The 144,179-nt window shown below is 38.8% G+C and overlaps 1 protein-coding gene across 6 annotated transcripts; it reads right to left on the reverse strand.

Annotated features, from left to right (window-relative positions):
• Window positions 1–524: 524 nt before the first annotated feature.
• On the reverse strand, window positions 525–117,764 carry ptprk (protein tyrosine phosphatase receptor type K). Of its 6 annotated transcripts, none has more exons than XM_067573207.1 (39): window positions 117,458–117,760; window positions 111,374–111,397; window positions 70,321–70,443; window positions 63,272–63,432; window positions 62,084–62,135; window positions 61,923–61,981; window positions 57,527–57,608; window positions 55,840–55,955; window positions 54,377–54,551; window positions 46,263–46,375; window positions 45,277–45,457; window positions 35,113–35,295; window positions 34,676–34,795; window positions 34,087–34,196; window positions 33,755–33,956; window positions 33,495–33,600; window positions 32,920–32,989; window positions 32,513–32,635; window positions 31,845–31,919; window positions 31,484–31,520; window positions 24,420–24,555; window positions 17,456–17,616; window positions 16,737–16,772; window positions 14,049–14,236; window positions 13,415–13,502; window positions 12,934–13,010; window positions 11,235–11,252; window positions 10,642–10,678; window positions 10,373–10,470; window positions 9,830–9,946; window positions 9,361–9,515; window positions 9,065–9,200; window positions 7,725–7,874; window positions 6,916–7,089; window positions 5,206–5,337; window positions 4,978–5,103; window positions 4,498–4,661; window positions 3,863–3,998; window positions 525–3,675 (listed from the first exon to the last, which is right to left on the reverse strand). In XM_067573207.1, the coding sequence occupies exons 1-39, from the start codon at window positions 117,537–117,539 to the stop codon at window positions 3,622–3,624; spliced, it is 4,377 nt and encodes a 1,458-aa protein (XP_067429308.1). In that variant the 5' UTR covers window positions 117,540–117,760; the 3' UTR covers window positions 525–3,621. The 6 variants fall into 6 exon arrangements, with proteins under 6 accessions (XP_067429308.1, XP_067429306.1, XP_067429310.1 ...); XM_067573205.1 differs by having other exon boundaries at window positions 12,865–13,010; XM_067573209.1 differs by lacking the exon at window positions 16,737–16,772.
• Between the last annotated feature and the right edge of the window lie 26,415 nt (window positions 117,765–144,179).

Here is a 144,179-nt window from a genome sequence, read left to right on the forward strand (position 1 = left end):
TGCAGCCATTGTAGATGTTATTAATTGCATCTGTGCTTTTCCTACTGTGATAGATGAATGTCACAGTAGGAAATAAAAACGGCCTACTGTGCATGATGGCTCATCGGTGCAGCTTCCTGGGACATTTTTATTATTTCCATTTCTGCTTTTCCTGATACGACAAGTCAAAATGTTTGCTGTGAAGAAGATCTATTGCAACAACCAGTGACCACACTCAAGTATAAAACAGATTCACACATGTATAAGTTCCTGCAGTGAAAAGTGTCTTTAAAGTGGCTGTAGACACAACAACCAATATACACTGGTATTAAAGGCCCTGCACACACACATACACACACACACACACACACACACACACACACACACACACACAGGTGTTTTCAATTACTCTGGCTAATTAAACCTCAGGTTCATGTTTTGAGGACTTAAATTAGGAATTTCCTGCCCCGCCCTAACAGATGCAACCAAACTAACAAGAGAGTGAGGGAAGTGTCAGTCAAGCACAGTCTGCAGATGCCCACACAGTCTTTAGAAGATGTTTATTCAGGCTGAATCATTGAAATTAGTGTGCAGGGCCTTTTGGTGTAATCATGTGAATATCAACAGGTCATTGGATAAGAACAGTCTGATCAGAAACCACCTGGGACAAAATGTTCCCTGCCAGTGTTTTTCACTCACCATCTTCAATTGTAAGCCAACAACAGAACACTTGCAACTGTTTTAATTAAAGAAGTGGTCTTTATTACAGCAAAGAAGCCAAACATTACAGACAAGAATAATTATGAACCATGAATATCAACTCTATATTCAGACTGGCCTCTTATATAGAAACCAGCTTCATTCACTATTCTTCAGGGCCATTACTTCAGATTTATTATTATAACGGTGGGAATCTTAACAGGATTTTCTCTTTTGTCTCCCCCCTGTGTGTATTTAAGGAGGTGGACGTATTTAATTACTATTATCACCCTGGTCATTGAGTATTTCACTTTTCTCTCTCTGCATGCTATAGAGATGGCCATCAGTTTTCCCTTCCTTAACTTTTCTCTCCCTTCTTTGGGACAAACCAGAAATCTGGAGAAAAAAATGAAAATTGAGGTTCCACACACAGAACAAAGATCCATTAAAAGTTCTGTAGTCAGTGGTAACTAAAATGTTTCTTTTAAACAAGATCAGTTTAGTCCTGCAGGCGTACAATCTCTTTTTTTTTTATCTACAAACAGAACTGATGTTCTGACATTGCATCCATCAGCTAAATCTCTACTGTTTGTCCAACAATAGAGCCTTTTAGTGTTCTCATGATAGTCTATTTACAATAACATCTGTGACAGTAGACCTTGGCTACTCGTGTTCCAACCAAGTGGAACCTCTGACATTTACAATAAATTTTTTTTTGTGCACAACAGAAACACATCCGGTTTTCGGTAAGCCTGTAAAGCCTCACAAAGAATTCATGAAGCATTCTGATTAATAAAACACATTGAATCATGGTCCAAAAGGTATTCAAAACATTGATCGTCCATGAGAACGCATTCAACAAAGCCCTGGTTGCGATCTAAGATGCTGTTAAAATGCTTGCATCGACGAGGAAATTCAAATGATTAGGCACAATAAATGTTTTTGTTTCACAGTCCTGCGTGTTTCACTCACTAAGCCTGTTTGCATCACTAAGTCAGTGTGTATTCAGGGATAATGGTGAGCAGGATATGAGGATGAAGATAAACAGCTTATCCCATCTAAGACGTTAAGAGGGATAGGAGCTATTATCCAAAATACTCTGTGCATATAAATGCACTGATGTTCTACTGACCACAAACAGAGCAATGGGCTTTTGCACAAATAAACCACAGTAACATCACACAGATTCATTAAGTGAAAACAAGACAATACTACTGAATTCCACCTAAATACTGAAAAACTACCTCTAAAGCTTTAATATACAGCTTCGATCAGGGGATCTTAAACTTTTCTTCATGGACTCAAATTGAGCAGATGCAGTCTCTTACCTCGGGACCCTTTATGGGCTCATTAAATCACACTAATACTCTGATCCTGCAGGGACCCGACACAAACAGACTTGCGGCCCATTTTGCGTCCCGACCCACAGTTTAAGAAACGCTGGTGGTAAGAGTAAACATGGAATGAAGAATGATTGTTCTTACAAGCAATGCAAGTAAACAAACAATAAATACAAACAATGTGCTTTATCCATATAGACATATTTACACAAAGTCTTTGGCTTATGAATAAACATCAGCTACAAAATCATAATAAAACAAAGAGAAAAGTGTTGGCCACCAGTGCACAAAACAAATGAAGCCTGGGGTCAGTTCACTTCCAATTCCATTCAAACCATAAATGGAAAGTGTCATTTACCAGTTCAAGAAAGAGCATTTCTTATCAGTCTTTTCTACAGGCCATCAGGCCGAGTCCCTCGCACCCAAAATCTGTTTGAGTTTTGAAAAATATTCCATTTGTGAATTGGCTGAATTGAAAGTGCATTGGGCCCAGCCCTGAATTAAACATGATTAAGCTAATGTCACATGGCTGAAAAAAAAAAGAATCTTAAGTGTTCAATTTTACAATTTGGGGTACAAAGAAGACTTCAAAACTTCTATCCAGTAGATCAGTAAATTATGCTACAAAAGCAATCAGAGGAAATCAACTCTGCAGCTCGCAGAAAACATAAACAATCACGCTTTGTTTAAACACAGATATTTTAGTGAAAATCCTACACAAGATCTTTCAAGTTGCCACTTCATGATATCGTAAAAAAAAAACAACCTAAAATCCTAATACTCCCCATGTAAACTTCCTGTTTTTGTTTCATTGTCAGCCTTGTTTCAAAGACACTACTTTATCTAATAAGCAAACTTATACTGACATATAGGTTATTTTCTATATCTCTATTATCTACTGTATGTAACCAATGTAAAATGGGTTCAGAGTGGATATTAAGCACTCAAATACATAATAATATTCACTGAAATGACCTGAAAAACATGAAGATGGTGTCGCTGATGTATGGAGTAGAAAACAGAAGCATTCAGAGTTTGGCCAGGCTGTAACTTTAAGTTTCTTGTTCTTGTACAAAAGTACCGGCTGCAAATATTAAAACATCACCATGATGAGATGCCCAACACTGTTAAATTACTCAAAAACTAGCATGAGCAGGAATGTGGGGCCACTGAAAACTTTGAACTTGCAGTTAATCAAAAGCTGTGGATGCAGCTCGCAAGGGGGAGGGAGACATCTACAGTGCACATGGAGTACTGCAGCTGCAACAGCGTGAGGCATCGAGTCCATGGGAGGGGGCGCTGTGGTGAGAGGCTAAACATTTAAAAGGGGCCCAAAACATATAGGGGCCCGCTGGCACTCAAAAAGCTGTACAATAAGCATACAGGAGTAAACATCTCCTCCTCTGCTGCACTCCTCCTCCGCACACTTCCTGCTTTAAAGCCAATTTCGCTTGTGCCATTTGTAGGGATGCAAAACAGGTGCTACAGAACGGCCGCCACAGAGGAGAGCTGGGATAGAGCGAAAGCAAAGGATTTAGCACGCGGGAAGTGAAAAGATGTTCTCCTGCTCTCCTCCACTACCTCCTCCTTTTCTCTCCTGTGTTTAGGAGGACTCGATGAACTCCAGTGCCAGGTCGTAGCAGAACCGATACTGCTCCTGTAGACACACAGACAAACACACATCAGGCTTAATATTTGTGCAGTCTCTTTTATGTCAATGTGAAGACATTTAAGCACGGAGCAATTTTGTTAACGGTTTCCCATTTTATGAAAAGCATTGACTTTATACATAATATAGGAGTCATATTTCAGTCTCTGTCTCTTTTTTCCTATCTTTGACTTACCGGAGTATCCACCATGTTAGGTTTGCTGTTCCTCAAGGTCTTTACAGCGTGGAATACATCGACCACACTCTGCCTCTTGGCCATCTCACACACAATACTGCTGGCACAGAATACTCCACTACGCCCACCTCCGTTTCTGTAAACACACACACACACACACACAAACATAACAGAGATGTATGTGTCAGAATGAGTGATGGCGTATCTTTGAATGTTGCCATTTGTAGTTTTTCCATCTCACAGATGGTGTTGACAGCATTGATTTTGGCACACAGATAACAAACAGCTTGTCAGTAGATTCTGAGCATTATCAGACATAACGACCTGCTGGTTAAAGAAAAGTCAGTCTCAAAGAGTTAGTAGCACTTAACAATAACCACCAAAATCGGCATGGATGACTGGTATTAATTGTCATTCCTCATGTGGATAAAAGACTTCATTAAAGGACTGCTAGATGCAGTCTTCTCTGACTGTTAGGTAACTTTGATTATTTCAATCTGCACTTTAACAACAAGTATTAATATTTTTCACTTTTTCTGAACAGAATGATCTTTTGTTCCTAATTGCCTTTAAAAAACACTCTTGCTAAATGTAAAAAGTGGAAGGAGTAGTTTGCATGTTTGGTGTGTACTTACAGGCAGTGGACTATGGTTCTTCCCTCTCCCTCTTCTCCCTCACGCTGCCACTGGTCGACCTGCAGGATCAGTTTGAGGAAGGACCGTTTGGAGGCGGGGACTTCTCTGTGTCCCGCCCAGCCAAGGTACTGGAACTGACGAACCATCAAGTAGCCCTCCTGTGGCTAAAATATCAAATATAACACATACAGAGAAATACCTTCAGTAAAACAGCATCCTTATCTCAAACACAACTCAAGTAACATTTTTCTTTTGGAGGACATGAGGTCACCCTGTTTTTGGTAGCAGATGGTGGCTAGAAAGATGCAGCAGAGGAATACACATCTGACTTTAGAGGATCTCTGATTCAAACATCCAAACATTGTGCGTTTTATTTCTGTTTGCCTGATGCTGCAGATGTTTGGTGATGTAATTGAACTGTTAGCTGGGTAACTGCACAGAAACATAACAAACTAACATAAATACTGTATGTGTACTGACCCTGGTGAGGTTGCAGACTCTGAAGAGCCTGCTGATAACATCACAGTCCATCGAGCAGGACATACATTCCACTTGGACAGGCCCGTAACGCAACATGCCCTCCTCTGGCCAGTACTGGGGACAACCCTGCATAGATACAGTTAGTTAGACACAGTATGCAAAGGCCGAGAGTATTTTTTTTCATTATTACTTTATATGATAAGAAAACACACAGTAAAAGTGAAATACCTGAGCGAGGTCAATCTCATTCAGCATCACCAGACTGGTGCATCCGTAGTCATAAACCAGACGCCAAAAGTCTTTGACGGTGTTAGGCAAAGGATGCTGGGTAACGATGAATGCAGCAGGCTGTCTGTAGCTCTGAAGCAAACAAGACAACAAAAGTGACGGGATGACATTTCTATCAAAATTTTATGTATTTATTTATTTTAAACTAGCAAGTTGATTGGCAGGCAAGACAGGACTGTAAGACTCAAACGGTTTTGCTTTACACACACATCGTTCACATCTCTTACACTTTCTTTCTCACAACATACACACACACACATACACACACACAAACCCAAACAGTCAAGCAGAGTGGGACAATTTATGGGACATGACACAGTGAGCATACTTGATAAAAGGTGATGTTTGGTCACATGATCATGCAGTGGGTGAGGAGCATGCATTGCATGTACAAATACACCACACATACGTTACATCTATATCTAATAGAGTCAATTAACTTCATGTTCAGTCAATTCAAGAAGTTGATGTCCCTCAAGGTTCACATGAAAAAAATTGTTATTATTCTTATGGCGAATTTGTCAGTTAAAAAATAAAAGATAGAATTGTTCCAAACATTTACAGTTATTTTTGACATAATGAACTGACTGAACTGAAAGTGAACTCAACTCATCCTGAATGAACATCTGCAGCCAAATGTGTGACATGGGTCAAATGTAGTCATGGAGAGAGTCTAATGTGAGGGTCCGGGTGTAAATGGCTCTGCTAAACATGAACCTGGTGGCAGAAAGACACTGAAGCCATGAAACAAATCCAGTATTGGAGATTTGAAGTGAAATCCCATTACCTGGAACTCTTCTGACAGCTTGGTTAGAGAGAGGCCAAAGGTAAGTTTAACTTAACTTAACTGCAAATGTGATTTTTTTTTAAAAAATTGGACTGAAATTAATCAGTTTAACCACAATTATCATTAGTTTTGTCCTCCAACGGCTTTGTTGGAGAGAAGCCAGGTTTCTTCCCACACCATGCATAAATTACATTTTGTGTTTCAACCATTTGCATGAACTTATTTACTCCACCCCTTACTATCTTCCCTTCCTCTTTAATGTATTATTTCTATGAGAACAGAACTGCTACTGAACATTAAATTGTAATTATGACTGACACTGACCAGATATCCCTATCTTACCTCAAATTTCTACCTCCTCTTTGACTTAGTTTTTCAAGTTGTGGTACACGGGCAACATGTTGAGGCAACTGTTGCCAATGTAAGCAATGTTTGGGTGGTGGCCAGAGAAGCTAGTGGTCTTTTCAGAACCTGGATTTGTCTCTAGCCTTCTGCTGCTAAAACCACAAACACAGCATCACACAAACAGGGAGGGGAGTCTGTGTGTGTGTGTGTGTGTGTGAGAGTGAGTGTTTGTATAAACATATATGCATAAATATTTGCATGTACATGTACATCTCTTCATTTGTGTTTACTATCTTAAAAGTCTGTATCATTTTCAACAAATTTGTTACTGCAGTTTGGGACAACAGATACATTTCTTTATTTTTTCACATTGCATACGCTCAAATTGTGTTAAAAGCAACACATCTGCTACTCTGAAAGGCTTTTACCACAGTGTGAAATGTCCCAAACTACTATTGCTTGATGTGTTGAAAATAACACAACCTTCCTGAATGTATGTGAACGTGTTAGAGACTTACATCCATCAGAGCAGCATTGATGTAGTTGCTGCTTTCTCCATCTATTGTGATAAGGAAGGGTAGGCATCTATCAGGAGGAAGGCCATCCATAAAGCGGTTCTTATCTTGGTTTCTAGGCAACAATGCGATGCTGCAGTCTTCAGGCTGAGGCTGGGGAGTCACCGAGTTTAAAGTCTGGACAAAAGAGAGGGACGTATAAAACGTTAGTGCACTGGCATCAAGTTTTTTATGTTCCTTAAAATTGCTAAACCTTCATATGCAAAGTTGACATTCAGAGGGGGTCACAAAGGTGAAAATATCCCCCCAGAGAAACTGGTGTCAATAAAAAAGGCTGGTATATTACGTTCTGCTGCACAAATTGCTTTGCTAAATGTTTTTGATTGTTGTAGGCTGGAGATTAAGCATAAAGTTACATTTTTGAGCTGGGGATTCATGTTAATGGTTAATTTTGAATTGCGATGAGTGGAATTTTGATGCTGCATTATTGCACAAAAACTCTGCCAGCAGTGGTGGATTTAGCCATACTTTGGTGAAGCTATAATTGTTTACAACATACTGAGCATATGGATGAACAGCAGAGAAGTGGATTATGCAGCAGAAGTGGTGTGAGAAGTTTCTATTGACATTCTGCGTTTGTGCTGTAAAGCTCTAAATCTGTTTAAACAACATGAATTCTTGTTGACCACAGCTGCTGTTCTTTTTAAAGAAGAAAACAGACTGTTTGACAGTGTTTGACAGTCAAAAGTCATTAGATTTTGAAAGGACCATCACTTTAAGGGATTAAGTAACAAAATACAATTAGATTTTACCTGGAACTCATCCTTCAGATGTGACGAGTTGGTCTGGGAGTCAATGCGGATCAGCTCATAAAACGCAGCTTTGAACTCGCAGACTGGTATGGCTGTTTCTCCACATAGACAGGCCTCTAGTATGGCATCATGGATGAATATATACTGCTCCTGAAGACACAAAATTCAAGACATGCATATTATCACATATACACACACACAGACACATATTTCATGCTTTGATAGACACATTTATAATCATTTAAGATTGACAACACAAACAACTGTGATACCAAATGAAAGTGAGCAAACAGACAGTGAGTGAGAGGTGGCTGATGGGAGGTGGAGCTATGGGTGAGATGATGACTGTGGTTTGGTTTAATTCATTTTTCAGTCTGCACAGGAAATTGTATTTCTAGAACTTTCAAGCAACTGCAGCTTTTATTCATTTTAATGACCAAACTGAAAGTGAAGTGAAGCCTTGGCGTGAATACGTTTTGTTACCATTTATCTGATAGATGACACAAACTTTAAATTAAAATTATGAGAATGATTACAACATGGACAAAAAGTGTCCATGAAAGAATGTATGGAGCCTCTCGTCCCTACATAACTGAAATAAATGTTTGTGCTTTTAAAACAACATATAGAAAATCTATATTATTGGCAATTTTATGTTGATCTCAGGATGCAAAGGTACAAAGGTCAGACTGAAACATTGTCTTAAATAACTAGTGCTGAAAGTGTGCAAGAATTCAACATTTTCTTTTACATGATTGAATTTTTCTATGCATCAGTCGACTAGATGTACATTGGATAACCGACTACCAAATCCATGATAGAAAAAGCAGAAGAGCCTTAGGAAGGGTTGCTTCTGCTTGGATTAGAAAGTCACATTGTTCATAATGCACATTTCATTTTAAATTATGTACAATACTAATAATTAACAACATGCAGTTATCAGTACATACTTTTTATAGAGAATACAAACAATAATGTAAATTAACTACGGATGCCAGGGTTATAAATCAAATAGGTACACAGCGTTGCTGTCAGCCACAGTGCAATTCTTGCTATGACCACTGGATGGCAGTAAAGGGAGACTTTTTTCATCTTAAGGTGGTTTTAATGAAGAATTTCATAGACTTCACCTAAGACTGAGAGGTATATTCAACATTAAAGATCATGATTGTTGTGCTTACGTGATGAGGTGACATTTTCATGAATGGAAGGTACGCTAGATAGATGGCTGGATGCAGACCCTTCAGCCGGTACCATGCTGATGGCTGAGTCTAACAGTGGGAGTTTACTGTGTGTACTCTATCATGTTGATGCAGATGGATGATGGGTAATGCAGTCACCTCAGTCTGTACCATGTTGATCCTCCTGGAGCGAAGAGCCTTCACACAGTTGTAGATGTCGACCACCCCTTCTCTCTCTGCCATGTCCAACATGATGTCAATTACAATGAAACAGCCAGTACGTCCTGCTCCAGCACTGCAGAGAGAGGGACATTTTAAATTCTACAAATCATTCTTCATGTCTATAACTGAGACACAAAAGCAGGGAGACATTTGACTATATGTGTATGTATATTAAGGGTAATATAAATTAATTGTGTGTTTGTATATATATAGGTCTCTTTAGGTGTTTATACCTGCAGTGGACCACAATAGGCCCAGCAGAGGGTGGATTGGAGATTTTAACTCTGCGGATGAAGGAAAGTAGTCCTGTGGCGTGATATGGAACTCCGTGATCAGGCCAGCCTGTGAAGTGGAACTGCTTGACTTCCCGCACCTCATTGAAACCACGCTGAGGGAAGAAAAAAGACATTTTAAATTACATTTAATTTATCTTGAAACATTTAGATTTCATTATACATGTTCCCTGAGTGAATATGACTCCAGATCATTATCTGATTAACCACTGTGCAGCTCACTGAAACCCCACAGCGGACACAAACACGTCTGTAACTGGTTACAGCTACACATGTTTAATCACTAATAAAACACCTACAAGAATAAATAACCACAGTACAGGCTGAGGATTTTGTATTTCTTCCTTTATACTGTTCTTTATGATTGCTTCATTTTTGGAAATGTAGTAAATAAAAAAATATCACTCACCCTCTCCAAAGTAAATGTGCGAACCACATATTCAGCAAGAGGTTCAACCTCCACAAAAGTCACCTTGAAGTCTCCATACACTTCTGCATCATCTGGCCAATACTTGTAGCACTTAACCTGTTAGGAAAATGTTTTTCAGTATTTGACTAAACATGATGATTATTAAGTGAACATTGTTTATGATTTTACCAAGCAGAACAAATCTAATATAAAGAGCTAAACATCACCTGCTTCACCAATAAAGATGGGCCACTAATTTCTTTGCACTGGTCAGATCTACATTTACGCCATTAACACAAATTTGACTTCACCTCAACACTGTCAAACAAAATTCTGCCACACATGCTACAGCTACGTCACAATGTTACAGTGCATGAATATTTACTGACTGACATGTTTTATAAGGCTATCAAAACATGATGAACATGTATTGTCAAATGTATTAATCCAAACAACTTCACAAAAAACTTAAAATAACAATGAGCACTGGGAATAAGCCAAACTGCACAGAAAAGTGCAGAATGAATGAAAAGAGTAACTTACCCTTCCAACCTCCACCAGATTGGTTACCATGACGATGCAGGCTGACTGTTCCTGCCACACCATCCTCCAGAAGTCATACACTGTCTCATGAACAGGACCTACCCACACACACAAACAGAAAACAAATATTCAGTACTTCTACGACAGCAATAACTATGAATTTTATGTGTCTTGTTTCTTACAAAACAATGTGTAGAAATGATTATTATTTGTAACATCCTGTATAATTTGTATTTTAGCAGGAGTTTGACAGTGTTGTAGTATCTTACCCTGAGTAGCGATGTAGTGACTTGGTCTCTGGTAGCCCTGAAAACACAACACGGTGAACTTAATATGCATCGAAAACGTATGTATCGCTTTGTAGACAGTTGAAAATCTCTGTCAAACTGTCAAAAATAATCTGCCAGCTTGCTCTCACCTGTGATTTAAGAAACATGGAGCATCTTTAATATTTTTATAGAGAAGTTAATGGAAATATAAAGCGTTTGTGAAAAATTGCTCATCTAATTGTGATGATGTGACCTGACGTTTTATTAATTATCAAAACAAAGTAATGCCCTGCAAAATTCTACAGATGCCTGTCATCTTTATAACAACTGTCAAGGTGTGCACAGTGCTATGACAACCACTGAGTGGGATTTCCTGATGGCCATAAGAAAAAATATGGAGTATGCATAAGCAAATTTAAAGCACACAGTGAGATGTAAGGAGGAATAGTGGGAGGGCAAGATGGCATGAGATTTTCCATGCAGAAGAGGCCCCAGCAACTCAAAATGGAGGAACGTGATACATGTGAGAATTGGTGTATGAATGGATGTAAAAGTTGAGGGGCATGAATGAAAGAGTCCACAGTGATACTTACATCCCTGTACAGCCAAATCTATAGGCCAAGCCACAGGCAGAAAGAACGAGTGGAAGAAAGAAAGAAGGAAAGAAAGAAAGAAAGCACAACAATGTCAGTGAGTGTCAATCAGAAAAAGAAAAGTTGCATTGAGATAATGGGAGTTTGAACAGGACATGCAGAAAAAAATATGGTCTAAAACTTAGAATTAGATTAAATAGAAAGGACACTTGCTGATGTCATTTGGCCACCTCACAGCCATAATGAAGTCTCCAGCCCAAAAACTCATTTAACTAAACATTACTGTTACAATTCCAGCTTTCTTTGTCTCGAGGCTCACCATCATTTCTTTTAAGTACAGGCTATCTTAGTTGTACCAACAAAGATTAGCTTGATACATCTGAAAGTGTCCACCCTATTAATTCTAATTCTAGCATAATGTGAGTGGTAGCGAGCATGTAACAGCTCTAATGGCAGTAAATAATAATATAGTGGAGCATGCTATCAGCATTTTAAAAAGCACAACGTGAGAGACTAACATGCAGATGATTGTTGTACAGGTGGCAGCAGAGTGGAGAGGTGGAGATGGATAGATGGGTGGGTGCTGTAGATGGTGTTATGGAGTGACAGGTGAATGGACAAACAACAGATAAAACTAGGGGATGTAGGATGTAGTCGTTGGTATACAGATAAAATTAATGGATGAACAGATGGACCAATTAAAAGATGGATGGGCTGAAGGCAAAATGCAGTGTCTGTATGTTAAATATGAAGCTAACACCAGCAGCTGGTTAGCTTGGCGTAGCTTAGCATAAAGATAAAAAACAGGGGGGCCACAGCTCGCCTGGCTCTGGCCAAAATCAGTAGTAAAATCTGCCAGCCAGCACTTCTAAAGCTCACTACAAACACTTTATATCTGGCTTTTTTAAAATTTGTACCAGTCTAAAAATTAAAATTTTAGGGTAGGTTTTATGAGGTTTTATGACTTCTTGGAATCCGTTTTTACACTTTGGTTTTTGTACAGATTAAACAAACAAGATATAACTTAAAAAATATGGGGCTTTAGTAGTGCTGGTAGGTGGATTTTGTTATCTTTGTTCAGAGCCAGACCAGTGATTTCCTTGTGTTTCCAGTCATTATGCAAAGCTAAGCTAACCAGCTGCTGGCTGTAGCTTCATATTTACCGTACAGACATGAGAGAGGTATCAATCCTCTCATCTAACTCTTTGAAAGGGAAGCAGATAAGTGTGTTTATCAAAATGTCAAACTTGTTATTTAAATGAGAGTCAGATAATGAAGAAGTAACATCTCTCTTTGAAAAGCTCTTAGGTTATCCCTCGCATTTCTATAAAACTGAATAACTCGAACTAAACCCAGATGATGATTAAAAATCTACTGTTGTTATGTAGTTGTTGATGTAACTCATTTAGATTCAAATGTAATCCAAATTGGCTGTATCAGGATACAATGATAAATTAATGATGGATGGGTGAGAAGATGGAGAGAGACATCTAAGAGAGAAAGACAGCAGGACTGACACCTGAGAAAGACATGTGTATGTATGTATGATGTGCTTTCGGAGTGGCTGGATGCATAAAATGGTACGATGGATGACTAGTAGACGCAATAAAGGTATAGAGGCCTGACATACGAGCGAGGGAGTGTGGTTTCGTTGGTTTCGTTGGGAGCCAATAGTAGCATTCGATGCGTTTCCACTTACATCGATGTAGTTGGCGTTGATGTAGTCGGAGGAGGGGTCGTCTTCTATAGGCTGGAGAATAACCCTTGAATGGTCATCTAAAGAAAGACACAGAAGTGCAGTGTGGGAGAGAGCAGTAGCAAGAGATAAAGCCAAAGAGAGAGAGACAGTGGCGTGAAGAGGAAAGCAAAAACAAAGAGAATATTTGTTTTACTATCAGTGAGTGCAAAGGTTATAACAGTTTTAGTTATTTCAAGTGAGAGATTAAAAAAAACATGGCGTTAAGGGTTCTAAGGCTCTATAGAGACATTACTGTAAGTTGATGTGTCCTTCAAGTGTGTATCTCTAAAAAACATCTTAACCGATTTCTTTTCTTTGTCTTTTACTTCATTTGATACCTTTCATTCTGTTGATTGTACACTTAATTCTGCTTTCTTCTTCCTGTAAAGCACTGTAATGTCTATCATAAAAAGTGCTACATAATTAAAGCTTGTTTGCTTACATGCTATAATGTTCCCATAGCGGTTCTTGGTGCGGTTCTGCTCCTTCTTGGCCACGTCCCAGGAGGCCGACTGGCCTTCAAAGAAACTCTGTATCACCAACAACACACAAAAACATAGAAAAGAAAATTACACGTCATGGATCCATAAAAATTACACTCCTGCAAGATAATTCTGAGAGGAAAGAAGAACTTTAATGATTGTTTTGCTCTACTAGTTTTATTCCATGGGTACATAAGTGGTGAGACAATTCTTATTAGACACTAAAACAAGATGACCATAAAAAAAGGTTTGTAGCTCTTTGACTGTTAAATCAATAAGGCAGAACATACTGTCAAATTAAGTGGCAATTTAACCTAATAGTCATTTTTTATCATTTCAATGCCAAAACATCAAAGCATTACAGATTTGTACATCAATGTTTTTTGTCATCTACAATAAAAGCCATATGCGTGAAAAATACATTTCAGATATCTTAGTGTGATTCACTCAGTCAGCAATCCTGATTACAATTTTAGATATCCTGGTTTATACTTAAGGTAATAACATGTTTATGCTTCTGTATTTCTAACAACAACAGCAGCATCAACATGTTACTGCTAGCAGTGATAAAAGTACTGATAATGGTAATCTTACTTCGTACTCCTCCTTAAAGCCGTAGCTGTCAGATGTTTTCATTAAGTTGATGTGCTGCAGGAGGTCAGCCACTCTGATGGCAGGGTGAAGCTGTCCTGTCTGATACGGAGATTCAGTTCCCTCACAGTGATACCGAGGAACATCCAGAAGCCTGCTGTTCTCTGCTGCAGAGCCGCTGTGGTTCTCATCTATAAGAGGGGAGGAAATACCTGGTCAGGTCAATCATTAGTTCACCAGAAATGTCACTTTACTGCTTGTTTGTTCATTAATTTACCGATGCCTTCACTGTATGACCCTGAAAATGTTTTTTATACTGCCCAAGGTGCAGGAAAATGAAAATGGACCCAACAATGGAGTCACACAGTAAAAGGCTTTCCAAGGCTCTGTAAGCTAGATAAAGTAATGTACACCTAGAAATAAAACTTGTTTGGCAAGAAACATTTAAAAGAAACGAAAAATGATTTTTTTTCGATTTCTCAAAACCAATACTGACTGCTGTCTGTGAACCATTAACTTTGGAAAATACTGCTCGGTCCCACAAACAAACGTGTTTGTTTCCTCCATTTATACTCACCTGTGATTGGAACTACATGCCAAAGCAGCAGAAAAAGAAAAGAGTAAAAAGATTTAGTTAAACTGTAGGATCAGTGGATTTGTTAGTAAGACTACACATCTACAAGGAGCTCAGAGGTGTATAAATAATGGATGATCACAAGAATACAGTTGACATCACAAACTGGTGGAAAATGACACAAATGGTACTAACAAATCTATCAAATTAGCAGAAGTGTATTGAAGTTGACCATTTTACCAAAATATAAAGACACTAAACACCAGGACACTAACCTAAAATGAACTGTAAAGCTATACTGAACTGGAAGTCTACTGCAATGCCCTCTAGTGGTATCATCCACCACTATTTACAACCACATCACTTGATTTGGTAACTGCTGGGTCAAACATATTTCACACTACACTATTATAAGCTTTCTACACCTTCCATACCAATTGTCATGGTAAAACTGTGTGATTTAATCCTGTATTGACATATATTACCAATATTAACTTATTTTAACTGTATGAAACATCTGCCTGTCAATTTAAGAAAAAAATGATTTGATCAAATTACAGAGCAGGAACCATCTGCTATTTAGTGCAGAAAGGCTGCAGGTTTAAATATCTTTGCATTTTGGAAGCAGTTGCATGTAATTAAGGGGTCAAATGGTAGCAGAACTTCCAGGTGAACATCTCTGTGCTGTGGGGGATAATGTGAGTTGGCAGTAGTAATGCTCAGACTGACAGGCTGTATAATGGAGAAGCTTGGGGTTGCAGCACAACCGACTGATTTCATCTTCACCACTGTTTATTAACTGACACTGTTTATTTCATTCAACGGATGCTTTTTTCTGCTCTGAGGACATGTTAGCTCATTACTGATTGTTAAAGGTTTGTTAGGCCCTCGTCAGGCCAATTAACAGTAAACTTGACCGGACACTGCCTCTTAATTCGTTACTTCCTGCTACTTCTTCCCACTCTGTGATGTGATTGGCTGAGACAGATTGTAACTGCAGCCTTCACTCCAAATTAGAGGCTATGGAACAGTTAATTAACACAGTTTGGTGGTGTGGTGGATTGTGGAGGCCTTAAGGGGATGTTAGAGCTCTACATCATGCTGCACTGTCAACTCCAGACTAAACTGAAGATAAACACATTGCAGTGCAACACTGGAGTTGGAGTAACATCCAACTTGGCAAAAACTACAGCTTTCACAACAAGCCTAGGGAATAACACGGATATTCAAGCAGACTTCCTAGATCCAATGCGTAGAAAAATGTGCTCTGCCAAACACACAGGCGCAAGGCTACAGGCACTAAGTTGTTCACTGTCACTTGATGTCACAGTTTAAATCTGCAGTCGTTTTGCAGTGGCAATGTGACAAATTGTCTTCCTCCTTTTAAGCATCAATTTCTGTTGTTTTTCAGGACAGGACATGGCATGCCTTAAAACAACTCAAAACTGTGGAAATAATTAGGTCTCTAAGGGAGAATGATGGTAATTACTATGAATATCAATAATGCTCGGTAGGAAACAGAAACCACGGCTGGGATTGGGAGTGATTGACCCGAGGGAAATAACAGTACAACAGATGAAGTGCTTGGCTGTTGTAGTTTTCAGTGCCGGCCATGTTTTACACTTGAGTTGGCAATAGGTGGCAAAAAAGGATAAAAGATGTACGCACAGTTAGTTGTTCCATGCTCATATAGTCTAATCCAATATAGGACAAGCATTTTTTGATTGCTGTTCAACCAAATCTGAGTATTTATTTTATTTCAAATAACTGACTATAGATTTGGTAGCAATACTGTGGAGACCTTCTTAAACAATTAGCACTTGAAAGGTATAGATAAGGGACAACACCATGCTACCAAAACTTCAATCGAGCCAAACTTTCCACCCACACAGAGATACATGTCAGAGGTCAAAGCACATGACACTGCAGGATGTAATGGAGACTGATGATGTCTGGTATTTTAACTACAGTAGGCATTTATACACAAAACTCAGGCCTATGTAATGACGCACAGGAACATACAGGACAGGGCTACAAGCACAAGGGCTTTGTGATGATGATGAGTGATCACTACAGGGTATTTAATGTGAGATATTCAACCATGCCAGAAGTCTCACCTAACACAGCAGTAGGAACCAAAGGATCGTTGGGCACTGCAGGAGGAAACACGTTGAGGAAATGTTCTAAATTTCAGCGTTACTTAAACATAGATGAGGATTCAAAAATTCAAAAATTTAAAACTTCCTAAAAAAAGCAAGAGGAGCAGTATATAACCTCTGATGTTCTCCCATCATGACTTAAACATGAGTGAAAAGATTTTATATAAAGAAACCACCAGTTCTCTTATTTTTTTTCTTAGCTCCATGTGGTCTTGCAAAGGCATGAATGATTTAACTTAAGACAGAAATAATTTCAAGTCATTTCTCTACAACAGATGATCTGTAGTTCACTTGTTCTCACATCAGACCCAAACATTCACCATTTCTACATTTCAGCTGTCATTGGTCTTTGCTTCTAATTATCAAACCAATATAAAAAAACTCAATCGATTCACAAGTTGTTTCCAGATTTAAATGTTGCAGTAAAAACACATTTTCTAAGATGTAGCCAGGTTGTTAGAAAACTTAAGCTCGCAACTTTGCACATGTAAATTTTGAAAAAGGAGAAATTAGATGAACATACATAGAAATGTTAGAATAGAACAGGATAAAACAGAAAATAAGAGTGAAGGTTCTCTCACAAGGTTTTGTTTTCTTGAAGGCTTATAGTCCGTGGCTAATATTACTGTTAATGCTTAAAATAATAATATTAATAATAATCTAGTTTATGAACCTACATCTGTTGTTGTAGTTGTGAGAGTCCATAAAGGTCACAGCCATCGGGTCTTCTCCGTGCAGAGTGCTCTGGTCAGCATAGCTGCGATCCATGGCATTCACCATATGTGTCATTTCCTGTCGTGTCGTTCCAATGGCGTCTTTACGTTTTTTAGCCAGTTTCCTGTCAGGGGCAGAGACAAACACAGTGAGGTGTCATACAAACAAAAACAACAAACATCAGCTGGCCTGCAGACCACCGCATCACTTTGCTTTTTCCTTGCGTTGAATTAATCTTCAAATCTTAAAGTGTAGCATGATTTAGCATGAAGTATGTCTCTTTTTGGTGACAATAAGCACAGCTGGGGGCTGCAGGCGGCTGATTCAAGATGCAGAGGAAAAAGGAGAAAATAAGAAATGTGGGGAGAAGAGAAAAAGAGAGGAAGGAAAGAGGAGAGAACAGGCAAGGAAGGTAGAGGAGAGGCTCATTTGTAAATGGCAGCATGTAACAGGCTCAGCTACAGGAGCAAAGGGAAAATTGCATCTAATACAGACCAGGGAAAATGACCTATGACCTACAAGTAGCAAAGGGAAAACCTGCTATGAACCTACAATAAGTAACATAGATGAGCTGTCAGATGAAAGCCTTAAAAAATACTGAACACTATATTTTTATTTGAATGAAACATAATCTTTTGTAACATTATTTCTGCATTATCAGTATTATTAGAACAAAAAAATACTATGTAGGCTTCAATAAAGCAAATAAAAAACAAACAAAAAAGGAAAAAATCCTAAAAATATGAAATATTTGGTTTTCATCTGACAGCAAAGATTGGAAAAATCCCATTAAAACAACAGGAGTGTATTATGACCTTATATAGTAGCCCAGAGAAAACCATTTACCAACCAAAGTAACATGGTTATTATCATATGAGTAGAGTTTAAGGTCATGTCATAGATAGTCAGCCCAGTATTATAAGAGAACAGGAAAATACATTTAAATAATACACGATTTTATATTTTAATCTATTATTTTTCTTCACAGGTTGTTGTTATATTGTGGAAACAAATGGTGGCTTTCATGAATAGCAAAAAAAGAGCGTACAGAAACTCTTCTTTATCATGAGATCGTTGCCTGGCGAAGAAAAATAACAGCTTAAAACAAAACATCAAGGTATCCTTTTCAGGTGTAACTCCATCAGTGTGTGCAATCCACAAAATCCCAGGGAAAATAACTTTAGAGGGCTTAATATTTCGAGCATGACAGAACATGCAGGAACATTATGTACCCAGAGCCATAGGTGTATATCAGTTAGGACATCTCTATTGATTATTGCGCTTTTACACAGCCTTCTCAAGATGAGTTAGTTGCTCACTTGCATAGCAATTTGAGTCCAAACATAAAAAAAACAGAAACTCTTTAGCCAGGACTCAAAATGGCTACAGCTAGAAGCAATGACATCTGAGGAGGACTGATGAACAAATCCATTTTTGACTGTTGCCAAACTGATACAATATACGGCTCTGACTTCTTCCCAGTAGACAGACAGGTAGCATGCTGTGGTTTTTGTATATTTTACCTCTTGACCCCAAAATACACCAACTCCACCTCTAAGACCACATACACACAATAAACACACACCCATACACTCAGTAGGAACATAGATTTAGCTGCTGACCAGCTGTAGTTGTTTGTGTGTGTTTGTAAACAGAAAATGTGAAAACTGGAGAGAAGGAGGTATATATATATTATAAACCACCATATACCGCATATTTGTAGATATTGTATATAAGGGAGAGACATGGAAACAGAGAAAGAGAGAGAGGGGTGGCTGTGACCAGAACCAGGATAGATTGTTTTATTGTTTTTCCTATCTGAGTTGTAAAATTAAGTTGTGGATTGATTGTGAGCGCAATATACATATTTAAAATGTACTATAATATCTACTTAACATGCCTTGGCGTACATTTGCCATTTTAATGGCGGCCAAGACACCTTAAAAATTTATTGTTAATGGGCAACAGAAATAACAACATGGCACTGTGTTCTACTGCAAAAATATACTTTATGTGGGAGTGGTTCAATGAAATATGGCAATAGATGGATTTATTAAGGTGAAAAATGTTTTAATAATACTTAGATGGTCTGTACAAAGACAAAAAGAGAATTTATAGACAGTTAAAGATTATTCTGTTAAATTTATTGGAGTAGATGCTGAATCTTCTCACTATTTAATTTTTTAAAGTTCAATTAATATATGGATATACATGTGTATGTATATATATAATCCTTTTATGGGACCTATACATAATTTGTCACTTCTTAATGTTGGCTACATTTTATTTGTGTAGTTTAGTTATAGTTTTTATTTTTATTTGCATGGCTAACAAAACACACCCACATAAAAAAAACATAATATTTTTAAGGATTAAAAATGATTGAGCTGATGAGATAAAAAGCAAAAAACAAAACAACAAACCCACATTTCTTATAAAGACATCTTATCAAAAAAGAAATAAATTAATGTCAACTTGAGAGTAGATTTTATCTAATTCATTTAATAAAGTTTATAAACAAATATCAAAACTAATTTTTAACCAATGACTCAGACTGCACCCCACATATTTTTTCAAGGCAGCACAAATGAGGAATTAGGGATCCATTTTGTTCACAGCCAGTGAGAGACAGGAGAAGAAAAGTAGAGAAAGAAGTACCCACAAGAAGAAAAACGCTCATAAGAACAACCAAAACAAAATAAGAGGCCATGTGTCCCAAACAGGAAGCCGACTGGTTCAGATCCACTGACAGGAAAGAGACTGAGCATGTTGTAGCAGAGTTACAGTACCATGATACCTGTGACTTGATGGGCGGATGGATGATCACATGACTACATGCACACAAAGAGCTACAAGTCACAAGTGCAGCATTCTTTTTTCAAATAACACGCTTAGGCCTGTGTCGTCCCACTTTGGCCTGCTTTGATCTGGTTTATGGCCAACATTGGCCTTTATAAGCCTGCTTCAGAGCAACTTTGGAGCATGTAGAGGACACCGGGGCTGAGGTCAATTCACTTTCAGTTCAGTCCTTTTTTAACAGAATCTGAGTTTTAGTTTATTTCTTGTTATTTTTAGACAGGAAACCAGCATTATCTTGCTAAAAACTGTTATTTTATCTGGAAGATTTAAATGTATAAAATTGGTTGAATCCTGAATCCTAAAATCCTGACCTGACTGACATGAAAGTGAACTGACCCCCACCCTGGTAAGGCGTCAATGAGGATGGCTTTGGTTGGTTGGTCAGAGCTGAAAATGTGTTTTGTCTTGAAAAAAGTATACTGCATCTTTAAAAATAACAACAACTAGCCACTAATTTGCCCAATAAGATAACAGCAGCTGGGTGAGCTGATTGTTCATTGGTTGTTTACTTACAGGTAATAAGAGTATGAATAGTAGGTCCTCCTGGGGTTGTGAGCCAATCAGAAAGCAAAGAATGAGACACAAGGGTCATGAATATGCAAATTAGGACAATACTGTCCTGTCCCAACCAGCAACAACAGAAACAGAAGAAAACACCTTTTGATTGCTACAACTTGAGGGTCATGCACGGGGTTGTTGGGCTATTTCTTTAGGAAAAGTAAAAACTCAAGTTTAATACTATATAAATACTATAAATCAAGCTAGGAGACTTGTGAAACTATTACAAAAATAACATCAAACTATCATAGTAAGCTAATCAACATGCAGTTTTTCTCTTCTTTACTTCTGGAAGTGTTTTATTTAAAATATTCATGCAATATTTTAAAGCTGTGTTTACTGAAACTAGACGCCCTGATTAGAGATTTAGCCCTAATCAGTTTTACTCCTTAAACATTTTGTCAAAACTGAAACAACGCTACCTAATCTGTAACACCACGCAGCTCGCTTCTCATAAAGCAAGCATGATGTCATTGCGATGTCATCATGTCCCACCATTTTAAAGATGCAGTATTGTTCAAAGTTGTAAAGGTTCAATGACAATGGAAATTGATCTCCCCAGAAACCTTTATGGAAGATAAAACTACTAAACACTGTCAACATAACTTCAGACTCAAGAGCGTGCTGCTAAATCAGCTGTCACAGTGGAATAATACATTACAGTTTAGTTACAAATCAACCTAAAAATGTCACAATAGAATAGAGAAACTATTTTTTACACAAATGGTGTGATGGTATAAAACAAACTCATGATGTAACTTAAACCAAGTCACTTCAAGAAGCTTTAAAGGCAATTTTCTGTTCCATGCAAAGATATGCAAATATGTTTTCTCAACTGGAAACAGCTGTCATCAGTTGATCACATCATTGTTGCTACATAATCTCACATATTCTCATAAATCAGTCACTTAAAAACCATAATTTCTTCAATGCGACCTAAGTTTATTGTCTATACTTAAAACAACACATAATTCTTCAAAATATTCCTAAAATAACACACCTTTTAAGTTGTTCAAATTACTAAAATATAGTTATATATATATAAATATAGCTGTCAGAAGTCAACCTACTGTAAATATTAGTGAGTGAGGTGAATTTGAAGCTGACTTTAGTTCAAATGCATGAATGCAGGTTGAGCTTCACCGTGGTTGCAGTTCAGATGCACAATAACAACAGACACTGTCCATCCAGAAAATTGTGCAGGCAATTTCAGGATAGTAAACAACAGTTACCTTCCAAAAATGCATAGGCTTTTGATTTGAACCAATTTTCTATCATCAAAAAAGCCTCAAGGGACTTATAATGTTCAGAAAAACATGTTACAGTAATCAGGCCACTGGGGATGAAACACTGGCAGGTTTTTGGACGGTAGTGAGTATGTTTCAAACACTGTTGGGTATCATGACGGTGCAACAGAGAATTAGAATAAAAAGGTGAAGTTCAGGGGCTGCAAAAGCAAAGTTCTCTGGTGTCGAGAGTTTATTACCAACCATAATTTAATGTCTAATTGTTTTTGATTTGCTGAGTTTGACAATGATTGGTTGTAATTGAGAGGCTGTTTTCATTTTTTGCTGACTAAAGCCTCTGGCAGGATGCAGTACTTTGTGTTCAGAGGAAATCATCTGTGTCCTGAGAGAGACATTTTCTAAAGTTGATGACGTTTTATCTTACATTTCTCCAAGATACTTGGTGGTCAATGAGGGAACCAACCAATTTATGTCTATTTTTCAAAAGCACTTTTCATTATAATAGAAAACTTGTGATATGAGACACTTGACACACATGTATCCGTCTCCAATATGCAAATTCAATTCCTAATTATTCTATTTTTAATGAGGTACTCAGGTTCCCTGAACACTGGACTTTAATTGAAAGGTCACAAGAGGAACGACATGTTTAGTAATAGTTAATTATTTCACAGCTGCACATAGTACATGAGTTATAAATGTATATGCACACACACGTCCTGGAAAGTACAAAGACATAATTCAACCTCATGTAACCTCACAGTTAAGAGCTGTTCAAGAAAGTTGGGGAAAAACAAAAACTGTGTTGGGGTGATTTTGCTATTAAAGCATGAAGCTTGTTCTCCTCATTGCTTCACCAACTTCATGATGTGATAAAATTGCACAGTTCAAATAGGTCAGTGTAAACTTCACTGTGGTGTGACATGACGGTGGAAAAATCACAGTAGCAGTTCATGAATATTGCTGCTTTTATGTTAATGAACCCCAAACAATATGTTTCACTGACTGTGGAACATGAAGTACTGGGAATCAGATCAGGTTTTGGTGGAGCCAAACAACCTTTGATAGAAAAAATGACATCAATGTGCTTCATAGACGTACAGTCATACCTGTTTATAACAAAAATATCCCTGATACTTGACTGTAAACTTCCTATCAAAGAAAATATCATCACCATGAAACTACCAGATTTGTAGAGGAAAATGTCACAGATAAGTGCACAGATATGAGTTATCTTCTCAGTACTGTTTAAAAGGGAAAAACCACATAGAAACTGATTTTTCTCTTTTTCCACAACCATGACCAGTTTGAACTACTGGAAAAAAACATCAGCTGCTGTATTGCGCTTAAACTGGCATTCTAACATTGTAGCTGTGTTAAGCCACCACATGGTGGAGACCTGCAACAAACTAACACATCACTGTGAGGCCAAACCCTGACGATACCGAGACCAACTTCATTTCTTTATTCACCTCATTTATTCACTTATTCTGTTCATTAAGCAGCTAAACAAGGCTTTTAAACATTATATCATGTATTAATTTGAAACATGTTTGTCCCAACCCACATTCAAGTCTGTGATCTACCTTTTCTATTTGACACTTTCAGAAATTCTGTGGGTTGTTTCCCCTAAACTACTTGAGTGTATGGGGCCATGTGTTTGCTCCAGTGGCTTATTAAAAATCTATTTCTTTGTCAAATCCCAACCCCAACCCTAATTATACAATCCTGCCCTTCACTCTCCAACCTCTCCCTATTTCTTTCACAGAAATTGGGATTTCTTTCACAATGTCTCTCTCTTTCACTCTTAATTGAGTAGGCTGTTCTGTGTGGTTGTTTTGTCTAGTTTGATTCAACAGCTGTACTGTATAAGAAAAAAAAAACATGACCTCAGATCTTTCTTGTACTAAATTACAGCGAGACAGGAGTTTCTAATTTTGGAAATACCGTACTTCACATGGAACTTAGGAAAACAGGCCTTTAGGTATTTAGTGCCTCAAAAACAACAAAGTTTAAGAAGCTGGTTCTAAAGGGAGATCAACGTTTATGGTGGATGGATGGAAGATGGTGTAACTACAGCAAATACTGGACCAACACAAAACAAGAGAATGGATTTCGGTGCACATTTGTGTCTGTGTGCTCTTGCATCTGCATGCGTGTTGGTGTGTACATGAAGAACTGTTCATGTAACATTTGCATTCTTCATAAAACTCTTGATTAAAACTGCAGGGCTTAGTGGGCGTGGTTATGGGCTGTCACTCACCTTTTCTTGACCAATAGGATGGCTACCAGCACCAGCAGTATAAAGACGAGGACACCAGCGCTGATCCCAGCGATCTTCACCACCCGGTCCGTCTGTTTAGCAGGGTCAGGGATGACTTCTGGCTCCTCTGTAGCACCTACAATATAATGACAAAAAGCTGCCTCAGTACTTAAAATCGGTTTAATCTACTGGAATACATCCATTATTATTCCTTTGTAGTATTATGAGGAGTCAAAAGAATCAAAATCATATGGGAAAGTAATTTTGCATTCCCATTTGTAAAACATTGGTGTATCAACAAGATGCAAAGTGAAAAAAACTATTCAAATACCATGTCCATCACACTAATTATTAAAATAAAGGCTATTTCGTGCTTATTTATGAATGTGCTCTACGGAAAGCTGCTAAGACAAAAGACAGAAAGGGGCAAAACATTAAGGAGACAAGTGGAAAAAATCTATATCTTGAAGATGCTGAAGAAATGTAGAAATAAACTAGAAATACTGCCTCGCAGTTGTATGCCTCCGCCAACCAGTCAAGTTACAGTTTACATCCATGTCTGTCCAGACTCATATAATATTTGTAGTGAAGACTTTAAAGGGATTTAAAAAAAAGGTATTAAGTGTACTTTGTAGCAAAATGGAAGTTATCACTATACTGACATTTATGATTCCGGTGAATCATTCAGCCCTGGTTCTTCACCCATTCATTGCAAGATCGTTTTCTCAGCTACAGTGGTAAGAAAACCTCCCTAGTCAAGTGTATCTGGAAAACTATTCTTTGTTGTTGTCTAGCTTGTTATTCACTGTCTTTCCCTTTGTCTCAGCTTTGTTGTTTTTGTTCTGTTGTATGTCTAGTTCATTGAGAGAAACAAAGAACAGTGTCAAATTCCTTGTATGTGTTCACATGTTTGGCCAATAAAACTGATTCTGATAAAACACAAAGTTGTAGCCGTGACAGTAGACAAAGCTTCAGATATGGATGTTGCTGCAAAGAAGCTACAAATTCTAAAATGTGGATGCTTCACACACATATTCACCACAGTTTCAAGGTGGGCACCCGAGATTAGTGTCACCAACTCAGTATCCGACTAAATGTGAAATATGGAGTTATGGCGTTGAATAATGGCCAGAAAAGTGTTTTTGCAGAACATTACAATGTCACAGTGGAGTTGACCTTTGACCTTTTGGATATAAAATGTCATCACTTCATCATTTTATCCTGAAACTTTGTCATAATTAGTGTATGAGTCTTAGGTCTTAAGTTCAGGCCAAAAACATGTTTTTTGTGAGGTCACAGTGATCTTGACCTTTGACCACCAAATTCTAATCAGTTCATCAGTTCAGTTCAAGTGGACGTTTGTGCCATTCCTTCAAGACGTTTCAGAGATATCATGTTCAAAAGAATGGGATGGACTGACAACCTGAAAACATAATGCCTCTGGCCACAGGTGTCGCCAGTGCAGAGGCATAAAAATTGACGGATGTGTGTAGTAGAGTTTTTATATTTTCTGTTTATCGAGTGGGTTAATGTTTGCTGGACAGCGAAAGTGAAAACAAAACCAAGCGTCTCTCACACTGCAACTTCTCCAACATCACTCACTAGAGTACTGAAAACTTTGCAAGGTTAGGGTTAAGTTGTGCTCTTGTACAGTGATTATTGTGGTCATTGCTGTTTGAAAACTGTCGACCAATATTAAAAAAGATGCCAGCCATCTAGGGATCCCTTTTATTGACAAGCTACATTTTTCTAGCTTTCAATACAGCTACTGTAAGACATTGAAATTATTTTCTGCCTAATCACAAAGTTCTAACAGTGAATGATTTTCTTTTGTAGCTGAAGAAACCGAAAGACTGAAAATCAAACATTAACAATTGAAATGATCTTAAAAAGCTCTTTGTCAGTTGTGTTTTTCTATTGCTGAGTGAGTTCTTGTCAAAAAGCTCCATGATAACAGCCAAAGAAGAGGTATTACTTTACACTAAGACTTATAGGACAGTGAACTACACAAATAAAACCAAACCTACAAGTAAACCCAGCTTATTTCCAGGAACCCTAAAGCGTCTTCTACAGCCTTTATAATCTGTCACATTTCTGAAATATAGTTCTCCTGCACTGTCTGTAAGCGTGTTGAACAAATAATGAAGAAATCTTGGCACTGTAAGTATTTACGCAACCCTTCATCACTTCAGGCTGGCGAAGTATGCCACCTAACACCTCAGGAATTATGTTTGTTTTTTCTGAAGATATCTTTACAAAAAGCCCTCACATCAGTAAAGTGGTGAGTGTGATAAGAAAACAAATTCTGATGAGGTATTTAAATAGTTAGGTTTAATCATTCCCTGTGCTAAATATCATGTAAATATCATATTCCTTGTAAACCAAAGTCAGGCAAGTGCCAACACAAATGCCATGGTAACTGTCATTCATGATGCAAATATAGCCAAAAGTTCTGTTTGAGGAGCTCATTTAGCTCACAGATTGAAATATTGATATTAGAAGTAATATTCTTCATTAAAATGATCTCTATGTAATAATGAACAAAAGAGACTGCTTCTATATGCAGCCGTTGCTTCTACTGAACATCTTATACTGTGTCTTAATCATTTAAAGTAGGTGTTTTATCGTGGACATCTAGGTAAGCAAGAAAGAATATCCTTGATTTTCTTGTTCAGCGTTAAGATAAAATTCTGTGAAAAGGCAGTAACAGAGTATCAGTGGAAGCTGACAATGTTTATCCCTGCCGTGCGCCATCTTATGGAGCTGGGTCAGTTGAGCAAAAAACACTAAGCTTTCTTTTTCAGATTTCAGCTCCTCATTCATTTTGTTTTATGGTAAGTGTACTGAACCTGTGAACTCTCTCCACTCTTACACTTGCAGCTTACACTCTGCAGCTGTAAACATGAATAACCACTAAAAAAGCCTTAAAAATAAAGAGCCGCTGACTGATTATGTGTCTAGCAGTGTGTCCTTTCAGAGTATTTCAGGTTATCCTTGGTGTTGGGCTCTCGTTGGACTCATAGGAAAATGCTTTTGTCATGCAATTTGACTGTAGCTGTCCAACGTTTCTAGAATATAATTCACAAATGATATTTCAGGAGTTTCAATCATGTTGATCATGGACAGAAAGTCAACAGAAAGAGAGCAAGCATCTGTTTTCGTGCTCCTAAGCTCTACTTAGTGATCTGATCTCATAACACCAGAATAGTTTGTGCTGCAACATAAGAACATTATCGTGTATTAAGATAATCCAAATAATCCAACACAAAGACATATGCACAAAACTCAATATAATGCAATGCGTCTATCAAACAATAATCCACTTCTAATGCTAAATATCAACAAGATAAACATAATCTCTCTCTCTCTCTCTTTTTATCTGCCTCAATATTTGTGACCTTAGCGTATTATTTTGTTATAAAATGTTTCTGCTGATGAAATCTTTGAAATGCCTCCATATATCCCAATGCCATTATGTAACAATATTACACTAGAAAGTAGGACTGATAGATGTAGCATGAGCAGTAATGTGTCAGCCAAATGATTGCTTTTAAAGGACAAGGCTGGCGTTATTTTAGATTTTTCTTACTGTCAGCAAATCCCACGAAAAGACAAAAACCAACATCAGTACTTCATGACTTCAATACCCTGTCTACAGCACTCTACCCAAAGCCCATTGGCTCTTACTGAAAATGTGAATCTTTAAGAACGGGTCACAAATATTTAATGTAATTTTTTAGAAAAGGCTAACTGTTGTTTTTGGTAAATGTTAGTCAGACAGGTGTAAATAGTGTATTTATTAGGGACTATTGTCAGCAGTGGATTAATGACATCTGGTACTCTAGTTAGTTATGTACAGCTCTAGCAAAGTTTTCTGGATATACAGTACTCAGGTTCATCATAATGAAGGAAGATGTCACCCAGTGCAACAGCATGGCTCACTGATGTTTTTTTGGATGGCAAAGAGGAATAAACTATAAGCAGCTTCAACTGCATGTCAAATTTAATTTAAGGTCAATTATCTTTTAAAGTGTAAAAGCAGAGAAATCTTGAGATTTCTTGATGATGACCTTGGAGTTATTACTGAACTCAGCAAACAGATAACAGATAAAGGCGATATAATTTGGATACGAATCAGAGCAGAATTTACCAATGAATGCTACATTACTATTGAGGATACTGGGTAGCTGCTGAATATATAAAATACAGAGTTGCACTGATATATTGGCTGATATTAGCATATTGCAGATACAATGGTTTAAATATGTGTCTTTAAGTAAAAAGAAATTGTGAGAAATGCCAAAATACATGTTTCAGGTCATTTAGAAACGGTGTCTGCATTACATAGTTTGTCCACTAGAGAACACTGACAAGTTCATTTTTCACTTGTTAAATTCCTGCTCAGTGTATGTCGTTGTCATAATTCTTAAAATAGATAAATATCTAAAAGATCCAAAAGGATTTTTTAAAAATAATATGGGTTTATGAAAAGAAGACCAAAAATGTTTGTTTCTTTTACAGGTTTGTGAAAGCAGCGGCTGATATATGATATTGGATTTTTAACAAACTCTTCTTCAATATCAAAATTGGTATCAGCCTTAAAAATCCCTTTTTATTTTTATTTTTAAAATATATTTAGCAATCACCAAATCATTGTTTCATATCAGACTATGATCTAAAGGTTAAAATTCTTGCTTTTGCCTTTGGTTCCATGTTATTTAGCATTTGTGACTGTGTGGTTTTTTGGTTAATGGCACAAATTTGTATCACATTTACTTCTCAAGTTCACCTGTTTTTCCTGTCAGGACAAGAAACAATGGGAAAATGTTACAAAACAAGACATAACAAAAAGAAAGACAATGTTTAAAAGATTCTAAGCCTGACCTCATAATGTCAGCGGTAGCTCTTAATGTCTGTAAAAATTATCCAGGTCAGTACACTAACACTCGAAACTTACCCCCCCTCCACACACACACACACACACACACACACACACACACAAAACACCCTGGGGCAACAATGACAATGCACAATACCCCAGATGACCTAATAGGACCACCACCACTTAATCCTCCCTCCCGGATGCACGGTTGAGTGCGCACACACATGCAGAGGGGCAGATAGAGAAAGTAAGGGACAGTCTTCTGACCTCTCTGTCCATTAGTGTGTATTTCTCCCTTATTAAAAAAATCTAAAATCCTCTCTGAAGTCTGTCGGCTTCACTCATACCTCCAACTCTTCAGGCTAAAAAGACACAGTATTATCTTTTCTAGCTGCCTTTGAGGAAGTAACCACCTGTTCTAATACCAACCACCAGCAATCCTTGAAATATGATGACACTGGAAACAGTAACTTCCCACACTTCCTCTCATTTTAGAGGGGAAACATGACACTTTACAGGCACCGGAGGGACTGAGCCACTCCTCTTTGATCTGTCCCACAGGACCAGTTTCATATGAACCTACAAGGTTACATGTCCTGCTCACATTGAACTGTGTGACTTGAAGAGAACAAGAGTGAACTCATTTCAACAGGAAAGCTAAAAAATAAACATATATCAATTTATACAACAAATCCACTTCTTTTCAACCTGGGCCTTTTTTGAATGTATTTTTTTTTTAATTTAATGTTTATTTTCATAGTGAAAGTACATATAATTGACTAGCAGTATTTACAGACTAAGCTAGTTTCCCTAGAAAGGCTTTAATATAAATACACACCTAAATCAGCCTTAATGGTTTATTCTGCAGTCATTACGGCTGATTGTGCTAAAAATAACGTCACTTTTACTGTCTAGTTTTACGGTCCTTCAGCACTAGAAAGGCAAATCAAGGTCTGTCAGTTGAGCGCAAAAAGTGATTATAACTTGTCTTTTCATCATGACACCAGCCACACTGCAGTAGGACCAAGACAGCTCGTAAACACACTGTTCAAATACATGATGCCACATTTACAACACCTCATTGCATGCTCTGACATCAACCTTTTATAGTTGCCATTTCATAGGCTTTTATCTCACACCTGCTGTCTCAAATGGTGGATTTGTGTCATCACAACAGGAAACTGACCGTGTCTAATGTATTATTAAAACATTGACGTTAAATTTGCTTACATTCACACTGATAAAGTCAAGCTGTTGTTTGTTCATTAATGACCGCTGTCTGTCCAACCAACATTACCGTCCCTCTAGTGCGCCTTAAAGAACGAGGAAATTAAGGCTCAGGATGAAAATAACCTACAGTTACAGTATGAGCACAAAAGTGGAAATATATTGTTTTCATTCATCTTTTCACTTCTGTTTCTCATTCTCCGTTACTACTCAAATAAACACTAATGTTGTCTTCCAAGCTTTACGCTACCATCCACATGACTGCACAGGATTGTCGATTTCATTGAAAACATGGTCATGTATTTTTCTGTTTATCCTTCTTCTTACCCCACAAAGCTAAGCGACTCTGATCCATCAGTCGCATTTCTAAAAATCTTTCCTCAAAACAGTGCGTGTGCCTTCTGTGTGTTTCTGTGTGCATGTGTACTTGTGTGCGGCTGCCCAGGGATTAAATCTGCACCATTTGAAACCAGTCTGATAATCTATCAACATATGGCTGCTAGTAAAAACAAGATATTTAGACTGTGTGCACGTACATGAATACATTTTTTCTTTCTAACATTATTTTGTCCTCTTTAATACCCATAATACAGCAATGCACTATTCTATATTGACACACCCTCACATAAGAGCAAGGGGCTGATCAGATTGTGAACACAGTTCAAAACAATCTGTAACATCATTCAAAACAAAATTATGAGTCGGAAAAACAACTGAATAAATCAGATTCATTGACACTAAGCAACCTAATAACAGAGGATAAGCATAGTAGATCAGAAAAATTAAGTTACTTTCACTAGTGACACTCACAAATTTATTCTGCACATTTCTTTCTAAGAAGCCAAATTCAGGACACATTTTGTATCACCTGACCTGCATCTCAGTGTCAAGTTAACACTGACATAGGGTCCTATTTTGGAAGAAAGTGGTATCAACATTGACACTGTGTTCTTACCTTTAGTAGCCAGCCTGAGACACTGTGTCTTAGTTTCCTGAAGGAAAAAACACAGAAAGAACAATACCTCAGTCCCAAGTCCACACACATTACACTATACCAAAATGTGAGTTTATATTTATATTGTACATATGAAAGTGTTAAGAAGTCTGTACTAGGTTTGCTTTAAATTCTGTTTAGACTTCCATAACTTAAAAGTCATAATTAATTACAGGTAGAAGCTGTAACGTAGTTTAAGTGTAATTAGTGTGTCTTTGCATATGTACATACAGTATATTTACTCATAGCAGCAGCTAGCAGGTGAAAGTTTTAAGTTCACTATATGTTTAGTGTGTGTTTACATGTATAAATATTTATTTACCCGCTCTGTGCTGCTAACAGCTTGAAGGTAGATGTTGTAGTTCTTTCTTGGAGCCAGCGGAGGATTCCAGAAACCCTGGGGATTAAATGAAGGGATTATGAACTGTATATGAGGCAAAATATATGTAGATTATCAGTTATTGATTTCACTTACTACCTCTACCAAGAAGGTATGTTTCCTGCCGCACTGGGTTGTCTATGTTTTCATTTGTTAGCGAGTTATCTCAAAAGTTATTAAAAGATTTCAGTTAAATTTGATGTTGAAATTGTTTTTTTTTTTGTGTAGATTAAGATAGAGGAAATTTTTGCACAGACACTTTTTCCAGGTTCTCCTCAACTATTACACTTGTTTGAATGAAGAAAGTCTGGCATGTACATAGCACATAATGCATGTGCCAGGTCACTATACAGATTCAGATTTAACATTTCTAAACATCTGGATTGTGCAGCCTTGGAAGAAGTATTTGTTCTGTGAGATTTCTAGTATGTTTGGTTTTAAGTTGAACCATGTTTAAGACCACTAGTATTACAGTATTTTATAATGGACCGAGTTAAGTCAAACTCCAGCCTCTAAGTTATACATTTACTGTAATTTCTGTATTATGTACTTATCTTTTCACTTGACATTTTTGCTACGTACAAAATATATTAAGAGATAAAAAGGCTTACTTGATATGTCTTGTTGTCTCCCACAGTGAAGGGGAGTGGCTCAGGCAGGTTGCTGGGAGACAGCTGGGCTGCATAATAATATGGAGATCCACCACTAGACGCACTGTGGTAGGACACAGGTACCTGGGGAAGAGGATATACGTATTTACATTAAAAGTAATATGTCTATAAATCTAGCTGACAAATGCAATGTATAATCAGTTAAAGACTTTTTAAGATTTGCTTTATACTGTAAGACTCAGGATCCAGTGGCCTATACAGCCAAAGGCTGGATATCTACTGCAAAATGAATCTTATTTAGGAAAACAATTCTTCATAATCTATGTATATTAAATACATGTATATTAGATAAGTTGTAAAGGTGTGTTACTGTAAATGTAATGTCTGTAGAGCGGATTAATATTCACCTCGTAACAGTCAGAGGAGGCTTGACGACGTGACCGAGGATTCACTTCCTCCACCACAATCTGGTACGCACTATAGACAAGTAGACAATGTAAAAAGTAATACACATGCATTATTAACTGAGTTTCTTACAAATACACTAATAGATAAGACAACAGAATGATGAATAAAATATTTCTAAGGTCAGTCATTTCAAAAATAGATTGTGTAGTTAAGTGTGTTATGTTAATTTTGCTAATTAATTACTGTTTATCACTTGCTTTTTTTTTACACATGTCAAAGAACCACAATCAAAGAAACCTTGATTTGTGTCAATGTAACTCCAAGAAAATAACATGTTTGGCATAATTAGAGTAAAAATGAATTGTAACTGTGATGCACATGTTCATGCTCGACCACTGCATTGTTCACAAAAACTACCAAAAAGAACTAGATTGTTTCTTGTTCATTTTCATGCCTTTGTGATTGTGTAAAACTAAACAGACCTCTGTACAATATGATCACCAAATACAAAACAAGAGTATGTACTACAATGTATATGTAAATACAGTATGTGTATGTGCATACAGTACAATACCTTATAGGTGCTCCCTTAGCCTGAGCAGGTTTGAGCAGCACAGTTATGGTAGTTGCAGTTTCATTCAGAAAGGCCTCTGACCCATCATACTCATCTATCGTTGGAGCTAAAGAAAGAGAAAAAGCCTGTGTTAGTGTTCATGTATCACCTTGCTGACTATCTAAATGTGAATCTGTAGAAATGCTTTTCTTATATGCTGATATGCTGACAAAAATATGACAAATATTTGTGACAAAACTGCTGAAAACGTATTTTTCTACCTGAAATGTTAGTAGTCACGTTGAGTGTGGTTGCAGGACCGAACCCTTTGGAGGTGGATGCCCGTATAGAGAGCTGGTAAGTGACACCTGGGTGGAGCTGGGAAAACAGGTGATGGGTCGCATTCGAGGGCAAAGACACTGTGAGTCCCGGCCGCTGGAGAGGCACTGAAGGGTCAAATGAACGCACACCGCTGTAGCTGATCTGTGGTGGGGCAGAGAGACAGAGATCTAGGTTTTACATGTTGTTCAACTACGCTGCTGGCTTGCCTCTTTAGCTCTACTTATTCAAACACTGCAACAATTATTATTCCTACTGCTACTGCGAAAAGTACCTCATATTGTATGATGACTCCGTTGGGTTCAGATGGTTCCTTCCAATAGAGAAGAATTCTGTCTTCAAATGGAGTTGCTCGTACTGACTGACTGGGAACTGCACCTGGAACTGTTAGCGCACACACAAACAAAGTACACTTTTATTTTGCCATACTGTTGATACATTGACCATAAAATCAACAGTAAATTCTGTTTTGCAAATGAGGGAGCTACTAGTAAATACATGCAAACAATAGGAATACAAATAGCTATGGCTTTCCTAAATCATATGGAAGAGCTACATGTATCCCAGAGTTACAGTTCAGTTCAAGACCTTTCTTAATTTAATGTGTCTTTCCCAAAAATATCAGCAACACAATAAGGACATGACACGCCTTGTTCATTCACCTTGTCCTAACGCTGTTGTGTCGCCTAGACTGTCAAAGTACCTATAAATAAGCTGTGCACCAAAGCATCACAGTATTAGAGGAATTTATTTTTTACTCTAACTCCTTTTTGCGAAAGCTAATATACAAACAACAAATAAATGTGAATCAATAGATTTAAAAGAAATGAGAAAGTAAAGAAAATGTATTTTGCATATCACACCATCTTCGTCAGTTTGGATGATAGTCTCGTCGCTCTCTTTTCGTCCCTCTGGATTAGTCAGAATCATCTTCAGACTCACATTGGTGTATGGTGGCAGGTTTCCCACTAGGTGGCGTGGTGCTGAGAAGAAAAAGAGAGCAGAAGCAAAAACATAACTTTATTATAAAATAATAATGTATGACAGTTAATGCTTTAACATATTTCATGATTTCAGCCACTTTCAACTCGTTGTTTTGGTCCTTCAGGCTCTCACTTGACTTGCATTCAACACTAGGTTAATAAAATTTCATCAGGGTCCTGAGCCAACTGTTTTCTAAGACTGTAGCCATCTTGCTAATATGATTAGTATCTCTTTAACTGCAGACATCATTGCAGTGACATCACCTTTGAACACTGAGGACCACTATCTCCTCACCATACAGTATTTCTTTACTAACCTTTTGGGTCCATGTCCAAGCAGTCAGCTTTGCTGCGGTTGTTTGCAGTCATGTAATGGTAACAAATGGTGACGTTAAAGGTGTGACAACGAGTGATGTTGTAACCCAGCGATTCCCAGTCCACCGCTATCAGGCGAGACCTGGTCTCAGCAATCTTCAGCCTCTTAGGGGTCCGCATAGGTTCTATAGACAGACAGAACACAAAACACAAAGAAAGAAGGTAAACAAAAATGGAAAGGTCATTTCTGACTTCCCCTCCACCATGCCGATATATTGAGTAACTAACTGTGTTAGACTGTAGCACTCTGATCATAGACATGCAGTTAAGAGAAAATAATCATCATGCTTTGATGAAATAATGTGTAAAGGAACTTTTATGAGCTTCAGAAATACTCACAATTACATTTACCATTTCTGTGAATTGTGTATGTGACAAAAAGAGTGCTGAGTCAACATTTTCCCTAGGTAAAACCAGAGGGTTTTACGAACATCTATTTCACTGCCATTCGACTATTTCTCAAATGCAATAACTTCTATGAGACACCTCTTTGGTTTCCATCTTTCATGTGTATTCAGAACTGTTATTGTCAATATAATCTACCTTCTCTCGTTCCTGCCCAGAGCTTTAATTACCTTAACTGGCTCATTTAACCGGATCAATAACCCCCCAGACCTCACCCACCTCTACACACACACACACACATTCACAGGCAAACACAAATCTAAACCTTTCCTCCTTTGCTTTCTGCTTCTCATATCAGTCCACTATATTACAGGCAGCACATTGTGTCACAAATGTTTACCCAGCCAACAGTAAACGTGGGCTACTTTACATAAAGGACATACTCATCACACTGCTGTTTCTCCCTATCTACATAGACGAGCTGCCATTCTGTGTAGGGAAGTCATTACCTTTAGTAGCTACTGATCGTTGTAGAGGAGTTATTTCCTTCAGTAAGGGAACTACCCCTCTAACTAGAGCAGCTATCACTCCATCAAGAAGGCTATTATTACTCCAGAGGAGATACAACTCTATCTAAGAGGCTTTTTCACTCAACTGTTACTACCTGAGCTACAAGGGTTAAAACACAATTTATAGTTCTGCATCATTGTGTGTTGAAGGTGGAGGCTACATAAGCATCTTCTCAGAAATAAAACAGATATTCTACATGAAGACCACAAGAACTGTGATTCAGTTTGAGCTGCTTGTGTTTTCATGTGTGGGTGGTATTTTACAGTAATGAGGGTAATTGGTCAATGTAGCGCTATATTTCATATACTGTTAGGTAGTGTAATAAATACCATTATATTTCATAAGCTATAATATTTCCCTCTGACGTGTAGTGGAGCAGAAGTATAAACTGGCATGAAATGGAAATATTCAAGTAAAGTTCAACTAGTGATTATTTTCATTATTAATTAAACTGCTGATTATTTTCTTGACAAGTCAATTAATTGTTTAGACTAGGAAATGTAAAACAAATGGCAATTCACAATTTCTCAGAAGGTTTGGTGATGTCTTGTAATTGCTTGTTTTGTCTGACAGTCTAAAATGTAAAATGTCTAAAAATATTGAATTAACTGTCATATATGAAAAGGAAAAAAACAGCAAGTCTTTGCATTTGAGAAGCTGAAGCCATCAAATATTTGTCATTTATGCTTGAAAAAGGACTGAAACGATTACTCAATTATCAAAATAGTTGTTCATTAATTTTCTGATGATGATGATCGGCTAATTGGCTAATTGTTGCAACTCTATAAGTAACTAAAATGTGTACTTAAGTACAGTTGATGTACTTTTACTAGCACAATGTTACATTTTACCTCTATAGTTAACAAAAGATGAATCAGTGTTTTGTAATCTAGCATTTCTGAAAAGCTTGGCTCACTCAGAGGTCCCCAACTGAGTGCAATGAGTTTTTGACAGTTGATGTATCCAGAGCACCAGGGTTATAATGACAAAAGAAAATCTCTTTTATCAAGCATAATGCAACCAATACAAAATATGCTTTGATTAACTCATATTCTGATCTTGCAGATTAGCTCTGAACGTCCCCAAACTAAAGTGGAATCTATTACAGTCGAGCATATTTAATTAAAAGTTTTGTTTGCTGTTCCTTGTCATAAACTGACAGGTCTTCCTTCAAAGTGATAGTGATTCCATCACCTGTTGATGTTTCTTCCTCTTTCTATCTCTATTTTGGTGTAACCCACCTGATGCCTTATGTCCTTCCAGGATTTTAATAAAAACAGCTCACCTTAAATAGAGACGCAAAGTCTCTCCCCAACCCCTCCTTGTCTCTGTTTTTCCTTGGGTCTTCCTCTCTCAGAGGAGACAACACAAGGACACAAACTTGTCGCTTCTTCTGACAACCCATTATCTGCCTGTCACTCACCCATACATGCACAGAAACTCACCGGCATGGACACTCACACTCGGTTATTACCCAAACAAACACACACATGCACTTCAGGTTGTGACAGAATCAAGATTAAATCTGGTCAGAGCATATATAGGTGTGTGTTCATGTGCGTGTCTGTGTGTGTGTGTGTGCACAAATCTCAATAAAACTTCCCATAATAAGAATGCATCGTCAAGGGCACAAACACAACTCTCATTCACACGCACGCACGCACGCACATACACACACACACAGAGCTGTAAGCTGTAATACAAACATGTCGTTGGTTTGCACAGTCATTTAGTCTCTCACTAATAAAGAGACATATAGACATATGAAAGAAAATGAGCAAGAAAGAAAAAAGACAGAGAGAAAGGCAGGATATGAAGACACCTGGGCTGGTAATTGTCTGCTGTGCAAATATTATTGCTCAACTGTATGTGTGTGTGTGTGTGTATGTGTGTTAATAGCTGAGGGTTCAGAGCATTTCATTTTTGCTTCAACCTGTTATTGGATGGTTGACATTTAAATGGAATGAAGGGGAGACCTACTGCCTGTCCTGCCTGTCTCTCCCTCTATTTCTTTCTCTTCCTCACTTGTCTTGGTCTTTTCCCATCTGTCTCTCTTGCTGTTCAAATCAATACTTGTGATCCTCACCATAAACCTAGCTATTAGGACACACACACACACACACACACACACGCACGCACACACACACACACACCGTTAGGGCAGTGTAATAAATTGTATTGATTTCAGGGTCTCTTGATGCTAACACTGCTTCACTCGGAGACGGTTTTCAACATGGAATTAAAACTAAATATATGACTAGCTGCCTGTCACACACACACACACACACACACACACACACACACACACACACACATACACACACACACACACACACACACTTCTAACCTGCATTTCAAAACCCAATTCCCCTTCTCCATTATGCATTGCTGCTTATCTCTGTCTATTTACTGTAGGTAGTGAAAGTGGGTAGAGCAAGGTGGGAGGAGAGACAGCGAGAATATGGACAAATAGAGGAAAAAAAGAAAGAAAGAAAGAAAGAAAGAGAGAAAGAACGAGAGAAAGAAAGAAAGAAAAAGAAAAAAGACAGAAGGGCAAAGGGAGCAGCATTGAAATTGAGTAAAAAAAAAAAAGAGTGTAAAAACAAAGCAATGCATGGAAAAATGAAACTGGGGCTGGAGGGAGCAAAGGAAAGATAAAGGGAGCAGAGAGAGAAACAGGAGCAAAAGATGAGAGAGGGAAAGAGAGACAGAGACACAGAGAGGAGGAACGGGGAGAGACGATAACTAGTTTGGAATGTGGCCAAAGTCAAGCGGGACGAGTTCCAACGGTAAACCACAGAGGCTGCCTTGTCCCTTTCCCCTCCTCCAGTAGATAGACAAACGGCTGGATTCATGTTGAAACTAAAAAGGCTTTGTTCTCCACAGATGGAGCTTTGAAAACAACAACAATACCAATAAACAGCAACAATAACACCAAGGACAACAAGCTGCATATCAGCAGAATCCAGAGGTTGGAATTAAAGAAAAGAAAACAAAAGGAAAGGAAATGAAACTAAATGAAATACAACTACACTAAGGGGGGAAAAAACCCCTGTCTCTCAACCTAAACCATTAAGAAGAGCCAAGAAATATACAGTAAGAAGACTATAGACTGGAAGGGATGGAAGCTTAAGAAATAGCAGAGAATAAAAGGGGAATGGGAAGGAGGGGTAAGAGGGGGAACACAGAAAAGGTTGACAGGAGATGTAGCTAAATCCAAGTTAATCTGTCCAATTAGTTCCTGGTAATCCTTCCACTGTCATGAGGAAGACAAATGAAACTCAATTCATTCATTCATTTCATCTCAACAGTAACTCTCACTTTCTCTCTGCTTGTCTCTGTCTCTCTCTGGGCCAGATTTAAGTACATGAAAGGTGCGTATTTATTTGCGCCGCACAATTCATTCAATTTTATTGGGATTTTCCTAGGTATAGCAGCTAATTATGAAATCAGCGGCCGCAGCCTTCTAGAGTCTAAGAAATAGTATAGATGTATTTCAGGAGAGAAAAATAAATCAGAATATATAATACCCTGTGAGTAATGCTGAAACAGAAATGCTCATGAATAAAGCACTGGTAAAAAAAAAATTACAGTTACAAAGACAGGTCAGTAAAAGCAATGAGGTAGGAATCATTAAACAAGCTTCTAAGGATATGAGGAAGAAATTGAATTACAAAGAGGGATTCACCAAACAAAATATAAAGACAGAATGAAAAAAGCAGCTGCAAAGATAATGTCCTTCTAAGCTTCATTTATACTTCTGTGTTACATTGTACCTAGAGCGGCTACGTGCATAGGCTCTGACGTGCACCTCCTTAAAAAACATGACTACATGTCGGGATATGGCGGCAGTGAATAGACTGCTTGTGTTTTCACCTACAAGTTTCTAGTGCAGGTGGAGATTGTTGAGAGTGAAGACAACATGAAGCAAGTTCAGTTATCTTCTATTACTAATGAAAACGTTCTGCTCACTGCAATCACTGCTATGTACCCAGTAAATGAAACGCTGACAGCACAGAACAGGCTCAGATTCAGAAATGAAACAAAGTGGACCTTACCGCCATGGCTCGTATCACAAAGCGAATGAAAGAATGTAACCGCAGTTACCCTGGGGAACATAATTTAAGTACGATACTGCCTGATCATGTACGAAACATGTGTCTGGTATTACGGTGGTGATATTAACGAGATCTGAACTATAAATCAAAACCTGTCCTGTCCTGTCCTCTACAGCCGAACTGCAATCACACTCATTATGGTGACTGTGCAATTTCTTATACTTTATTCATTCTTCTTCATTACTCGTTGCTGTATGTATTTTAATGTAAAGCACATTCAGTTTACCATAATGAAACGTGCTAATATAAAGAAAATGAACATGCTTTGCTAAGAGCATTAGCAGCTTCACAGCTACTTATCTTGTTGTTTTTAATGTTTTTTTGTTCTAAAATGGTAAAATATTTTATTCATTTACTATTTCTGCATTATTTTTACTTTCGATAAGCTGTCTGTTTTGTTTTTTTGAAGTATAGTATTTCTTTCCAGCTTCCCCATTCACAAACTACACAATATGGATTAAGGTTTTTCTTTCTCATTATGAACTTTACTTAAACATATCTGTGCAAATGTGAACGTGTGGATTAAAGGCAAAGAATTTTCAACGCAAAACTCTGCCTACAGAAAAATTAGAGCAAATAATACACCAAAATTTGCACAAAAAAACACCACATACACACAGGAATAGACACAAACAGAACATCACTGTAAAACTGACTGACTCTCAAACATACACTGTGGACAGTACTGTGCCTGTAAATCTCTTAGCTGCTATTTCAAGGGCCTGACCCTTAAAGCGCCGGACTGCTGACCGTGTGTGTGTGTGTGTGCACACGCTGTCACATGTATAAAGAAGTACAAGTGATATATTGTGTGTGATTCCGACAAAATCTGTGTGTGTGCGGAAATGTGAGTTTTGTGATTTCATTCTTCCATTAATCCAAGTGATGCTGAGTTTGTGCAACATATGAGAAATACTGTGACTTCCCTGAACTGTGTGTGTGTGTCTCTGTATTTTTCCTCTCCATCTCATAGTACATCCCTCTTCTGTGTGAGCTCATGGCTGAGTTACTATGGTTTTAGTGTGTATCTGTGTGTGTTTGAGAGTGTGTGTGTGTCTAACTTGCCATGACCAAGAGGTTTCAGCAGAAAATTCAGGATTTGGATTAAAAGCTACTTCATCACCTTCTGTGTCACACACACACACACACACACACACACACGCACGCACAAGCATACACACACACACACACACGCACACACACACACGCACACACGCACACACGCACACACACATATACACTCACTAACTCTTCACTTCAAGTTGATTATTTTTCACCCTTCAGACAAGAGCAATAAATCACCACAGAAGAAAAATCGAGAAGAGTGGGAGAGAAGAAGAGAGACAGAGGGAGCATGAAAAAGAAGTAGAGATAGAAAAGAAATAAAAAGTGCAGAGGAAGAGATGAAAAGAAAAATGAGGAGAACAGAAAAGATGAAATCCTTCCTGTTATTATATCAATTTCTCTGCAGCATGTGATGTCTGCTCTGTATTTTGTTAACTTTATTGGTTTTTAATTAAACTGTGTTTTGTGTGGTTACATGCCTCTGTGTGTGTGTATGCATGTGTGTATGTGTGTGTGTGCGTGTCTTCATTATATTGTGTTGAACTAAATATTTAGTAAACTACAGGTGGTGGGATCAGACAAACCTAACCAAACAGAAAAAGCAAAGGAATCATTACCATTTAAATAACATTTCTACCCCTGTGTGTGTGTGTGTGTGTGTCTGTCTCTCAACAAATACACACACACACACACACACACACAAATCCACCTCCAAGTGTGTGTGTGTGTGTGTGTGTGTGTATCAGAGAAAGGTGGGAAGATATTCATTCCAATGATCCATATTCATCTGAATATCCCAGTAATACCCACATAGTTTCACCACTTTGTGATGTGTATGTCTATTGTATATGCAATATATATACAGCGTAATGAATTATGTCCAGTTCATATAGTATTGTGTTTAGTATATAATATCACATGTACTGTTTTTTATGAAAATAAGTCTGTGTTTGTTTTTACACTGTGCATGTGATAAGCAATTATTTCTGATCTTACCAAATATGGGGCAAACAAAACTTTTCTTAAAGAGATGATTCCACTTGTTTCTAACGCAAATAAACTAAAAGACCACCTTTTAAAGAACAAACTTCTCTTAGTTAATGTGAGTACTGTAGTTATTAGTTTACATCTTTTTTTAAAAAAAATTGAATATAAAACTAGATCACTTCTTCATGAGGACATTTGTCGTAGTGCTATTGTCTGACATGCATTAATCACTAACTTTTATAGTTTCAGTTTGATTTACTCAATAATATCTCTCTAAACAGCGTCCTTATATGGTCCACTGCCAAAATCCAGATGACACGTCAGTTGATAAAAATGTTTTAGAGGTGCAACGAAAGTTAACAACTATTTCAGTAATCAATAAATCATCTAAGTTGTAGGGCTGGGTATCGGTACTCGATACCTTTAAAGTATCAACCAAAATAACCCAGTACCAAGTAGTATTGAAACATCAGTCAAATGATAACTGTGTTTGATCCTTTTTGTACCCAGATGTTGAAAAAAATTTAATGCAACATGTGATTGGCCCACTACTGCAGCAGCTACAACCCATATAGTCCATGGTGGTGAAGCCGAGCACGGTGTACTTGACGGAGTGGGCAGTTCAGCGTGCATGATGATGGGTACTGAATAAAGTAGAAAAGAAAAGGGATGGAATGCAGTGCTCTTGGTATCGGTATCACTTTAAGGGTACTGGTATTGTAATTTTTTAAATGATGCCCAGCCCTATGAAGTTGTTTTTAAAGCAAAAATACCAAACATTCTCTAGTCGCAGCTTCTCCAATTAGATTATCTTCTGCTTTCATCTGTTTAATGTCATTCATCTTTGGGTTTCTGGTCGAACAAAACAACACTTGAAGACACCAGATGCCATCCTAATACATTTATCTGGTCGTCCACTGCAGGAAGCTTTATGAGAGGCAGTGAGGACTCACTACCCTGTGATTAGTCAAGGTTGTTGGGCTGCACGTTGCCTAACAGGAAGAGTTGCAGACATAACTGAGTGGTGAAAAAAGTATGGCCCCCTAATAAAATAATTTACTCTCTATTTAATTTTGAAGCAAAGTTGACACTAGAATTGAATATTAATCAAAGACAAAGAAAAGGACAAATAAACAAAAAAAGATAAAGATCAAGTGAAGCAAAGGTAGCAAAGGACAGTGTTCTTTTATGTAAAGATGTAAAACCATTATCATTATCATTACCAGTGAATCTAAATGTGATTCTTAAGGAGGATTAGTGCATTAATAACACTGCAATTTTCATATTTTGATTCTTTTGGGGGATTGACGACCCCTGACTTCATTGTGTTCTCCCAGCTTCTGAAACAGACCTACAGCCTCCTAACAGTATTTTCTAGTCAATAGACAAAAATAATTCAACATATACAGGATGATTTGATGTAATTCTCTAAATTCATATCCCTATTTTCCTGTTATGGTCTGCTATCAACACATTATGTGGATTACAACGAGTACGAGTGTTCCTGCGTGAGTGAGGAGAAGAAGATTAATTTCCTCTTCCTGTTAAACAGGAAACTGTTCAATACATGAGTCGACTGAACAAGTCTATGACTCTCTCTCTGTCAATAAACACACACACGCACACACACACATACAGATTCATTCACATACACATACACACACACAGGTTGGCAGGCATCAGTCAGGCCCTGTGGTTATGAGTTTTCATCTCTCTTTCATTTTCATTCTCCAGTTTCATCATTCTCGTGCGTCTCTCCCTGCTCCTATTCGCTCCTCTCTTTCTTTTCCAGCCTTATTGTTTTTCATCATCTCTCCATCGCTCCCTTATTCTGTTTCTCATTCAGGCTCATTGCTTTTCTTTCTGTCTCTCTCACTCTCATAGCAACGCTCTCTCCCTCAGGCTAGCTGTGTTTATATTTCAGTCGTTTATTTCTACAAATGTCAGACAGTGTTTCTGCCCTCCATCTATTGAAGAAGAAGAAGAAGAAGAAGAAGTACTTTATTGATCCCTGTGGGGAAATTGATCCTTTGCATTTGACCCATCCTATACACACACACACTAGAAGCAGTGGGCAGCTGCAGTGCAGCACCAGAGGACCAACTCTAGTTCTTTTTGCTAGTGCCTTGATCATGGGCATTGACAGCAGTATTAACCGCAACATACATGTCTTTGATGGTGGGAGGAACTGGAACACCTGGCAGAAACACATGCAAACACAGGGAGAACATGCAAACTCCACACAGAAAGGACCTGGGATGGCGGGGGCTACAACCCAGGACCTCCATGCCGTGAGGCAACAGTGGTAACCACTGAGCTACCGTGCTGCCATTGATCCATAAAGAGAGAGTGTGTGGGGAGAGAGAGGCAGGGAGAAAAGGGGAGAAGGCAGCGACAAGAAACAAAGCAGAAAGAGAGATAAAGAGAGAGGAATGGGAGATATGAAAGAAAGGATGAGAAGCTGAGAAGAGAGCAGGAATGAGGTGAGAGAAGGAAAAAAAAATTGCAGGATAAAGAGTGAGAAAGGTGTAGAGAGCCTCCAGTACTTTAATCACTCTTTCTCTCAGATCACTGAGCAACCATGGACTGACTCAGGCTCTCCCCTCCTTTCTTCTCCAATTCTATCCCTTGCTATACCTCTCCTCTTCTCTCTCCCTGTCTGCTCATAGTACAAAGATCACTGCACCAACTAAAATATAGATACCAAGACAAAAAGAACAACAGTGGATGGACAAATCGATAGATAATCAGACAAAAAGAGCTGTGCGCACAAGCAGATCCAGAGTCAGGTTACCTACCTTTGCTGCAGAATGTAGATTATCATCTTTTAGATGGACATATGTCTTTATTATCCACTTTTACAAAATGTATTATAGCAAATAGTGTGAGGAAATACTCTCTATATAAAGTTTAAGTCTGCGCCCTAGAAATCTTAAGTTACTACTTATGTTCATCACAAAACAGATTAATTTAGCCATAACACTTCTGTATGTATGTGTCTATACACTGTAGATGTCCTACCTGCACATTTGGTCCGGGTAATGAGTGCTGGTCCTGGTTTGCCTGTTCCCCCCTCTCCTGGTCGGGTAAGTAAGACTCTGATCTCATACTCTGTATCTGGGTCAAGATGCCATAACTTATAGTTGGGAGAATTGACAGCGTGAGTCTCTGTCCAGCTGCCTGATGTCATACGGTACTCAACCTACAGGAAATAATAACAAATATTACATGTTATAGTTGTTTAAGTTATTGTTCATCACGAATTCAGTATCAATCTACGGTATATAAGAAAACTATATTGTCTCTTTTCCAAGATCAGATACTATTCATCCAAAATTACTGATCTATCTTAAAACAATTTTCATTGGAAAATACCAGGTAAAAACACACATAATTACATACATACTCATAACACGACTGCTTAAAGGAACCCATTCAGCATTTTGAGAAACATGCTTATTCACTTTCCTACCGAGCGTTAGATGAGAAGATTAATGTGACTCTCATGTCTAAATATGAAGCTACGTCCAGCAGGTGATTGGCTTAGCTTAGCTTAGCATAACAACTGGAAGCAGGAGGAAATGGCTTTCCTGGTTCTCTTCTAAGTATGAAAATTCTGCCTACCAATTAGCATGTCATATCTTGTTTGTTTAGACTTCACAAACATTGGACAGATCAAGGCTACCTGTTGCCTTCTTATATCCAGTCTAAAGGCTAAGCTAAGCTAATTGCATGCTGGATCTAGCTTCATAATTACTGTAAGGACATGAGAATGGTATCAGTCATCTCATGTAACTCTGTGTAAGAGAGCAAATAAGTATATTTCTCAAAATGTTGAACTCTTCCTTCAAAATTGTTCTGTTTGCCTGCTTTCCTGTGACAGGACCAATGGTTCTTGTTATGGTCATTTACACTCACTTTGATGCCCTGATTTACAGTGATTCATGCAACATTGTTATAAACTAGATACTGCTTAGAAACCATACAGTATCTCACACAGAACATACCTCTTTCAGTATAATAGGTCCATCCCCAAATATGGAGTTAGCATTGAGCTGAATCAGCAAGTACGTAGGGCCGACACCTAGCAGCTGGGGTGGGGCTATGGGGTGTGGAGGCTCTGCAGGGAGAAAACAATGAACAAGACAATAGAAAAAGGTTTCAAAGTGCCGCACAGGATGGGTTTCAACACACTGAAACAAAGTCACAATAGAACAGAGCAGCGTAGTACTGTAGCACTGTATTCACTGTGATACAAAGCCTTGTTAATGTAACAGCTGACATGTGATATGTGTGAACTTAAACAAATATTTTTTAAATAAACTACAAGTAAAAAATGACAACCACACTAATGGCACAAATTATTAGGGACATCCTAACAAGTGGTAACCACGGTGACCTACAATATTATGACAGCCGTGCTGTGTGGACATCATGCTGAACTAATTGTGTGGTCGTGCAGGGTACAAGAGAGAAAGCATCATTTTGAGACCAGCTGTGTTTAATTCTCAGCATCTGATGTGAAGTTTTGTTTCAGGCCTTTATTCATGTTCTTACTTTCCAACTACTAATAATATAATATTGCAATTTATTTATAGAGCGCTCTTCTAGATACTCAAAGAGACTTCACATAACAAGCTTTATATACAGTTACTTTCATCTAACTGCTAGTAGCCACGTCGTTTCACGCACTGATACACTCTCCTTTGCTGTGTTTTTCTGAGTTATAATGAACTTAATATTAATGCAAACACACCTTTTGCAGCTGCTTCACATCAAAAGCCTTCAACCTTCAAAACAAGACACTGGAAGGCTTTTATAGGGAGGCAGCTTCAAAGATTGTCAACCATAGTGACCAATACTTAAAGCCCTTTTCAGACATGGAATATATACATTTGCTGGCTTTATCTATAGTTAAATTAATGACTTTTTGTCATTTAAACATATTATAGGTCTTTTATGTAAATGAATTGTTTTAGCTTAATTCAGATGATGTGTTGCCTCTGAAGAACTGCAGTGAGTTTAAAAAGTAATGATATGAAAGAAGAAGAGTGTTTTTCTCTTAAAGGCTGCATGAGTGATGGATTTTAAAACTTATTTTTTATTTATGATAATCATGAGTACAAGGCTTATTCAGATATGAGGAGTATACATCTAGATTTGGGCTTTTTTTCTGCACAATTTGTCTGCAGGATCATGGGTTCTGATCACAGTGTGAAGTCAAGCTTACCAATTTTATGTCGAACTGGTCTGCTTCTCTTTATCTACATCTCATTTTTAATTGGCATAGCAAGGGAAATATTAAGGGATAAGAGCCTCCCTATACAAATAAATGCTATTTAAATATGGTACATGTATAAGCCTAGGTATAAACATGAATGATTATGTAATGACATTTTATTTTAGTTATATTTAAAACTATTTTTTATATGACTGCACACAGTTTTCATTAGACATGATGTCTTGAAGTTCAGCCATGTAGTACATCCCATGATGCTCTCATCAAATAAACTCTGTGTGTATGTACGTAAATGTGATGGATGTGTGATGGTTCAGGGCCAGTCAGTTAGATCAGAGCTAGCTGTCACACATCTATGATTGACAAGCCTAAAGCACACACACACACACACACACACACACACACACACACACACACACACACACACAACCATAAAACACACTGCATCAAAGATTCATCTACTTGACACATACACACAGATCAACACATGAATTAATCACAAACTCTCTCCATACACACACACACACACACACTGTGATCTATCTCACATACAGTAAATCATACAGATTTTATCTTTCCCTCCCGCTCTCTCTGACACATTCTCAAACACGCCGCTAGGCAATATTACTATCAGTATGAAGATAGAAAAAAATGTGGGGTTTTTTGCAATCCAGCTTCAATCGTATCATATCAAAGTAAGTATTATCTAATTTCTGTGTGTATGTGTGTGTTACTGTGTATGTTATTTCATTAATAGTTATATTTTGATTGCTATCATCTGTTTTTCTCTTCGTGTGCATCTAAATCTGAGTGTTTGCGGTTGCATTTCTGTGAATGTGTGTTGACTATGGCTGTCAGAGAGGTGCAGGCTGGGAAGTGTCTTTTTAGCAACAGATGAAACACTGTAGTTTGACAGCACATGCACGTGTGCAAACGCAGACACACAAACACACACATGCAGACAGGGTTGAATCCAGATAATGAATGTTGAAGTGACTTCAGAAAAGCAACAACGTCAACAACATGTCAGCTCGCAATGCCATCAAATAAACAAAGTAAACAACTTGATGATTAACAAACAAAGAAAGAAATAAAGCAAAAACTCAAAGATAAATATATGCAAACATATAAAACAGTAGTTCATTCTGATTGCAGTTTGTGTGTTTACTTGAATACATGTTTGTGCGCTGCTTAAAAACCTATTGAATATCTAAAAGATAAATAATAGACATAAAAATGAAACACTAAGAAATGTAAGTGGGTCATTATGTGACTCCAGAGAAAACAGAGCTGGAGCGAGTTCACACTTTTGATTTTCTTCTTTTTGTTTTTTGTTCCATCACTTGTCATTTGTACAGTTGACCTAAAAAAAATATAACAAATCATCAATGGTGTTGTTTTGCGACGGGTTTGTTGTCACCATCTGTTTTATTATTAATCGTGTGAACCCTCTTATCATTTTTCATTTTTTGGGTCAAATGTAAATGATAATAACAAAACAAATAAACATTGGAAAAACTTCAAATGTGTGTGTCAGTTCTGACCCAAAGCTGTCTGCGTGATTATTGGTTTTCAATGTCATTCACTTTCTTATATGATATAATTAATAAAAAACTCCTGATGCACTGGTAGAGCGTTTGGTAGATTCTCTGATTTAAAGATTTATGATGCAGTAGATAAACACAGACAAACAGAAAGACAGAAAGCTAGGCAGAAAGAAAGACATAAAAGAAAGACAAAGAAAGAAAGAAAGAAAGAAAGTAAGAAAGAAAGAAAGAAAGGGGGACAGACAGATATTTTGTTGGTAACTGGCGCCCACTAGGCATGTTCTTCTTTGTTGTCCATCGTCAGCAACCTTGTCAATAAAGTTTAGCTTTCACAACCCACTGCTGACATCACTATGGAACTCACTGGAGGACATCTGACCTCCAGAACAAGAGAGGAGTGTGTGTGTGAGTGTGTGTGTGTGTTTCACTCGTATCGACAGCCAACAGTGGTAGTAGGTTTTCTATAGTTCCATAATGCCTGAAGCTCCACCTGTCACTAATACTGTGTGTGTGTGTGTGTGTGTGTGTGTGTGTGTGTGTGTGTGTGTTTTACGTTGAAAGGGAGAAAAGGACATTTTGCTAGTGGACCATTACAGGTTTAAAACAGTTTTATGACTTCAAGTCAGTTGTGCATCTTCATGAGTCTGATACGTGTGTGCGTGTGTGTGTGTGTGTTTGTGTGTGTGTGTGTGCACGCATGTGTGTGACAGTAATATTGCAAGAGCTTTTTAGGCCATGGGTTGTGTGTAATGCAAGCTGGCATGGCGATGTTTGCATGTGTGTTTGTGTGTGTGTGTGTGTGTGTGTGTGTGTGTGTGTGTGTGTGTGTGTGTGTGTGTGTGTGTGTGTGTGTGTGTGTGTGTGATACGAGCTGGCATGATGATGCACTCTGTCACCGTAGGAACCAGAGGGCAAGGCTTTATTAGAGCTAGGCTCTGACCAAACCACTAGTGACAAACACACATACACATACTCAAATACAGTCAGACTCTTCCATATCTCTTTATCTCTCACACATACACACAAACAAAGCTATTATATTCTGTTATATACTGTATTATACAGTATTATACTGTCAACAGTAAAACTTGTGAGGGCGAACCTCAGTACTTTTTAAATACAGACAGAAATGTCTCTCGTAGCATTGAATATTGAAAACTGTGGAGTACCAGAAGCTGCTCAGAATCATAATCTGGTTCACTTTTCTTCAATCAGGTAGTTCTTTCAAAAGTTTGCCAACTTTACACTGTTTTATTTAGTCAAAGTTCTTGTATGGTTGCTTGTGTTAAGACAACATTTAATATTTGAGAACTTTGGATTCCTTTGGTAAAGCAAGAGGTTGCCTATAAAAACACTAGCTTTTTGGTCTTAGTACTGGATTGAGTATTGTATTGGCAAATGTATTGGAAACATTGGAACTATAATTAGCAATACTGAAACAATTAGCCTCTTAATTATTATAACAACTATTATTACAACAATTGTAACAATTTTGATTATTGTTTAATTGCTAGTTATTTATTGAGGGAAAAGAAACCCACCAGCTAGTTCCAGCTTCTCCAATGTGAGCATCTGATTTTCTTGGTTTTATATGATTGTAAATTGATAACTATGGCTGAAACAAAGTTGCTTTATTGATTAGTCAACTATTTTTATAGCCCATTAATTGTTCAAGGCATTTTTTAACTAAAAATGCCAAAAATGAAATAATTCCATTCTTTCACAAGTAAATGTATTGTAAGCTGGCTTTCTTAGTTTAGTATGATAATTAACAGAATATCTTTGGATTTTGGAACTGCTTGTTGGACAAAACAAGACTTCATTTTGTGGTCTGCAATAGTGTGATGGACATTTTTCACTATTTTCTGACATTTCAGGGACAAAATTTTACTCGAGGAAATTAGGATTAACCAGTAATGAAAATAAGTGTTAGTTGCAGCCTTATTTAATATCTTTAGACTGTTTTTTTGACAAAATAAGCAATTTGAAGATGTGACCTTGTTCTAAACTAAATGAATAATTGACAAATAATTATAAAAATAATCAACAGATTACTTGATAAACTAAATATTTCTTTATTTTCAGATTTCTGCTCATGGAGGAGAGAAAACCATATACTAGAGTGATCTGGGAATCCCATGTCACACCTCTCATACTCCCATGATGCACCTCTGTCTCTATAAAATGTGCTTCTTTCTGATCTTGACAGCCCCAGCACACAGAGAGGGAGCAGATAATGGCGTATCTGTCATCTACATGTTATAAATATCAATAGACTAGGCCTGTGAGTATCTGCTTCGAGGCAATCTCACATCACCCAGGACCACTTCTCAGGCTTTGAAAATGAAACCTGGGTTACTGTCCTACTGCCAAACATTTTTAATGTATACGAGTCATATCTGGGTGCACTCCTGTGATTTTTTTTTCTTCCATTTTTACTGTTAATCATATTCCTACCAGACACAAGATTTCGACCAGTAACATCCTATCCCTCACTCTTTTTACCCTCTCAATTTCACAATAAATAATTATTAAAATGAAATATTCAGAGTTTAAGTATTAGTAATGCAGCTTAACTCATGGTTGTCAATGTCCTGCCAGAACCTTAAAATCTCCAACAAGCGCGTACTTTTCAAGAAGTGAAATAAACATATTCCCTGTTTCTTTGATTTCTCTCTGGCTTTCATGTCCCATCTGATATTTCTAATAAATAAACATGAGGCTGCTCTCCTTCCACATTCATACATGCAGTCCTCATTCTTTTATTGTGATATCTTTTTAACATCCAGGCTCTGGATCAATATTCATAATCGACAATATCCCTCAGAGCTCCAAAAGCATCTTTTCACAGATTGTGAAAGTGACTGGTTTTCAAGCTTACGCCTGGCTATGAAACACACTGCGCTCAATGTGTCTTACTGAACCTGAATCTATTTTCATATATGTAGATTGGTCCTATTCATGGTTAGACACATGTCTCCTGCTGTGAGGATTCCTCATCCCGCTCCTCTTTGCCTTCTCATATTCAAAAAAGATGTTCATGATAAATAAACATTAGCCACTTATGTATTCTTACTTAATCAGCAAGGTCCTGCAGAAACAGTCTGTATTCAAAACTGCCAGATTTTCTTGACCAAAGAGGAACCAAACCTTTTCATTCCCAGTGGGAATTGTAACCCTTAACTTGGCAGTGACAGTGTCTTGCTTAAGCCACTGAATGACACGCAGACTTTGGACCCTCAAACTGGACAGTGTAAAAGCTCCATTAACTGAGCCACGCCGGCTAATATTCATATTCACGGTGCTCGCTTCTGCTTTGATTTCTCATTTCTTTCTCCTCTGCCATCTCTTATGCAGAATAATAAACATGACTCTGCTCGGCTTTACATATTCAGACGTATTCCTGATTCTGATATGGATATTCTTGGGATAATGAGCTGACTATTTACATTTACTTACTTTTCTTCACCATCTCCACATCTTTCTTTGCTTACCCGTCTCTGTCTCACATTTCTCCCTCCTCCTTTCTGTCACTCCCATATCATTCTTTCTGAATCTCTTTCGCCTTTACCTTCTTTCTCTCTTTCTGCCCTCCTCCTCTGTCTCTCTCTAGGAGATGAATTGAATATGTAAGCTATTGGATGTGAATGAATAAAGCATCCCGTCTCAAACACACATTGGTGACACCTTATTAACCACATGTCAGCTGCACATGACAGCTGGAGCACACACTGTTTCCATTCACACACACACACACACACACACACACACACACACACACACAGACACACTCATGCAGATGGTTCACACCCACACAAGCATCCACACACACAGAGCATGTGCACACACACACCCACACACATATAAACACAAGGCTGCCATACTCACATCTACTTAGACACAAACTCTCCTCATTAGTGTATATTGTGTTAGTGACTTACATTTTGAGAGTAGTCAGAAAGTGCCACACTCTGGCTCCACATGCATTTCTCTTTTATTTAGATGACGTTTCGGCCCTCAGGCCCTCTTCAAGATCATCTTGATAGATGATTGCAGTACAGAAATTCTTTGGAGTGCAGACCTATGAGTCCCATAGTTAAATATGTGGGCAATTGCGCATGTTGTGCTGACTATCTAAAAATAATGTTTAATTGTTGACATGCAGAGCTGTAAGCATCACAGCTATGTGGGCATTTCAAATCCAGCACAGTCCAGCTGAGTGTGTGCATTTAGACCAAAATTTAGCTGCATGGCTGGGACACATTTTATTGCTGTCATTTCATTTGCTTACTACTCTTTAAAGAGCCAGAATTGGTCTGGTAAAAGGCTGAAGCCATTGCAGTTTCCTTGACATGATTATGTGCGGTATGGATAGGACTTCTCACAAAGTGTGTTTGCATTTTTAGGTTATATGTTTAGATAAGTCTACTACTGAAGGTTAATGCAGGTGTAAGACATGTTGTTTTGGGCAAAATGAGCATTATGCAATGATCAAATATTTGTTATAGGTCCACAGTTCTCTATTTCCATCTCAGGAAGTTGGCAACCCTATGTTGAAGTGGTGTGGTTAGGGTTGTGGTTAGAGTTTGGAGGGTGTTGGTTTTTTTTTTTTAGCCTTTCCCAAACCAAAAGCATGAGAGCAAAAGTGTAAGGACCAGATTAAACAGTTTGTCTGTCTGCTATAACATAAGCTGCAAACGTTAGCATGTCTGCCTAACTATCTTAAAGTCTACAACAACCTAACCCAGCATTACTTCCGAAGCACAGGAGCATTTCATTAGCCAACTACATTTTGTGGGGTTACATGTGCCGTTTAAAAAAGCCGTGTTCCAAATTGAGCATCCACTGTAGATGTTACTATATCAGAGTTTAGGCTAACGTTAGCAGCTCTGTCTTGGTCTTTGTCTCTTTGTTGGATTTGGTGAAATTTAAACAACAGCAACCCCAGCCATACTTGTATCAGAGATGGCGTTACCTTTGACAAACATATTGGTTGGGCCTTATCCTTTCACCCTTTTCTCTTGTAACATTAAAAGTGAAAGTGAAATACTGTGTGAATGCACAAACAGTAAAGCATACATCTAATCTCTGTCTTGCTTGTCCTTGCATGTAATCTAAGAAGCTAAAGTGTTATTTTAGAATACACAGTAATAAAAAAATACATTGTAACCCTTCCACTAAGAACTATCTACTAAAGCAGAAAAAAAAGTCTCCAAAAAGCAAAGATATTAAATATTAAATTGGAGAAGAAAACAGGAAAGAGCATACAAAGTATTACAGAGCAGACAGCAAATCAATCAAGTAACCCCAGAAATATATTTTTAAAAATCCTCACCTCTGACGATAAGACCTGCAAAGTTAGACACCCCGGAGCCACGCTCTGATTGGGTGACGCAGCGGTATAGATCTTGGTCCTGATTAGTGACTTCTTTGAGGTGGAAGGAGGCGGCGAATCGTCTGTGGTTGATGTTTTTCGTCTGAGCCACGGGAATATCTTCTCCATTTCTCCTCTGATGCATAAACAGACAAACACACAGACAGATCAGGTGCTGCAGAGACCGGTGGAGAGTCAACTGCCTTGCTCAAGGTCACAAGCCACAATGGACCACACACGCCCACAAGCACACACACTCACAGCACCTCTGCCTCACTGACAGCAGGTCTGAAGGTCATGACTACAATAGAGCCATAATGAAATCGGCAGCTATTATGTTAGCTGCTAGGATGAATGGCTTGGAGTGGCTTCTGTGTGTGTGTGTGTGTGTGTGTTTGTGGATGACACTTTATTATTGGACATACCAGTCCTGAGGGTGTAGTGCAGTGTATATATTTGCACATAATTCAACTTTTTGAGAGAGACTGTCTAATTTTAATTTGCATTTCCCTGCCATAAAGTTAAAATAGCCCAACCCCAACAGTTAAGATTCTCATAATAAAGAGTCTGTTCATCCAAACCAGCAAAATATATTTTCCAACTTAGCATCAGTGGTGTCCATGCATGCAGATAGTTCTGTCTAGGTTTTGGGATTTCTTTAGCGGGAGTAAATGGACTTTAGTTTGTGGTTTTCATAGCATTGAAGATTTACAACATTTAAATTTAAAACAATTGTCAAATATTTAAAGGACTATTTCTTTGGCAGAGAGTAGTCTAGTGAAAACTGTTCACAGTGTTTTTTGTAGATTATCTGCAGTAATTGATTAACCACTAAGATGTAAGCTGCTGTTCCAATTTTGCAAAGGTCATTTTCCGTGCTGTGAATTAAATTTCTTTCAGGAGGCAGGTATATCAGAGACACATACTGTATAAGCTGTAAACCAATAGTGGTAAATAGGAAAATACATGTGTGGTTTTGCAATTTGGGTAAACCAAGCTTTAAATACAGTTAGACAGTAATACTGTTAAATACACACCGATTAACCTGTCGATTATTGTTTCAATTAATTGATTAGTTGTTTGGTCTATAAAATGTCAAAATGAGAAAAATGTCAATCACTGTTTCCAAAAGCCCAAGATGACATCCTTAAATGTTTTGTCCACAACCCCAAGATATTCAGTTTACTGTCATAGAGGACTAAAGAAACCCTAAAATATTCACATTTGAGAAGCTGCAATCAGAGAGTTTGAAAATTTTCTCCTTAAAAATGACTCAAAACTATTAATCAGGCAGGATATCAATAATCAACTTATCATTGCAGCTCTAGTTGTTATGCTTTCTTGTTCATCATATAGCAACCATGGTTTGTGTGTGTGTGTGTGTGTGCGTGTGTGTGTGTGTACATGCATGTGCATAGCTGTACCTGTAGCCAGAGTTTATTGCTTGATGTATCTCGTCCTGTGGCGATACACTGAAATGTGGCGTTTTGCCCAGCGTTCACCTCCACGTCTCCAAGACGCAGGAAATGAGGGGATTTATCTAAAGGAAATTAGGTCAAACAAATGAAGGAAATTAGAACAATATGCCACTCGTATAGAGTTTACAGCTAAATTACATGCATCTGTGCTTTACAGTGTTTTTTGGTTTCATTTTATTCAGCTGTTACAAGTGGAAATAGGGTGACAGAGCCAGAGGGAGTCACGGATATAAACAGATCATGTTATCATAGTGTATACATTTCAGGACATTTTGTCACCCTAAGGACTATGTTCGTTATTACTGCGATTAGATTTTAGAGGAGTCAGATGAAACCAAAGCCCAGTACTGCATTGCCACTGGGAGGCAACATCAGTGTCACATCCGGTATAATATGCATAGCTTCCAATTCTTAACTACTGTGCCAAGATATGAAATAAGCCTTTTCGACCCTGAAGATGCAGTTTGGCTATGACATTTTTATTCTGGGGAGGTGATTGCAATCATAGATAGCAGCTACTATGGTGAAGGGAAACACACATACTCACACACACACACACACACACCAGCTCGTACGCATGCATTCATGCAAACGGGCAAACACACACAAACCTGTGTGTCCAGAAATGCAGCTGTGAGAATGAATGCTTCCACTGTGAAGACTAAGTACTAATTCCTTTTCAAATACTTGCTCCTTCCTATTAAGAGTCCTGCTCCTCTGCCTTTAAAAGACCGGGCCTCTTCTTTTTACATTCCATCAGATTCCAGGTCCCATTATCGACAAAATTAATGTCCAGGAATATCTTTCAGGGACATATCGACAATTTCTGACATAGACAGGTACAACAGGGATACCAGGACCTCACAAACGGTACATGGGGAAGGTTCAAGACAGTTTATTTTTATGACTTATAATCAATAGAACCTATTAGGAGTCAGATTGTCCTCAAAGATTTCAGTGCTGCTACTAGACAGATGACAAAAGGGAGTTGTAATTGCTTCCTTTCCGACTTGGGGACCCACCAGGAGCCTGCCTGTGACTTTAGATAAACTCTCACATCTATGTTATGTTGAGGCCTCTAGCAATAAGGAAACACTGAAGCGAAGGAGAGAGGGGGCCTTGAAACATAGCAAGAATTTAAAATGGATCGCAGCCCTCATCTCCCTCATCTCTTTCCTGTCAGTGCTAGACAAGACAGCTACTGTTCACTGTGTGTATGTGTGTGTGTGTGTGTGTGTGTGTGTGTGTGTGTGTGTGTGTGCGCGCATGTGGGTTAAAGAGAGAGAGAGAGAGAGAGAGAGAGAAAGTGCTGAGTGGTCAGAATCTTCTCTCTCCATGATTGCCCTAATACTGTCTCATTTCCCGCTTCACTCTCTCCTATTCCCTCTTTCTCTCCTTTTCTCCTTCTCACAATCTCTCTCTCTCTCTCTCTCTCCCTTTTTATTTCTCCCATTTTTCCTCTAGGTCTTGTCTTTCTCCTTTCGATGCATCCCTCCTCTTCTGTGTCACCTTCCCACTTATCTACCCATTCGACTGCAACAGAAACCATCCCAGGTACAGTCTAATTAGTGGCCAAAGCTATCAGCGTCTACTCAGCGAACTAGGACTAATTGCTGGCATGCTAATGACTCACCGCATGGGTAGCTGAGCACCTGAATGTCATCTATGGCGATGAAACCGGCTTTGCTGTCCGAAACCTCTGCTTCAAATATGACCTGAGAAAAAGAGAGAGGATATTTAGCTATTATTTTCTTCATTATTAATACATAGAATCTGTTTGCTATTTGCTTTGTTTCATTTATTGAAATGTCTTTTTGAGTGAAGAATATTTTTAAAACAAGGCTTATTCAATTAAAAGGTTCATCAGGCAGAAAATGCCAATATAAAGTAATTTTTGACCTCCCATTAGCCTGTAAATTGCACAGTCGAGCATATTTAAAATGTAAAAAACACAAAATACAACAAAACAAACCCTTCATGCTGTTCCTAGGAGAAAAATGGAATTACATAACACACAAATGCTCTGCTCGCAAATCACAAAGCCTATGGCACTGTTACCAAATCATCAACCCTCCTTAGTATTGTTAACAAATCACAAAGGGTGCATGTAACCTGAACTTTACATATATTCTGGGTACACTGGAAGCTACAAAGTAAAAGTATTGCCATTTAAATTTGCTGTCAAAGTGACGGATCCAATCTAAATTGTCACAGGATAAATAGAAAGTCAGTGACAGGCGCCGGTGATGTGCATGAAACTGGATAAATACAAAGCTGCCATCCTGACTGCTGCTGGATTTATACATTCTGGCCAACAAGCCAGAAAGGATAAATTAGATACTTCCTGTTGGATCATAGTAATCTCCTTTGGTACACATAAAATGGCTGCCAGAGAAATGATAATAAGTAATGAAAACCACTGCGGTAAGGTAGAGAACGGAGGTTTAGAGCTCACCTACTTGTTTTTCATCCCCCTTCCATCCCCCTCTTTCCCTGTATCTGCTTTCATTTCATTCTTCTCTTGACTAATTTTTCTACATCTAGATTTATGCAGCCATATTGTAGAACCAGTGAGCCCTCTATAAGTGGTATACTGACATCTTAGAGACAAGTTATGACTGCTGAGAAGGTCATTCAAAGTTTGAAAATGACAAAAATAACAGCACATAACTAGTGTCACTTGACGCCTATATTGGATTCATCTGCGCATCACGGCTTATGTATGATGCCAGTGCCAATTCAGAAAGTCCTATATGTAGCAAAGCTGACAGTAAGGTGTGGAAATCGAGACCAGAGTTCACGTCTCTTCACGGCCCTGCAATTAATGTTTGCCTACTTAATAACTGTAACCCAGATCTTTCCTTAACCCTAACATGTTTCATTTGTCTAATCCTAACCATACCTTCAGCTTATTTGCCAGAACCATAATTTTGTAATGGGCAAGAATTTTGAAAACATTGAGATTGTACGTAAAAATAAACAGTTTTGCAGAGTTTTCCAATATCCATGTTCTTATCTGGCGATAGGGTTGCCCTAAATGGCATATTTCCAGTAGGTTGTTAATACTGCATTCAACAGATGCTTCCATTTACATCCATCTCAGTTCATCAACTTGGGATGTTAATAAAGACAATTCTCCTCATCCTCATCTAGCTCTTCTTCACCCCTCCCCCTTGTCCACCCATTAGCCCTCCTACTCTCTCCACTATATATTTCTTCTTTCATCAACCCTCTTTCTAACCATTGCTCTTCCCCAAACTTCTCCCTCTCTGTTTCTCGCTTGCCATCTCTGTTTTCTAACAGTGTTTACTCAGAGAGGAGCACTGTAATGAACAGAGGAAAGGAGGTAGCTATCACACAGAGAGACAGAGGGAGAAAGAGAGCAAGGGGGTGAGCAGTTGTTGTCATTCATCACCTGTAAAAGGAAATCTGCCATGAACTGTTTACCCATAGCTTATCATGCCCTGCTTGTCACACTCTCCCACTCTCTGTCTCCCTCCCCTACCAATCTATCTTGTCTCTCTCTCCTATCATCTTTCACTCATAGCTCACTGCGGAGCACAGCAGAAAGACATCAGCTGACTTTTAATACCTTCATCTCTGTCTGTCTGACGACCGGCCTGCCTGTCTACCTGCCTCCCTAGTCTTATTGCTTGTAACTATAACCATGTTTGTTTTGGTGGCCATAATGTGACCTAATGACATAATGCAAATCTATACATTTCCTATTTTTGAAAAATACACTTTTTGTCAAAACTATTAACTTCACTAAAAATAACCAGAGCTGTTTTTAAGTTAAGTTTCAAGTCAGCTGAGACAAGTCCAAGTCAAGTCTTATGTGCTGTCAAATCAAGTCTCAAGTCCTTGAGGGAAAGTCCAAGTCACAGCTCTTTATAAACAAACTGCAAGTCAGTTTGTGCTCTGTACACAGCTGAGAGCAAGTCAGGTAAAATAAATATTCATTGTTAATATTGTTCAAACTTTTTTTTTTTGAGAAAATGACAGCCCTAGTGTGGCTACGCAAGGTCTGCCCGTCGCTTGCTTTTTTATTCATTTTTATTGTTCTGGGACTTTAGTGGTTCAAAACATAAAGATTTAAATGCTTTCTGTTTTTGCTTTTTTTTGCTTTCAAGTCTCCAGTAAAATCTTAAGACAAATGTTGTGAATAAGTCACGTCTCTCAGCAGTCAATTCAAGTGCACAGCTGTGTTGCTGACCATATATTTCAAGTGGGTTTCAACAAAGCCTGGGTTCACAGCAGCATGGACACCATTAGCGCTCATTTTTGCTGTTCGTTTATTGAATTTACTCATAAGCGACCTGCATTCTATCATTCATATATCTGCTGGTGGTCAGCTTTGAGGAGATAGTATGTCGGTCCTGCAGGTGTCAAACACTCACTGACTGGTTTCATCAGTGTGAGGCAGGATTACTGATAGCTTGTGTTTACAGGTTCTCACATGGGCAAAGCAACTCTGAAACGCTGAAGGCTGAAGACTGACATATCATAACTCCAGAGGAGGGTTGGGTGATAGCGTACATCCTCTTGTCAACTAATCACATATATCACTCTGATGTATGCATGTATGGGTAGTGAATCAAAAATGCACAAATCTGCAAGGAGTAGGTGTTTTTTCCACTTCATTTTATAGTTTGAATCATCACAAAAAACTGAAAACTGTGTCAAACAGGTATAGCACAACACCCCATTAAAATGATGAAAAAATAGGTTGAGAAATGTCAGACACCTGCTGTGACGGCTCTAAAAACACTGTTATTCAACTCAATTATTATTTGTGTCCCTGCTTGGGTTATGACCTCAATGGCCCTCAATGATAATTTTGTATATGGTAAACAGGCAAAAACAGCAGGAGAATGTTTAATAGTGATGGAAAGCAAATACAACTTACTAGTGCAAATCCTTAAAATCAAAACTAAAATCTGAAATTGTTTAGGATTGTATATCCAGTCAGGAACTCACTCATCGAGAGAAAGGAGGCTTTCTTTCTTAAATAAAGGAGAAATACAGATGAAAACTATAATTATAAGATCTACGTAAATAGTGCTGCATGGGTCTGTGTGCATTTGTGTGCACATCTGTGTAAGTGTGTGTGTGCCTACATGTATCTCTGTGTGTATAGTCTTCCCCTGGTGAAACCACTCTCATTACGGCTCAAGAGAAAGCTCCAACACAGAAACATGTTAGAACATGAAAAAAATAGTTTCATAACGTCAAATCCAATAACCTGTTTCATAGCCTGAAAAACCTACATAAGCCTCAGCAAACCAGGATGATTATGTTCAATTAAAACATGTTGACACACGAGTTTCATGCTGACAATCTACTCCATGTAGTCACTGAGGGGGACTGGGCTCCAGATGGGCCATTTGGAGGATGCTTTCACACTTTGCCTTACAGTAATATCTGAGGGTCCCCAGGCTGTGTGTGTTAACATGATCAGTGTGTGTGTATGCCTGCGAGGACATTCAGAGACAAGCTAACCCGCCACATGCACACATCTGTCAACACCCCCAACAAATATACACATGCACAGACTATGTTGACTGACTGTGATATCTACAATCATTAATTAAGAAAGGACATGTTCAGTATAATGCAATCTACCTCAATAATAGTCAATAAACTCTACCTCTATGAATCTTAAAGTGTTCAGACTGTGTCAGAGAGGTGTTCATTTAAAACAAATACCAGACACAACAGCAGTGACAACAATGTCAGTGTCCAGCATGGTAACGCACCCTCGCGCATGCAAACACACGTGCACATACACACACACGCACCGACCTCGCCTTTCTCAGCGTCTTTCTAGCCTAATCGTCACCTCCTGAGCCTCAGTCAACACAAATAAATCAGCTGCCTGCCTCACAGCATGTGCATGTGTTTGTATTTGTGGGTGTGTGTGGTGTTTGTGTATTCACATGTACGCAACTGGAAAAAAAAAAAGAAATATGTACATGTTAAAGGAATCATGCGTAAAATCAGCCGTTGGTTGTAATTTAGGGAGTTACCTGATATTCATTGGGCCAAAAGGTGGAAACGGCGAGTTCGGCTCTCAGCCAGTCTTTACCTGGAAAACAACATTAGAGTCAACAAAGGTGAATAAAATCACATCAGTGTCAGAAGAAGTTATCAAATGAGAATTTGAGCGGTGCTCTGATTCAGTCTTTACCAGTGTAGGATGTTATGTTCCATATAGGGTTGGCCAAAGGTCCCTTGTTAACCTAGAGATGACACAAAACACATATATCAGTCACAAAATATTTCACACAAAAATTAACCTAAAAACATAATCCACTGCAACTCAAGACTAACTCATAGAGGCATCTGTTCCATTATACTGAGATGTATTCAATTAAGAAAAATAATAATAATTGAATACATTTTAAGACCCTGTAGGTAATGTTTTCTTGCATGTCCCTGATAACACAGAACTCTGAGGTCAGGGTCAGCTACTCTTTTGCTCAAAAAGCAGAGGAGAATTGCAGAAATATGGGTTTGGGTTATTACATTGAAGGGCAGTCTTTTTACTCATAATGCTTTTCTTCTGCCCAGAGGAGCAGGGAATGGTAAAAAAGGTCAATCTTCTGTTAACATTTACTGGCAAATGTGTTTTCTAACAACTTCCACAAATTGTAAGAAACCTTAGAAGAGAAGAGGGGGATGAGAAGAGTTATGGGAACTGCTCAAATGGAAAGGATGAAGTGTAGATTATTGCATCATGAAATGCAGTCTTTTGCTGCACAATTTGATATATGTCCAATAAAATAATCTTACATTATCATCCTAACACAAAGACGCTTTCTCATTGTGTTAAAAGTGCATAATAGATTTTTTGAATTGAAGTTCAGTGTTTTATTGAAATTAGTATTGACTGCTATATGACACAACTTTGGTTAGGGCAGCCTCCATCTTGTGTTCGTTGTATTACTTGTGGTAGTGTTTCACAAACCAAAGACCACATTTCCCATAAATCCTGTTTACTTTACAATTTTTTCACAGAAGAGGCTGTTCACCATCTGCCAACATGACAAATAGAAAACTTAAACTCAGCACTAGAAATACTGTGTTTTGTAGTAAAGCAGCTTTGTTTGTTGGGTTGTCAGTCCATGAAATGAAACCAAACCTTTACTTTGTAATGGCCAGTAAAGGTCTGCAGATGGTCTTCTTTGTTTTCAGTATTAATGCTAATGTCTCAATATTTACAAGGAAATGATTTATCAGTGTAAAAGTATAAATGTCCACCTGACAAACAGGAATGTTAAAATCATGTCAATGGAACCAGAACAACCAGATCACCATGAAAAACTGATCACTCTATTTCTATCTTCTTCTATTCCAATGTAGTGATTGTCAGTACCTTCACCAGGACATTGAGGGTGCCGGGGCTGGAGCCATCAGGGCTGGTTAGAAGATAGTTGAAGTCAATACAATGAGTATCGTTCTCCTTCATCACTGGCAACTGAAACCTGGCCTTCTCCCCAACATCATACTGAGAGACGTCCACATACATGTAGGAACCTGGACACAGAAACAGAGACAAGGAGAGTGTTACCATTGTTTGAAAAGAAATATTACGTATAAAAAGCAAAAAAAGTGATTCACAATGTTTGTGAATCTGACCTGAATCAAGACTCATGCATCAGCTCCTTTTTGTTGGCAGCTGTATGTGCTTGTTCACCACATGCTGATATGAATTCTCTGCTTGATGAGACTAGCAATAGTTCCCTTTGAGGATGTAGTTAGTGCATCTACACAGTGAGTGTTATGACTAGACTTGCCAAAGCGCAGGCTGTATGCCCACAGCCTGTGTTACATGTACCTACATGAGCAAACTACCTCTATTTGCTACTGTGTATCATAGAAATAATCCTCATTGAAGACATGGACACCTAAGAAAGACAGCAGTTCTGAGAATTAGGAAAGTGTAGTGACTTAATGAAAGTGTAAAAGAGATGTGGAACTACTCTAAAGCGTACATGAGATTGTTTTCATTTCCTTTAAGTTCCTATATTTCTTTATAGTTCTTCCATCTTGCCTTTATTTATCCTCAGCTTCTTTTGAATATTGTTTAAGACCTCTTGTCAGGTCATTAAATTTAAATTAACAGTTTATCTTAACCTTCTCTATATATCCTCTCTTTTGTGCATCTATTGTTTATGTTTACTACATGATGAAACATTGTGAGTTTGAGTCCAGCCATCACATAAACACAAACCTATTGTTGGTTCTGCAAATTGAACCTATAACAACCTGATTTCTGTCATCTAATTTAGTGCAGGCCCCAAAAACCTAGAGCCCCTGTTCCCCTGCTTTCTACTGTACCTCCTCGCTTTTGTTTGGCCTTTCCATTTTGACTAAGACACTTTCAATCAGTGGGTTTCTTGTCATGAAAAAAAAAAACAAGCAGAAAGAGCATAATTCTCTCCCTTTATGTCTGCATGTTGCGCTCCCTTCTGTTTCTCTCTCCTCTTATTCCTTTTGGTCTTACCATACAAGAATAACTCCCCCCCTCCCCCCACCCAGACACATAAAACACCTCGTGTTCCCACTGTTAAGTCATTTGTTTCTCCTTTGTGATTATGGGGTTGTTTATAAGCTAGCCAACGACAAATAAACACAGGAAATGGGAAAGTGAAGAGAAAAGAAGATACAGTTTTATTTTTTTTAATTTCCCCAGCTTCTTGTCCTCTCTCCTCTACATCTTTCTTTATTATTTTATGCTCTCCTAAAATTCCTCCAATTTCCTCTCTTCTTTTCCATTATACTATAAACTAAATCAAAATTACTGCTGTTTATTGCTGTAGTCTACACAGGTTCCTTTGCCACATAAGTCAAATTTTCCACACAGTTTGCAATACATCATCACCTGTAACGAGCCTGCAGTGTCACATGATTAGTTGCATTTATCATATCTATCCTTTGGGCTATGTTTTTCTGGTTTACTCATTTTGTTTGCATCATGTTCCTTCTTCCTCGGCTCATTTCAAATATAAATTAGTTTGACTTGTTATGTTAACGTGATGTGAAGAATACACATACTCTGTAATGCCTACTTCATATTTAGTTAAACGCCTGGTACCTACAGTAGTTGAACGGGAAATGGAGCTCGAAATAATACATAATCTGCGTGTGCTGACAGGACAGCCACTCGGCCCATCCAGATGTTCTAGTAATCAGCTCAGACCTCAACCAGATGTTGCTGCCGTGAAATATGATGAAATGTGATCCTTTCCTGTCCACTGTCTAATCTCAGTATTTCACATTAGTGTATCAAATATTGAGAGAAAGTAGCCCATCTATTCTACAAATAATTAATTCTATTAGTAGAATAAAACAAAATAAAACTAGTCAACTAATTGATAAGGTAATCAACTACTTTGATAATCTATTAATTGTTCAATTCATTTGTCAAGCTAAAATGGGAAATGTGCTGATCCCAGCCTCAAATGTGAGGATTTGCTGCTTTTCTGTGTTTTTTTGTGTATATTTTTCAGCATTTTCTGACAATTTATAGTGTAAACAATTATTCAAGTCATTGAAATAATAATAATAATTAATCTATAATGGAAATAATTGCATTGTTAATTGCAGCCCTAAATAGAATAGAACAGAATAGATTGAAAAGCACTACAACACAACACAGTTAAACACAGCACTCTATCCTAACTGGTTAATTCTATTTGCATATTATACAATACATAATAAGGACTATACAAAGGGCTGTATGACAATGGTGATTATCAGTTATTGTTTAGCTAATCTACTGTGAGAAAACACTTTTCTCTGCAGGATGGATCCAAACATAACAGGCTTTCAAGTGGTGCACGCACACACACACACACGCACACACACACACACACACACACACACACACACACACACACACACACACACGCACGCACACACGCACGCACGCACGCACGCACACACACACACACACATACATACATTGTACGGTAATTATTGGATTGGCCCTTCTTCTGTCTTCATCTTTCTTCTGCTCTCTTTCTTTCATCACCAGCCTACCCCTGCTCTTACTTACACAAAAACAGATACTTCTACCCTTTCCACTGACGTATTACAATAATCCTCCCTCCTGGTTCTGAATGTCAGCATCGAGACCCAAAATGACTACGTTCAAACTGGACAACAGCCACACAGGCCGGAAACAGACCAGGCCAGCACCATTCTTTCTCTCTCTCTCTCTCTCTCTTTCTCAAGCACTATAATCTAAATCCATCCAAAATGAACATGCAATAGATGTCACTCCTATTCCTTCTTTTTTGGCATTGATGCTAAGATGGTGACATGAGGAAAGTGCCTTTAAGATGGCTGCCAAGATGGTGTGCCAGATAAAAATACATCTATCAGTCAGAGACCCAGATATGTCACAACACACACAACGTGGCAAAATATAACCTTTAGCACTTCAGCTAATCATATCGCTGCCTGCTGCAAAATTATAACAACAACTGGATTAGGTGTAGGTAAAAATAGGTGAATAATATTTGGTTAATATTTATGGGGCATCAATATGCAACATGTAATAGTGTTACCTGCTGCACAATTACTGAAAAAAATACAAATATTAAATAATATTCTAGAAATCATTCAAATGCTTCAATATCAACCTAGAGAGGTATGCAACACAACAATAACAACACAGAATCTGACAAAAATAGCATCAGAACATGAAGTAATAAAAGTCTGACAGTACAAGAAACTGATACAACACTCATGCTAAGAAAGCAGACCTTGTGATGACAAGAACATCTGACACCTGAAGTCTGCCAGTTTCTAAAATGGCTGATGTCTTTGAACTGCCATAGTTTAAAATGGCCGCTAATAGAATGACGACACGATGTAACGATGAAACTAAAAATAGTCTTAAGACCCAGATATGTCACATAACAACAACAGCACTGTTGTAGACAGAGGACTGTATTCTGTAGCAAAACAATAACAGCCTCCTGTTAACGGCTGATGGGGCGATTTCAGAATTTTGTATTAAACACCAATTTAGATTGGATGCAAAATAGCTAACAAACTCTTGAATTTAATGCCCCACAGTGAAACACTACCAAAACATGTAGCTCTTCCAAAATATAGAAAGAAAACTCCCAACTAGTACCACCAAGACCATTTACTTTACCAGCATTGCTTTACTAGATAGTGGTCACATAAGAATCGTATTTATTTATTTTTTAAAAGACGAGAAGTATTTACAACATACATTTTACTGATCTAATTTAAGTTTTAACTTTTCTGTAAAAGAACCATGGCCAAAGTTTGTTAGCAAATTAGTCTATCATTTTTAGCACACAACAATATGAACACTTTTAAAGTATAATGCAATCCAATGCAACAACCAGTCAATAATACTACTATTGTGAAGTTTAGTCTTAAGGGTTAGCTATAATTCAAAATGTATGCACATGCAGTTCTCTTTATACTACATTATTTCACACTTGTATTAGGCTACACGTTTGTCAGCATGTACAAATTTACACTACGCCGGTGAATGTGGAAAAATTAAATAATTGGGATTTACTGAAACTGTGTCAGAGAGGTGTTGATTAAACTCTATGGTAATTTTTAGGCCATAGTTTGTGCTGCTGTATTAATATTTATTCAATCATTATTAAAACATCCTGTGGACAAGGCACCAGCTCTACTGCAGTGTAAAAGCCTATTTCCTCTTCCCTTATTAGTGGAAAACAAGAGGAAAGAGAGAGACATGAGGAGAATAGCGTGCCAAATAGGTTTAGAGTGGCACTGGCTGACAACATTTGAGTCAAGAGTATCTGCTTTAGTCCACTAAGCCACAGAGCCCCAGCCCATGAATGTTCAACTGGCACGACGCACGTTGCCAGCGTTGCATCTAGACCCTGCCATGGCAGCTAGTGCCAACATCGACCCCCAGAGAGATTACATAGAAGAGTTTTATCTCTATTACAAAAACTGCCAAACCATCCCTGCACACTCAATACTGCCTTAAGCACAAATGGCGATTAGCAACTGGGACAAATCAATGCGGGTTATAAGGAACAAAAGTATAATTGTTAGCTGAACTTCCCAATGACTCTATAACGATTCTGCGTAAAGTCCCTAGATGACTCCCCTTCATCTGAGCCAATACCTTTGATAACACATAACCCTCTGAACTATTAATCAGCAAACTAAACTCACTCCCAGGGGTCTTTCAACTGGCCCTACACAAAAGGAGTGGGTATCCCTTTGCTTTCAGTGGTCAAAAGTCAAAAAGATTTAGTGCCATTGCTCTTATGCCGAGCCCTCAGGGAGAATGAAGCTAGCCAGACCAGAGTACTTCTAAATTACTGGTGGCTGGGATTGCCTGAGAAAACAACAATTCTAATAATAGACCTTACCAATGTGTCCCTGGGCAAAGAATTTAAGCCACCAACTCAACCTCTTGCCCATCCTTCTACTCCTTCCAAATACAAAACCTAGCCAAGTGTTATATCTGTAATAACCTCTAGCAACCTTGTTTTCCATTCACAGCACTGCTGTTACACACCCTGTTGGCATTATTAACACATCAAATGTCAGTTCACGCTCCTGTACCTTTAGGCAAGGCTCTGAACCCCCCTTTAGCAGCCAACATCTCCAAACCATTAACCTGCTTTGCTATCCCTGTGCCCCTGCTCAATCCACCAGCTTCTACAGACTTTAATGCTATGCTAATTCAAGGAATTACCTCTGCGCTCTTGGGCAAGGTATTTAACCTCTTCAAACTGCCAACTCTGCCCTCTCTGCATAGTGACACCACTTCTGCTGGTATTAATAGCAGCAAAACACTAGATTTTGGCTCTGTACCATTGGGCAAGGCACCCTCAGTACTTAAATATATGCAAAACCACATACACCAGACAGAAGTACACACACATTTTGAGAGGAAAAGTGTGCTTGTGCGAAAACTGTGAAGAGCTGGTGTTGAACTGAACCTTTCTCTAAATGTCAGCTAGGCTGGGTTGTCATGTTGATAAGCATGAGAGATAAATAACAGCATTACATTGTCATGGTAACGAAGTCATCTTCCACAACAGAGGAGGGGAAAGGAGAGAGGATAGCAGAGGAGAGGGGAGGAGAGGAGAGGAGACATCACGAGGGAAAGGAGGGGAGATTATATACATTTACTGTAACATGGTTTTCTTCACTGTGGTTTGCTTCAGCGCTCACACACTTGTCAACGTTCTTACTCTGTTGTTCTAGTTTTGTAAAATCTGTTACTATTTCAACGTCATATAGTTGGTTATTGTCGTAACATTTTGCTTTTAACATTATAAAGTGGGCAACCTTCCCTGTTCCCTGCCGTTGATTAATGACCTCATATTCTGTTAATTAGACCCTCAGCCCTGAGGCAGAAAGATTTAATTTCCCCTTCATCATCATCATGGAGGAGAAAAAAAAAAACAACTGATTAAAGAGGAGAGCAGGGGAGAGGGGAAGTGAGGAGAGGCGAGGAGATGAGGAGAGAGCAGAGGAGAGCAGAGGAGAAGAAAAGAGAGAAGAAGAGAGGAGAGAGGTGAAGAGGAGAAGAGTGTGGAGGAGAGGAGAGGAGAGAAGAGGGGGTCAGAGGTGTGGATCAGATCAGATCACGGAGCACTCAGATCCTTTACTTAAGTAAAAGTAACAACACAACAGCATAAAAACATTCCATTACAAGTAGATGTCCTGCATTCAAACTTATATCTAAGTAAAAGTACAGAAGTATTATCAGAAAAATGTAAAATAAAGTATATAAAATAAAAGTACTCATGCACAAAAACAGTGATTTTGTGACTGATATGTAATATATGATTAGATGACATAATTAGATTGTTAATAGTTTAGTCTAGTGGTTCCCAACATATGGGTCAGATCCCCTACAAAAGGCCATAAGATGAATCTGGAGGGTAGAGAGATGATTAATGAGAGACGAAAGAAGGAATTGGTCTTCTTTTTTTTTTTTTTTTAAACTTTTCTCTCTCTTTGCATTCTGATTTATTGTGATATATTGGATACTGTTATCTCTTTGGGCATCAAACTCCTATTTAAATGAAACCATCTGAGAAATGTCTCTTTGGCGGAACTGCTGGAACTCATAGACATCTGAGACGTGACAAGAGGCCCCAACTAGACACCGCTTCTTTAAGAGGCCACAAGTCAAAAGTTTGGGAGCCACTGATTTAATCCTAAACAATACATTGTAATTTATATATTTATCATATGTAGTTTTTAATTTCTTAATCTAGGAAAGATCTACAAAGTAGCATAAAGTGGAAATACTCATTTTAAGTACTTCCAAAGGTGAGTAAATGTACTGAGCTACTTTCCCCCACTGCGAAGTGAGGGAAATATTGGTGGATAGATGACAAAGACAGGACACAGGAAGTAAGGCCTCACCTTGGGGCAGGTCTGGGGATACGTAGGGCACTTCCTGGGTGTTGATGTGCGTCCAGTCAAAGTCATCATAAGGATCTTGTTGATAATCACACTGAGAGAAGCCCTCATCAAACGTGCAACTTCCTGCAACAAGGGAACACAATAACATTTAGTTCACCTAAAAAAAAATCACACATTTCTAGCTTTGAGTAACAGCTTTTTGTCATTCAGACACTTATGGGTTAATTCAGACATGACAGGACATTTAGGAACAGTGACACTTAATAACATGAAGGAAGTGTAAAAGTGACCTGGATGCTTATTCACATATGAGACCAACATGTATCATTGCCATGACATGTATGTAAAGAGGATCATGTCTAAAAAGGGGTGAAAACGTTGGATGCTGGATTGACTGAATAACTAGAACCATTTTTAATGCAAAGTGAATTCCTCTCCAGTCGTATCCAGTAAAACTTTTGATTCCTTTCTGTATGTTGTTTTTCTGTGTGTGTGTGTGTGTGTGTGTGTGTGTGTGTGTGTGTCTCAGCTCATTAATAAACCACCAGGAGTCGAAGCTCCGACAGTCATCACTCAAGGCCAGTCAGGATCACCTCTGACTCAACCATCAGGGCCTTCAGCTGATCATCTGAGCCCATCACCACAGCCTCGGGACAACCATGTGTGAGCTGGCCGCCTTCGGCCCCACCTAAACAGGAAGTCGCTCTAATACAGAGAGACGCCACTTGTCCCTGGCGGCTAGCTAAACCAATCAACTTGCGATGATATGTGGCTTGTACTGGCAATATTGCTGATAGGAATAGCATGCTGGCTACTGCTAGCTATCTGATTCATTGACCTAGCAGTGATGCACGGCTTGTGTTAATAAAATGGCTAGGAGAGATGTGGCTAAGAAAAGCCACAATGCCATCTGATTCAAGTCTCTGGTAGTTAATTGTCACCCACATGAGTCCTCTGCACCCTTCTTGACATTGATCAAAGTAGTGGTGGGAAACGGATAAAATCCTCTATCACAGATAATATTTTATGTTTTAAAGATAACAGTAGATATCATGACACAATGCATTGTGTGAAAAATAAGTAGAGAAATCTTTCACATATAAAATAAGATGGAAATGAGGACTGAGTAATGTTGACAAACTCAAATTCTACGCTATTTTAAAAGAAATACCTTAATGTCGATAAAACAACATAATATGGGGATCCCTATCAGTGCTTTAGGAAAAATATAATCTCAATAATAACAACCAAACAAGAAGAATGATTCTGCATTCATTTTATCGAGCTAGAGCACTCAAAAAAACTCAGAATGCCTACTTAAAGACCTAGAAATGAGACCACATTAATATTAAAATAACAAACTCAAGACGATAATGAATTGAACATCCCCAAGCTCGAGACAATGCCATCAGATAACTTGTAACAGTTCAAACCTGACCTTTTTTATTGACTGACTAATCATTTCAGCTCTAGTTATTATATTGATTTATTTCCCCACTCAAGTTTAACCCCTGGTTCAACTTATTTGACAACTGAAAATGTTGGCCCCATTAAATTTGCAAAGAAAATTATGTGTTACACTTAAAGTCCTGATGCCAAAATTACTTTATTTAGCCAATGTTTCAACCACAAGGTCGAAACGTAAAGAACATTAAAACTGCACACAATGGAAACTGGAGACAACGCTGACATGTTGAAGACTGGTGACCCACTTTCTTTGTTGTAAATTGTGAAACTTTGTTGGTATTATGGCATTTTCTTGCAGCACCTTGTAGAGTGGAAGTCACAAAAGAGCAGCAAGCATGAATGCCAAACTACATAGATGACATGTCTATACTTTATCCAGTCAGTTGTCCCAAAAGGGCCCTCTAACCTTTAAATAATCTGTCAAAAATACATATTTGTGAAAACTTTATAAAATACTTGTGAGTCACATAAAAGCTTGTTATTTTTTATCTTCTTGACATACTGGTCGTCAAAAGTCAGGTGCTCAGAAAAGAAGAGAGAAACAAAAACAGGAAAATGATAGCAGAGGTGCAAGGGACTTTATGGCCAGGTATTTGGAAAAAAAAATACTGAAGTGGAAAATAAAAAGTACAATCCCACCTAGCTTTAACTTTAGCATCCAGTTATTACCTTGTATAAAAGCCTAACATAACGCATTCCTCTGACAGAAACAGCTGAGTCTGGAGATGGGAGTAGCTGTGTCAGAGAGGAGAAACAGAGAGGAGGAGAGACCCAGCCTGCAGATGAGAGCTGGCTGGGAGAGGCTAGCTGTGCCAGGGAGGAGTGGGAGGGAGACACAGCGTTCACCCCGCAGACCAAGGGTGAGGGTTCGATTTGGAAAGTGGTGAGGACATAAACTTGGCAGGAGGTCTGGGGGTCCTCCCCCAGAAAATTGCATTTCTTGCAATTCTACATAGTATATAATGACTATATAGTGCTTTCTTGAATGCAATAAAAGGTGAGAAATTATCAGTGCAATCACAGCATTTTAACGTTTAAACACTTAAACTGATATGGTGTTGATACAAACATGCACATCACTTAGCTTTGATAAATTTTGTGTCATTATTTTTTCTACTAGATGGAAAAGCAACAGCATAATGAATTTAGTTCTACTCTCTCCAGCGGTTTTAAATCAACACATATTTCTTTGTCTACCTCAAAATGTCTCATGTCTCTGTCTTCTTTCCCCTCCCATAATGCTAACCTGGTCACCTCTTTCTCCTCCCTCTGTCTGGCCTGGGCTCTGTCGCTCTCTCTCTCTCTCTCTCTCTCTGTCTGCCTCTATATCTCTCTGATGCCTGTATGGACAACCACTATGTAATGCACTGTCACTGACAACCATATTTGTCTAGTTTGTTTGTGCATGGGATAAATTGGATGTGCTCAATGAGATAACATTACAGGGCACAGGTCTGTCTCTCTCTGATACTTGTGTTGACAACCACTAGGTGATATACTTTAACTTAAAGGGGACCTATTATGGTTTTTGTGGTTTTCTCTTATTTACACACAGCGGGACTGTCCACAGCCACAAAGAAAGTGTGATCTAGGTATACAAGAGCAAGCCACCATGAAGCACTATGAGCAACCAGCACTGCCAGCAACATAAATCTCCTAGCATTGAGTTAGTACTAAAGCTTTGCTACCTGTGTCCTAGAGCGAGCTGCAGCGGCTTTGATGGAGAGCAGAACGACAGGCCCTCAGATACCCCGCTGATCTGAGCTCTCGCTACAGAGGGATACCAAGAGGTGACAGCCGCTGCCGGAGGAGAAACAAGTTAACATCAAACTAAGCGACTGTCTTCGGCTGCTGGCTGTATGGCTGGCTGTGACTCACAGCCCCAGAGATGCATTGGATCACATTCCTCTCGGCGTCATTCTTTAAACCAGCCTCTCTTTGTGCAATTCAGTTCAGTACCATTCAATTCAATTAAGTCTTTGTCACAGCAAGTTACCTCCAGTCATAATGAGAAAAATGCCGGGACATGTAGAGGGCACGCATTACAGCACGACAACACGCATTTTTCTACTTTGAACTGTTCTATTATGTTCTCAACTTGAATGTACAGAATCTAACTCTATTGATGTGTGTGTGTATTTGTGTGTGTGTGTGTGTGTGTGTGTAAAACTCCATGACTTCCTGTCCCCCACAGCGTGTGTGTCAGTTTACATCTTGCTGTCAGGTAGCTCTCTGCATGGGTTAAAACAGCAAAGTGTGTATCTCGGGTGCGTATGTGTGTGTGTGGGTGTGATAATGGTATGGGAATGTACTGTATCTGCAAAACAGTGACCCGTCACTTCATAAAACAACAGAACAAATGAGACAAATGAGCACTCTATGCTTAATGTCAAACACATTAACGGGTCCAGAGCCAAAAATACAGTAGATGTTTTTGGACAGTACCAACCTCATGTGTGTTTTGAGGATATGGTGAAAAGTATGACAGGAAAGCAGGTTTTGTTACTTCGTTACTATAGAAAGGGTCAGGAGGTTATATAAGAAAAGCTAGTTCATACAACGTGTTGTCCGTCCACACGGTGTTGACAGCTTTTCCAAACAGCCACACTTAAAGGCAGAGTGAAAAGCAAGCTGTCATAGAAGTGGATGAGGCATGATATCATTTAAATACGGGGATAACGGTGCATATTTTCAGGCAGTCTCTCCTGGAAAGCATTCATAGTGTTGCACTCATTTGTACACAGGAAATATTACAGTAAAAGATGTGTAAAGACTGAAAAAAGGAGCCTGAGGGAGAAGTTCAAAACCAGCTTACTTTCTCACCTCTGCACTCCTGGCTAATCACTACGCAGACTTGGTGTGTCAGAACTTGGCACCTACATTCCCCACAATGCCACTGTTATACTAGTACCTCAAGCAGAGATGAAGAGCGGGCTACAGAAATCTGGTAACTTCACGTCTTTACTTCACAATCCAGATTTTTTTCATTTTCAATCTTGTAATCTTCAGCCTGACCGAGGCTTACTTAAGTCACATCACTTTATAATTGATGGTAATTTATTGAGGTAATTTATCATGTTTCATGCGCTTCCTTCTCAAGCCACAAAAGGTTTTACACAAGACCTGTACAGACTTTGATGCGTAAAATCGGTGGAGTTCCACTTAAAAGATAAGTGTTAGGCCATTGTTTTGAACTATTTAGCTTTGCTAGCTTTATTTAGTGTTTAGAGCTTTTTTGTGGAATTTCTGCTTCAGAAAGTGTACAACAAAATTGGATTTAAACCCACCGTAGTTTTAACTACACAAACAGAGCTCAACTCAGTTCTGATAAAGTGCCGTGGTAGTAAAGGTATTTTGAAAAACAAGTCCTTGTTTTGAATGCCAGTGTACCAGCTGAAAGCAGTTTGATTTAATGCAAACTGGCTGAACCGGCAATCGTCATTATGAGACGTTCTAGCAAATTAAAAAGTAGCCTACGTCAGTAACCTGTGCCAACGACGTCACAGCATTAAATCCAACTAACACTCTAGTTACCGTGGATTAAGTCATTCTCCTTTTCCTCATTCTTCAAGGGACATCTACGTGAAAGGTACTGTTGTGGTTGAGCGAGTGGCAGAAAAGTGACAGTGAATGCGAGCGGAGCAGAGGAAAAGGTTAGTAGTAAGTTGTCAATCTGGCAGTAAATGTACAATACAGGCTACAGCATATCATTTAATAAATGTTGCTGCTTCTGAAGACCAAGAAAAGTCTGCTGGAGAAGTGAAGAGGGTTAGCCCTGAAGTTAGCAACAAAGGGATAGCCAAACCTGAACAGACTCACTTCAGACTGACCTTTAAGGTAGACCAGCTATTCTCATTTTAGTGTCAATCTCAGCCACTCTTAAACAGAGAGAAATGCCTCGCTGCTGAGTCTCTTCTGAGGTTTTGCTCAACCCCCCTATCCCAAAACCCCCACTGCCCCGAAGCAGTCAACCTAGGAGAAACACTGGCTCTGATAGACATTCTGCCTGCGTTCTTCTGCTAACATACTAAACAGAAACACAGTGTGTGTGTGTGTGTGTTTGTGTGTGTGTGTGTGGTAAAAAGGGGTCTGGAAAAACTAAATATGTGTGAAACTGTCATACACGCACACACACATACACACACACACACACACACACACACACACAAACCTCATGCTAGCTCTCCCACATTCTCAGTTGACACTTCTCCCTTTCCTCAATGTCCTGCCAACTTAAACTAAGACACACACACACACACACACACACACACACACACACACACACACACACACACACACACACACACACACACACATCAACACACATCTGACAGTAAATTCTCGGTGCCAATAATGAGAAGAGCAGACCTTAAACTATTGTTTTTACCTCTGCTGAAAATAAAAACCACAGTCACAAACCATGTCTTGCTGAAGTGTTTTATGACATTAACATCTATCTATCTATGACTGTTTTTTAAATATTTAAAACTTCAATTCTGCATTTTGTAAGTTCTGTTACTGTCCAATATTCACTCTCCTTTAGCTCTGTTTCTGGTCACCACAAATATCTGGATCTTCTGCGGCTAAATGGTCCACCATGTTCACCAGGTAGATGCTAACTTTGTCTGTCTGCCGTTTGGTGCTGGACAGGTAGCATACAGTGGGGTTTTAGAGCTCTTTTGCTGAAAACAATGCTATGAGAGCAATGAGAGTTAGCCAAAACACTTAAATTGCAGGCCAGAAAAACAAAAAATGATCCAAAAGACGTTAAAATGCACTGTAGAGCTGAGGGGAACAACAGTCATATTCATCTGTGGGTTTGTCACTACGAGCGACCCCTTTCACATTACACATAGTCACTTCTTTTCTTTGTTATTATACAGTATGTATTTGCGTATTTGAATTCTGTCTGTTTGCATGTGTTAATGTATTATAATGCATTAAATGATTTAACAAATGCCTTCAAAGTATATGCATGAGTGTGTGTCCAGATGGGTCATTATTGTCCCCCTCCTCTCCATTCACAAGGACACAGAGAGAGAGAGAGACCGACTGCATGCTAATCACTTCCTAATCAGCGTCTGTGATTGGCTGCCTCGCTAATGAAATAATGGTGACTCATTTGCATAATAAAATAATTAGAAGGACTTGATAAAGGCTCAAGGGCAGAGAGAGGAAATCACACACACACACACACACACACACACGCACACACACACACACACACACACACACAGTGACACAGGATAGTCGCAATCTTCTCTAAAAGATGGTTGAATGGCATCAGACACATCTGCCACCGTCACTCAAAATCATTTTGTGGTTATTTGCAATGACCTCCACCTACAGGAGGTCAGTCAAACAAAAGTGCTTTGACCGAAACTGTTCAAAGACACGGGACCAGATAGCCCCCAGGGGGTCCCCGGCAAAAGAGAGGGCCATGTCCATTTCTCAGTTATTAGCTTAGATCAAGATTAGTAGTTGGCAACACAGCAAGAATGAATAACAATAGCTAGTTTGATTAGGTTTCCCTCTCTCCAATGTGATCTAACTGATCTGCAGAATAGGCAGTATCAAATCAGATGTAACAGCTAAAGTCTGCTCAGATACAAGTCCCTGGGACATATTTAAATCAAATGAGGGTCTGAGGTGTGTTTTTTCTCTCTTTTCTCTCCATTATAACTAAGAGATGGGTAATTATCAAAACAGAATGCAAAGTCAATACTTGTTTTCCTCAGTAAATTGCTCAAGAAAGCAACATCAGAGAGTCATAGCAGTTTAGCGTGGCCTTGATGTTTTATGATCAATTAAAAATAAACAAATAACACATTTCTCTGCTGGCTCGATACCACAGTCTATAGGTTTGTTTGTACATGCTCTGACATTGTTGCATGTGTGAATTATATATTGTGTTATAGTACAATTACTGCAAAAGTGCTATGGGGAACTGTGTTTGACTCATGCTTGCTATTTAATCACAAGTATTTGAAGTCAGTGGTTACAAGGACCGACAGTGTTTTCCTCCAAGGGCCTACATTGTATTGAGTACTCAAACAGGTCTAGCTGTTCTATTCTATGAACCGGATGCTCATAGGTTGAATTTCATGTATCTACAATGACTCTTCACTCTTTTTCTGAGATGATGAGTTACTGTAAGTAAAAGACTTGAAGCACACAGAAATGTGAGTTGTGGAATTCTAAAATGCGATCGTGGATGTGGCTCTTCTTTATTTCAGACATCACTGTGATACAATAAGCATTATGTGACAAATCAACATATAAGCTAATACTATGTTCTGCTCAGACCTTTCATAGTCAGTCAAGCACACAATAAATATACTACAACAATAGTATCTTACATATAATTACACATAACTAACTGACATTTCAAGCTAAAATGTAATAGATTATTGGTCCTACAAGGGGAAAAGATCAGAAAATTGTGGCTCTTATCTGTTAGATTAATGCAAAAAAAAAGACATGTGGGAATAACAAACATCTAGTGAACAAACACAGCAGCTCTTTTGAATGGCATTCTTGAAGAAAATGTTCTGTGTAGGAAATCACAGACAAAGAGTGTTAGTTTAACTACATCTATTATTTGTGTGCTTGAGTGTGTCTACTCTGATTTGAAAAGAAGAAAATATGACTACATTCAGACATCCTATCTGGACAGAAATAAAGTGCTGTATGCCAGATATGGAAGTACGCAGTGTGAGATAAAAAAGATATGCAAGTTCACTGACTCGAGATCATGTCAGCGTAACTTTTATGACACCAGAGAGGCTGCCTATTCAAGATAACTATTTTTTTTCTTCCACAGCACTTTCTTACTTGTCTGCCTGACCACATACCGTATATTGCAGCCGATCAGATGACCATGACATTACAACAGGTTGGTTGAGAGTGAAAACATTGTCGCGTGTGATGGTATTGCTCTGTATGAATCATGAGCAGAAATGCCATCTCGCTCCCCCGCCACACAAACAAGGCACATTCTTTCTCTAATATAAACACAGTACATGCTCTCTCTTTCTCTCTCTCTCTCTCGCCACTACTTCTGTCTAGTATTTATCAGCTGAGCTCTGTTTCAGTCTGCGGGCAGAGATATTATCACTAGAGAGCAGATAAGACAGTATGAGTGAAAGGGGTGAAACAGAATGAAAGGGTACAAAGAAATGGAGAGGGAGATTGGAAAAAGAACAGAGACGGGCAGAACAAGAAATTGGGAAATTAATTTCTGGGAGATCGTGCTAAGCCTGTTAGTTATATAGTAAATGTGCATATATGTGTAAGATTTTTTATTTTGTTTCAGTTTCCATTTGTCTTTATTTTAATCCCTCTTTCTTTATTATTCCGTATTAATAACACAATGAATGAGGATCAGTATATATTTAGTTTGTAAAACTGAAGAGAAGAGAAGAGAGGAGAAGAGAAGAGAAGAGAAGAGAAGAGAAGAGAAGAGAAGAGAAGAGAAGAGAAGAGAAGAAGAGCTCCGATCTGCAAACGGAAATAACGCACAATAATTACATTTACATCATTAAAATCCAATCCAACCACCAGTAATCCTGTTTCCCTCGAAAATCATTGCAATTTTGGCCAAGTCCAGTTAATAATTACTTTAGCTGACCTGGATTTATAATCATATGTGGCTTTGTGGGACATTTTATACCAGTGAATCACTAGTTTTTGGGTGAAGTGCACGAGGGAGTCTTAAAAGAGGAGAGGAGATGGTCTGGGAGGAATTAATGCAAAGATGACAGTATACAATGACTATTTAACTAGCTGTACTCTATCAGACTGTATTATAATACACTGTTCCTTTATAATATCCTCTTGACATTGCTATGTACGGGTATATTATACTCTGTTCTCATGTTGCTGTGCTTGTTTTTAATCTGTGTGTGTGAGTGCATCACTGAGTAGCCCTGAATAGATGCCGACCGCCTCAAGGACACTAATAAAGTTGTACCTTATCATTTACTTTCTCTGTGTCGTCTCTACTTTTTTGTTCTCTCACTCTGCCTCTTGTTCTCTCTCTCCCTCTCTGAGAATAGGTGAAATTAGCCTGAAATGATACAAGGTGACATCAGAGAGACTGACACACACACACATACACACACACACACACACACAAACTCTCCCTCGTCACGCTTCAGTGGCCCTTGCAGCGCAGCGCGACGCCATCAAAGCCAAGACCCATATACACACACCTCGCCTGTTAAACATACACACTGGCATGCGCAATCACACACCCAAATACACACGACTTACACAGCAACACACACACACGCGCGCGCGCACTGTCACACACACGCTGACACTCGTGTGCACGCACACACACTCGGAGCGGTAGTTTAATTGGAAGTGCTGAAGGCTGAAGAATTTCTCCTTCATCTCACAATGCTGTAATTGAATCTGAGACGTGTGTGTGTGCGTGTATGTCTGTGTGTGTGTGTGTGTGTGTGTGTTCAGCTGATTCAGGAGTTTCCATTGACAGTAAAACAGTAATGTGTGTTTTCCCTTCTGTGAGGAGCCTTTCTGTCCTTCCATCCCTGACTATCTTCTCCCCTCACCCTACTCCTCTCGTGGGGTTAATGCGGTTTTTCAATCCAAATTCAAACTCAAGCAGTTTTTCGAGTGCCACGTTATTTTTCCAGCAAACTGGTGATTTGTTCGCGTAGGCTCCTCCGTGAAAGGCAGCCATGACCTCCATCGCTGCACGTTGGCATTTCACTGACCAACATGCCTGGACTGAATATGTTTTCCACATAAAACGTATCTTACTGAGCCAACAGTTAATTCTAAGTTGTGATTCTTTAAAATTCCACTGCCTGGGAAAAGAGGACTTTATTCTGAGTGTTGTTTCTTTGTTTGATAAAATTGTTTTTACATGTTTTGAAATTCCATATAAATTTGGTGTCGACTGAGGCTCTCCATGAGGTTGAATGCAGTACCTGAAAACTGATCTCTGCTTGGACAACTGCAGACAAAAAGCACCATCAGTGGACAATGAGGCGTGAACGACTTACTAATGACCTGCCATCACAGTATCGCTGTCACACATTACAATAGGAACGAGAAGTGAGCAGTGAGGAACTGTCTTTTTTGAAGAAACTCTTTGGTTCCACATGACAACCTTATTATTATTAAAGTTCAATCTGAAAATGGAAAATAGTCTCTCTCACCCTCTTCAGCGATGTTGCATCACCTGTAGTCTGTAAAGGTTGTATTATTGCCTGTAGCGAAGCTGGTGCACAGGATGGATAAAAAGACGTCAACTCCAATCTGAGAGCATGATTGTGTGTGTAGGGTATGAAGTTACAGCTAATTATAGGTTATTTAATTAATATTTTATAAACCAATGTCAAAAAATGGGTATTTAACAGCACAAATCACAATTTCAAGGGTCATGATTACAATGATTTGGCATTTTTGCATAGTAAAGGACTTAAACAATAAAATGTTGTCGATTAATTTCAATGACTACCTGATCAATTAATTATCTACTAACTTCCGCACTAGTAAGGTAAACATTTGTAGGAGCGCTGCAGCTAATGATTTTCATTATTGTAATAGATGAGTCGTTTAGTCTGTAAGATGCCAGAAAATAGTGAAAAATATCCAAATATTTTCCGGAACACAAGGTGTCGTCATCAAATTGCTTGATTTGTCTGATCAACGGACCAAAACCCAGAGGTATTCAATTGACAGAAAATACAAATAGAAAACAGCCAATTCTTTGAGAAGCTGGGCCAGCATGTTTGCCATTTTTTTTTACTTTAGTAGACAAATAAGAGATGATTTATTGAGAGAGAGATTTACTTTTTGACTAATCTTATGAGCATTGATACGTAGGTCTAAATTCCTCATGGTGGTGACCTAATTAAATAACCTAAATGGCTTGTTGACAGTCAACATGACACCTAGACCCCAAACACATCACACCTCTATGGGGATATCTCCTTTCTCCATGTCTTTCATTCTTTTTCTCTTTGTCTGACCACTATGATCTGTGAAAAGAGTGTGTGTGTGTGTGTGTGTGTGTGTGTGTGTGTGTGAGTGTTTCCAGAGATTGCTGTTAGCACTGTTAGCAGGGGTCGAAACCTTCCATAGACACTATCTTTATGACATTCACCTCTCTCCTGTGCTTTCTCTCTCTCCCTCTTGTCTATCTCTCCATCGTTAATCTCTATTACTATTCAAATGCTGACATTTAAAGCAACTTCACATGCTGACTGACTGACTGACTGGCTGGCAGATAAGGCAGGAGACGAGAGGGGGTGGGGATGGTTAGAGATGGAAGGGAGAGCTTGTCTTTCACAGAGAAAATTGGGAAATCCTCCTCACCTCTCCTTTACCTCCCTCCCCCTTCACGCCTCCCTGTCTGTGAATGAGTTCACCCATAAGCCTCGGAGGGAGTCGGATTTCGCTCGTTCACAGGAAAGCTGAACCATCCCCTCTTTTTTTTGTGTGTTTGTTCACCCATTTACCTCTCTCCACAACCTCATCTCTGTTTACTGTCTCCCTGTCCACCCCTTTCTTTCTGTCTCTGTCAGCGTGTGATAAAATATAGTTTGGAACAAGAGGTGCCCATTTAACTATTCACAATAAAATATACTGCTTTGTGAACACTGACACGCTTCAGCTTTTTTTTTCTCAAACATGAAAAGTCAACTTTTGCTTCAATAAGAACTGAATTAAAACTGACAGAAAAGTTTTAAGGCTGGCAACTGTGAGTAAAGATGATGAACATTGGTAGCCTATAATGTCACCGAAACACTGACCCATAAACCATCGCCACAATCAGATACTATGTCAGTGTGTGTCATTCAGAATGAGTCAGGGGTGAGTAATTATCAAGCTCTTAGACGGCACTCAGCTTAGAACTGAGAGCACAGCTGGTATTTTCTTTTAAGTAAAATCCCCAAACAAGTCTCAACTGGCTGCTTTCCTCCACCCTTCGCCGCACACTTGACCTCAAAAATGCTGACTGGCTGACTCACTACAGACTCAGCCTGTGTAAACTTTAACCATATTATGACTCAAAAGTGTGGAAAATCCAGGAAGCAATTATGTTATTTCAAATGTCTTTGCCAAGCATCAAACTATCATGTGAGGTATCTGTAATTCATAACATGTAAGCAATAACGCTTCCAGGTTTTCCTGCGCGGCTCAATGACGCTTCTTCGTAGTTACACAATGAGAATAAGGCTGGATGGACGACTCCCGTTGAGTTGTACAAAGGAAGCTTGGACTGTAAAGGGATCAATAGCGGACAGAATGGGGTCAGAATGATTGCTAGCAGTTGGTGGGCTGCATTTGGGTGGAGCAGTGAGCCCTGTACCTGTATGTACCCGCATGCCACCAGAGCCAGTAAAGCTACCCAACATTTATCTAGCTTCTTTACACTGTGACACTACAGCATTCATCATGTTCCCTGATAGATAACTGATAAATTACCAGGAGAATACGATCAAATAATGCTTTATCCATTGTGGAGGATTTGAATGGGCCAATCACAAAGCAAACGGGATGCAGTTTCTACGCCAATCGGGGCACAGCTGAGGTTTTGGACTGGAAAGCAGGTCTGGTGTGGATGAGATAAGAGCAGAACAAACACACATTAAACACCAACCCCCACAGACACGCACACACACTCAAACAGACACACAAGGTAAGTAAGGCCAGATGGAGAAGGAAGGAGGAAAATTTAGGAAAAACAAAGGGCAAGGAGAGGGAAGAGAAGAAAGAGAGAAGAGAGAAGGAGGAGGCTGAACAGTAGAAACATGAAGAGAGGAAGAAAGAAGAAAGAGAAGAGTGTCAGTTCAGAAGAAGTTCAGAAGAAAAAATCCCACCCAGGAGCTATAGCCAGGTTAAATCTGAAGCAGCTAGCTTAGCAAGTCAGCAGAGAGGCTGGTGACACACTGAACTGCCTGGCTGACTTCTCCAATTGTGCAGCAAGTTGGTTCAAAGGCTGGCTGACTGATTTACTGACTGACCGACTGGCCGGTCGGATTTAGTCTATCCTGTGTTTGTGCAGCAGAAGCATTTCTGTTGTTCAGCCTGTCGAACAAAAAGCAGTTCTCCACAAAGACACACAAAGAACAACCTGAAACAGCACTAATACAGGAGAGACTGACATAGACGGAGAGAGAAAAAAGATAGACAAACAAATAAACACACGTAAAAAAAAATAAAAACAAACAAATAAAACATCTAACTTCAAAGAAGCGAAAAGTGCCTAAAATAACAATTGGAAAATGTTTCTGGGACTTCTGAAACCAATAAAAATCAAATATGAAAAAAAATATCTCAAATAGAAAAAAATAACGTGTCAAGAAGCTCTTTTATCTACGGTTGTGACACAGTTCTGTCGAACAACAAAAGATACCTAACGATAGCATTTACCGTCCTGGAGGAAATTTACTTTTCATTGCCAGCACAGAAAAAGAGCACATTACACAGCGGTGGAAACCATAGAGACCCAAACAAAAGGAATAACATACAAATGGGAATAACATGCAAGCAGGCCAGGCAACTACTAAAGCACCAAGTACTGAGACTGTCTGTAGAGCTAAACATACATTACACATTTCTGTTAGGCTGTCAGGATGGTTTCTGAGCTGAGGGTAAAAGCTGGTATGTCTGTAATGATAACAGGGATAAATAGAGACCAGCTGTATGTCCCGGGTGTCAAGACCTTGTATATAAATGTATGATAACATACAACAATATTTACAGTAAAGTTACTACTGTTGTCAATCTGTTTACTTCCAAAGGCAGATGTATATGAAAGGGGGAAATATTTTCATAGTTTGGACCATCATTACTATTAGGAATAATAACATTGCCCTCATCTAATTAATTATCTGGGATGTTTAACATGGACATGCTAAAAAGATGTTTGACAGGGCAAGACAGGTTTTAAACCATCTCCCAGGTTCACTGAACTTATTTGGAAGAGAAATGAAAGAGAATAATAGTAAAATGATTACTATCATTATTATTACTATTATTCTGGTTCACCTTTGACCTGCCGTAGTTGTTGTAATTGAGCGCGCCCACAGTCTTTCCTGTGTGATGAGGTGTTATTACTGACATTTCAGGCGCACTTACTTTCATTTACCTCCAAAATAAAATGGTTTAGACAACTGATAAACAACCTTTCTGATCATGGTGGCTTTCTTCCTTTCCTGACGTTGTGACAATCTTGTTCACTCGCTGTTTCAGTTTACCTTAGGCTGTTTTTTTTCACATGCTTGAGATGGCCCGCAACAAGCTGTGAACACATGCGTTTCCAATGCAGCCTCACAGGAGGGGATAACGCCGCGACCGCTCTGTTGTTGCCGTGGGGCCCGTTTGTGATTTGCGAGCACAGCTTACATGCAGATCTCGAATGGTGCCAGTATCCAGTTTAACAAATGAATGTCACTCGCATGTTGCAGATACATTCGCAGGTCGTACAGTCCTCTCTCGCGCTCATGCCTGAGTTGCGAGTATGGTGTTTAACATACCAAAATTAGCGACAGAGGAAATGATCTAATGTTGCGAGTCTCAGCTTGCATGTTGCAAACTGTGAAACAGGCCCCTGCTTTGTAGTAGGACTGACCGACACCAACGTGGGTCGGTCTCGTCTCTCAAATCCTTGTCTTGTGTTGAACTGACACTTACTGCACTTGCTGTAGTTGTACACATTTCTGCTGTACTTATGTTCAGCTTCACCTTCAAATAAAGTAGTTAATACAGTCTGGATAAACTGCTGGCTTACTTACATCCTGACCAATCATTGTTCATGTTTTTTTCATTGGTTGATTTTGTTGTAGTGATGCCTGTGTTCCAAGATTTCAGTATTTGGTTAAGGTTTATTTATTCCTGAAGTCTCATTGCGATCAACACACTAAATTAAAATGACCACAAATATTGATAAATATATTGGCAGGTAGAACGTCAAAGTCCCTCAAGAATAACTGTCTCTCTAACTTAAGGTTAAAGGTTGGGGGAACATAGTACCAGAAACCAGTCTTCCCCAGTTCATGTTATCATAACTGCTGATGACTAAAAGTTTCAAAATAATAACACAGTTTTAAAAAGAATGTTCCTTTAATCACAAGTTATATACATTTTTATCACAACAGTTATTCTTCAAAGCATAAAGGAAGAGAAACGACGGGAATGTGAACACTACTACTTTCTCTTCTGTTTCTTTCCCCCTCCCTCCCTCACAAACACGCAGTCAGACACACTAGCCTGGAGCCTGGAGAAAACACATACTGCATAGTGTGCATGAATATGAGTGTGTACGTTGTCACCTTCAGCTGTAAAATGTGGTCAAACGTCACTTGTGGGCTCAAAAAAGAGAGACGCGAGGCGGAGAGAAAGAGACAGTGACAGAGTGGCTGAGAGAGAGAGAGAGAAAAAAAGAAAGGGCAAAATAAGTGCTATAGAGACCTCAACTCCTCAGCTCCAGGTTCACAGTGTGTGTGTGTGTGTGTGTTTGTGTGTGTGTGTGTGGTAAATGAGTTTGGGGAGTTGTCGTCTCTTTACGATAGCTGTAACTGGCCTGAGGACAGCTGTTATTACACTTTACAACAGGGAAATACTGTATGTGAGTGAGTGAGTGAGTGAGTGAGTGAGTGAGTGAGTGAGTGAGTGAGTGAGTGAGTGAGTGAGCGAGTGTGTAGTCTTCAGAGAAGAAAATGGAGAAACATTATGGTTATTTACTTTTTAATTAAACATCAAAATTAAAGATGTTTTGGATGGGCTCAATTTGAAAACGAGCCGTTTTAGCAAATTATATTAATTCACCTTGATTAAATTAATCCGTCAAGTCTATTTATACAAACTCTTATGTTTCTGTGTGTGTGTGTGTGTGTGTGTGTGTGTCTGTGTGCGCGTGCGTGTACGTGTGTGTCTTGGAGCTGAGGAGCGGCTCAAAGGAGGGAGCGGCTAGTAACCTACAGGGGAGCGGTCTTTTAATAGATACATTGGGTGTGTGTAGGTGTGTGTGTGTGTGTGTGTGTGTGTGTGTGTGTGTGTGTGTGTGTGTGTGTGTGTGTGTGTGTGTATGTGTGTGTCCATTGTTAAATGACAAATCTCTGAGCAGGAAATGAGACAAACCGGTTTCTGACTCACATTCAGGTTACAGAGCACTGCCTCAGGCTTACACGTACACAAACACACACACTATTAAACACCAGACAGCATTGTTAAATGTGTCCCTTCTTTTTGTTTCTTTATCTCTGTCTGCGCTTATTGAGGTCAATAGACAAATAAAAGGGCTGGTTTGAGGCTTAATGGTCAGACAAGTGACTTGAAGGTTGCTGGTTTGAATCCATGCACACACACACACAGACAATAACCAGTGGCCTGTCTTTGAGTCGTTGAGTACCAAGCACTTGTCACTGGTGTTGAGTGAACACCATGGACTCTGGGTCACTGAAACCCTGTCAGCCTTTCTTTAGGAAAAAACTCAGAGGCCGTGGATGTCAGAACAGGGGCTTGTCTTTCTTTTAGCTGCCAAAAAAGGAAAACTTCTGTGTGAGCCATTATTTCAAAGCTCAGAATCAAAAGCAAAGAAAATCATCATTATATCTATTACAGAAACAGCAAACACAAACTTGTCTCACGGCAATTAAAGTGCAAAGCTGTGTGTAATGTGCTAACTTCATGTATAAAATCTGCATTTTAAATGAAAGGTGTTTGTCTGTCTCGGCTGCTTAAAATACAACATTATCAACTGGGCAATTCTGGTGAAGAAAAGGTAGAGCTGACTGTTGATCAGTGAAATTATGGCCGCTTACAAGTTCCAGTAACTTCAACAACAGTTCACATTTAAATTTCATGGACTTTCTATAATTACGCCAGTGTACTTCCATTACCTGTAATGTTATTCCTTCCTGGTGTGTTAGTGTTGTTTTTCTAAATAGCTTCACACTCTATCTTCTTTTATTATCAGGCTTTTTGCAAAGAGAGAGATAAAAACACCGCTTAATGTTCTTCCAAATGAGAATTCAAATGCACTACAACCATGAAGTTATCCAGACATTACCTGGAGGAGCTGTATGTGTGAATGCAAATGTCCGAATCAGTCGGACCGGACATTAAATGGACTTTATCCTGCCAGTTCCCTACTACAAAATCTGTGTAATGTCCAATTGAGCCCGTGTGTGAAAACAGCGGTGAATTCTCCGGAAAATTCACAGCGAGAGAGTTGGCTACAACTGCTTGTTGCCATAAGTAGGTGAGAACACGTCTGACAATCTCCTGTTGTGTGCTACATGTGTGAAAGGGCAACTCTGGAAAATGTCCAGACCCGATTCTCCGGACATTGTCCAGAGTTCATGTGTGAAAACGGCTTTACATTGGACTCTAGTTAGTGGATAGTAGATGTTACTAGTTAGTAGATGTACTTGTATCTTGTCAGTGTTGTACAGATGTCACCATCATGTTTAATCCAACTGACAGCAAACACTGTCTTCTGTAAGCGGAAAATGTTTTCTGACCTTGACAGAAAGCATGACCATTGATTTGAGGACAGCAATGCATGAATGAGTCTCTGCCAGCTTTCTGTAAATAATGCTGTAAAATGTCAAAAATGCAACACTTCTAAACCGGAAAGTTAAAAAGCACTTTTGACATACAGTACAAAGATTCTGGCTAGCCTTGACAACATCTATGCATTGCAAAACCTCTCACCGTTTGTAAACAGTATGAATGCAACCTAAGTTACAAGATCTCACTGATTGTCACTGCAGAACTTCTTAAATACACTGAAATTTAAAGAAATGCCAAGATAAAGAAAATATTTCCTCAAGGATGGCAACCGTGTAGCTGACCCTGAAATGTCCATTTCATGGGGAGTGTGTGTGCACATTTTGAAGGGCTGTGGCCTATTGCCCCGGGGCATCAGACCCTGTTTTATCAAGCATGGACTCACACTAAGATGGACCCTTTAATGTCAGCGTCATGGGAGGAAAAATAGAGGAGGGCATCACTGAAGCATATACACACCCATCCCATGACCTACGACCTAGACACGAACGCTGCACAGACTACACAAAGCCAGTATTACAAGTCAGCTCACAATGTACTCTTCATAGCAGCGTTAATCCATAACATTTCATGTATACAGCACAGGAAGCCTATGGTACTCTTATAAAGACTCCTGTTGCTGGTTGAGAGATGCCTACATTCCTGTCCTGTTTTGTCCCAGCTGTATTTAAAAGAGGAATCAAACCATGCAGGGTCATTTTCTCCACCAAATGTGCTCTTTAACAGGGGAGCAGTAATTTAATGTGATACTATATTGACCCTTGTGGGTAAATTTGCTTTTGTGTGGGCCCTTCTAGGAAGGTCAGATTCAGAACAAGATACCTGAAGTCAGTTATTTATTATAATACATCTCACTGCAGTGTCTTATGATTTAACATCCACATTTACAGGCTAAAGTTGTGCATGTGCTAGTTGCTGATTGTGCATGTGTTAGTGCTTTAGGAGCACACGCTGCTAAAATGGTAGCAATATATAACCCTTCTGGGATTGATAATGGTCACTGACAACAGCAGCGATTTTTCATTAATGCAAGGTAAAGTTATCATACTCTAGAGTCATTTCCCCTCTCTCTCTCTCATATGCATCATCAAATTAACATATTAATTTATAAACAGCCCATCAATTACTGCAAATGAATGTGATTGAATTGCGTAACTACATTTATTTATTTTGGTGCTGCAAGGTATGGCATGTAACTGTCAAATAAACATATAAACTTCATCCATCAAAGTGCTCAGTGATTGCTAACTTCACTCGCTGTGTCTCCAGCTGATGGTTTGTGTTTACTAGATCACCGCTCACAAGACACAAAGAGGTTCAGACCGAACAACAGCCCTGCCATAAAATGGTGCAGGTGGTGGGGACGTGTTGTGAAAGGTACCGGTGAGACAATAAAATACGATCCAGGAAGTCCAGTTGGGGGTACAGCTGAATGTTTATCAGACGCCAAAACACCACACAGCAGTTTTTAATACGCACAGACAGGATTTTACATCTCTGTAAACTTATCATTGCAGCAACTATTTTATCTTTTGTCACAATGATCACAATGTAGAAAAACGGCTTTCACATTGCAAAGTAATCCACCAGGAATGTACGCTTGCATATATGCACCTTGCCAGATGACATCACATTGCAACAAAAGTTACGCCAGGTTAAACTTTTTTGATCCTCCGTTGTTTTGACGGTCTGAACGCAGCCTAACAGTCATACATATGCTGCTAACTAAGGTTGGCAGTAAACTACAACAGAAACTGCTTGTTGGTGTGTGCTCACAGGCAATATGATGCAATGCTGCATTGGTGCTTAATCATTTGTCTGGCCGTCTATTGTTGTCTACAACTGCTTAACATCATGGTTTATATGTGGCCTTGAGACACATTTCCAGTTTACCTGCAGTTGTTTATGTCATTTCCTCATTGATTAGGTTGTTGTGAGAAAGATCCACCACCTTAGAGCTTGATAAGGTGAAGCATTTGCCAACATCTTTATAATGTTCAGTGTTTTTCTCTAATATAGATAATACTTCCAAACTATAAATAATTGAAAAAGATCTACTGTGTTTGGAACAAAGTAGCTGCTTATGTTGCCCTACACAACTTTCCCACAGCACTGTCCTTCATATCCTTGTCTCTGTCACACATATAAGCTCTCTTCATTTGGTTCATATATATGCACACACATTCATAAGCTCTCACTCCCATTGTGGCACGTACGCCACAATGTGTGCCAAGTAATTAACGCTGTTTGTGTTTGTTCTGTGAACAATTTGGAACCTTGATAATGGAAAACAAGTACAGACTGGCCGCATTTTCATTTAACCCATCTATCGTCCATCTTTCCATGCATCCCTCCTACCGCTAAACACACACACACACACACAAACACACACACATAAACATCCACACTCTATCGTTTTGCTTCTCCTCCTGCCTCCATGTCAGGGCCATCGTTCACAGCAGCCACGCAGAAAATGCTGGTTCCTCTCTGGTTTGTCGCACAAGGAAACCATTGGTTGTTATACAACAACCCAACAATCACTGCTCTGTTTGGTTGTTGACTTGTGCATGAGCTGAACACACACCGACGCACACGCAAACACACACACACACACACACACACATACACAAAACCCAGTCACTCTCCCTTTCTGTGAAGCGCACACTCAGGCAAATCCAGAGCGCAGTCTTTTTCTTGCTCACGTTAATGTAAGTAATCAAAGTGGACAAGGGGCTTTGTAATGCTGAGAGAGCGCAAGAGAGGCCGAGAGACCGAGCGAGAGAGAGAGAGAGAGAGAGAGAGAGAGAGAGAGCGAGAGAGGGAGTGAGGGATCATCTCCTTTAACTGTCCACTCCTCTCTGCCTCCTGTCCTGCAGGCGAGGGGGAAGGGAGAGAGGGATGAGAAAAGGACACGGGGAAACTGATAGTGACACAGTCAGAGGAGAGGGAGGAAATTTAGACGTGATGAAAGAGGAGATCAAACCAGTTTCCCACTTCGCCAGCGTTAACAGCCCATTCTGTCCTCAAACTGGGATTTTGCGATCACAACATTTTTGTTTCCTTTCTGAATCAACAAATCCCCTGGCAATGCACAATGTAGACCATTTGCTGAGCATTTACTCCATAAAACCCCTGTGATGGACTGTAATTTTCAAAAATCACTGCATGATATTACAGAAAAAAAACATCAACTAGCAAACTATCACAGCTCCATCCCTTGATTTACAATGGATCCAAATCCATCAGTGAAAGAAGCTGCTGTAAAAACTTCTGCCACAACAATAGATGCAATTTGAGAAAACATACAAGCACACACATTCACAGAATAATTGGACTGCATAGTGTTTCTGACAGGTGAGCTGGACTGATCTGGCTGCTGGTGTTGGACAGCACCTCTTACAATGGCTGCGACTTCAATAGAAAAAAGATGCAACCAGGAAATGTATATGGTTGGCTGTGTGTGTTTTTTTCGTGTGTTATTATGCCATGCCCACAGGAGTAGAAGTCTGTACAATCGGGCTTAAAAATGTGCATGTGTGTTTTCACATGTCTCTCAGAATGCATGTTTGTGTGTGTGGTTGTGTGTCTGTGTGATGTTATGCCAAGGGCGTTGTGTAAAATCCACTCAAACAAACAACTTGAAGAGTAAAAAAAAAAAAAAAAAAAACAGCTTCCTTGGACCGAATATGTAGCCATGGGCAATGTGGCGGACCGTGGATGTGAGTGTGTGCGTGTGTTGGCCTGAGGCAGTGTGTGTGTGTGTGTGTGTGTGTGAGAGAGGAGTGGATCGCTTCATGCCTGGACGGACATGAAAGGTAGAAAGAGAGAGAGAGCATGCCCACACACACACACACACACACACACAAACAGGAAAAGCCTTTTGCCATAGTATTCATGTATGAATGCGTGAACAAACACAATTGAATGCGCCCATCTCCTTTCAGTATGAACCCAGAGGACACAGACACACATGATCACTATGAACAGTGAAGCACAGTTTTTCAATATCTTCTGAGGAGAGGAGAGGAGAGGAGAGGAGAGGAGAGGAGAGGAGAGGAGAGGAGAGGAGAGAAGAGGAGAGGAGAGGAGGGGAGAGGAGAGAGGAGGTGAGGAGAGGAGAGGAGAGGAGAGGAGAGGAGAGGAGAGGAGAGAGGAGGAGAGGAGAGGAGAGGAGAGGAGAGGAGAGAGGAGGAGAGGAGAGGAGAGGTTTATTCTTATTTTATTCCTTTGGGTTTATATTATTATTTTTGCAGGGGGTTTTAACAACAAATACAATTGCTTTTGTGTTATTTAAGTTATATTTAGACCAAAAACAGAATTGTATATTTTTTGCCCTAATTCTTGATCTAAAGACATTGTTGTAGTGTGAATTAGTTCAGTGAGCAGTAGCGATGACAGCTGCTTAGATGCTGGTTGAGTTTGTAAAGTTTTAAATGTGCTTTTTATACTTTCAACAGCAGGGATACAACTAACAATAGTTTCGTTATCAATTAATCTGTCAAATACTATTCAGGTTAATTGTTTATACTGTTAATAAAAGGTGCAGAAAAAGCGGGAGCGATCACAACTTCCTTAAAGCTTAAGGAGATATCCTAAGATTGGTTTTGTCTGATCAAAAATCCCAAAGATACTGAATTTACAGTTATAATAAAGTCAGTGAATGACATTACCATAATATACTACTTTTCTGTAGATCCAACTAATGGATAAATCAAGTAATTATCACAAAACAGAGAAAACAATGGTGGAAAGGGATTGTTGACATGTGATAAAAATGATCACCATTAAATTATACCTAACCACCTTCTTTGTAGTGATTTTAATGGCCAGACATTTCATTTATTAGTATTGTGTGGAGAAAAAATAATGCAATCGTAAGAATAGCTTATACCAGACAAACGTCTTCATTCAAACTCCTCTGGATACCTCACCTTAGGGGAGAGAAATAAAACCAAAATATGCTTCTCTTTGCTCAGCTACACACAGAGAGGTGGTAAAACATGTTGAAATCACTAATCAACAAAATATAAAACTGTTTTTTGTATTTTTTCATAGCCTGCAATGATATGTAGACGACTTGCTCTCCTGTCAGCAGTCTTTAATGCAAAGTGTTAACTTTGCATTTAAAGTAGGACTAGCCAGTTAGCTGCACCTCCTAAGCACCTGGATGGTCGGCGTGTATCTACTCGCACTGATCTTTAGAATATTAAACGGGTAAATCTGTCTGTAACAGCAGAAAGGCTGAATGGAGCACATTCCTCCATACAGACTGAAGCTGATTTCATTATAGATAAATCAGATTCATCTATTCAATCTCTCTTTCTTTCTATCTGTCGGTCCCTTTCCATTTCTCTCCCTTTCTTCCTCTCTGTCTTTTCCCCAATTCTAGCTCTCTCTCTCTCTCCCTTCTTTTTTAGACCCTTCTTTTAACTTTTTATTCTTTCTGTCTTTCTCAATTTCTGTCATTCCCTCTATCAGTCTCGTTATCTGTGTAATATAATAAGCAGTATGCACACAGATGAGGAGGAGGAATGACTCGGGGAGAAGGAAAGGAAAGGAAAGGGAAGGGAAGAGGAGAGAAGAGAAGAGGAGAATAGAAAAGAGAAGAGAAGGGAAGAGAAGAAAAGAAAAGAAAAGAAAAGAGAAGAGAAGAGGAGAGAATAGAAGAGAAGAGAAGAAATATGGTAGGGGAATAAAAAGCAGTAGAGAGAAACTGGGAGAAAAAGAGGAGAACAGGGGAAAAAAAAGAAGTGCTGTGTTAAAAAGCTGAGTCCACCAGAGCAGTCACAACAAATTCATCTCTTGCTCTCTCCAATTTTTTCCTTCCCTCTCTCGCTCCTCCTCTGATACAAGCTGGCCTCAGTAATAAAATAAAGAACTTGGCTCAGCTCTGTGCGTCTGTATGCATGAATGTGTGTGTGTGTGTGTGTGTGTGTGTGTGTGTGTGTGTGTGTGTGTGTGTGTAAGGTAGACGACACCTCTTACTCCCTACTCTCTGTCTCATCATTGCAGCTGTTCCACAGAGGTGTGTTTCAATATATCACCCTGTCACACACACACACACATACGGTCCCTGCTTAATAAGCGGTATTCAGAGCTCCTGGGTTTATAGAAGCTGAAACTGCACTCCTGCCTTTCTTTCTTTCCTTCAGTCCTTCTTTATTTCTTTCTTTATTCCCTTCCTTCTTTCCTTAATTTTTATTTCTTCCTTCCTTTTATATTTCTTGAATTGCAATTCTCTTCTTATTCATTTCTTCTTGTTCCTTATTCCCTGATTAATTTCTTCTCTTGACCCTTCTTAACTTTCTTCATCCTTCAGTCTTTTTCAATTTCAACACACACACGCACACACACACACAAACACGCACACACACACACACACACACACACACACACACACACATTCAATTAACATCAGTGTAACTTGAAGCAAGTGTTTATGTTGTACAAATACATTTAGAGCAATGGATAGTTCATTCAATGACCATCACTAGAGCTAAAGCTATAAACACTCAACCAGAAGAAAAATTATCTGCAGGCTCCAGAGAGCTAAAATTGAAAATTATATCAAAAGCAGTTTATTTCTACTTGTACATATACATATACATTTACGCAAACAATTTGAATAACCCAAAGTTTTTTTTTCATTTAAGGGATATAATGTTAAATAGACTAGAGACTAGAAGTGTAAAAAATATAATATCACGTAGCAAAGCAAAACACTGTTTGTCCATTTCACATCTTTGTATTATCTACAAGTTCTGTCTTGTGCCTTACTGTCCCCTACGCTGACTAAATATCACACTCTATGTGTGTGTGACACTGTCAGTAGACCAACGGCTTTCGTACAACAGATAGCAAAGTGAAAACAGAAAAGAGAGGAAAAAGAGCAAAGGAGCCGGAGGAGGGAGGTGGACACCTGGATGAGTCCTGAGGCTCTGCAGGGAGGAGGGGAGAAACCAAGAAGGATGGAGGGATGAGGAGAAGGGTGGGCAGTTTCTCTCAGCTGTTCCTTCATGTGTGTTTGTGTGTGTGTGTGTGTGTGTGTGTGTATGTGTGTGTATGGTCCATATGTGCATTAGTGCTGGAGGAGTTGAACAGGGGGTCATACCAGATGGACACACACAGATGACAGATTCCACCCACTAGCATCATGTAACCACAATTCAGCAGTTCTACTGCACGCAGGATACACCACAACATTCTCACATTCAAAGCTGCAACATATGAGCAAACGATGCTTTATCACGGGAAACTGAAATGACACTTTCTGTTAAATTCTGTGCAAAATGAACCTTTACAAGCTTATTTTCTCTAGCCCTTTGAATGAAATCGTTCCAAACTGGTCTTCTGTGGGATTGAACAGGTCTTATCTTCACAGACATGTTGGCGGTATGTACCTGTGCACTAAAGCAGGTGTTTTACCTTTGATTGCAGATGGGAAACACCTGCTGTAACATAACTGACTGGGATGTGGCCAGAAGTGCAAATATGTCAAGTTTCAACCTATAAAGAGCTTTGCAGCACTGATTTATTGTTGATTTATTGGCTCTTATCTTACACTACGATTAATTTGAAAGATTTTATCACTCCAACAAGACTCCTTTCTCGCACTTTAGCGGTTAATGTCAACTCGTTAGAACATAGATATATGAAAACCTCCTATAATTGGAATTTAAAGCTTCATGTACCATGCATCTCGTCAGGTTTGCACACAACCGTTTTTGTTAAGAGCGGATCCTGCAAAGCTCTGAGAGACAAATTGAGTCTATTGACCCCGATCAACCTGTCTTTCAACACACACGCGCACACACAAACATCACAAACACGCAGACACAGACTCTCTCTCACTCTCATGCACACATACACGTGAACACACTTCACTTAATATCCTCAGCACTCAATTCACCACTCCATCCCTCATCCAGTAAACTAGCTCTTTGTGTGCGTGTGTTTGTGCCTGTGTGTGTGTGTGTGTGTATATAAGCAGAGGTGAAAGGTTAAATGATGGCCATTAAGATTCATCTCTGAGTTCACTACCAGCAAACCAAACACCCACACACATACACACACACTCATGCGCACACACAGGCACAATCAGATGAGGGTGGTCTGTCTCTCTGTCAGAGTGGAGCAATTGTCTCTCGCCTGTCATTTAGGCCAATTCAAATCACTGCATGCATAATGAATGCAGTACTCGTAGCACTAAAGCAGTGGGGGGGGGGGGGGGGGGGGGGGGGAAATAGGGATCACAACAAGCTCCCCATTTTGTTGCTTTTCCTTTTTGGCTTTAAATTCCTGATTTGTTAAGTGATTTTGGCAAGAACGAGCATGGCATGTTTTTTATAAATCCTGACTAAATTACTAAAAATCTTTTTTTCTTTTACAGATGACCATCTCTCTGCGGATCTGTTGTGACATGCCGTCTACACATTTCATAGTATTGGCTCTCTCTGCCCTCCTGCTGCCTCTCGGGATGAATAAAGGAAAAGACGGATGAGGTGAAGAGGGTTACAGATAGAGAGGACCAACAGAGGAAGAATAAAGTGATGATTGAAGTCATTCCATCTTCACACCTAGAGATTGGAAATCACTAGGCAATTTCCTTGTTTCACTATGTTTACTACACAAGAAGTGTATGAGGTTATCTGAGTTTTTTTTGTGTGCACGCGTGTGTGTGTGTGTCTGTGTGTGTGTGTGTGTGTGTGTGTGTGCGCGCCTCTCAGTTAATCCCCTCCTAACTCACTAATTGACTGACTGACTAAAAAGGAAGTAACTGACTGACAAACTGTCTCATTTTCTTCAATCTTAACGTTTCCACACACACACACACACACACACACACACACACATATATATATATACACACACAAATAGCATGATGACTGAATGGACCCTGTGTGTGTCCCAGCATGCCTCTCTGCTCCGAGGCAGGAGATTCTGTCATCACCGCAGTTACTGTCAGGATGCATCATCAGTAGTCGTGGCAACTAATTAAGACCTGCCTGTCAGGCCCGTGGTCAGTGTGCATGTGTGGAAACGTATACAAATGGACAAACACATTCATATAATTAACTACCTGTCATAAACACACACACACTCATACACACTCCTCTACTGTATCTGCCAGTATGCATCATCATACCCAGTATGTTACTCACCACGCCTCACCGGTCATTAGTCCCCCCCCCCCCACACACACACAGACACTTAAATCCTTGTGGAGACTTACTCATGTGTGGGTTCAACTGGTTTCATTGTATTTGAGTTTCATATCAAATATTTTTGCGATGAAGTTCTGGCAGTTGCACAAAAGTGTGGGCATTTCTGTTTTTAAAACGGCTTTCAAAAATCTTTTACTATAGCTTCTCTCAACTCTAAAAGGAAACTAATATATGCCGTCTAGTTAGCTAAACAACATTATAATAATGTGTTTGCTCTCCCTCTCTCATAAACTAATACTAGTGAGCATCCACATCCGTCCACACCACATTAGGCAGCGATGCAGGTTCACTGACTCTGTGTGTGTGTGTATGTTTGTGTGTGTACGGTCAGTAATGAGGTGTGACTAGTGTGTGTCAGTGGAAGTTGAGTGATCGGCATAATGAGCAGCAGAACATAGAGGAAAAAGGGAGGGCAGACAGGAGGAGAAGAAAGAGATGAGATGTACAGAAAGAGAGGAGGAGGATGTATTAATTTCTTTTTCACAACGATTGATTACACATCTAAAGGCAGTCTGTGTCTCTGCAAGTTGTTTTTGATGCTGCTGGATGTGTGATAAGACAGAGCAGAGAATGAATGCAAGCAAGGGAAAGTCATTTTTCAACTAAAGGAAAATGATTCCAGAGTTGTCAGTCAAAAGTCTCTTTTTAAGTTTGTTTACTGAAGTTAATTTATTCTCATTTTGGTATTATTGATTAGTTTATGTCTTAAAATGAAACACATTCAGAGACATAAAGCAAGATATTGATATCTAACAATCTGTATTATTGGCATCATGACTCATACAATGCAAACATGTGATATATCCAGAACAGTTTTGTTAAGGTTGTCTAGCCATGTTTAATAACTTTTGATGAAGGGAGGTTGCATCAGCTGTTCCTAAACTCCAACTAAGTAATACTAAATTAAAACAGGTTGCTCCACACAAACTAGTTCTGATGTAGAGATTAGTTATAACTAAATGTACTAAATGTAAATGTAATGTGCCAGATGTCGCTAACTAAACCAAATGACAAAGCTAGCATTAGCTTGCAAATTTATGACCAGTTTAAACTGCAGATTGCTTTGAAATGATGAATTCTATTTCACAAAAAAGACAAAATATACCTCAAATTACAAAACATTACGTCAGTAACATTGAGTAGTTTGTGTAATCTGATGTTTTCCACTCATTCCAAACACACATATTTCTACATATGAATATATCTATATATGTATAAACAAAGTCATACCTATATTATACAAAGTTTTATATACTGTTTGGCCCCTAATACTGTTATTTTTGGAAGTTATGTTACAGTGATACATGTGTTGGTGGCTTGGTTGTTTTACAGACGGCGCCAGAGATGTGATGTCTTCACCAGCTAAGATTTTCATTGAAGGTGCTACCCAGTTAAGTACATCACTAGTTTGAAACTAGCTTGGAAGACCTTCACACATAAAATTTAGAGATGGATTTATGAATAGCTGGTGCGACCCAATTCAGATCTCCATGTAGCATACTTCAGGCTGATATAACTTATAATGTGTACTTGAACTGTCAAGATTTATATTGGCTTTAAAAGGTGGGTCACGTGTGAAAATGAAGTGGACTGACTGAAGTAGTGAAGTCATTTTACCCTCCACTACATCTCCCTGGTTAAATCTTAACAGCGTTTGCCAAAAGCTGAAGAATGTGAAACAGAAACAGACCTCTGAAAGACAAACAGACTGTTTTTAGAGCAGAAACCTACCAATCCCTGCACAAGACCAGCCAGTTAGTTAGCAATGTAAACACACACACACACGCGAAAATGGAGGGCAAAGTCCAATTCCCAAGTCTCTGCCTCGGTCTGTGTGAATATGGGTTAATGACTTGTATTTGTCCTCTTTGTGCTGGTCAAAGAGTAACCCAACTACAGCCCAGATGAGAAAGTGAGTCAATGCATTCTGGTCTCTTTTCCACATGGCAACGACGGGTGTGTTTGTGCATTTATCCCGCACATGACTCAGACTTATCAGTAAAAAACTAACCTCACAGATCAGGACGAGGCAAAGAAAATCCGAGCCCTGCATGGTATCAAACCTGCATAACTTTCACTCCCTCCTTCTGTCTCTCTGCTCTGTTGTTATCTGCAGATATGGAGGAGGTAAGGAATGAAAGAGTGCAGCTGCAAGTGTTTGTTGTGTCAGTCTGCTCTGGCCTGCTCTGTTCTTTCGTAGTTCCTTATCACACTTCAAACAGCTATTGCTCCCTCTCCCACACACTTTTCTCTGTCCACTTCTAGTCTGTACCATATACTCCCATTTCATTCTCCTCCATTTTGTAAAGGATTATAGTGCAAGTCTGTATTACTCACGTTAGGGCCTAAAATGTACATCTACATAGCTTCTTATCATGGTTATAAGCCATCAACTTCAACCTGCCTTTTTTGATATACTTTCTTAAATTCCCTGCTCTATTCTTTATCTAAGAAACAATATTACACAGAAAACTATTTTCTCCAGTCCATTCATACTGTATCTATTCTATTCTGTTCTTTGCAGAGATATACAGAGTGGCTAAACTACAGTATATGACTAAATAATGGTGACTGACACAATACTCTTCTGTTTTTTTATGGATCAGATCCAAAAGTATACTGTAAATCTGTATATCTGTCAGCCAAGTTATCTTTTCAATATTTGTTATTTCATATTCCAACAAGCTATAAAGTGCTAAGTGATTGCAACTCTGCAAAGCTAACAGCCATGAAAACAGACTGGAAGCAATGTCACCCTGGTTGTTGTTACAGTAGGGTTCAGCAGAGACGGCATCCCTGGATTCAATTTCCATTACAGTAACAGGGCTCGTGATTTCAAGGTGTTCTGATTCAGAGCTGCCACAGTTCATGGCTAAATCTCAAAATAAATTTAAACATGTTCAAAACAATGCACATCCCAGCAAGGTGATCTTTCAGGTCTACAAATCATCCTTGAAAACACATAAAAATATCTTTGTAAAAATAGAGAACCTTCGTAAATGAGCTTATTGAATGAGCCAGCAATAAAGGAAAATAATATCTTAGTCCCAAGATACATTAACCGTAAGTTTGTTAAACCTGCTTCATTATCTTGTAACAATGCACTGAATTGATTTCACAGCAGCAAAGAAAAATTATTCACGATTCACTTAAAAAGTCAAGACAATAAGCTTGTCATAACAGCCACGAAGTGAATAAACATAAAAACTCTCTGCTGTCAAGGCCACTCTTTGCTCAGTGTTACAAGGCTCCATTTAAAATGAGTTGGACTTTCTAATTTGTTAGCGTCCTCTCACAAGTAGGTGGAGGTTTTGCACTGTTCTGGGATGTGTTGGCTGCAACATTATTGAACATGATTCTAAGAGAAAACAGGCGATATGATTAACGTGACTCACATTCTCAGGAATCCCAGATGAATTTCAGTATTGTGTGGTACCCTACTAGGGATGTGTAGAGGGCCCAGTATTTGTATTTGTATTTGTAACTGTATTTGTTGAGGCAGCAAAATGATTTGTATTTGTATTCAAAAGAAAGTGGAAATAGGTGTAACAGTCCTATTTTTGTTTTTATTACACTTCTAATTTTAGGATATTAAAGTGTTAAAATAAGTGTTCTTCAATAAACTATTTGGCAAAGTAGAGTTCCCACACCAAGTCTCGAACCCTAATCTCTCAGACCACAGATGACTGCACTGACCACTCAGCCAAAGTTCGGCTCCACCAGACACAAAGACTTGCAGCCATTTATACATCTATGACACAGAGACAGACAGAGTGGAGCAGAGGGGAGAGATGGAGACAGCAATATAACCTTGCTTTACTACGAGTCCTGACATGCATGCACAATGTACAATATTTGTACAAAACAAATATTCGTAAAAACCCACTATTTGTGCTTTACCAAATAAAGTTGTCTGATTTGGCTCCACCCCTACACCCTACGTGTTGAGTAGCTCTCTGGTGCTAAATTATCCAACAAATATTAAACAAAGACCAAACGATTTATTTTACATTGGCTATGCTGAGGATCTAGTTAACCCCTTCACATACATTTTTTCCCTTTTTTCCTGTAAGTAGGTTTAAGGTCTCATGCATCATTTTAGACTTTTTTTCCCAAAATTCAGCCTGACATATTTGGTATCTTTGAAAACTTTGGGATTTCCACTAGAATTTAAAGTAAAGTTGTGTGGGTTTCAATAATGTTTGGCTGCACAACATGAGTTTGTAATTACTTAAGGGGTTTAAGTGGTTAAGATAATTGATCATAATTATAATTTTAGCAACTGAAAATGTGCAGTGAATACAAGAAATAATTCCATTTACAATCATAAGATAATAAAATGTTAGACAATTAAATTTTCCACATCTTTATATGTGTGTGTGTGTGTATATGGAGATGTGTGGATGTGTGTGTTTCTTTTCCTACATTTTAGACTCTAAAAGTTCTAAAAGGCTCTCAAAGTCTGTAAAACTCTTCAGTAAATTGCATAACAGAAGCAACTTTATTAAGAAAAAACAAATAAACATCACTAAGCTTGTTGTGTTTGAACTTCAAAAAATGCTCAGTTTAAATAAGATCAAATCTGGCATCTTTTAAATGAAAGAATACACCAAAGAGCAAAGAGAAGTGTCCAAAAAGAAAACTTTGTTGTTTTTGTTCTGAAGAAGTGCAAGTTAACTCAACACTTTTTAATCACCCCCAATTCTATACCCTTGAGCAATGTTACGAACATAAAAACTGAAGAAATACTAGATATGCTGTGTCATGGGTGGTGCTTTTCATCAGAAACAATATGTTTCTTTCCAAACACTGCTAATAGGAGTTCAGTGATGCTAACTTGGCTGGTGGGATGTAAACTTTGATCATCTAAGGGCTTAAAAGTGAAAGTGTTTAATCAGAAAAACTTGTCGAACTTAAATGTGTATCAGTCTTTCCCAACATCCCCCAGAGCTGCACTGTAATAGCACAGTATGATCTACTTGGATCTATAGAGAACAAAGGAGAACAAGACAAATACTGTAGAATAGACTATAGCCTATTATTAGCAACAGAACATGGATCCTCTAACAGCAGATTATTTTGCTACAAGCCTACATGAAATAAAATCCCTGCCATGACCTGTTTTATTAAGTCCACATTGATAAGCTTTAACATCACCAGCTCAACATCACAACCAACACTGATGAAATAATTATGTTTAGTTCAAACACACAGCTGTAAGGGACTTCACTAAAAACCTGCAGTCGCTCTCCTTCTCCTCTTTCACTCCCTCTCCCACTTCTGGTGCCTCGATTAAAGTCTCTCTCCCCCTTTTTCAATCTCTCCTGTTCTCTTTGGACCACTAACCTTGATTCACTGTTCTGCACGAATCTGCCTCGGGCTGGGACATGCACACACACGTACACGCTAAACATTGACACATGTACAGACAGATTTACAAGCAAACACACAGCGGCATACGCTGAATGGGAGATATACACATGTACTTGACCATGGTAAAGTAGAGGTGGTTAGTTTGGGGCCAGTGTGAGGGGAAAGTGTGGCTAACCGAAACCACATGTGGCTGACTCTCACTCTCACTCCGTCCAGAGGTATGTGAGCCTCTGGAGTGTGTGTGTGTGTGTGTGTGTGTGTGTGTGTGTGTGTGGAGGGGGAGGTGTGATAGAGAACAAACGGCAGACAGAGAAGCAGGCAGAGCAAGCTCATAGTTTGACTTTAACCTTTATTTATCCAGGGAGCAGCTGTGTTGAGCAGACAAGCTGTTTTCAGGCCATGCTGCTATACGTTTACATGGTAACACACCTGAGAGCTAACCCACTGTAACCACAGTTTTTTACTGGCGGCCCTTGCAGCAGTGCCACTAGTTCAGTCAGAGGTTAAACTTGTTCGAGAGAAAATTGCTACAATCATAAAGTGGTAGTTACCAGCCCTCGGAAGCCAGAAAATGCTGTTTATTTGTCAAATGCCCATTATGGTGTTTTGAGTTCTAAAAGTTTACATCCACACAGAAATGCCAAGGCATTAAAAAAAAAAAGATTAAATCTTTTCTTTTTCCTTCTTCATAGTTTCAGTATGGCTGATCACACCATATAAGGGTTCTCATTGAAATCTGACTGCTGTCAGACAACTGCATCAGTAATTTGATTAAGGGTCACAAATCACAGCTAATTACAACTCTACTGCTGCATTGAGACCCTCAGAAAACACTGTCTTAAGGTACAGACACATTAGCCATCTGTCCAATAAAACTTCTCAGCACTCAGACCAGAAAATATGTTCCATTAAAACAGGGTGATGGGACATTGTCAAATACAATGCATCACTGTTTCTTTTGGCCAATGATGCAAACTTGCACAAATTTGATCAAAGTCAAACTCTGTTATGGGCTTCAATTACAGTAAGGTGAATGAGAGTTGGAGCTGTATGCACAGATTGGTGCTAATGTGACGACGTCTTTATATTGGTGCAGTCTTTGAAAGCATAAACATGAACAGATGTTGTTGAAACCTCCTTTATCTGATGAACAGCTGTAGTGTCTCACAAAATAAGTGACCATAGACAGAGTTGGAGGTGACAGAAAGTTGGCTTCTTGACATTTATGGTAAATAAAGTGTCAAACTGTGTCTGTGAAAGGTTGGTAATCACACATTTCAGCAATTCTACCAGGAGCCATGAATGTTTGTAACACTCACACAAAAGCTTTTACATTTTTGACATTTAGTGGTATGTGGGCTACAATATCATCAAGAGTAGATCTTTTTCTTGTTTTAACAACAAAATGTCAGTTTCTTGTAATAAAAACTTACCAAACAAAGTCTGTTTTAATGAGATATGTTCTTTTTGGGAAATAATGAGAAAGTTTTGCAACATAACAAGATAAAGTGATATGTTCATATCATAAGAAAAGTTTCTTGTTAAACCGGAATAATTTATTATCAAGTGAAACTATCTTGTTATAACATGAAAGGGATCTTGTAATAACATAAATAGGATTGTGTTAAAATGAGTTTCTCATTATAACAAGAAAAGTGAGCAAATATTTTTTGTCATGTTGGCAGCAGTATGTTAATGTAAGACGGTGCCTGCAGAAGGAAAATATTCTACAAATTATCATTGGAGTTTAAGAGCCGGTTCATAGCACTAAACATACACACACAGACTGTAGTAGCTGTGTTTCAAACGTGTACTTAACTTCATATAGCTTACTTTGTAGAGAGGGACTAACCCTACGAGACAGAGCGACACTGTAAGTTAAGGTAGTATTGTGTGCATGTGTGTGTGTGTGTGTGTGTCCGTGTGTGTGAGGTTGAGTGTAAGAGACAGTTAATGTCATGGGGAGGTAGCGCTGTATCTGCTAACCGTTACTCCAACAAGACAGCTCCCTTCGCTCACACACACACACACACACACACGCAACAAACCCACACATGAGATACACATAGACACTTTATTTACTTTTGGCCCAATATAGACATAGTGACAGTTAACCTAGCCACTTAATAAAATGAGACAGTTTCTTCTACAAAGACTTATATTTGGGGGGTTGTTGTGTGCATGTGTGTGTGAGTCAGAGTAAATCTGGCTAAAGTGAAAACACAGCAGAGAGAAAACACTAACAAAAGCATTCCAGAGAGAGGGTGAGAGATAGCAAAAGAGTGAGACAGGAGAGAGGGAGAAAGACCTTGATGCAAGAGAGGGGGGTGAGGCAGAGACGAAGGGGTGAGAGTATTGTGTGCCAGCATGACACTGAGGAGAAGAATTTGCTTCAGTTTTTGATTAAACAGACATAATCTCCTTTTCATTTAGCAGCTTTTATGAGACGTTATGTTTTGTGTAATTCTACTGTAGGTGCAGAGTGAAGATTCACGAGTCTCTCCTGTCAAGCATAATGCTGAAAAGAAGAAAAAATAAACTACTTTGACATCTTTGCCTTTTCACTCTGCTTGCATTGCATGAAAGATCACAGCTCTCTAATATGACCTTATACTTAATTATTTTCATTATTGATTAATCTGACAATTATTTTCTCGGTTATTTTCTCAATTAATCTACAAATCGTTTATACTATAAAACATCAGAAAACAGTGAAAAAGGTCTTCAATTGGCTATTTTGTTTGACCAACAGCTCAAAATTCAAGAACATTGAATTTACAAACAGATAAGACGAATAAAACCAGCAAATCCTCACAAAGGACAAGCAGGAACTAGGGAGTGGTTGGCATTTTTACTTTAAAAATTAAACAATTAATCAATTATCAAAATGAGTTGTTGATTGACTGATCAATTAATCAACTAATCGCTGCAGCTCTAATTTCCTCTCTCATGTTGTCTCACATCTGATGTTTGTCTAGTTTAATTACAGTATGATGAGTTAAAGATGCTGAACCGACGGTTGATTGGTTGGTTGAACTTCTGGTCGGATGTAAAAGCTTGTTTTTATCTATTGTCAATTCATAAGTCTTTATTGAAAACTGTGATATCAGTAAATTTAGTTCAGGAAAAGATTTGTAATGTTGGTAATTCAATAAATGCTGTTTATTGCCCAGCCCAACATGTAACAGTTTTCTAGTCAAACTGGGTTGTTTTCATCTTATTTTTAAAACACCACACTATTTCTATGTTTTTATCACTCTGAAGTTGCTCCTGTGTTGCCCTGAGTATAACTCCCTTTACAATTGCTATTTCCACCTTAAATAGAATCCACATGCTTTATCCCTGTAATACAACACCATTCAGTCTAGATTTGGGAACATGAAATCCCAGCCTTGCTCTTGTTGTGTGTCTTTAGAAGGGGAAACACAGAAATGGGAGAACAGGAGAGAACAGGAGGGGGGTGGGCAAGGGGGAAAAGAAGGGGCATTAGAGGTGGGGAGGAGGAGGATGAGGGGGGTAGTAAGGGAGAAAGAGTACATGAGAAAAGGGGGGAGGTTTGATAAACGTTGTGTTGCTTTGTTTAGATTAGTGAGCCATAAATTCCAAGGAAAGGGAGGGAGGAGGACTAGAAGAGGGGAGTGAGGTAAACTAACCGTTAGGAGTAGCTCAAAGGGAAGAAGGAGTCGTACATGGATATGTTTAGAGGACGGGATAGGACAGGATGGGAGAGGAGAGGAGAGGAGAGGAGAGAGTTTGTTTGACTAAACTGACTGATTTCACTCGACTCCACCAGACACGGTGGAGTCTACATAGTATCAACATCACAGAGGAGTGTGTGTTGGTCTATGTGCGCGTGAATGTATGTTGTTCTTGTGACTATCAAGACAAAAAAAAAATTGAAATACCTTCACATTAGGAATCTCAAGGCAACTTCCCAATGCTAACCTCTCATGTCCTATTTTGGTGTTTTTCTTGGTAACGTTCACATGTTGCTCTACAGTCTGTGCGTCCGTTGGGAATTTCACTGCAATGCCTTCTCTTTCTTATCACTTCCAGTGGAAAGGACACAGTGTTTGCACCGTTCAAACAACTTAGCAGTTCTCTAATCGGGCAGCGGGACTCATGGCCAGCGTTTCCCACAAGCATTTACTGAGTGCTGTTCACTTAAAAACAGGCATGCCTTGGGGAAATACGGCCTCAGTAGGTGTCCTGACTCTACAATGTATGGAAACCATGGAAAAACTATTGTTTAGTTTCATGAATGCATGGAAATAAATCTGAAAGGCAGACTTGGCCCGCCTGAAAGTCCAAACTGTTGGTGGTGTTGTGTACTTTAATTTTGATGCAAGCCAGTAATATACTGTGTTTACACATCATTTATGACCTATTTTTGACCCTGTAATGGTCTTCTCAAATGTTTGGTAGAGCATACTTTGAGTTATCTCTTGTTGTTATTGGCTTTCTTCCAGGAAATTAATGACAGAAAATTTGCTTTTGGCATGTGGTCTGTTTATGGTTTTCATAGTTAATCATGTTTTTTGATTTAAAGTTTTAGAAGGCTTACTGAAAAGTAAATTAGTACCCTCAGAAAAGTCTGACTGACTGAGATGTAAAGGTGGTATTGCTAACATTTCTTTTTAACCAAAACTTTTTTTTCTGGTTATAAATTGATATTAATCTAACATGATTCCATTGTATATTTGTTGCAATTATTATATCAGTATGTTTTTACAGACATTTCTTAGTGTTTTTTATTAAAAATGCAGTAACCAATGAGGTAATTCCAGGGTGATATTGCTAATACTGCTAATACTGATAATACTGAATCAATAAAACCTCTGTAGCCTTCTTATTAGTATGCAGATGCTTTAACTTGTTACTTTTAGGACTTAGTTTTACTATTTACTATGACTTCGTCAAAGAGTGTTTCAGAAATTTAAGGCTGAGGCAGACACACGAGAAAACTGACAGACAGACAGACAGATGTTCAGCATTTAAATGTCTGTCTCCAAACTCCCACACACAGCCTGTCTCTCACAGTGATTGACTGTAGGTGCGTATACGTGCACATGATCGCTGTCAGGCTGACCATGTGTCTGCAGTCACCTAGTCATCTGCAGGCAGGAGGGACACACACAGGCTGGCAGGAAGGCAGACAGACAGACCAAACGACAGATTAGGATGGGAGACAGACAGATAAAGAAAAGAAAAAAAAAACTGTGTAACATCATTTAGAGGAAAAGATAGCTCGGGAATATCTGCTAGAAGATTTAAATCTCTGCTCACAGAGACAGACACAGGACCGGCATCGTGGTGATGTGAAGATACATGTTCAGGGGATGGAGATGATAATCTTAATGGACTGGTCATCTGTCTGTAAGCCCCTGATTCACACACACACACACTAACACATATATAGAGGAGGGTTTATAGGTCTCGAAAGCTTTCTACCACTCTTCAACTGAAATCAGCTTAAAGAAGGGAGCAGAGGGGAGCAGAGGAGTTACTGAAAGGAATGTAAGGACAGTAGAGATGATGTCTTTTTTATGTGAGGATATACAGTACGTAACCCAATGTCCGCTGGGATTTCATCATGAGACTACACACAGAGATCAGCAATGAGACTTAATATGGTATACTGCACATAGATTGCTTATGGCTACTTTTGTGTGTTTGTGTGTGAGTGTATGTTGCAGCTTCATGACAGATGTCCTCTTAACTGGACTAATGGAAACCACTTCAACCGCTGCCCATAGCTACACAGACACACACACAAGAGCCCTTTGGCCATGCCTATATGCCCAGTCCACCTGAAGGCGAACACAAAAAGAGGCCTCAATCCCACATTCACATATGTAGACACACACACTTCCACGCACACACAGCTTGGTTGTCACATTTACTTATGTTAACATTAACATACACACAAAGCCACTGCCTTAAGTAAAACAAAATACAAAGAATGACTTTTTATGGATAGTTTCTGCCCCTTTTGAACAAATTATGATGTTTTAAAGAGACTTTCTAATCTTAATTTGTCTAAATTATATCTTAAGCAGCTTTGAAGGTGGCAAAAATCACCCTAGACAGGACCTTAAAAGTCACCAACCATTACACTTTGTATGATATTGCCGTTGAAATGCTTTTTTCCAAGATTATTTTGGGGCAAAGTGTCCTGTTTATTAGATTCTTAGTAGTAAAGGAAGACAAGAGAGGTTGAGAAAAGAACAAGTGTGATGATGTGGCACAAGTCCCACAACAGATTTCCAGCCAGGACGGTTGATTACACTTCAGCCAACTGAGCCGCCAGAATTCCCAAACCCTCATGTATTTCTGTCCTCAGTGGTTTAGCTTGACCCCAGTATCATAAAACATTTGCTAAACATGCAAGACAAGGCCAGGGTTTGGTTATAGTGACAACAGGAAAACTTAAGATTTAGGGTTTCAGCAGGATCAGCTCCTCAGATATTCAACCTATTTTAACATCAGGAAAACTAAAGCCTCTGTTAGAAATATATGGAAATATGTAGTATCCCACAGCTCATCAACTCAATCTACTTCAAATTACAGTGAAAGAGACTTGACAAAAATAAGGATATATGCTTTGAAATGCTACTGTACACCTTTCTGAATCATTTTCTCATCTACAAACTATGATGTAAAAGCTCACAGAGTAGTGAAAGTAGTTACACACACATCCTGTCTTGGGGACTGAGTTGCGTGAAATCTACTGGGATCAGTGAGAGCAGATGTAGAACCTGCCAAAACCATTTTCAAGAACCTGTCCTGCTTAATATGAACTGACAGTATTTCTGCCCCGCTGGGCTTTCATTAGGTCTCTATTATTTTTGTATTAAATAATTTTTGTTTTGGTGCACAGCACTGCACAGTCCCATGTTTGACTCACACAAACACACATAAAATAAAATCTAGAACAATTCTGAGCATCTTCTTTCAGTTTTTAAGGATTGACCAGAATCTGACCTTGCATAAAACAAATGGAGGGTTTTTATTTTCCTTGATTTTTGTAAATAAAAATATAAATATCATATTTGCTTTGATTTTGACGCTGTCACAGCAAAGCCTTGTGGGATACCAAACTCTACAGTTACACAGCGATCTCTCTGTCTGTCTCTGCTGTGTGAAGCGTCTGTGCCGTATTTTACTAACCTGTCACTTTCACAACAAAAAGACAAGTCCCTCATTAACAACCAGCCGCTGGGAGTGTTTGTGTGTGAACGAGAGGAAAACAGAAAGGGAGGAAAGATAGAGGATATGTGTGAGACAGTGTGGGAAGATGTGTGGTTGCTAAAGTGGATAGCTATGTGGCTCGAGAAGAAGGGAGGAGACGGGAAGAGAAGAGAAGAGAAGAGAAGAGAAGAGAAGAGAAGAGAAGAGAAGAGAAGAGAAGAGAAGAGAAGAGAAGAGAAGGTGTGTTCAGATATTGCAAGAACAAAGTAACTCAGAACTCCTTTAATAAAGACCAGGCTCAACTAAACAAACAGCACCTGGTAACTTCAAACCTCCCAACAGCTGTCTAACTACACATAGATAGAGACAGACAAAGACTAGAAGGAAGACACACAGACAAATGGTAAATAGATTAACCAGCAGCCAAGTTGGCAGAGTCACAAAGACAAACAACAACACACCGGCACAAATATTTCATCAATTCAAATTAGGGCTGAACAATTAATTGAAAATGTATCTAAATCGCAATATGGCCTATTATGATTTTCAAATCGCAGGAGGCGCAAAATTTGTTGTTTGTTGTGTGTCAAAATACCATTTTAATTTAAATATTGTTGCATGTTCTACAGACTTAAGACAACATTTTTGTTTGGTACAGATCCCTGCAAAAATCAAACCCTAATCATTTTAATATGTTTTTCAATGAAAATGAGAATAATGATGTGAAAATGATCATTACCTCTAATATCGCAATTGCAATATCAGTCAAAATAATCGCAATTAGATGTTTTTTCATAATCGTTCAGCTCTAATTTAATTCAACTTTGTTACTGTAGATATTACTTCCAGGGAGCAAAATATCCTTGGACATGACATGAAAGTTCTGCAAAGCCCTGAAACTATTTCAACATTGAATCAAATAGTTCCAGTACAAATCGAACAGTTCATGGTTAACATTTTCATACTGTGAAAACATCCACATATCACCACACACTGTCCTGTATTACTAGTTTGACAAGGTGTAAGACATTGTACTATTAAATGAGCATGAAGTCAAAACGAGATGGTTAGTAAACACGTATGAGACGACAAAACAAAAGACTACACCGATAAAAAAAACAATGTTAACACACAGCAAAAGAACCCCAAAGTTAAAGTGAGGACTATGAGCTAATGACGATGACACTAACAACTATGACGATGACAGATGAAGCTCAGCTCTTGGCCGGCTAATCGTAACTCACCCTTCTCAGCGCGCCCCATGTGAGCTGGGTCCAATAGAAGCAACAGAGAATAATAAGAAAGAGTTAGATTGGATTGCATGCAAAGACAGTCACATATTGGGATCATTTTTTTTATGTAAGGTAACATGAGGCCAAGAATTACCGTGGCACTAAAACCTGATTGGATAGCCAGCTGTGACGTAACTGACAGCAGAAACACTGAATTTTTATAATGACCTTGAGCAAGAAACTTTATTTAATGTAGTTGGGTCACATTGTGATTCATTTTCTGTCGTTTAGCAGAATTGCATGCAACTCTCCTTTGAAGAGGTATTGAGGACAATCTGATGACTTGCACAAGTCTAACTTTAACTAACTAACTTTAACCTTTAACCAACACATGCTCGACCTCGACCTTTACCCTCTGCCTCACCTAACCCTTGCGTTAACCCTAAAAATAATCATTTCCCCAAGACTGTCTTCACCTGCTGCCACTTCTCCACATCTCTCTCGCCCACACGCACCAGCCATGTCTCCATTACTGTTACATTATCACCACACACTAAACTACACAACTGGTACTCAGGCTGCTCACATCTGTGTCTGTGTGAGCATGAGGGGAAAAAGTGTGTGTGTGTGTGTGTGTGTGTGCGCACTATAATGTAATTAATCAGCTGAGAGTGTTGATTACTTAATCTGTCATTAGCCAGTCATGTGTGTAAGAGTGTGTGTGTCTGTGTGGGTGTGTATTTGGGGCAGCAGTGTGTTTCAAGGACCCCTTGCACCGACAGCTGTGACCAGAGCCAAACAGGGCAGAGCAGAGATTGATGATACTGGACTAATACCATCATTCATCAGGGATGTGATATTTCCTGGATTCTGGATTTGTTTTGGATGAACTGACTCCCTTCATTTCCACTGAGACTTTTAACACGTTCTTGGTTGACTTCCTGCTTGCTGATTGATGATTTACGCCCGTCATGTACCTGTTCCTACAGGCTGCTTACTTACTAATGTTAGGTTACGTTTCCATTCACCTGTTTTTGTACACATTTTCAATTTGTGCGTAAAAATCTGAGTGAAAAGGCCTGAAATTTGAAAAAGGTGGAAAAGTCAGGATATCAGGAAACACAAATATGTGATAAAGGCTCATTAAAAACAGACTTTGCAAATAAACCATGACGTTGTGGTTCCTGCTGCTGCTTCTACTACAGTATAGATGATGTATTCATGTCATGCTGCCAGTCACCGTTACATGACTCAACTCCACCAGAAATCCAAAAAAGTAAAGAATAAAAAAGTGAAGGTGTTGGGAGTGTAGATAAATAAAACGTCCCTGGTTCAAGTCCTGAACAAGTCCCTTGTTTCCGCTCTCTATCAACATAGAGGCTGATAAAAACACCACAGTGTAGAGGTGGATCAGAGGAGACAAATGAATTATCAATAATGAGAGCTGCAGTGATTAGTCTGTTGATCTACATTCTCTGGTTACAGCTGCTCCAATGTGGAAAATTTGCTGTTTTTCTCTGTTTTATATCATCGCATTGAAGTTTTTGGATTGTTGGTTGGACAAAACAAGACCTCAAGCTGTGGGAAATTGTGATGAACATTTTTGGTATTTTCTGGCATTTTAGAGATTAAAGACTTTAATCACTTAATTGAGAAAATGATCAGCAGGTTAAACAATGATGAAAGTAATCATTAATTGCAGCTCTGTGCTATCTTGGGGGGAAATCAACAATGACAGGCCATGATGTATCAGAGTTAATGTTGCGACAATTTCACAAAGTTGATGGAAACATGCTCTGATTTATACTTTTATTTTGTCCAAATGTCAGGAATTTCTGTAAAACTTTGGAAGGCACTGGAAGGACATCCTGTTCTATGTTACATGCTGTTTTTTCAAAGCATAGTTTAAGGAAACCTGAATCACAACCAGTGTCAATCATGACATGTTCTCCAGCTCCCTCAAACTCTCATTCTGACAATAAGAGACTAAAAGTTTACACTGTCGCTATATGATGCGAGTCCATTTTTCAACACAAATCCTCAAATTCATTCACACACACTTGCACACAGTCTAATGAGGGATTAGCTAATGAATTCTCTGAACAGATTAATTACATTTTACACACACACTTGTGTGCCCGCAGACCTCATCCCCAAACGACCGAAGAAATGAGCCAGTATTTTCAAAGAGAGTTTTTTTTTTTTTTTTTTAAATCTATCACTAAATTGAAATCCGTAGAAACAGATTGGCTCTGAGCAAAGTGGTGTTTGATTTGAGGAGAAGACATTAAGCAGGATCTGCATGGCAGCGGACTGAAGCCGTACTTTTAACAAGAAAATAAATAAAACAGCCTTTGATTTGGAGCCATTTTACATGGCATGAGTAGAATGAGGAGGCATTTTCACATGAATCTAAATGAGAAGCAAACATGCTTGTCTTTGTACCACTGTACTCCAGAGGGCTTAAAAGCATCAGCCTCCCTCTCTCTTTAAGTGACAGCAACACACATGAGTTGACACACACATTTGCTCCACACACACACACACACACAGAGGACATGACAGAAAAACACACAGTTACACATACACACACACACACATAGACACGCTCCCTCCTGCCGTTTTCACAGTCTCTTGAGTGGAGGAGATGCCCACGGCCAAAAACCAATGGTTGCATTTCTTGTCCCCCCCCCACCCCCACGCCCCACCCCACTCTCCTCTTTCTCAAAATCACTCGCTTTCTCTCGCCATTCTGCGGGAAAATACACATTTTTATTTCATCTTCCAAATGGAGCTGAAAAGTAATTATAATTAAACCAACTTGGTTCTAATGTTCAAATTACATAAATAATTTACAATTATAATTAAACCAGCTCAGATGTGATGCTCAGTAGCAGCGGCAGCCTTCTAATTCGTCTGGAGACACTAATGGAAAACAATTATTTCACTTCATTAAGATTAAAGACGCCTGGAATCTGTGTCACAACTCGATCAGAGAGGAGACAGATTTAGAAAGTTGTCAAATTAACATAAACTCAGTTACTGACTTCATAAAGGCAGCAAGACACATGCACACTCATTCGCATTTATTACACTGACTATGTAAGTGATAAGCCAAAACAAAACTGCCGCAAAGCAGCGTGATAAGCAGAGACAAGAGAGAGACAGATTTATATAAACGCCATAATTTATAGTTTGACTTTCTGAATGGGAAATTAGAAGATAAAAAAGGAAATTTGACAGATTTAGAGAAAAGTCAACTTAACACAAACTCAAAGTGACTTTGGTAATACATAACGGACTGTTTTAAATCCTGATTTTTCTCGTCCTTGTCTGTGGTTTCAGAGTGCAACGGGTACTGATGCAGCACCGCCACCACACACATCTCACACATCCTGTGATTCTCTATGATTTCCTTCACTATTGACATCTAATCTAGCAGTCACCACTTATTCTCAGTGACAGTTCGCACTGGTTGTATTAACAATCTGCCCATTAACCCTACCAGACTCATCGGTTACACATTTCACAGAAATTATCATACATTCTAAGTGCTGTCAGAGATAAAAATGACTGTGCAGATCAGGAAAGCCCTCCTTCTGATCCAAATGTGAGGATTTGTTGTAGCCAAAAATGACAAGTTGTCCTTAAATCAACTGGGATTCATAGTATATACAGAGGAGGGTGTTACAGTTACGTACAGGTATTTGACCCTAAAAAATAGGATCCATTCATTGCGATTAAACAATTGTGATTGTTTGGTGTATTTTCTTAATGGTTTATTTCCATTTATAAGGCTATGTCTGTTTATTCAGCAACACAACCAACTGCAAGTTCTCTCTTTTAGCCCCCTTTCTGCACTAATGATAGCCCACCTCCCGCTCTATGTAAAGCAGCATCTAGTCACTAGTATTTACTTGCAAATTAAATAGCCTCAAATTCCCAAAGAGGCCTCAAAGAAATTCCACACATTTGTTACCCTGCAGACCAAATGGCCACAGGGGAGGGGAAGAGGGGGGTAATAATGGGGTACAGGGGTTGGGTATGAGGAGGAGGAGGAGGAGGAGGAGGAGGGAGGGAGGGAGGGAGGGATGGGGGCAATAAAGCTCAGATGAAGTGGTAATTAATGTGTAATCTCTATGCAAATCATTAACAAGCCTGAGCAGAAAACGACATTTTTTAATAGTATTTCTGGTTATTTCCAGCACTTAAATGGAGCGTGGTTTGTCCTTTATTACAGCTTTATTGTGATTTTGGAGGTCAACTTTCTGATAACTGTCTCTCTCGCTCTCTCTCTCTCTCTCTCTCTCTCTCCCTTTCTGTGTGTGTGTGTGTTGGGATCAGAGGCGAACAACTGCTGAATGCGGAAATAAAACACACAGCAGCCACGCAGACAGGATGAAACAGGTAGGGAGATTTTTTTTTTTTTTTTTTTTTGGCTGCGCGGAGACACCGAGAGCTGCAGAAAACAGTTTGTTTTCTCCGCGTACGATCGGTCCTGCACCAACACCACAGCTATAGATTAACTTCATTCTCGAGTTAATTTAGGAGACTTTTGCAGAAGCGTCGTCCTAAAGAGCATCAAACAGCACTAATGCAGCTTTTTTCTTCTCGGAACGCATACGTGTTTCTGCAAACTACACACACACACACACACACACACAGAAAAGCGAGGTGAAGACGCATTTTGCGATGTGGGGTGGCAATTATTACTTCAAACTAGGTGCAAAATAAGGAAGAGTTTCATTTTCATTTACTAAACAATCTGGCATGCAGTTTAACTATGACTATTCAGACTTTGCATCATCTGCACCTTGTAAACAGTTAATTAAATCACATCTAACATCATAAATATTCACAGATAGGAGTTTGTCATGGGATGAAATTGGAGTCCGCTGTCTCTTGTTATATAGGGGGGGAAAAAAAGATCTCCGCTGCATGCTTCTTCTCCGTAAATCAAATCATACGGGTGCAAGAACATCGTTTCCTTCATCAAATAGGCGATCGGCATACTGACTATATTTCCAACCATTAGGTTTTATTGCATGCAGCAACTTGCAAGTTGGAGCCGGAGAGGGTCATTTGGCTTGCAAAGCGCTTGCAACGGAACCGACCATTCCCGACACACAGAAGCGCTACAGTCCAACAGACTTTAAGACTTAAAACACATCACATACTATAGAAGATGACAGCATATAAATAACAAATAGTCCTACATGCATTTAAGTGCAATAAGAGTCAGAATAAAGTCATTGGTGAATACCATAGATCACTGCAGGGCATCATAAGATAACCACAGGATGGACACGCCATAAAGTGTCATAAATAAAGATATTATTATCACTATGATATCATACAAACGCTGTAGTGATTAGAGGTTGATCTCCGTGCAGCACACTAACTTTTTCTCCATTTACTCGCTGTTTGCGAGGCTGCACGGCTCTCCTCTCTCTTCATACAAGCTCTATACTCTGCTTAAAATGCATGTAATTAACCGGTAAAAGCTGCAGATGTTGCCCATTTTATCCTGCTTTATCATCACTGTGAGTAAATTTAGGATGTGTTTAAAAAAAAAAAAAAAAAGACAGACCCTCTTTTCTACATTTATAAAGGATGTCCTCAGTCCGGAGTGATGTGATAGCGATGTGAACACAAGCAGAAATATTTCAACTTAGTTTAAATCCTTTAAAATAGAGTTCACAGCACAGGCATTGGGTCAGTGCGACCTACTTGGCAAACGGGCTGAATTCAAAACGACCGACAATCTCACATACGGGCTTTGATACGCCTCGCATGCAACGAGAGAAACATTTTACATTTCAACAGTTTTAGAGTGAAAATCACATCTTCTCTTCACCAAACTGGCACGTATCGCATCCGAGGATATTTAAAAACAGCCCGGAGACGATAAAACAGGCACGACGGTTGATTTTCAACACGGAGACTAACTTTTCTGCTACACCTAAAAAAAACACACACCTGTCAGGAATTCATACGCGTACAGATATGGAGGAAAAGCACAATAGAGTGCAAAGTTTCCTCTCTTTACGCAGAAAATCACTCAAAACTGTCTGTTTTTGCTCTGTTTGTCCTTACCTGTCGGTATCTGACCGGAGACGTTGCCAACTGTCGAGAGGAGAAACAGGAGTCCCGGGAATACAGAGAAAAGTGTATCCATGTTTTAAAACGTGGCCGTGTGCGAGTCTGTGACAGTTTTTCCCCCCGGAAAGTTTTTTCCCTGCGAGTTTCTCCTTCTTCAGTCTTCTTTATTTCTCTGTTTTAGTGGGTTATTATTCCTCCTGTTGTTGTGGAGTCAACCGCCCCATTCTCTCCTTTCTCCGGTTTCTCTCTTTGCGCTTCCTACGGGCTCTCGCGGACACTACACTTTGTTTCACGCGGAGTGAGGGAGCGCGCGCTCGAGAGAGAGAGAGAGAGAGAGAGAGAGAGAGAGAGAGAGAGAGAGAGAGAGAGAGAGAGAGAGCGGAGCAGCGACAGTGCGTGACGTCACAGTTGATTGAAACGAGGGGGGAAAAAACACAATCAGTTTATTAAACGACAATAAAGTAATAAGCTATGGAAACATTATGGAACTTTTTTTTTTACCCTGAAACCTCTGAGTGGATATGTTTATATTTTGTGTATATGTGTGCTCCTGTTTTTTGCGTAACTGTCTTTTAATATCTTTATGTTCTTCATATGTATTTGTGTTATTTAAATCTGATTTGTATGTGCGCTATTGTTTACCTGAATGTTTGTATATTATCCTTTTGTCAATAAAAAAGAGAGAAAAGAGGGGGGAAAACACAAATTAAACCTATGACAGAAAAGTACATTTAAATTTGAGAGAAAGATAATATTTTATATTTTACTAACTGCCTTCAAAAAATGCACCATCTTTTAATTTTTATTCAATTCTTCTATCGTTCTCACCACTATCTTTACATGAAATTGTTAAACTGCTGTATATCTCATATATCATATACTGTATACTCACTGATGGAATGTACCAAGTACAGTTTTAGGGTAGACTACTTGTATTTTACTTAGAGATCCCCTCCGGATATGTTTTAAGATGTATATAAAATACTCTACTTTGAATAATAATGTGTGTCTCTTTCCAGGATCTATAAATATGCAAAAATATTTAATTTCAGAAGTTTCCTGCTGGACACAAGATGTCTCCTACTTCACTGTAAAGTCTCGTTCTCAATAAACAATTCTCAGAATAAAGTCATTCTCAGTGTATGTGCACTGGAGGCTTCAAGTTTCCACATCACACTTGTATAATTTGCATGCCCCTTAAAATCAGATTTTCAATGAGCTCAGAGAAACTTTCAACTTTCAGTAGATGAATGTGAAAACAGCATGCTAATTTCAAAGTCTGCATATACATCATTCTGCACAGTGAAGCTCAAACATCCAACAGAAGGAAAAGAAGATTACAACAAGATAGTGTACCAAGGAGCAGAAATAAGCTCCACCTTGATGAATTTAAATAGCTGCATTTATTTAGCACTTTTATCCAAAGTGCTTGACAATGCTGCTTATTGTTATCAATAATAATGTTATTAATAATGATATAACACTGCCTGAAAGTGGCCATTCTGCATACCTTTGACACTTTAAGTATATTTTTCTGATAATACTTTAATTAATCTGACATGCACTCTGTAAAACTGTAAATGCAAGATTTTACTTGTAGTATTTTACATTATGGGATTGCTACCTTCACTTAATTAAAGTATCTGAATTCTTCTTCCAACACTGTGTACACTTTTTTCTTAATATTTTGAATATTTCTGATTTTCTTTCAGTATAGTAAAGTAATGCACTTTTAAAGAGTAGTATGTAGTATGCTATACAATGTAGATGCAGTTGTAAAGTGTACACACAGTATATGTTCAAACCATTCTTTTCCTCCTTACATTAATTTCCTCTTATATTATGAACTATACTTTTGTATATAAATAGAACTACCTGATTTGGCAATGTTGCACTTAATTATGGTCATGTCAGTAAAGTAAATTTAAATTTGAGAGAAGGAGAGCTAAAGAGAGGGAAGATGAGCAAAAAAGGTGGATTCATTATCGGCTTGACATTTTTCTCTTTGTAAGAATACCCCCACATACACACACACACTCATAACAGTGTAAAGTATGCTCATCATTATGTAGTATAGGTAGTCCTATTTTTCATTCATTTGAATGGAACAGACTTGAAGTGAGAAAGTGAAAGGAGGGAGAGAGGCTATGAGTACTTTGAATCTTTTATATGTTTTGGTAAAGAAAAAATCACACACACAAACAAAACTATTAGTAAATCACTGACATTTGTGCTTTTTTCATCATATACTATTGATTATTTCCAAATTAAAATTTGTGGAGGGTTTTTTTTAGGTTGCGCTGCATCTAGCAATCATTTTCATTGAGTTAATATTGAAGCTTATGTTATTCTTTAAGTTATTGAATAGTCACTGAGTCAATAAAATGTCGGAAATATTGACAAAAAACGTATTTCATGTTATCAGAGACTAACTTAATGGCTTCAAATTGTCTAATTTCTCTGACAAACCATAAAAAGTCAATCAAAAAAGTTATTTAACTTATAGTAACTTAACAACAATAGAAGTCAATCTTTACATACTGTATGTGAAACTGTATAGCCACAAAATTTAATATTCAAATACATTCCTGCTAATAAAACACTGGTGCCTATAGAAATGTTGGGCCCCCTAACCATTGTTCAACAACAGCCCTGACACAAAATAGTTTATAATTCCTCACACAGTCCAAGGGCCCCTGTTAAGCTCTGGGCCCCCTTAAGTATTCAACCATCCCTCCCCCAAAGGCACCCCTGCTAATAAAGCATATAAAAAAAGAGAAGAGAAGAAAAAAAAGAATCAACCCAGTTCCTGTGCAGGTGAGACACAAAAAGAAACAGATACAAACACACTCACACAGATACAAAGGGAGAAGGGATTTCATGTTAAGAGGTTATATTTATCATATGACAATTTGTACTCATATTAATGAAAGAGCCAACATAACATACTCTGCAGGACAAAAGTCATACTTTCTCAAAGCCAGAAACCAGAGAAACATGCCTAGATCTGCAGTGTCATCAAGATGTACAGCCAGGAGCTGCTTCCTTTTGATTTATAGGAGACCTTGTGGATGGTTGGTGGACTGTGAACATAACTAAACCTTTTTATTTTTTGCTAAGAACCTCCGTATCAAAAGTGATTTAGATTACAGTGCACTCTAGTTGAAGGATGACCTTTATTACCATTGTTTCAAACCACAAAATGCATCACCAGAAAGCTGCATTTAGTGTGTTTTACACTTTTGCTCTTTATTCTCTTTATATATTTTTTGTTTGTTTGTTTGTTTTTGAGATTGCTATTAATTTATACTTCTTTGTTTTACATTTTGTATTTTATTGTGCTATGGACCCCCCCCCCCCCCCCCCCCCCCCCCCCGAGTTGTGTCCTTACTAAAATCTGAATTGAATTGAATTGATATATACAATTAGCTCATCAGTGCTTGTGCATTATACTGTTAATTTGCTAATGGTAGCGGCAGTTTCTGTATCTCCTAGAATTAAAAACAAATCATTTGCTCACATTTCACCAACCGTCAACAGTGGTGACAGCCATGCATGTCAAAGTGTGGCAAGATAACATCATGACAGGCCTGCCAAATAGACAAAATAGATGTTTTGATTTGGGGCACAGCTGTGCTAAAAATATGTGGTGTGGATGGAAATGTACAAGCAGGGAACAGGTGTGTATTGTCTGAGTGTGTTTTGTCTCTGTTAGTGCCACATCTCCCACATAAAAGGTATGAACAATCTCCTCCTTTCCTTAGTTTCTGGTTGTGGGAGAGAAGAATTTCCACATAGGTAAACTCTAAAAACTTTTAAAAACTTTTTCGCCCTAAACGTTTGTGGGCACACACATGCACGGACACACACAATCACTCCAGACAATTGCAAAGCAGACAATTGCCAAATGTCACCATGGAGTGGCTCACCATGCAACTCCCATCCTGCAAACCCACCTTTAATCAGCACCACGGACAGCAGCTGAAGCATCAAATTTATCAATGCTTATCTAACAGCCTGCCCTAGACTCAACCCACCACAGCCTGATTTCTCCAACTACCAAACAGCCAAAATGCCTTTAGCCAGCCTACGCTAACAAATCAACACAAAGATAGCTTACACAGTACGTAGATAAGCATAGAACAAATAGCTATCAAGAAAAGCACAGCAACCATTACAGGCCTACACAATATGAATGAATCAATGATGGTACCCGATCACACAGTCACTTGCATTTGTAGAATTCATCATTAATTATCAATGGCACAGCTGCCAAATGTTATCACACATACAGATTACTGTCGGTGCACATTTTCCAACATATGAGAGGTAACAATTACATTGTTATAGATTTAAAATCGCTGATCCTTCTTCATAAAAAAGAGAAACCTGTACTCACCCATTAGAAGTTCATCCTAAGGGCCTTGCACTCAGCAAAGTCATTAAAAACACTGCTCAAATCCAAATTCCTGGCTCTGCTGTTCTCTACTGAGACTATAGCCAACCCTTGTCCCACATTGCTCCTTAAATAAGACATTACAAACTTGAGCTTGGAGAATGAATAGCGAATGTCACAACAGTGACAGTTATGGTGAGGTATAGCTCTTGATCTTGACATAGAGTCCCCTATTTGTGGGAGGAATCTTTGTAGGACCATCACCGGGCAGAGCCGAGTTCAACCTCTGAGGCTGCAGTGGCAGGGAAATTTGCCTGGGCTCAAGTAGGATCAAGTAGGTCTATCTGCATGCTCGCTGTATCTATGTGACACACCCACTTTACTACATGACATGCCCACTTGGATAGGTTTAGGCATGAGCAGTGAGATGGTTAGGGTTAGGGTTAGGGGTCAGGGAACAGGGGTGTGTCGTGTAGGTTAGAGTAACACCATCAGGGGGGTTTGTCATGTAGTAAAGTGGGTGATAGACCCTTCTCAGTTAGATGGCAATGGTGAGCTAATGTTAGCCTCCAGCTGCACGTCAACATGCTAGCATTCTAATTTTATCAGTTTAGCAGTACACTCATCCTCTTCCCTTTTATCCTTCCTCTTTTGAACGTTGCTTTTTCGGGCTTTGGGCTTACTAAACATTATGCTGCTAACTTATTGTCCATTTGCTGAAGAACACTTGCTTCTTGCTAAAAGGCTGAGAAAAAATTGACCTTCATGCAAGTTATCACAAATGACAGGGAGCAAGGTCATTGGACTAATTAGGGTTTTCCAGCATGCTTTCTTCCTTCGTAACTATTGAGAAGAAAGCAACCAAATTAAATAAGTGGTGGGTAGAGATAATATTTATTTTTAATAAAAGTGCAGTTTTGGAACATTTCAATAAGGACAAATAAAAATACATAAAAATAGGCTATGGCTTAAAACCATAAGTATTATACACAAGGTGGGAAGGTGCTATATATAGCTATAACAATTATAGTAAATCATTTGTGTTACCTACCTACAATAGTAAAGCAGGCCCCTGACAGCTTCTGAGCCCTGGTGCAGCTGCACCGGTTGCACCACTGATATTTATGCCAGTGTGTGCTGGTAATGATGGGTGTTCTCCTACAGTCCAAACTGTAAATGTGAATGCTTGGTCTGGAATAATAAGTGTCCTGCAAATAAATCTGGGCATCCTGTCACCAAACATCCCTCTAATGCTACCACTCTGCTTTAAAATGTGAATTTTCTATTGTTACATGGTGTTGGTACCCTGCCATTACAGTCAGCAATGTATCCTTTCTGTTGCATTTGCTGAAGTTGCAGGTTTCAGGTTGTTATTTGCAGTTATTCACTGTTGTCACACTATACTTTTATATGCATTGATGCAGGTAGCTTTTACATTTGCAGGTTTGTGTATAGAAGGCTGAAATCATCAAGGTATACCTATACTTTAAACTTGGAAAAAAAAAAGATTTTTCATGTGTATATACAGCAGACACAACTCCATTTGCAGTTGTGGATGTCAGTGCCACCCTATCCAAATGACAAAGTCTGTTCATCTGCTATCATATGGATCTGAGTTACATATTTCAAAGATAAAGTAGGGGTTTAAAACCTTTTTCCTGAAGATAATTTTCACTGTCACTGGTTTTGAGATGTATTTAAAGACACACATTTATTTTTAATGAAAAATATTTGTTAAAATAAACTTAAAAAAAAAAATAAAATGTGGATTTTATTACTTATATTTTCATGTGGAGACATAACATTTCTCTGCTTCTACAATTTTTTAGTAGTTTTTGTACCAAACATCATTTTTCACAGTGTATATTCTGGTCTGCAGTGATTTGAAGATGTTTGTACTGTTTTTATCCCTCACATCAAACAAACCTATCATGCTGCAACTCTTATCTGGCTTTCGGTAACAAAAGCCAGCAGTGGAAAAACATGGAAGGTAGTCATTGCTGTGTAATAGCAGATCTGGTAGACTGAAAATTAGTCTACATGAAAAAAATGCCTGTGCTGGAAATGGAAAGCAAGCATAAATAGATTTTTATTTGGAGCCACCAGATGACCCCGTTCAACCCCGGTGCAGGTACATTGTTCCTGTACAGGCAATTTCTAGCAATCTAAGCTGTCACAGCATTCACTGGAGCTCACAAATAGCTCAATGCAATTTTGAGACCAAATGTGCCATACAGTGTCTGGTCTCTGGTGGATTGCAGGAAGGGCTTTACTCCTGTTTAGTCAGTGGCCCAAATCTTTATACCATCAGTTCATAGTACATACCGCACAAATAGATGTAGGTTACTGTATATGAAAAAGTGTTGACCTACAGTATTTTCCAAAAATAGATTTGATTTTAGTGTTACCATTTGTATGTCCTTGTAATGATGGATAATAATATTCTGAAATATTACAATTAAAAGAAAAATTAAAAAAGTATTAACTACCACCTGACAGTCCACCTTCAAAACACAAACATACACACTTTTTAGAGATGATAGCGAAATGGCTCTAAGCAGGGCACAAAATTAACACCAGCCACCAGCCAAATGCTGGTAAAATATGCAAGTGGCAGGTAGATTTGCTTCACTCACCAGCCAAAAAAAATCAATGATAATCTATTGAGTGGCTGGTAAAATTTGGCTGGTGGACAAAAAAAGTTAATTTTGCACCTTGGCTCTAAGAATAGTCAGAGAGGAAAATTGCCTTTAGCTCCCCAAACAACAAAGCAAGACAAAAGCAACATACACAACAAGCAATATATAGAGCGAATGTGGCAACAAGACACCATCTAAACAAAAAATCCCATAGTACTGTATAAAGCACACCATGGTACACACGTTTTTAAAAAAGGCACAAAATAGTAGAACATGGCATAAAATAATGTGTAGCAAGACCTGCAGTTCAGCTTTTTGAGTTAAAAATGTTGATTACACTTAGAATAAAGGACAGGGAAAATAAAGGATGAGAAATGTCTGTCAGGATGCTTAATGCTTTATCACTTGTCTTGATGAAATACAGTTCACTCAGCTTCATCTGGGGATTCACAATTACTTTGCTGGCAACACCAAGTATTCTTGCCAACTTTTTCCTAAGCCTGCAGTTCAGCTGACTGGACCATGATGTCAGGTGAAATATTACAACATTCAATCAGGGATTTGTAAACAATTTCTACAATTGACTGAACTATTTGAAAACTGTTAAGTCTCCTAAGAAGATGAAGCCATGGTGTGCATGTCTTGAAAATATAGTTAGTATTTTCAGAGAAGCTCAATTGCAATGTTGGCCTGTCTTTCAGTTGGTCTATCACTTTGGTCTGGAACTATTGGACAGATTGACAAGAAATTCAGATATCCTTGGCCCCCAGAGAAAGAAGCCTAAAGTCTTTGGTGATCCAATAAATTTTCCCTTAGTGCCATCATCATGTTGACATTTTTCTTTTGTTAAATGTCTCAACAACTATTGGATGGATTGCCATAAAATTTGTAACAGATATTAGTGGTGCCCAGAGGATGAATTGTAAAAACCTTGGATCCCTCAATGTTAATCTAATTCCATCATCAGGTCAAAAGTTTAATTTATCCAAATTCCTGCATTGACTTCTTTTGCTCTGGGGTGCTGCCTGTTACTGACCATAATTGTGTTTTGTTCAACCTGTCTTTTAAGATTCTCCGGCCGGTAAAAGTTTAAAGTGGTCTCACATCTTAAATCATCTCACAGCTGAAAAGTTTTCTGCAGCCTTTGATCAAAGCGCAGTGTTGCGTTCTCATGCAGACGTAGATTGTCTTGTTCAGTCCTTTAACACATTGCTTCTCCGTTTTGGATAAAGTGGCTCCTTGTAAAATGTGATTTGACCCCTCCTTAAATTCATCCCCCTGGTTAAATGACTATATTCGTTGTTTGCAGCGTAAATGTTGGAGGGCTGAGCAACTGTGGAAATCCACGAAGCTCCATGTTCACTGTCTTTACTATAAAGACTTATTAACCGAGTTAAACAACATGATTAAAGATGCAAGGGCTTCTTATTTTGTCAATTTTATTTTCACTAGTAAACGCAACACAAAAGTCCTCTTTGACACTATTAACAACATTGTCACTCCTGCACCTCCTTATGTGCCTGTTTTGTCAAATAAGGATTGCGGTATTTTTCTCTCATTCTTTGTAGATAAGATTAGAGATGTCAAGGCTAGCATTACCCCCTCTCATACTCCCCTCTACTTATGCAATTCGGCTGTCAATTTTTGACTGTTTTTCTCCCATTCCCTTGCAAAACCTCACTGATGGTGGGCAGTATGAAATCCTCCTCCAATCCTGTTGATATTTTACCCACGTCTGTGCATAAAATGCACTTGAGTCTATTGGTCCTTGCCTGGTCTCTATTATAAACAGCTCCTTGCAATCTGGCTGTGTCCCAGCTTATTTCAAACATGCAGTTGTTCAGCCTCTCCTGAAAAAAACGAACCTTGATCTGTACATTCCCAATAACTACAAGCCCATATCCAAGCTACCTTTTATTTTCTAAAAAGTTGTTGCCAAACAGCTCACTGCTATCTTGACTGCACACAATATTTTAGATAAGCTCAAAGCAGATTTCCCTGGACTGGATCACCTCCTGTCTCTTGGAGAGATGTTTTTTTGTGTCATTGGTCCTTACATGTCTAAAACTGCTGCTCTTTCCTGTGGTGTGCCTCAAGGATCTATCTTAGATCCTATTTCATTTGCTTTATATATGCTTCCCTTAGGTTAAATTATTAGCAAATTTAGAGATGTATCCTATCACTGTTACGCTGATGATATTCAGCTCTATGTCTCTTTTAAGCCTGATAACTCTGACAAACTGTGTTGTTCAACTGTCTGATTGCCTTTAAGGACTGGATGTCTAACAACTTTTTACAGCTTAATACAGACAAGATGGAGGTTCTTATCATAGCCTCAGACAGTATAGCTTCCAAGGTTGCGCAGAGTATTGGGTCATTTTCCTCAGCTTTTTGGTCTAATTTAAGAAATCTCTGTGTTATATTTGATCAGACTATGCATTTCAATCAGCATATTAAATCATTGACCTGTACATGTTTTTTCCAACTAAGAAATATTGCAAAACTCTGTCATATCACAACCAGAGCTAGAGATGATTATTCATGCTTTCATATCATCCCGGCTGGACTATTGTAATTCCATTTTAACTTGTCTCAGCAAGTCATCTCTGAACCTTCTACAAATGGTCCAGAATGCTGCTGCAAGACTGTTAACCAGGTCCAGGAGGACGACTTACATCATACCCATTTTATGTTCTTTACATTGGCTTCCCATTGGGTTTAGGATTCATTTTAAGGTTCTTGTTTTCACTTATAGAGCCCTGCATGGACAAGCACCTGAGTGCATTTGTGACCTTCTCCATCCCTATATCGCCAGTAGGTCACTTAAGTCTTTTGACCAGGGCCTACTGGTTGTCCCTCACTCTCGACTGAAAACAAAAGGTGATCATGCCTTTGAAGTAGTGGCTCCAACACTATTGAAGTCTCTTCCTCTAGACATACAGTCTGCGGTCTCTCTAGAAGCCTTTAAAAAAACAACTGAAGACCCATCTTTTCAAATGGCCTTTGTCTCACCTTAAGATGTCTAACGATTGTGTTTCTTTTGGTGTATCCTGTTGCCTGTGTTTTGTTTGTATGTTTTTTTCTTTAACTTTTATCTTGTGGTTTATGTTGGTTTTTTATTGTTTGTCTGTTTTATGGTCTTATTTTAACTTTTTTTTCTTGTGAAGCACTTGGTGAATTTTATTTCTGTGAAAGGTGCTGTACTAAATAAACTTATCATTACATTATTATATATAGCCTTACAGAGTAGCTAACATAACTCCACAGACAATGCCACAAATACTGTGTAAACTATCCACCCCTCAGGCACTCCTCTTTCTTCCCAGTCTCCCTCTGACCACTGTTTGATTGACAGTGCCATGACTTTCCTGTTATTTTATACCCACCTGTTAAAGCTGGACAACTCCTGTCTTCACTGTCTGGCTGTCGTATGCTTTATTCAAAGATAGACACAGGAAAGGACACTGGCTTCCACTGTACCACTGAGTTTATGATAAAAGATCAGTTGATTTCATTAAATTAATCCTTAGATTGTACCATGAATGTGGACACATTTAGGGAAAAAAAAATCAAATTCGCAATTATGCACATAAAATTCAAGTCAGAGAAATTAATTGATTTTAGAATAAAGCTAAATGCTTTCAAAACTTTCATGTTAATATTATATTCAACAGAGATAAAAACTGAGGCTTGGATGCCATGAAGAGACAGAAAAAATAGGATAAAAGAGGAGAACCAAGCAGGACTCGAGGTCAGCTCATTTGATTTTTGCTTCATTCCATTTAAAGTCTGAACAGACATTGCAATTTTTAACAGCACAACCTTCGCTCTGTTACGATGAATATGGGGCCCCTCCAATGTCAAAAGACTTTCAATATTGAATTGTATAAAAACAAATTTGTTGAATTAAAATATTCTTTATTATAAGACAACTTGACACTGAATTTATGTGATTATGCCTTCAGATTTGCGAACTATGTGATTAATTTGTCAAAACAGAGGAGCTGATGAAATCTTTAAAGCATAAAAGGGCTTACAAAATCAACAAATAAATGATTAATGTTAATATATGTTAATGTAATAATAATATAGCTGTTAAAGCAACAGCAATCTGAAACCACACTGATAGATGCCACTAAATCCTACACACCGCACCACACAATGTACCCAATTCGACCCAAATCCAATGTTTCATTCAATTTGTGATAGTGATGGTGAGAGGGTTTGCCTAGTTTCATAACTTATATAAAATTATTCCTTGTGGTCGCTGTGTTTATGTTGCTTCATTCACCATGACAGAGAGCAGCCGGGGTTGTGGTTAGCAGAGAGGGTTTGCAGGGGAAATATCTTTTCTGGATGTCAGCTATGGCGAAGCCTATTGAGTCACTTCAAGCCTACACATGTAGCTAGTGTAACCCAGTAACACAGAAGTATGAATTAAGCTCAAATGTGCCATAAAACCAAAACAACAAGCTGAAAGACATGAAAACACTCCATAGAGCTGGAGGGAACAGCAGAGTTGGGTGATATTTCTCTATGGCTTTGGTACAATTGCTGCTTCCACATTAGACATAGTCATTTGATCATTCTTAGTTTAAAAATATTGATTTGTGCAGCTTTAAATAGAGATGAAGGTCCATATGACAATGAGTTGAAGGTGTATTTGTATGTTCTTTACCATTTTGTTTTTTATGTATGTTATATTTGAATGAATTTGAATCACTGAGTGCTGAGATTCACCTCAGGCACTGCACTGGACCTAAAATTATTTTTGGAGAAGGACGCAGTGCTCTTGCCACTTTTTGAGGTTTAGCCTGTACTATTTAATGATGAAAGAGGTGTGACATGAAAAAATACACCGATGAACCCATTCGAAGAAGGCAGTTCATGAATGTCCTTAAAATTTTGTGATCTACCATTTGAACAGATGTGACAGAGGAAGGCAGGCAGGTTTACCACTGATTATCTATTGTCAGCCATGCCTTAATTATGTTTGGGAAAGGATGGCAGATACTCCCATCTCAGATGAGAGTCAGATGAAAGAGAAAAAAAAAAACGAAGAGAAGAAAAGCGTGAAGTGAATGTGCAGACACCTCTGTAGGCCAAGAGCCTTAAAAAACACAAAAAATGGAGAATAAGTGAGACTGAATCCAAAACACCTAAAACAAAAAGTCTATTGAGCAGACGTGAAGAAAAAGTAATTTATTGCCATTGCACCTTTAGAAAAACTGAATTTCAGAAAGGTTTCATTTTCATACATAACAAGTTCAGTAATTTTGCTCTTTCATTATTCTTTTTCAGTTACTTGTTGAGAAGGGAGGTTTTTGACAGATATTTCAGTGCATCCACATCAAAGCCACTTTTAATCAAGTGCAATGAGACTGAACTAAGATTGATCAGTTTAGTAATGACCAAAAAAGTTTGTTATGGCATGTCTAATGCTGTGTTCCATGCAAGCTCAGAGCGTTCTACATCAAATGCAAACAATTCACATGGCTGACTGTGAGATTTGATTTGTATTCTGGCAGGCAGTATATGAATATCTGCAACATCAACAGAGATTAATTGGATACATTAATGAAATGGAGAGGATAAAAATAGATACGATTTTTGCACATAATATTTTACATCAATTTAGTCAGAATATTACACACAGTAGCCTACCAAGTACCATAATTGTCACATTTCTGATGTTTCCTATGTCATTTACTAATATAGCCTAAGTTAACAGTTTTAACATTATTCGAAAACTTCTGTGGATGCTGCCATATTGAGTGACGGCGAGAGTATCTGCTTCTGTGTGAAGTCTGGGTGCATGAAATCGCAGTTGGAGCTCCAAGTTCCGAGTTGTCTGGAAGGCAGCATTAGTAAAGCCTCATGTCAAACCAGTCACGTCTAATGTCTTGTCAAAGTAGGTCAATAGTTACAAGTCTTCATCAGCACAGTGCAATTCAAGTCAATTGCAAGTCTTTCAAGGTGAGTTCAGACAGAAAGCGAAGACTTGTGTCCTTCACACTAATTTAAACGCAATTTTCGCAATTTTTGTGTTTATTTTCTCTCAAACAGCCGATGCACCAACTGTGCATTAGCTGTAAGCTAGCTACCAATGGACACATCAACAGTGTGGGAGTGTGCCTGTGTGTTTCTGTGGCAGCTCATTTGTTTATGAAACAGGTTCATAAAGATAACCATACATTGCCTGCCCATTTTGGCTTGGAGTCAGGTGTACCTGATAAGGACTGTGTTACACATTCAAAAGCTCTGGAAAGAGCTAGTAGTTGGACCTCTCCTGAAGTTCGGAATGTTTTGTCAAACTACAATTTCCACACTCAAGGGTAAATTTTCTGAGCACATCTGCTGACCATGTGATACAGTTGAAAGCTTCGTCAAAAGCTTGTAAGCAGACCCTGAGGTTAGATTGTTTTGTCCAAACTCTGTTAGCAGTGCTTGTTTACATGAGTGAAACCAACACCTTTCAATGCATAGGCCTAATAGCAAAATATGCAAGATGTGTAGCTAAGCATGGTCTGTCAGGTGTTATTTTATTTATTTTTTCCTGCTTTTGCATTTTACCAGGTTAAAACTTGTGACTGCTGTTTTTACTTTCAAGTGTCAGGTAAGTCAAGTGACAAAGCAGTCAAGTCCAAGTCTAATATACATTTTAGTGACCTAAATCTGAGTTGAGTCGACGTCTTGAGTCTCAAATCTACAGCTCTGGTCTTGAAAGTAATGATCCAAGTTTATAATTTAATCAGCTAATTCCAATACGTGTTTCTCTAACTTTTCTAGATAATAAAATAATCTGTATTTGAATGAAGAGAGGAGATGAAACAAAATGAGTGGAGAAGAGAGGAGAGGATGGTTTCTTTTTGTAGACAGAGTTGGCACAGCTCCATGTTAACGCACATACACAGACTTAAACCATTCGGGGTCTGTGTGCGAGAGATATGCATGTCCATGTTCAGTCTCAAGGTCGGAGCTATGGTAGAAAACTGCTGTGTGTGTGTGAGGGTGTTTATATTTAAAAAAAGACAGATAGGGAGGGAAAGTTTTGTGTGCGTTATTTCTCTCATGCATACTCAGGTCTGAGGTATGCAACCTGGTGTGGGAGTGTATAAACACACATGCGCACAAATATGCACTTCTGCATACTCTACACACTCACACACACAGTTAGTTAGAAACATACTTGAAGCCAGTTTTGCAGCTCTTCATTCAACACACTGGAACATTGGGTGTTGTGCTTGCTGGTGCGGACAGATGTTGCAGAGTTGTCCAACAACTAGCTGAAGGAAACTCATGACTGAAAGCAGCCTGACCTGACACTCTGCCAAGGAAAGATTCAGATGGATAGATGAAGCCACTAATTATCATTCATGCAATCATGACAATAGTTTCTTTTAAAAGCTGGTTGTTGCTCAACTTTCTGTCAGTGTATTGGTGAATCTGAATCAAATATACAACTAACAGTTTGGATTGGGCACTTTCTTTGTAAGAAGAATGTTTTCCAACAGTGTCCAAAACCAGAATTTTGTTACAGGAAATGAGATGAATTGTGTAATCTTTCTGTGACACAGTTGATGTGTATTTCTACATAAAACTCACACCTTGTGCAACTTTTTCCTGAAGAACTGAACCGCATCTCATCAGCTCATGCATGCTCACAACAAAGCTTCGCTAAATGAAACCACATGCAAATGCATGTACTGTAAACCTGCATGTTTGGTTTGACTGCACTGCAGCACAAACAAGCATGGTGTTGTAGACGGACTGGAGATGATCAGACTCTTCAGTTTTTCCCATAAGCCTGTCCCCACTATAGAGGATTTGAGGGAAGCAGCTGAATTTTATTTTTGCAGCAAGTATTAAGCCAACTTTATATTTTGTTTATCTGCCAGTTTATGTGCATGCCTACATAGGCTACGTGACAAAAGCCATGGCCAAGAATGTTAAATTTAACCCAGAATATCAAGTCCTAGTTGTGATGTTGTTGTTTCTAGGTCTACGTGTACTGCTTTCTGAAGGCGTAAACCTTCTCACATTATTTCCTCAGTAATCGTACTTTTATCAGTCATGTAGGTGTTGTGTACAAATTATGTTCTAATTTCTTAATAACAGTTTTTAATGTCTTGGCACACTGGCACTTTGCACATCTATTCCCATCTATGAGAGCCTGTCTGCTCAGCCATCAGGAGGAAGGGTTAGTCCACACTTCAACTGTAGCCATTTTTCTCACATTTGCTCACAGTGCTCACAGATTCAGCCAAGGCACACACAGTTGGTTGTGTTTTTGTCCAGCGACTGGCTTTGCTGAAAGCTGTGAACCTGATTTAAAGTGATAATCTGCTAGATCAGTGTTCAGTTTTGTTCTGTTTTTCTGTTGCTGAGTAGAATTTTTTTTTGAAGTTAAGACTCACACTGGCTGTTTAGAACAGCAGATAAAGGAAATAAAAGCTGCTATGATCAGGTTACATGTTGATCTAAAACAATAGGAGATAGAAAGTGGCAAAAGTGACACTGAATGACATGCTGAAGTGACAGATTATTACTTTTAGAGGTGTTATTTTTTGGTGTAGCAGCTGTTGCATAGAGCTTTGAAGAATCAGCATTATCAAGGTGTTTGTGTTTGTGTGTACTTGTATGTCTATCTTTATGAGGACCCATTTGACATTTTTGGACAATGAGGACATTTTGGTCCGTGCCCACTTTAGGGGCAACCTTCAGAGGGCTATTTGAGGGTTAAGGCTTGGCTTTAGGGTAAAGCTTAGAACTGGGTTCAGTTAAAGTCATGGTAAGGGTTAGGGAATGCGTTATGTCAATGAGGGTCCTCACAAGTATATAGTACATATGTACAGTGTGTGTGTGTGTGTGTGTGTGTGTGTGTGTGTGTTTCTGGTCCAGCTTGGTCTATAAGGCTGGCACTGCCCACTTGTCTCCGCTGCTGTTACCATGACAATGCCCACCATGCCAGGCCAACACCATATGGTTGCTATGGTAACATTCCATTTTTTTGGCTAATGCCGGTGAGCCAGGTGTATCTGCCAGCTGGTAACGACAGGTGGATGGTGGGAGTGAGTGTGTGTGTGTATGAGTGTGTTGTGTCTGTTTTAGAGCAGATAACCAAAAATGTTGAGCCTCCAGGAGACAGAATAAGGCAGAGCACAGCAATTGAATAGAGCAGAATGTGTTTTTACTGATTCCCAAAGACTGCTATTTGGACACATCCATTCATCACTTTCCATCCCATGATTGTGGACCATGAAGAAACACCCACTGTAAGACCCTGATATATTCAACCAACAGTTGACCATTGGGCACTTTTGGCCTAAAAATGCCCTAAGTGTTCTAAATGTACTTTGAAGAACGAATACAAAGTATAAAGACCATCTTTTCACCCAAGCGTAACCTTGAGTGCAACTTTTAACAGAGGACGTGAGGATGACACAGCTGTCATTCTTTGTAGGAGAAAGTCCTTGAATTTTTGAAGCCCTGGTTTGTTGGGTGCTTCAGAAGAAGTTTGAGCATTTTTTTAAATTTAGAGAATCAGAAAAAGACTTGCTTGTCCATTACAAGGTGATAGAAAGTTGTCATTGTCGTAGCTCACAAGTAGACCAACGTTTACCGTGTTATAACATGTCATAATACCAAAATGTCAACTTTAAAGCAGCTATTATCAACATTTTTGTAATAACAATATATCAAATGTGTAATGTAAGAAGTGTTGCTCTGCTTTATGGACCTTTATAGTGAGTTTCAGCTCATTTTTTATCTGTTTGGCAGCCACTTTACTGTTTTGATTCACTATCACCACTCATAGCATTGTTTTTGGCGGCAGCAGCTCTTTCCATATCAACAAAGTTGATAATATGTCTGATACTGGTATAATGAGTACAATAAACAAGAGGAACCATCAACTAATGATACAGAGCAACAATGACTGAAAGACTGGCTCACTTACTTGTGTCAACTGGCAGCAACTTTTGGGTTTTGATGTAAGATGTTTGTTAGAAAGCAGCGTCAACAGATTGCAACATATCAAATTCCCTGCATTGTTGACATGATTCCACATACTCTATGGCTCCTTGCACTGTTTGATCAACCAGTTTTAACTGATGATTCAGCTCAAGATGTTGCACTGTTGAATTCTTTGATGCAGTACAGACTGCTCTCTAATCTAGAATAGGTTCCAGCACCCTGGTGAATCTGAACACAGATAAGTGGCTATAGAGGATGGATTGATGGATGAAATGGTGTTTGGCAGTGATTTCATAACTATATAGTCTTCCTGAAGGTGTAACATCATTCTCAGTCGAAATCTCCCTCATGAGAGTTGGATCATCACAAAAGGAGGTGGAGGTGGATGTGAAGGCGAGGCCACAGTACTGAAAAGACAGCCAAGGGCAGATAAACAGGGAGTATATTAGAATTATTGTTTGTTGGACTAGGTGGAAAGATTTGTTTGGTTAGATGTGTTAAATGTGCAGGAAATAACTGCGTTTTGTGGAAAATCTATGACTGTGTCCCAATTCCACACTACATATTACCTGTGTAAACTGTATAACTGTACAGCCTACAGAACATCCTGACTTTGTTGAGTATACTTAAAGATCCCCTTCAGACATATTTTAAGATATCTAAAATACTCTGCTTGGAATAATAGTCTGTGTCTCTTATGGGTTTTCCACAAAAAAAAGTTCAATTACCTCATTAAAATCCTTAAAATTACATTTACTCCTTCTCTCTAATTGAAAAATCCTGAATTTATGATAATATATATATTGTTCATTTCAAAAGTTTAACGACAAGATGTCTCTGTCATCACTGAAAAGTCTCAGTCATTCTCAATGTTTGTGCACTGGCAGCTTCAGGTTTCCACATCACACTTATGTAAGTTGCATGACTGGCTCCAAACTAGTTGTGTTGTCACAACAGGTAACACTTTAAACTCAGATTTTTGATGAGCTCAGAGAAACTTTCTTTCTTCAGCAGGTGAATGCGAAACCAGCCTTCTAGTGTCAAACTCTGCACATAAATCATTCTGCACAGTCAAACATCGAACTGAAGTGACAACCAGAGAAACACATGTTTGAGTGGCGGGAGACTTTAATTCTGCCAACACTACAAAACTTGTTTAGAATTAGCACTTAGCTTGGAGCTGCAACACAATGTCTCTTTGGAAATGTACACAAAGGAAGATAGTCTCTCTGGTTTTTGAAATAAACTAATATTTTTTAAAATTCAATATTGAGTTCACTCTTTGATCACTAACTGGATGATGTGACTCCCCAAGGACCATGTAGTGTATAAAGAATGAGTGAGTCCCAAACTCGGGGTCAGAGGGTTTGTAATTGACATTCACAGCATGCCAGAGAGGACAGAGAACATGAAAAATTACATCAAGATTAGGAGCCTGTGTAAGAGTTTGCTCTTGCCAGAGGAGAGGTGTATGTGCGTCCCTGCTTTTTGCCTTTGCGTGTGTGTCTCTCTGCATGTCACCATAGCTGTGTGTGCTTAAATGTACGCTATAAGTATTTGTGTGTGTTGCTGTGTGTTGCTGTGTGTGTGTGTCTTTGCCCATGGAGAGGAGGTAAATTCATATCAGAGTGTTTTTGCTACAGGCATGGTAATTATGGCAGTTTTTAATAACTATGCTTTATAATCATTTAGCACTGATGATGCACACACACACAGACACACACACACACAAGAACACAAACACACACACACACACACATCTCTTGAGGCACTAATGAATTTAGATGTGATAGGCACTGAAGCTGAACTTAAGGGAGGGGGGGCAAAGCGAGATAGATGGATAAGGAGCGAGGAAGGCCAAGAGACAGAGAGGCGGGGAAACTTTGTTTTTAATGTTACAAAATAACAATTTCTAAATGATAATATTGCACTGCACGGATCATTTCTCATCACTGTGTTCAGGGAAAAAAAGATCACTGCTTCAATGAGTATGAGCTGATTCTGATGTTATGTGGTAAAAAAACAAACAAAACAAATATCTTTAAATTACTTATTCGTATGAGAGCATGAGTGTAGATAATTGTGGCCCGGAAGAGCTACACTTGTAATTGACAGATCATATTAAATAAAAATTTCCACAAATGAAAAGTCTTTATAAATGTCACCCCCTGTTGATTAATGGAACAAGAAACAAGATAAGTAATGTTTTGCTTTCTCTCACATTTCCATGTAAAATACTGGATAGTTTTAGCTCTTCAGGCCTCTGACAGTTATTAGCATGAAGCAATGACTCTTTGGTTGAACGACTCACAACTCAAAGGCATTTTTGACCTGTGACGAAGGGTTGGCAAGCAGACACAGCTTACATTGTAGGGGGTCACCAGCCTGTTAAAAGGTTGGGAACCACTAGACGAATCAACCAGCTGATTTACGCATCATTCAGTCATAAAACACAAGTCTAAAGTTGGTTAAAACATTGGTTTCAGGAGAAATGATAACCTTGTCACTTTTGACCAAAATTGTAAAAGTGGAGCTCTTTTTGAGAGTCCGTTTACCGACAGAGCAGGAAGATTACATTTCATCTCTCTAAAAATCATGAAGAGATCATGAAGCAGACGCTTGTAGATTTTGCTCTGTTTTTCTTCAAAACTAATGCATGGTTTTGGTGATTTGCACGTGAAGATACCTTTATTAACATTGTTTATTACATTTATAAAAATCATGCAGGGTAAAAATTGCCCTGGAAAGTTTTTAGCTTAGACATAACTGTAATTCCAAATCCATTTTGGTGTCTATATTTCAATTAAAGGACATCCTGAACATATTTTTTGGGAGAAGCTGTACAAAAGTGGTTTGAAGATGAAATCCTTTCTATACACTAAAGTTACTGTTCAGGTCTATAAGCAAGGTTCCACCGCAGCAATGGCGGATTACTGACTTCCTCCATCTTCCCCAGATTAGTCTATCACTGGAGTTTTCTATGTTTCTGCTCCTCCACTCCATTCTCCTCTGTGAGCTTTCAGTTTGAGAGAAGGAGAAATATTTTCAGATAAATAAATCATCTTCCTCTTCTCTCTCCTCCTCTCTTCTCCTCTCCTCTCCTCTCCTCTCCTCTCCTCTCCTCTCTTCTCCTCTCCTCTCCTCTCCTCTCCTCTCCTCTCCTCTCCTCTCTTCTCCTCTCCTCTCCTCTCTTCTCCTCTCCTCTCCTCTTTCCTCATAGGTTTAGACAGGTACTGAGAGTGGCAGAGCTGAGTGAATTGGTTGCTGAGATGGGTCATTAGCTTTTCGCCCTCGCCATCGATCTGAGGCAGAAGAGACGGGGGAGAAAGAGAAAGAGAGCGACAGACAGAGAGAATGAGAGAGCGAGACAGGAGCATGGCTGCGCCTTTAAATTGAGACGATTGGAGAGAATCAAACACTAAATGGAGTGAGTGCAACAGCACCGGCCAGGTTAAATGGATTAAACTGTCTAGAATGCTTTGTTTTAACTTAATGTCACAGGTCCAGTAAGTGGGCCTGATAAGGCGGCCATTTTGTGCCCCGCCGTGTATGACATTGTATTCGGTTTATTTGGGAACATAAGATGGCATGAGTGAAATCCATAAAACCAGTAAAGAGGATTATTTTAGTCTCAGTTATCCAGACCAGCTAATCTACTGAGCAGAATTAATGAACTAATTCAAAAGAGGAAGTAGCCTGAATGTTATTCTAATTAATTTGTAGAACTGGTGTAATTTTCTTGCCCAGAACATAAATGTAAAACTCCTCAAACTGTGTGTAAGACTGAGGGAGGCACTTGAAAGTTTAGACATGGATGACTCCCTTGATCCCCCCTCCGTTCCTCTTTTCATTCCCCTATTTTGTCTTTTTTCTCTTACAATTCAATAATCTCTCTGTCGTGCAACCTTGCCTACATCCTATTCTTCCATTCTACCATTTCTCCCTCCATTCATCCGCTTTTCTTCTTCTGCCAAAATCATGTAATTAACATGAAAGATGTGCTGTGTTTGTGTTTCACAATTCTTAAATGCAGCCTCACTACATCTATTCAGCCGTGTGGGAGGAAGTTCCTCGGATTCGACTAAAACACCTCAGCGTGCCCCGCTCATCCCTTCCACCATCTTTACAATCTTAACGAGCTGTGACATCACCGCCTCGCTGTTCTAACGGACTGTGACATCACTGCGGTTGTGTTTATTGATTAAAATGCTGGCAGCCTTCAGGAAGTTGAAATAAGATCCCAATCCAATCGCGGCTCGACTTAATGGCATTAGTAGCTGCCATTGGCTGGCTGGTTGCTCGGTAACCTGATTAGTACTAAAGCAGTTTGATGTTAATGAGATTTGCTCTTATTGGTGTCTGATCAAATCACATCACGGATGTGTGTGCACTCACAAACACACACACATACACCTTAAAAATGCAAAAAGAGGCACATTCGTACACTCAAGCATACGGGTATAAATGCACATATAGGCAGTGTTGGGAAAGGCTACTTTTGAAATGTGATTTCTGTGGTTACAGATTACTAGTTACCTTGTTAAAAATGTAATAAATAATTTAACTATTTTAATTACTTCATCAAAGTAATGTAACTTATTACATTTGATTACATTTTGATTACTTTTCTAACAAATGTTTTAAATTGGGCAATAAAGCTGAAAAGTCCTAAAATCATACATTTAAACCAGGCAGTGTAAACCTCACTGTGAACCTCATTTCCAGCACTGAAAGGAGTTCTTGTCCGAGAACATGGCCACCCGCCTTGATGTGGTTGGCTGGTCGCAGGCATGGCAGACTCAGGTTGCTTAGAGTAATGTGTATTGATTTGATTGGCAGACGAGAGGCAGTGCAAATTCAAATAAGAGAACCAATCAAAAACAACGCTCAAAATTTCAGCGCATACTGCCAAATGAATGGAGCCTGTCCAGATGTACAGAAGGCTCCTTGTAAGCCATCCTTCCCTTGCTTGTGTTGCACTCAAACCTGTCCTAACAGTTTAGCTGACCAGCGTTGTCCCTTAACCCTTTGTAACACCAACATTTTGATTAGTAAATGTTATTTAATTACATATTTCTTCTCAGTAACTGTAACGGATTACAATCACTTTCATTTTGTAATTTAATTACTTAACGCTGTTACATGTAACTAGTTACTCCCCAACACTGCATATAGGGACACATGTACAAACACAAACCCACATAACAGACACACACACTCTCTCTCTGTGTCTCACACACATACACACACACACATACACACACACACATACACACACACATACACACACACACACAGTCACTTGCTGCATTATGATGGATTCACTGCATTAAAAGCAACAAAAACCCATCAGACAAACTCAAAATAATGATCAGGAGCGATGTTGCAAAAAGCGTGGGGGTAAAGAGAAAAATAGAAAACAAATGACTAGTAGAGCTTCTTGGTTGTGACCCAAAGATGAGTCACAGGATGTTTACGACCTGAGCCCAAAATTATTCTGCTAAAGCTGCTGATTTTGAGGCACAGCAACAAACTGGAACAGAGAGAGAGATAGAAGGGGAGAGATTTAGAGCTACACCGAATCCAGGTTCTGCAGTAACATCGACAACATCAATCTGCGTCGAAAAACTCCATCAATCCTCTGGAATTGATCCACTTGGAGAGGGAAAGCTAAGAGGTAAAACTCACCAGCAGGGTACACAGTCATCCTGTGCTCTGAGATTCCCATCCAAGCCACGTAGGCCTGTTTATACATCACCAGTTTACCAGAATCGAACATCTGCTTTGAATCTTTGGCAGGGATTTATAATGTCAGATAACTCAGTCTCAATATACTTGGGTGTATGAGCTGCATTGCATTACATGGTAACAACAGATGGAAGAAGGAGACTTCAAGAAGTATCATGACTGCCTGCATGTCTGTTATAAGACTATACTGAGGAATGATGATGTTTCAATATAAATGTTTAAAAGGATGTAGATAAGTCCTTGGTCAACAAAATCATATCACATGTACAGACTGAATCCTCCTAATGCAATACTACGATCATTAACTTTTGGTTTTGATGACTGGCTTGGCAAATGGAGTACAGCTCATGACAACCTGCCAACTGGCTGGGACCCGGTTATGAATATTCATGAGAGAACCAGTCAACTGCAAAGGCTCACACTTCATGTCCACACTAAGCTGGCTAAATTTGAACTCACAGTCTTTCCCATTTGTCCCTCTGTCCACGATAAACCTGTATTTTCACACTCCAAAAACAGAGCTTTTCCAATATGCCCTCCAGAGTGGATGAATCTGAAAATAGATGGTTGTGTTTTGAATGGGAATATGATGCTGATCACACAATACCTATATACAAATGGATCTGTTTTCATGTTTATGTTGTCGGATGACTTTGTGTGCAGCAAAAAAATAAAGTAATTGAGGTGTCAGTGCAGCAAGTTGGTCAACAGGTTGCATTTATGATCCATGATCAAATCACTGTTTTATACTCAGAACAGAAAAATATATTGGTGAAACCACTTAAATTGTGTGTCTAGCTATACTGAAATGCACTGTGCACTGTCTCTGTATATGAAAGTTCTTGTTTGCCAACCATAAGAGGAAGAATAATAATTTAGGTGTTTTCTTTTTGCCTTGGCATCTCAGTGTACATGATGAGTTTGAAAATGTTGGTGTTGTTTTCACGTATAAACAGCATTTTGGGTTTTGTATGCCTCATGGTGCCTCATAGTGAAGAAGTATTCTCTGAGATTTATGAGTATATAATGTTGCCCTTCTTACCTTTGGGGCTCAGGAGGTACAGCAGGTCATCAGCAGTTACAGACAGCTTCAGGCTTCAAACCGGCTATAATAAAAACCAATGGGTGACGTTACACCTTGCTAGGCTCATCTTTATATACAGTCTCTGGCGAGGCTAAAAACCATGAAAATGTGAAAATGTGAAGGAAACTGGAGTGTGTATGTGCAATCACAAGGAGTGTGTTTGTGTGTGATTGCATGTTGGGAGACAAGAACCTTCTTACAAGACAATGTGGTAGTAAAAACCTGTTGTTGGTTTTGTGTGTGTGTGTGTGTGTGTGTGTGTGTGTGTGTGTGTGTGTGTGTGTGTGTGTGAGAGAGAGAGAGAGAGAGAGAGAGAGGGAGAGAGGGAGAGTGTAGGTGCGGGGTTCCTTTCTCTTTGTAGGTTGAAATGCCAACTCCTCTTTTCATTCTTTCTGATTCCCTTATAATTAATCAGCCATGCAATTATACTGCAGAATAGAGAGAGAGAACAAGAAAGGAGGGAGAGAATGAAAGGTAGAGAGACACAGAGGATAAGAACAGAGAGAGACAAGAGAGTATAAAAACTTCTAGTTCCTCTTTTTGCATGGGGAGCAAGAGAAAACAAAGAAAGAGACAGAGAAAGAGAGATGGAGAAAGCGAGGGCTTCTCTTGAAAGGTGATAATAAGGAGCCCTTAAAAGAACAAATGAAAATGCCATTTCTCCCTGAACCCCCTCCCCTCCGTCCTGTGGAGGGATAATGAGGGGGAAAGGGAGAAAGTGAGGGAGAACGAGTGTTTCTCAACATGAGACCTTTTGTTGAAACATCGCTGCACTCCTTCCCTCCCACTCCCCTCTTTTCCTCATCTTTCCTCCTCCTCCTCCTCCTCCTCCTTCACCATCCAGCCTGCCTTCCTTTCCTGTCTCCCTCTCAGCACCCGTTTCCCTTTGTTGTCCTTTTTTTTCTGACAAAGACAAGTCTTACACCACCCACGCCACCCCCTCCACCCACCTTTTTCCTTTTCACCCCGTACTCCATTATGCTGGACAATTCCAGGTTGTTATCAAGACGATAGGTTTGGATTGGGCCAGAGCTGAGGCTATGTCCCCCTCTCAGCCAATAGAAAGGTCAGTTATTATGATAATAGGACACAGTTTGATATTAGAACCCTTCTCTTTGTTCCAGACAAGTTTCATTACTGTGGAGAAGCTCTCATTACAAAGAGCAACGCCTCACTTCGGTTCTCTTTTGTTGAGAGGATAATACATGAGCCGGGTGAATGTAGGAACACTGTCTGCTCGCTGTAAATATGCTGTTGAGGTGCCCTTGAGCAAGACAATGAACATATGACTACTCTAGCAGAGGCTGGTTCTGTTATAGCGCAAACATATTTAGTTTTTTTTATACTAATATTGTCTCTGATATTGATATAGATTATATTTTTACATGTGCAAATCATTCAAACTGACATGACAACAGCACATAAGACTTTACAAAAATGGGAAAAAATATATATATATTTTTGGTCAAATACAGCTTGTCCTCAGTGCTTTTAGTGTTGCAGCCGGTAAATGAGTTCGCTGTTTGGTACTGCCTCACCTCTTTTTAGGCCATTTCACATTGTAAGTGACGGCCACTGAGAAATCAGTAATTTCTGGTGAAAGGTGAGTGCAGAGCAGTTGAAAGCCCGGCAGGCAGAACAAGAAACAGGCTCCTTCTCATGGAAACTGCTGTGAAACTGCTGGTCATGTTGTAGAATTTAGCAGAATAATATATCATGTACTCTTTTCTATTAAAGAGATACTGCGGTATAGAGCAGAAAATTACTTCCACCGCACTGATAAAGTACAAGTAGACTATAGAGAGAAGAATTGCACTCTCAATGGCAATAATGTTATGGTAAAAATGTATGTGCTAAAAGATATATCCATTCGAAATGACAGAGTGATGTAGTATCACAAATATTAACCTTTTATCACAGGACTAGCAGCCATGTGTACTGACATTTTTAACATAATAAAATGAATGTACATATGTCAAAGACCATCATCGTTAAGAAGACAAAGCAGTTGTGAAAAATGAAAAACTGACCTGCCGTACAGTTTTTAAACCCTTGCTTTATTGCTTTATAAATATACCCTTTTCATATTGGGACCATTCAATGCAAGAAACACCAGTTCACCAAAGCGAGGTAGACTGGCTGGGAGGAAAGGACAGGAAGGTAGGCTGACTATGCCATGGATCAGTTTACTGTATATGCAGAGCAGGGTTATACAAAACTGCATGATACCACACAGCTAAAAGGATACATGTAGCGTCAAATTTCTTCAAAGATCAGCACAAGTCAACGGTGCAAATTTGAGCGCCCAAAGTTCACCAGTGTCTAACTCTAATGTGAAATTCCAATATCATGGTTATAAATGCTGGTGTGACTGAATCCTTAAACTATGCCAGATTGCCAAACCAAGTGTAGATGATAAATTTGTTTTGATTTGAACTGAAATGCAATGTGAAATATATATATAATTATCAACTTTTCAATTCGAGTGCAAGAGTCTGTGACAATTTCATAAAGGTATGTACAAATGTTTGTTTTATGTGCTCTCTTTACAATTAGTAGAGCACAATAATGATTTGAGCTAGTTCAGCATTTCTATTTCTATTTGCTGTCCTACACAGGAAATTATATAATCTGTATTTTTGAAATGTGTATGAAATTTTATTTAAGTTTATACAATCCAGACAGAAGACAAACTGCATAGTTAGCATGAGCAGTGACAGCCACCGTGTATAAACAATAAGAAGATGATCAAAAATTCAAAGGAACAGACTGAACATCACCAAATACAGAGACAAAATCAAAACAAATTTCAAGCATGTAGAGTTATACAACTTTAACAGCAGTGCATTCAGAATAATGATGGTGTTATTGTTG

Source organism: Thunnus thynnus, chromosome 18 (assembly GCF_963924715.1).
Source record: "Thunnus thynnus chromosome 18, fThuThy2.1, whole genome shotgun sequence".
Classification (NCBI taxonomy): domain Eukaryota; kingdom Metazoa; phylum Chordata; class Actinopteri; order Scombriformes; family Scombridae; genus Thunnus; species Thunnus thynnus.

What these genes read in the sequence shown, in the direction of transcription:
- ptprk (XM_067573205.1), bottom strand. Translation starts at nt 117,539, where the DNA reads ATGGATACACTTTTCTCTGTATTCCCGGGACTCCTGTTTCTCCTCTCG. An exon ending in CTCCGGTCAGATACCGACAG is followed by an intron (nt 111,398 to 117,457) that starts GTAAGGACAAAC and finishes TATTGGACCCAG; the next exon opens with CTCACATGGGGCGCGCTGAG. An exon ending in ATCCTATTGGTCAAGAAAAG is followed by an intron (nt 17,617 to 24,419) that starts GTGAGTGACAGC and finishes TGCCCCTGACAG; the next exon opens with GAAACTGGCTAAAAAACGTA.